General features: G+C 48.9%; 1 protein-coding gene and 4 long non-coding RNA genes across 5 annotated transcripts; 3 read left to right on the top strand and 2 right to left on the bottom strand.

Moving 5' to 3' along the window:
• Nucleotides 1-2,379: 2,379 nt before the first annotated feature.
• NPTX2 (neuronal pentraxin 2) lies at nt 2,380-13,980 on the bottom strand. The gene is made up of 5 exons (XM_015244525.3): nt 13,376-13,980; nt 11,591-11,807; nt 6,669-6,913; nt 4,755-4,934; nt 2,380-3,800 (listed from the first exon to the last, which is right to left on the bottom strand). Exons 1-5 carry the CDS (start codon nt 13,799-13,801, stop codon nt 3,573-3,575), a joined length of 1,296 nt encoding a protein of 431 aa, XP_015100011.3. The 5' UTR covers nt 13,802-13,980; the 3' UTR covers nt 2,380-3,572.
• A 158-nt stretch (nt 13,981-14,138) lies between these two features.
• Nucleotides 14,139-73,065, top strand: LOC140687163 (uncharacterized). The gene is made up of 4 exons (XR_012061316.1): nt 14,139-15,473; nt 34,619-34,752; nt 71,134-71,257; nt 72,545-73,065. It is a non-coding gene; the product is annotated as an uncharacterized lncRNA (long non-coding RNA).
• Nucleotides 73,066-91,554: 18,489 nt separating this feature from the next.
• LOC140687164 (uncharacterized) lies at nt 91,555-94,013 on the bottom strand. Its single transcript, XR_012061317.1, has 3 exons — nt 93,625-94,013; nt 92,211-92,380; nt 91,555-91,657 (listed from the first exon to the last, which is right to left on the bottom strand). It is a non-coding gene; the product is annotated as an uncharacterized lncRNA (long non-coding RNA).
• LOC140687161 (uncharacterized) lies at nt 93,783-106,906 on the top strand. Its single transcript, XR_012061314.1, has 5 exons — nt 93,783-93,890; nt 95,762-95,932; nt 98,951-99,079; nt 99,887-100,046; nt 106,839-106,906. It is a non-coding gene; the product is annotated as an uncharacterized lncRNA (long non-coding RNA).
• A 46-nt stretch (nt 106,907-106,952) lies between these two features.
• On the top strand, nt 106,953-118,983 carry LOC140687162 (uncharacterized). The gene is made up of 6 exons (XR_012061315.1): nt 106,953-107,179; nt 108,130-108,215; nt 110,274-110,390; nt 112,541-112,745; nt 117,955-118,122; nt 118,271-118,983. It is a non-coding gene; the product is annotated as an uncharacterized lncRNA (long non-coding RNA).
• Nucleotides 118,984-140,205: the final 21,222 nt, after the last annotated feature.

The following is a 140,205-nucleotide window of genomic DNA, read 5'->3' on the forward strand; positions in this document are numbered from 1 at the left end:
CACTGACAACTACAGAGAGCAGGACTGCTTTGTGGGGAGAAGTAAAACCACCTGGTAAATTTGCCTTTTGCTTCCTTGAGAAAACACTGGGAAGCCAGTAGCCTGTCAAGGCCAAAGTCACATAACCAAACAGACGCAGTCCTGGCCTTGACAAGCTGCCTTATCATATTGAGATTCCCAGTAACAATCAAATCATTTCTATATGACTGCCCAACACCAACCCCAGGCAGAGTCAACCGGCAGCTCTTTGAACCATCAAGGTTCAGGCCAATGGCTGGGTTGGTCCAGTCGGCAGCTGAATGTGGAATTCAGGTCATTAAAGAAGAAATCCCCTTGGAAAATGCCTGTCCCCCAACTCTGGCCACCTACAGGCCTTCTGTGACAATTATTGACTTATTTAGATGAATTGTCTGTCTCTCATAATAGACCGTGAGAAGGAGGCGCATTTTCAGCGTTCTAAATGCAACTCACAGTAGGGTTCATAAACGCATGCTGAGTTCAGCCGGCTTGTGCACGAATACGGCTCCGACTGGTGAGGAGCCCGAGTCTGTGAAGGCTGAGCTCATCTGCGCGTCTTCACCTTCCCTCTCCCAGGATACGGGGCTGAGCAAACGCACTGGGAGCGCCTAGAAGGCAGGCACCAGGTTTTTAACCCAAATTTTATCTCCAACCCTGACTTCTCACAGAAACCAACTGCCCACCAGACAGCTCCACTAAAATATGTTCTAGACATCTCAGATTTATACGTTTAGGGGATTCCGCCCACCCATAATCTTGCTTTTTGCCTTCCCCCATCTCCCCATCTCGGTAAATGGCATCCATCACCTTCTCTAAAACCTCATATTTTTTTCCTCTTTAGAATTGAGATGTATTTTAAATGCCATAAAATTCACCCTTAATTTTAAAGTGTACAATTCACTGATTTTTAGAAGAGTTCAGACTTTTACAATCATCACCACAATCAATTTGAGAACATTTTTGTCACTCTAGGAAGAAACTTGAGTGGGGAAACTGAGGCCACAGGTCTCCTTCAGACAGGAGGCTTGAGGCATAAAAAATTCACTGGATTTCATGGCTGATTCTTGTTTCTGCTTTGATGTCAGGAAGGTCAAGCCTCCAATAGGAGAACCAACATGCAGCAGTGATGAGACGTGTGTTTTTTCATCTTCCCACATCAGGTCAGGAAGGAGCACTTTGGTTCCATGTTCTGGTTTCAGTTTCTCCAATTGCAGGAAGGAAGTTACCTGGCTAAGCAGGGGTTCAAAGCTCTGATGCAAAGGTTTGCTCTTGGAAGAGGTAGTGCTTAAGAAGCTCGGTGCCTGGCATGAGGAGGAAGTCAGGAAACTCCTCAGCGTCCTCCAAGGGAGATCTGAGTATCTGGCATTTTCTTCATGAAGGAGATTCAGAATACACTGCTCTCACCTAACTTCAGCACTTTGGATTCCAAAGGCCCCCAAGCAGGGAATCTGGCCTAATTTCATGTTCTACCCAACACTAATGGCTGAGTTTCTGCCAAGTCATAATGCATAACTTTGAAAATGGACTTTAGGAACCTCAGTGACCCATTGCTGATCTAGGTTTTAAGAGGTCCCAGCTTCCATTGTGGCTTCAGTATCAAGTACACCAAGCACACAGTATCATTTGGTCCCAAGATTAGACTCTGCTCCCTTAGAATAGAAAGTTGGGAAGGGGACAAACTGCAGCTGCTGAAATGGAGCAAAGATACAAAAACAGAAAGTGATGGTGAGGGGGGCACATCTAACATTTGTGAAGATGGGGAGAACGTTAGCACACCTACCAGGGCCAGATGGACACATGGAGGTGGCCTGGGAAGACACATTGGCACTGGGCACCCACAGAGCCAGAGGCCAGAAGGCCAGAAGGCAGGGGTGGGTGGAAGGGCCTTTAGAGCCAGAGGCTGGCTTGGATCCCAGCTCTGCCCTTTGTCAGCTCTATGATCCAAAAGCCACTTATTAATTGTTCCATGTGTTCACGTGTAAATTGCGACAAACTCTTTCAGGGGGTTGTGAAGAGGGTTAGATGAGATGTACAGCAGCACATACACAGAGTAGATGCCGAACAGGTGTCATGTCTGGGGCAGCGAGCTGAGGGCCACCTAGCTAGCTGGATTCCCAGTTGAGATGACAGGGACAGGCTGGGGCCAGAAAGGCTGGGGGAGCATCCTCAGACTCAGCCTGGAGCTGAGAAGGGGAGAGCCCAGTAAAGCACACACCCTCCTCCAGGCATCCTCAGCTCCCCTGGGGCTGCCCACCGAGGCCAGGCCCAGACTAACCAGAGAGGCCGTCCTCCTGCTGGAGGCTGCAAAGCCCCAGCCTTTCCTGCCCTCAGCCCCCGACAAGGAGAAAGCAGACACCAAGGCATCTTCCAGTGCACTTTAATCAAAATTCCACCATCAGAAGAGTTCTGGTAGCACACAGTGTTAGGATGGGCATGTCGGCTTGGTCCCACAAATGGAATTTCCACAGGTTTGCACTTCAAACATGTACGAAAAATAAAATATATAATATTTAGCTTTATAAATTTCCCCACTTAATCACTTTATCTTCAAAATAAATTACTTCCTCTGTCCAATAAATTAAGCAGCCTGGAGTCACTAAGCAGAATGGCACCCGTTTCCAGTGAAAGTTCTGGGGGAAATACTTGGGACGGTCAAATGCTTACAGGAATCAACATGAATTAAAACTAGCACGTTCCTCATGGGGGGCGGGGGGATGAGACATCAAAGCTGGGAAGCTGCTATTGGCTGCTCTTCTGTTGGGGGAGAAAAATCAATCTCCCAAACCACACCGAATGGTTGTAAAAGCTGCCACTGAACGTTTGGCACCAGTGGAGAAAAGACACCTTTCAAAGCCATACCCAGCCACGATTCCACCGAAGCATCGGTCAGAGGGAGAGGTGACAGAGAGGGAGGGGCAGCCACCGTGGCCCTTCTCCGCTCCCAGTTCCTGTTCCTAGCCCCCTCTCTGGAGCCACAGACACCCCTTCACCTTGGAGAAGGCAGGGCATTGTCTGGCAGCATGTCTTCCTCCTTAAAATCAAGAGGTCCATGGACAGAAAGACTCACAGCGTAGAGAACACCAAGAGAAAGGCCGTCCTAGGTAGGGAGCGGGTTGCTGCGTGCTCAGTTCACAGCAGGGTGCACTCAACAAACAAGGGACACGGCCACTCCAGCAGGATGAATGCACAGCCTTTGAAGGGGACAGACAGCGCACATGAGACACCAAGGATCAGAGACGGCAGGCAGGGCTCGGGTACGCTAGCATTTACAGGGTATCTGAACAGGGCCTCAAGGACAACAATCCCCCATAGCAGGTCAGAAATCTGCCCACCTGCAGTTCAGGGCTTCTTCTCCCCCCAAACCAAAAAATCTTGGTTAGGAACAAATAAGCTGGTGACCGAAGCTGCCACAGAACCTCAGTCTTAGAGATGTCCTGGGAATGGGCTTTGGGGGCCCCAGCCCACTGTGGCAGGAGCTTTATACACAGTTCCACTGGGGGAGCAAAGGGAATGGCCCGATCCGCCCCCATGACCCCAGAGAGAGGAGAAGGCGGCTACAAGTCAAGGAGACGCTCCTCACAGGTCTCCACTGGCCACTTCGAAGCCCCTCCAAACACATCGACGTTGTTGTCCACCCAGGGGATGACGTTGCCCGGCATGTTTGTGGAGCAGTTGGCGATGTTGATGATTTCTTGTGCACGGAGGACGCGGTCCCAGATGTTGAACTGGCTGAGCTCCCCGACAAAGGCCTGTGTGGCATCAAACCTGCCCCCAACCGTGTCCTGGGAAAGGGGAACAGACTGCATCAGGACAGGCTTGAAAGCAAACGTGGCTGCTACCTCTCCCAGCGCGTGATGGGCTTCTAGGGGAAGGATGCCAGCTTGGGCAGGAGATGGGGCCTGGGGCATTTTCCTGACTCGGACCACATGTCCTGACCACGGATTCCTGGCGGTTCCAAAGCATGCCAGGCCTGGGAGATGGCTTGACTCAAAACACCCCACTTCACGCAGGGGAAACTGAGCAGGGAGATACTTGCCCAAAGCCCCAGAGCTAGGATGAGACCAGGTCTCCCAGCTCCCAGCCCCTCCTGGGGAGAAGTACCAGGGAAGTGACGGAGGAGGGGGCTGAGGGCCCAGACTCCAGGCCCCCAGAGGACCTGGCGTCTACTCCCTCGCCTTCCAGCAGTAAATCTCAAACACAGATTGAAATGAGGACTCTTATCTGCCTGAAGGCAGACAGCCGACTGAGACTTCCTCCCCCTTGACGGCCAGTTCTCTGAGGGCAGCCTCTGAGGTCTTGCTTCCCATCTCCCTGACAGGCGTTGCTCTCCAAGAGCCCTCGCTGGGGAATTAGGGTCTTGACCCAGAGCCGACAGCTGCTGGAAGATGCCAATGCCAGCCAGCGGCCGGCATCCTGAGTCAATACTGGCAGAGGCCAAACAGCCGGAGAGATGACCCAGGGTTGCTACATGATCTTGTGACTCCAGGGACACTCCTGCTCACTTGTGTTGGATGGACTCTGTTCTGGGATCTGTCTGAACCCACCACACCGGCCTGGTCCCTGCCAGGAAGAGCAGGACATGCTCACACCCTGCCGTCAGCCCCTCAGGCCACAGGGCAGCACGGGCGGAGCAGCAGGGTCCGGCAGGCAGGCTCCGGCCCTGTACTACCCGCTGGGCAGCCATTCCCCCCAGCATCCCTGGGAAGGTGCCCATCTTGTGCCCCGTCTGCACCCACCTGCTCCTGCCCAAGGATCAGCACACCCCCTGGCTTGATGGGGTGCCATGGAGCCAAGTTCTCCCCGGTGCCGAGCTTCTCCCCATCCTGGAAGGCCTCCCACATGCCGTCCCGTGTCGTCCAGGTGACACAGATGTGGTGCCACTTGCCATCACTCACGAACAGGGGCAGCTGTGCGACCTGTGGGAGCAACGGGCAGATGACGGCCCCCTTGGGGTTCCCAGGAGTCTGACCTGCGGGGACCGGAGGCCCTGGGCCCACTGCTGCTCCCATCATGGGGATTCCCTCCTGATCTCCCCTTCTCTGCTCTGTGGGTTACATGCCCACCCTGCCCAGCTCAGAGAGACCCTTGGGCTGGAGACATCATGTGTGTCACAGACTCTGAAGAGGAAAAGGGGCAGCCTGGGTACAAGCCTCTGGCCCCAGGGTGGCCCTGCTTTCAACTGGACACCCTCGGACCCTGACTTGGCTGAGGGTCCAGGATACTGTGCAGACCAGGCAGAACAGCCCTTGCCCCCAACACTGGTCCTGAACACCCCTCGCTGGAGAACCCAAAGGGAAGTCAGGGCTCTACTGGGCCAACTTCTTTGGGAAACAGTCAGGAGAGGCATCTGCAGTCTGCAGGCAAGGCCCCAGCTGCCTCGTGGCACCCAGGGATCTGCATGTGTGCGTGTCCTCCCAAGCAGAGCATGTATGACCATGTGCGAACGTTGGGTGGGATGCACACAGAACGAGAGGGAGGGCCTTTCCGACCCGCACCATCTCTACAGAGCAGCTTGACTCCGAGCATCATGTTGCTACCGCTGGTGTCCTAGCAACCCGGAGCTTCCTCCCAGGAATCGGCTGTTTACATGACATCTAAACCGAGAGGAAAACAGGGCTCTCGGCCCTGCCTCATCCAAGGGCGCTAGTTAGAACAATTAATCCCCAGCTCAGGGACGTGGTCACTCCTGGAAGAAGCCCAGCAGGTGGACTCCACAGCACTTCCCACTTAAATAAACTCTACCAAGGGCGGTTCAGTAAAGACAGACTGAGTTGGGGGCCAGTGCCTGGTGCACACGCCTGGGGTTCCGGCAGCCAGGGGGTTGGTGCAGCCACTCAACACTCAGTTCCAGCAACGAGGATGTGAGAATGCATTCTGGGTAACATGGAGCCTGACTTAAGTTTAAGTGAGGCTGCTGGAGGGTTCCGCAGATGCCAGAGCCAATCTCTTGAGGAGACCACGTCCCGGAATGTCTAAACAAGCCAGTCTGTTAAAAAGGGACATTTGGTCTGGGAAAGGCAGGACTGGGGGAACAGGGAACAGATCAATGGTTGCTGTGGGATGGGACAGGGGCAGGAGGTGACCACAAAGGGGAGTGAGGAAATTTGGGGGGACGATAGAACTGTTTTGTATTTTAGTTGTGGTGGTTACATAACTGTATGTTTGTCAAATCTGGCTGAACTGTACACTAAAAAGTGTAAATTTTACTGTATGTAAATATATTTCAATAATCCCTCGTCCAAAAAAAGAGATGCTCATGAGAAATATCACACACTCACAGAGACAGACGCACACACACACACTCTCCCCTCATTGGTGCAGCGCTGGGGAACACCCCTCCCTAACCGGCCTAAGGGCCAGCGACAGTTCAGATTGGCACACAGAGACCCCAGCTCATTCTGTTTCTTCCGTGGCCTCTGCCTGTTCACTCTGCTGCTTCTTGGCTGGACTCACAGCTTGGATCTCCACAAGCTGCCTGTTCCCTGTTCCTTACCAATCACCTGCCCCCAGTGTAACTGAATCAGGGCAAAACCATCCCCACTACGAGGAGGACAGCCCTGCGGCCAGACATGGGACCCCCTGCAACATCCCAACCTTGGCCGCCACCGGGATGTGGGAGGCGGGAGGTGGGAGATGGGAGGCAGCCTCACCTTGTCATTGATGAGCAGCTCGATGGGGTTGTTGCCCCATTCTATCAGCACGATCTCGTTGGCCTGCCCGGGCACCGCGTAAGAGAAGGGGGTGCCGATGCCCGGCGAGGCGCTGGACCGCAGCCACAGGCAGATGGTGAAGGCATACAGCTCGGGCAGCGTCTTCTTGATCTTGCCATACAGGTAGTTCGTGCGGAGTGGGAGGGACACTTTGAACGCATCAGGCGACTTGAACGCACTGTTGCCTGCCGGGGGGAAAGAGGGGCCGACAGCATGTGAGCCCACCTCTTTCCCCCGGCAACCAGCACAGCCCAGAGTGGCAGCCCTCCTGGACCCTCACCCAAGCAGCGGAGCACAGGATACTGCCCGGACACTGTTCAAGGTGCTGAAACTCCAGTGGGAAACAGGCACATCCTTGCTCTTGGAAGCTTGAGGAAGCGGGTAGGGGCAAGCTGGATTTAATTTTCTGGTTAAATCAAGCCAGAAAACCCTTCTTTGGCCAAGTCCTGTTGACTCAGCTGTTTCCTTGAAATCTCGGCCTCTTCAGCTCAGCTTGGCCAGGGGCTCACCGGACTTGGGCTCGGAGGCAGGAAGTCTCACAGGGACCTAGGCCCTCTATAGACAGTGTCCATGTACTTCCAGCCCTGAAGAATCACCACTGCTGAGGTGAAGGGGTCAGGTGTCTGTGACCTGACACTACAACTTAACTCAGAAGCGCTTTTGGACTAAATCTTGGACATGAACAGCTTTGTTCACGATTTGCCTTCAACCGTCTCCTGCGGTTTGGAACAGTGTGGGGCAGAAGCGACCCTCCCCGCTGAGGTGAACTCACCTGGCCGGAGCCTTGACCCTTCGGGGCCTGCCGGGGCCAATGAGAAGCCCTGGGCTGTCCCCGTGTAAATGGTGCTTCTAAAGCCTTTTGAAAACAACTGGTGCTCTTAAATGAGTCTCAGTCACTTTGAATACAATTTTGATTTAAGCTTGAAATTAACAACAACAAAAATAAACACACAGAAGGCAAGCCTCTGTCTGCTCATCGCTGATCCCAAAGTTTGCAGGGGACCGCTGACTCCATGAGCTGTCACAGCAAAAGCGTCCCTCTTATTTAGGGACCAGATGCTGTCAGGGAAGGAGCCTCAGCACAGTTCCCTCATTCAACAAGAATTTACTAAGCACACAGGAGAGGCCAGATGGTCCCCCTCGCCGTCAAACACAGGCAGGGTCTCCCGGCCCGAAGCCAAATTGCCTATGTCACTAGTAGACTAAATTGGTCCCTTCCTTGCCCTTTCCGGAGAACAGAAGCCAGAATGCATAAACCTTTCTCCATCACCATCCCCCAAACTCACTTTCTGCCACAGTACGTAATACGTGAGAGAAGCTCTTTGGAGCCATGGTTCACACCTATCTAAGGACCTTCTGCAAAGAAGGCAGCAGGGCTCTGCATCACTTTTCCAACGTCCCTGGAACATGCAGCAGCAAAATACTAGACACTGGGCTTCATGTGTAGTATCTACTCCTATCTGCTGACTGTGCAGTCTTGCCCAGTCCATCCTGACCCACTAAGGCTGTGGAGCACCGGCTGAGGGCAGGGCCAGGCCAGAGCAGAGGCTGAGATGGGCCCCACAGGAGGCTGAAGCAGAGCTGAGAGAGAACCAGGAAGCCCCAAGCCCCCAGTTTTGCAGGTTGCACAGTGGAGGCACTGAGGCTCAGAGAAGTGAGGTGACTTAGCCCAGGTCATACAGCCAGCAAATGACAGAGCCGGGAACTGAAGTCCCTCTTTCCACGACATGCAGCTGCTAGTATTTAATCTGCAAATGCCCATGTTTTCACAAGACATGATTATCTAATAGTGAGAGATGGCCTCTCTCCCTGCAGGTGGGCAGGCTTACTGATTTAATAAGGCTCGGTGCTGGGAATGTCATTAGCTTGATGACAACAGATAGGTTTCATCAGAGCTGGGGGAGCCAAGGGGCAAAGGCGAAGCCTCTACCCTGAAAGCAGGTGCCCTCTATTTATATAAAACAGCTTGGAGGTTCAGAGGAAACTTAGTTAAAACCAATTAAGGAATTAAAAGGCCTGGCCAATAAATCAGAGACTGCAGGTGGCAGACAAGCTAAGGATGGGGGCAGCCTGGGGCCAAAGAGAGACAGGTTCTATTACTTCAGCCCTGAGCTGGGCTCTGCCTGCTTTGCCAGCCCAGAGTCTGGGGCCCCCACAGATGAGCAAGTCTCAAAATAAAGAAAAAGAGCACCCTGGGGACCTGGGGACCTGGCCACCAGAGCATTCACATGCAGGACTGGACGCTCACCACTGGGCTGGGAGGAGCCTCTCTCTCAGCGCAGCTGGAGCTCATGTGCCGCTCCAGGGTGCAGCCTCCAGGACTCTGGTCCTTGGGAGTCACCTCTAACCTCAACCCCAGCTCTGCAATCTGTTGGCCACGGGAATGTGGGTATCACTCAGCTCTCTGACTCAGTTCCCAGCTACGACAAAATCCTATCTCACTGGGTTATTGCAGGGGTTACAGAAGATACTGAGTGTGGAGCTCACAGCCCCATGTCTGGCCCAGAACAGGCCCTTAGTGGGCAGGGGATGATGGACTGAAGGCCAGAGTCTCCCAAAGCCCCCCACTTTGCATGTGGTTGAGGTCTGTCTTCTCTGGGCTTAGCAAGATGCTTCTAAGGAACAGGGTGTGTTTTCCATTCCTGGTATATTTGGGGCTGGAGCTGACACAGCCCTTCACGCTTGTCACATAGGACAGATATAAACTCATAACTGCCCAGAAGACAAAACTGTCAGCAAATGATCGCTTTCCGCGAAGGCTCATCCCAGGACTGGGTGGAGCACACAGATGCTAGAGTTCTCATGGTGGGGTCAAAAGGCAGGGGTCAGCAAAAGCTGAGCTGCTGCTCAGTGCCAGGCCCTGGGGGCTCTGTGAGAACAGCCAGCCGGGGCCATGCCCTTGCGGAGTCCAGCTCTAGATGGGACGCAGACCCCCCGTCTGTGCCAGATGAGCCCTGAGGTCTTCCCATAGCACGTACGAGCATGTGTGCAGGAATCAGGCCGGCTGGGCGAGGCCTGACTGTTGCTTCCTGGCTGTGGACAGACAGGCCAAGGATGGGGAGGAGAGTCACAAAGTGGCAGCTCATGTGTGGCCAAAGCCATGATGAAGGACCTCAGAGGAAGCCAAGTGAAACTCACAGTCAGTCTAGAGTCACAGACCAAGATGGGGAGGGTGGGATTACGTGACTGCTGCTGCTCACCAGGTGGTGGCTCACCTCGGGTCCCTCTTCCCCAACGACACATCTGGCTGAGAACCTCGGAACACTCTTCTCGTCTAGGAAACGGGTCCTGCCTCCACGCTGTAACTCAGTGAGCTTCTGTTAACCCACTTCTATTAACCAACCTCCTTGCAGGTACTCGGCCACTGCACCAAGCGAGGTACACAGCCACTAAGGTCTCTGGTAAAACCCTCCCCTCATTCGACAGCCACCCCCTTCAAGTCACAGAATGACTGTGGTGTCCCTGCTCCCTCGGCCTGCAGGTCCCAGGCCCCATGGGGGTGAGGCTGGGCTGGGGAAGGAAAGCCACCCTCCCAGCCCTGACGCCGCCTCCCTCCCGTCCTGTCCTGTGCCACAGGCCTGCGCTGCAGTGCTCTGCCTTTGCGGGAGGCTCTTGAGACCTACTGAACTTCCTGAGATCACCCAGCAGCAGTGGTGAGGCAGAGGACTTTTTTTTTTTAACTCAAGAATCCAAGTGTAATAATAAGGGGAAGGAAGGAAGGAAGAAAAGACTTTTCAGAGGAAGAGAACAGGAAAGGGATGCCGGAGACCTGTGCCTCCTGGGATGCTGCAGTCAAAGCGACTAAGGAAAATGAAAGGGAAACACCATGCCCCTGGGCGAGCCCATCTGGCCCTGCTGAGCCCATGTCTCTGAAAGAGTACCTGGAGATTCTGCTACTGGACACTCACCTACCTGTCCATAAACCCGAATAATGAGAAAATGCCTTTGTCAGGTTAGTGCATCTACAAAGCTTAGAATCCGACACCTTCTACCAGCAGACCTAAAACTTCACACCCAGAGCACCCTGAATGATCTAGGGCCCTTGATCCCTCCCCTTCCTGTCTCCTGTGCGAGACACTCACCCACCAGAGCGTGAGCAGAGAGGAGAAAGATACCCAGGATCTGCTGCAAGGTCTCATTAGAAAGAGACTGAAATGACCACATGGCTGGAGGTCAGGGATTAGGTTGTGTGTCCAAGCTGGTCCTGAGTGGGCTGCTTTTCCACGGACAATGCGAGCGGGGCTGGGGGCGGGATTAATCCCCGAGATGGTTATTGTCAGCCACCTTATTGTTTGCTCAAACAGCCACGAACCATCTCTACCTAGTGCTACAATCACTGCTAACATCGAGGCCTGACTACAAGCGACGAAAACCAGGCCACTCCCAGCAGCATCAGCCCCCTCCATCCCTCCCGAGTCCCTGACAAGTGCCAGCAAGGCCAAGTCAGCTCATCTGTGGGGGAGAAGCCCTAACTCTTGTGCACCATGAGATGACTCAGGTTGAGAAAGCAACACGTCGTCAGAGAAGCGAGAGGCAGACGGCAGAGGGGGACTGCTGCTCAGGTGGTACGGAGTCAGGCGGTTTTCTGCAGCTGGGGCTGCGGGTTCCGAGGTGACAGAAGAGCAGCCTTGGAGCCCAGCAAACTCGAGAGAAGAACCGCTGCCCAGGGTCAGCAGGAAGGGGTCTGGGGGTGACCACTCCTTGGGGGCCCAAGGGTCCTCTGTCAGTGGGCAAGACAGTTGTGCTGCTGGTCCCTTCCTGCCTGCTCTCCACTGCTCTGACCGGCTCCTCTTACAGACAGTGGGTTGGGGGCGAGATGGACGCCAGCCAGAGGGCGACAGACACACCAGCGCAGCACCCACCTCGCTCCAGCTCGGTCACCCTCTGCAGCAGCGCATTCAGGGCACTCTCGGTCTTCTGCCGGTGAGCCGAGGTCTCGTTGTGGAGCAGGGACTTCTCATCCTCCAGCTCGGCCACCTTGCGCAGCAGCTGCCTCTCCAGCTCCCCCAGCCGCCGCTGGAGCACCTCCCGAAAGTCCCCGGGCAGCGCCGCGGTAGACACGTTCACTCGGAGCTGGTGCTTTTGGCGGGGGGGGCGGGCACAAGAGGGAGAAATATTAAGGCCCATTAAAGAGAAATTGTGCAATGTAGCTCTAATGGCCCTACCACACAGGGAGACGCTTCCAAAATGGGAGTATTAAATCGTGCCAATGGCAGGAAGGAGAGCATTGCACTAATGCTTTTTTTTTTTTTTTGGTATGGAGAGGATTTCAAAGTCAGATAAGAATTACTTTGAAATTTGAAACTTGGGAATCTCATTTCTCCTCTCAGAAAGCTGTTTTTCTCCTCTTACTAAAAAGTCAAAAATTTAACCAATATCTATCGCTCTCAAGACCAAGATACATCTAGGATTTAAAAAAAAGTTAATCAAACGGTCCTCAAAGCTGATGAGCTTACATCTAGAAACGAAAGCGGCCCCCAAGTTCCACTATGGCACAAAGGTACCTTACTACACTTGCAGAGATGTTACTGGAAAATGAGAACTCTAAACCATGGGGACTACTCTGAATTCCAGGAACGTTTGCTTTTAATGCTGTTTCTAAACCCTCACTTTCTGTTTCTTTTACTCCTCTACCATTTTGTTGGTTCTGGACACTGCCTAGCCATGAGTCTTTGGCAAGCTATTTACCCCTCTAAGGGTTCCAAATTGTAAAATGCAGACTATACGATCTGCCTCGGCAGGATTGTTGCACAGGTTAAAATTAGACAAAATGCCTGTCGCACATTTAGTGTTCCAGAAATGTTAGCTGTTATTAACCATAATGAATGGAGGGATATACAGATGCTGGAAATACTGTATTTAGCCATCATGCCACAGGAAATTCTCAAATAATTTTGCAGTTAATTACCACCTGTAATTGAAACCTACTTTTGCTAAGAAGTATTTTGGTAAACGTGTGTAACGGAAACATCCACACTTCTTAAACAGGGAGGAAAGTAAAGACAGAAATTAAATGAAGATTTCTCTCTCTCTCAAAGTTCTAAACTGCATAGCTTTCCAAGACAGAAGGGAATAAGGTCCCTTCCCCCAAAGCAATCGGGAAGGGCACCTTAGATCTGTGCAATTTTGCGACAGAATATTTTTGAAGTTAACCAGGTTTCCCTCAAGGCGCGCCCGGTGTGGCTGGTGACCCTCCCGCCTTAGCCTCCCGTCGAGACCCCAGGGCCTCCTCCTGCTCTGGTCCAGTTCAACCCGATTTATAAAAGGAAACACCGGATGCCCAGGACTGCCGACTTCAAGTGGCAGCCTCGGGTCATCCGACACAAGCTCTACACGAGAGGAAAGAGAGAAGGCTGTCCCGGTTCTCCAGATAGGACCTCGGGAAGTGAATGGCTCCAGGGCGGGCAGTCCTGGCGCGCTGGGAGATTTAACCCTTTCCTTCCAGCAAGGAGTGGAGAGGAGGGATGCGAGCTATGCAAGTAAGTTCCGGATCTGGACAGAGAACGCCCCTGACCCCAAACCCAGCTGCTCTGCGTCCGAGAGGGTCCCAGCAGCTGCGTCCCGCACAGCCTGGCGGGCAGGACGACGTGCCCCTCCTCTGTCCCACGCCTCGGGGGCGTCCCCCCAGGGCCCTCAGGCCCCGCTACCTCGAGGCTCTCCAGGCGGTCCTTGAGGGTCTGCAGAGAGCGGCTGAGCTGTTCTACGACATGGCCGGGGTCCCGCGGCAGGTCGCCCATGGTGTCCTTGCCCGTGCCCACCTTGCCCGGAGCCTTGCCCCCCGCCAGCCCCTCGCAGCGCGCCAGTTTGGCAGTGAGCTCGCGGATGGCCTCGCGCTGCGCGCCCAGCGTCTCCTTTTGCTGCACGACGGTCTCACGCAGCTGCAGCACCGCGGCCCGGAGCTCCTCCTCGGGGCTCAGCGCGCCGCCCTGCATGGGCATCGCGGGCAGCGGACAACCGGCGTGCGCCGCCTCTGGGGGCAACGCCGTACACACGAAGCGGTTGCCGGGAGCCGGGCCGTCCTGGGCCCCAGCGGCCACGGCGAGCACCAGGCCGGCGGCCAGCAGAGCCAGCATCCCGCTGCCGCCGCGCTCACTCCAGCAATCGCCTGCAATCCGGTAAGCAGGCGCCGTCGGGGCGCGCGGCGGGGGCGCCTGCGCGGAAGGCTGCGGCCAGGCGCGCCGCTCGAGGGCAGCGTAAGCGCGGTAGCCTGTGGAGCCAACAGCCGTCGCGAAGCCCTCGCTTTCCGCCTGACTCTGCGCTCTGGCAGAGCCGGACCGGCGCGCCCTTTCTTAAGCTGGAGGGGCGGGGGCACCGGCGCGTGGGGCGCGGCGCCGCGAGCTCTGATTGGCCCGGCTTGGAGAGCGTCACGCAGGGGGCGGGGCAGGGCGCCTCCTCGCAGTTCCGCGGACCCGCGGGCGGGAGCGTGGGCCGGAGCGGGGAGCGCGAGCGCTGGGCCCCGGGGCCCTCAGGAAGGGAGGGCTGAGGTAAAAAAGGCCTTCGGATGCCTTCGGGAGCCCCAGCCAACGTGCCCAGGCGCCCCTTGGACCCGCCTGGGGACGCGAGCGTCGCGGGCTGTGGAGAAGCCAAAAGCCCCCAGTGCCCCGGCGTCCCCGGGAGCGCCAGGCCTGGCCCAGCGGTCGCCGCGGCCCCAGGGCAGGGGCGGCCCCCATTGGACAAGTGAGGAAAGTGAGGAGGCGCCTCAGGGGGACTCGAACCCAGGGCTGCCGTCGCCACCACCCGCGGACGGCGTGGGCCGCCTCGTCAGGGCCGCAGTCACCTCACCCTGAAGGCGGGAAGGAGACCCACGACGGCCGCCTCCGGGACGCCGGCACCCCCCCCCTCCCCGGACGCCCTCCGTAGCCGGTGCAGGTCCACCTCTTGGAAAGAATTCTCAGGTCCTCGGGGACCAGAAACAGGCTCCAGATGCCAACGGCGAGGAGGGGACACCCACACACTCTCGCGCCAGGTTGCCTCCAGCCAGGGGCGTGGAGTGGGCCGGAGCCACGAGGCCCCACGCGGAGCTCTCCCGTGGGGGCCCAGCGACAGCCCACCTGGCAGTGGCCTTATTCAGCAAGGCCTGGGCTCGATGGGGTTCATCCGACCGAGTCATCGCGACGGTGCCGCGTAGTGAAGCAGTGCCCCACCCCTGTTAGATGGGGTGGCCACCACGTCCAGTTTCCCAACTAGAGACCGCTGTCCTCAGATTCTTGGAGGGAACAGATATGAACAGAAACCCCCAAAGGCAGGAGCGAATTTGTTTCTGAATCTGGCCTGTGGTTTACAAACAAGTTCAGAGAGATGTTGATGCAAAGCTACAGACGGAGCTGGTTTACTGCACATTATAAATAGAAGCCTTAATTTTTTTTCTTCTATGTTTTTAAGAAATCCTGTGGCAAGGTCATTAATCATATTATCCATTATACCAGAAACAAATGAATTTGTCACTTCTGTACAGAAGCTGAGGTTGATTCCTGAAAACAAATTGTATCAAAATAAATGAAATTATTATGATAATATAAAATAGACTGCGGTGATTAATCTCCAGAAACCAAATTTTGACCTGCTTTGCACTTCAAACAATAGCTTCTGTTATGTAAATAGTTGTGGGGTTTTCAAGGATAATGTTGCTAAATTACAAGGAAAGTTCTATACATGAGAAAGCTCTTCGTGGATAAACATTAGAGAGAGGAAATCTGATCTACACAACACCCAAAGCAGAAGACAATGGAAGTAATGATGGTTCAGGTAAGAATATTCATTAGTAAAAACCATATGGGGTTGGGGTGGATGGTTAATGGGCCAATGTCTCTGTTGTTCTGGATCACCCAGAGATACTCATTTTATGTCGTAAGTATAAACTTGAATAGACTTATTCCCCCTACATCCTTCTTACTTCAGTTCCTTGAAAACTCCAGAAGTTTAAATGAGCTCTGACATACGCAAATTATAATAAAGAAAGTAAACAAGATTGCAAAGCATTTCACAAAATGTTACATTTTAGATTATTCCACAATTCACCAAATCCAGACATGTTCAGATAAGGTTTGACTTTTCAGTTTTCACTCATAGGTTTGATTTTTTTAAACGCATAGACCTTGGTGGATCTTAATTGAATGTGACAATTAGGGTAGTATGCCTATATTTTCCCATATATCCTTTCTTGGCATAGACTGATACATTCATATTTGCAACGACTTGAAATAAAGGTTTGTTCCTTTAATAGTCAGGTAAAATCAAGTGTATTTCCAGAATTTTAATTTCCTCCAGAATAAAGAAAACAGTGTACAAGAAGACATGAAACTAACAAAACATAAATCCCAAAATATTTACTCTTAAATTTCTCAAAAGATTTCCCGTATAAGAAGTGGTCAGTGAAACTGCCAAAACCCAGATGGAATGACCCAGGCATTTAAGAAGTTATTTTCTTTGGTGGCAGTATAATTAGAGGGCTTAGTTCATAGGGTATATGCTATTCAGGACTTTATTTTGTCTTCCTGGTGCAGTGAAAAGTCTCCTGACTTAGGAACAAGTCCTCATACCAACTCTGTCACTAGTTAAGTGGTTTGGGGCAAGTCATTTCTCCTCTCTGGACATCAGTTTCCTTGTGTATAAGATAAAGGGTTTAGACTAGACTCTCCAAAGGCCCTTCTGACTTTGCTCAAGAGCTAGTAGTATGAGGAAGAATCACTGTTCAGTGTGATGAATGTTCCAGAGCCTTGTGCTTTCCATTTGTGGTGTGAACACCTGTAGCCAAGGGTGAGTATGGGAAGGCAGGGTGCTTGTGATGTAGCAGGTAAACCTGCACACAAGGAGATGCCATAGCTCAGGCTGAAGTCTGTTCTTGACAACATGCAGGTTCGTCCTTGATTTACTCACAGCACAACAACCTTGTCTACCTGAAAGATCCTGCATTTCCAACTCATGCTACCTATGAGGAGGGTTATGTGTGTGGCAGAGAAAAGGGCCCACCGAGTTTCCCTCACTTGAAGTTGTGTAGCTCTGTAGCAGTGAATCAGCTCCACCTAATCTCCCAGTGTAACTGATGTGGCAGCATAGTAACCACCCACTCATTCACTATGTCTCCTGGCTCCCAGGTCAGCTGAGAGCCCACTATGGACTTAAACGGTGTGCTGGGAATCCTGATGAGCTCATTCCGCCTCCATTTTATTGCCCCATCTGTTTGGTTCCCTTGTTGTTCTCACATGCATTTTTATCTTGGTCTTATGGGAAATATGCTAATTTCCACCATGGTGTCAGAGGATCCCATCTTCTACTTTTCTGCATTTCCTCCTCTTTTTCTCAGTGCCACTTGGGAAGTTGAGAATGGGGGTGTGAGCTCAATAACAGAATCCAAGGACAACTTCCTGCAAACATGACTCAGGAGCTGTCCTCGGCGCTGAATTTCAATTGGGAGGGATACTAAGAGTGTTTACTTGGTGGTTTTTCTTTTCTTTCTTTCTTTCTTTCTTGCTTTCTTTCTTTCTTTCTTTCTCTTTCTTTCTTTCTTTCTTTCCTTTTTTTTCTTTCCTTTTTTAAAATGTAGGATTCAGTGCAGATACAACAGAATTTGGAGGCTCCAGAGAATCCTAAATAATACTCTTTTGTGCCTAAAATGCTAAGACTCTCTCAAGAGTGGATTTTTCACTAGAGTGAACTAAATGGTAGAGTAGAAAGTGTTTGAGCTTTGGAGTCAGACAGCTTTTGTTTCAAATCTAGTTTTATAACTTGCTATTTGACCTTGAGAGGATAGCTTAACCTCTCTGAGCCTCAGTTTTCTCATCTCTAACATCAAAGCTAAATTTATTACAAAGTATTGCCAGGCTTGAGTGAGATAATGTATGTGAACATGTTTGGCATGTAGCACGTGCACAATAGATCCTAATTGTCCTTTCCCTCCCTCTTTCTCCACTGAATTTAGAGGTAAATTACATACATTAAAAAAATTTAAAAATTTCTTTTATTTTCTATGATATCAAGTTGAAAATAAATAAGGCAAGAAAGGATTCTTGAGATAGAACAGGCCAACTTCTTTTGAGGAAAGGCAAGGGATGAGAATGTCAGGAAAACTTACTGGTGTCTCAGCAAGAGAATGTTAACCTACTTTGTGGGTTTGTTTTTTCAAGGTAAAGCATTGTATTTATTAACTTTAATGAGAGAATTCAGTCAAAATGAACTATTTTACATCTATACTAACTTAAAATATATCACTAGACTTTGTGACTGGACCCAACTAAAAGATTTGTAGTCCTTAACATTTCAGTGATTCTGAGTTTGTATTGCTAAGGGATCCCAGTAGATATAAGGCTACTAAATAAAGCAAATGTTCTTTCTTCAGTGCATCTGGGTTCTTCTCGAATAACATATTTCTGGTTTAATTTTGGGAGCATGTGATATGAGACATTGAGTTTCAGGAAGTGTTCTTGTACTAGTATGTGATCAAATGTGGATGGAAAGCCATGATTTGGGGGGATTGATTGCTAATATCACCCAACTGATTTCAGCAAACAAACAAAAAGGCTTTGGGTGGCATTCTCTGATTTCAGTCAGTAGAACAAGACACTGGATAAACTAGGGGTAATGTCTTTGCTCAGTTTTTAGAAGTAGAGGATAGTATACTGGGAATGGGAGGGACCTCATCAATGTTGTTTTCTTGGAGGAAATACTCTAAGAATGTAGTCTCACTTTCTCTATATTAGGAAACACTTAGCACCTCAGTTTTACATAAATTAAAAGTAGTGAAATTGGCCTATATCTAATAAATATTTGTAGCTTAATGTCTCTGTGTGGTTTAGGCACACAGGTAGCATGCTTCAATCTCTGAAAGTGCGTATTAGAAGACATTTTATGAAATTTTGAAGACTAGGAAATAGTTTAAGAGAAGTCAGAATGTCATGTGGCCACTTAACAGCAGGGCCAAGAACTCAGGTTCTCTGGTTTCCAGTCAAGGGCTCTTTTCTCTGTACCACTCCCTAACTTACTCATTAACCCTTTAAAATGCTTGGCTTCTTCAAAAACAGCTTTCTCAAAAATTAATAATTTGTCATGCCCATTTTCATTTAGTTCTCCTGGAACTCATCACAGCATTCAGCATTGTTGACTAAGTCCTTTTTTATTAAAACTTTTCATTGTTGCTTTCTCTGATACTGTTTTCTTCTGATTTTCCTCCTTGCTTTCTGGGCATTTTTCTTTCTTTCTTCTATGGATCTTCTTTCATTACATGTATCCAAAGTTGAGTTGTCATAGTTCTCTCCTTTCACTATGCTCTCTACCTTCACAGTTTTGTGCTTTTTGCTGTGGTCTCTATGATCCATACAGAACTCCAGAACATAATAAATCAGTTGCATACTGGACATCTCAAAGATACGCTACCAGCACTTCTAACTCAATATGTCCTCAACTAAATTAGTTGTTCTCTTCCCCATCTCTCTTTTCTTCCTCCTATGTACCCTATTTCTGATGTATTAATGTTTTCCAAGTCATCCAAATGGAAAACTTTGAGGTCTCCTCTCCCACTGTCCAAATCCATTGCAATTCTAGTCAGTTTCTAAGTTCTAATTCTACTTATACAATATGTCAACTCTATATTCACTGCTACAACCTCATGACTTTTATTCTAAACTGTATGATTACCTCCTAACTGAATTCTGCAACTCTGCCACCTCCATTTCAGCTTTCATTCTATTGCCAGGTCAGTTTTCCTGAAGTACAACTCTAAAGTATTTAACTCTCCTGCTCAGAAAACTTTAGTATTTCCCTATGCAAATTTATAAACTATTTAGTCACCAACATCTGCCTCCCATCATCCTATTTAACCCTAATTTTTTTTTAGTTTATCCCTTAATCTACCCTTCACTTCAATCAAAGTAAACTGTTAATGCTTTTTACAAATGACCCACACTTTCCATCCTTCAGTTTTGGAGTTCAGGTTGTTTCTTACATCTGGAATGACCTTTCCACCAGTTCTAGAACTACAAAACTGAATCATCCGTCGCAGCTCTGCCATACATGTTACCTCCTCCACAAAGTTTACATGATTTTATTGAGTCTGAAGTGACATTATGAAGGATGGTAGTTTGCCTTTACACACTTTATTTCTCTTACTACTTCAGCCTCTGGTAGAATTATCTTCTCTACTGGGCTATGAGCTCCTTACGGGCAGCATCTAGGTCTGATACACTTTCTCTTTTCAATATATATCTTCAGTAAATATCTTACCTTTGTGCACAGTGGTGGTAGGTCTATGGAAGAGAAACAAAGGCGATTTTGCCCAATACAGAATCTGTTCTGTGTTTTTGCAGGAAGAAAGTCACTGTGTTAGAATGGCAGGGGACATTTTCATGGAGAATTTGGGAAGTAGCTCTTGAAAAGGATAATGAAAACCATAACAGATAGGAAGTGTTGGGTGTCTGAAGGAGCATGCGAGAGAAGGGAAGGTTGAAACCGCTGGAGAAAAAACAGATATGTTTAAAAAAATATATATGTAGTTAGTAATCTCTGACTTTTAGTCCTCTGTTCCAAATCTGTTCTCTGTTTCCAAGGATACCTTAAGATAAATTTATCTTATTTCCAGTAGATATCACTCACCTAGTATCCATGAGGAAACACAAGGTCGTTATTTTAGCCAGGTGACCAGAATAGCTACTTACATGAATGAACAAAGTGTGAGTAGTAACAATGTTCAGTTTTTAATTGAGCAAAGGAAAGTGGGAATTTGTGTCTGAAATGTCTGCACATTCCAGACTTCCCGAAATTCTCCCATCTGGATACCCAGATGGAAGTGTCACAGAAATAGTGAGGAGAGGGTTAGCAAATTTTTTTTTCTGCTGATTCTGTAACACCACTTGGTGGGGGTTAAGGTGAAATTACAAAAGATTGAAATTCAGCCCTGTCAGAGGTTCTGAGCCCCAAGAGCAATTGAAGTTAGAGGGCCAGAGACAAAAATAAGTTCTCCAATGACATTTATTCTCAACACATTAGGTCCAGTGCTTCCTTGAGCTCTGAGCTAAAATTCTTGTTGGCTCTTTCATCTCAGGTGAATTGTTTACTCCCCCTAGAATCCTGATGTTCATACTTGGGACAGCCTCTCCTTAGCTGAATGAAAGGTGCAAAGAGACTGCATATTTTAGATCACTAATCAGAGAGAAACTGCACTGTTACAAGCTTCCATCAGGAAAATATGTTCATGCGTGTTCCAGATGTCCCGTTGCCATCCCCGCTCAGCCCTGGACCACGTGAAGTGAATCAGACCCTTCATGTGCATCACTGCTTTTGTTGCAGAGCTGGCAGCTTATTCTATCCAGACTCTTTCTTCTTTTGCTCTGTGATTCAGTCCAGCTAATGAACAGCACCTCTGGGTGGGAAGGGGTGGAGGGCCTTTCCCTTAAATTTAAGCAGCCTAAGTAAGTAAATCCTCCAACTAATTTTTTTTTCTTCAACAAGAACCAGTTAAACAACCTTTATTTCACTCCCCAACTCAAGTGAATCCCAATTGGGATTTCTTAGAAAATACTGAAAAACCCTTAGGATGAAGGAAGAATCTTTTGTGGAAAGAGATACTGTGTTATGATTGATTTTCAAGTCTAGCTTCCTTAAAACTACATAAGGTAGTGAAAGGGTTAGGAGAACAAAGGCATAATGCTGTATTGCGGCCTTGAGTCTTTAGGTTTGACAGATAAGGTCAATTTAATGCCAAAAAAAAAATTTCCAAAACCAAAAAACCTCTCATGGCATATGAAAGCAAAAGAATCTGAGTCAATATATGGTATTTTAGGTCAAAGCTTAGACTTTATTCTTTTTACTGTATTTCATATTTTTCTTTGCCATTTTGGCACTGAAAATAATTCTCTCAATTTCTAAACTTCATAACAAAATAAATACTCATTTAGTATGCTACTTGAAGCTGCAGTTAATGTTTTGATGTTTAATCTTTGTTTTTAAACAAATAAGCAATATCATGAGTCCTGGCTTGAAAAGAGCCTAGGTCAGGAAGTATAAAGAATGCATGTGTGCTGAGGGCTATGACAGGGGTGAGTGGTGAGGTTGTGATTTCCTTTGCAATTGAAATCAACACTAATACTCAAATTATTACATAAATGCAATTCATGGTGCTTCAAATCTGCTGAAGTTTTTGCAGATTGCAGTTTTTGAAGAGTAAGCTGGCCAGGAAATATTATCTCAATTGGTAATGAAAAGAGCTAAAGACTTTGTTTTTTTAGCCTCTGTGTCTCCAGCACTAGAATAGTGCCTGACCCATCATAAGTACTCAATGAATATTTGTTGTAAAGGGGTTGTGTTGAGGGGCTGTACGCTTCACAAAGTATCATTGTCTCGAATAGGTGGCATACTGATTTATAGCAAAATTCTCCTAACTTCCTGAGACAGAAAGCTACTTGATAGCCTAACTGCTCTTGCAAACTACAAGCAAGACTACCATATTGCAATTATTTATGCGTTGGAAATTTGTAAGTCCAGGAAAAACAAGAGAAACAGAAGTCTCCCTAATTTTGACTGCTTTTTGGAAGAATTAGGGAATGGAGAAATAGCCATGCCCCAGAGAATGAAAACCTAAAACCTTAAAAGGACATCCTTTGGAGAGAAGGATCCAAAAACAGAATAGGCCTGAAAAAGCTTTCCCACTGAGGTAAGCCTTAGCTATTCTCTCTACATCATTGCAGTTAAGACTCCTTATGGAACCTAAGCCACCACCCAAGCCACATGGGCACACACAGACGTGGCAAATGGAATTTTGGGAGTATACGGCAAAAGCGTGAGAGCATCTGTTTCCCTCCAGTATTGCTTCTACCCTGACTGTCACAATTGTAGAGCTATGCTGTTCACTGTAAGCACAGCACCTGGGGAATCTTAGGCTGACTTGGGTTGAACAGGAGTCACTTCTATGGCCCTCCTGCCCCTGTGGGCCAGTATTGATAGCTGGACGATACAAAGGACTTGTTTGTCCTCTTAGCCCAAATTAAAAGTGACCCCCCCCCGTAAAGTTTTGTTGAATCATCAGTCATCATTATAAGCACATGCCTTTAGAAGGCTATTTTGACAAATCTAAAACAGAAATGGCTTTGTTAAGAGCTAGCACATTGACCTGTTTCGTGATCAGTATCTGAGCTGACAGATTGGAAAAGAAGGATATTGAAACTCAATTTCATAACATGCCTTCCTGCTGGAAGAAATAAAAAGCAACCAGGAAAGTAAGCGACAGAATGAGGGGGAGGGCCTGCCCAGAGAAATCTCACATCTTTTCTAGTGCCTATGGAAGGACTAGAGAATAGAGTTTAGAATTTCTGGCTGTGAAGTAAGAACCTGGAGGTCATGTCAAGTAGTCTAATGATCTAAAAGCTCAGCTTGAGCCTTCTTATGTTATGCCAGTTTTTATTCCAGACTGAGCATCCTAATCTTTGAACACAACTAATATTAAATAAGGGATTCACTGTGGAAATGGATCCTGCTCTTTAGATCACTGTGCCATCCATTGGGTGAAGGTAAACTATGTCATCAAATTCCCAGTAACTGGAGCATCCCTATCGTTAGGGATTTAGGGCAATAATAAATCAGTTCCCTGGACGGGCAAGTATGGCTTCAGCATTCTACTTATTTCTCTAAGTTCCTGATTTCCCTAGTAATTTCTTACTATCTTCTCAGACTCTTTGATGTTTTAAAGGAATTTTTAAACCTTGCTGTTTGTTGTTTTCAGTGAGAGAATTGGTCTAAATAACCTAGCTCCCTAACTCTACAGAGCTCAAATTGTTTGAACACTTAGTTACACAAAGAAGGGAGAAAATGAATGATTGCTAAGTGCATGGGAGGATATGAGACTGCAGTCCTTTCTTCCCCTTTCCTCTCACCAAAATTTACCCAGAATTTTGAAAAGATGTAAGTTGGAGGGAACCTTGGGTATTGTTTAGAATAACTTCCAGATTTCAGGGTTGAGAATGTTGAGATCCAGAAAGATAAAGGGTCTAACTAAAGCCACATAGTTAATTTTGGTGCAGTTTGAACAAGGAACTTCTGACTTTTCACCCAGCATGTTCACCTTCTTACCTTGACTCTTTCTTTCTTTGTCTCTTCTGCAAGGATAAGTCAAAGGCCAATTATATTGCCTTCTCTGTGTCTCATCTGTGGTCTACAGTTGTTTATCTTTTGAGTAATCTAAAATAAGCCAGTGAAGTCATTGGAGTCCCTGAAGAAGAGGAGAGAGAATGGGGACAAAAAAATGTTTGAAGAAATAGTAGCTTAACAAAAACAGACATAGGATCAATGAAACAGAATAGAGAACCCAGAAATAAGTCCACAACTTACAGTCAATTAATCCTTGACAAAGGAGGCAAGAATATACAATGGAGAAAAGACAGTCTCTTCAGGAAGTAGTGTTAGGAAAGCTGGACAGTCACATGCAGATCAATGACTCACACTAGTCAGAATGGCCATCATTCAAAAGTCCACAAACAATAAATGCTGGAGTGGTTGTGGAGAAAAGGGAACTCTCCTACACTGTTGGTAGGAATGTAGTTTGGTGCAGCCATTATGGAAAACACTGTGGAGATTCCCCCCAAAACTAAAAATAGACTTACTATACGATCCGGCAGTCCCACTCCTGGGCATATATCTGGAGGGAACTCCAATTCGAAAAGTTTCATGCATTCCAATGTTCATAGCAGCACTATTTACAGTAGCCAAGACATGGAAATCACCTAAATGTCCATTGACAGATGACTGGATAAAGAAGTTGTGGTATATACTTATACAATGAAATACTACTCAGCCATAAAAAAGAGTGAGTTAATGCCATTTGCAGCTACATGGATGGACCTGGAGATCGTCATTCTAAGTGAAGTAAGCCAGAAAGAGAAAGAAAAATACCATATGGTATCACTTACCTGGAATCTTAAAAAAAAAAAAAGGACAAAAATGAACTTACCTACAAAATAGAAACAATGAATATATGTATGATCTTGTATAACTGAAAAACTGTGCTCTACACTGGAAGTTGACACGACATTGTAAACTGACTATAACTCAATAAAAAAAAGAAAAGAAAACAGAAACAGACTCACAGACATTATAACCAAACTTATGGTTACTGGGGAAAAGGGGGGTGGGAAAGGATAAATTGGAAGTTTGAGATTTGCAGATACTAACTACTACATATAAAATAGATACACAACAAGTTTCCTCTGCATAGCACAGGGAACTATATTCAATATCTTGTAGTAACCTATAATGAAAAAGAATATGAAAACAAATATATGTATGTATATATATGACTGAAACATTATGCTGTATACCAGAAATTGACACATTATAAACTGACTATACTTCAGTGAAAGAAATAAAAAAATAATGTGTATCAAATCTAAAAAGAAAAAAAAAAGTAATGATAGCCTAAAAGTTTCAAAATTGATAAAAGCTATAAATTCATAGATCTGAGAAGCTCAATGAATCCAAGGCACAATAAACATGAATAAAATTACACCAAGGCACATCACAGTCAAACTTCTTAAAACCAGTGATAAAGAGAAAAATTTTAGAAGCATCCAAAACATCTTTAAATTACTGAAAGAAAATCTGTCAGTCTATAATTCTATAGCCCAATGAAAGTATCTTTCAAAAATTAAAAATATAGACACTTTCAGGCATTCAGAGCCACAAAAAATTATCACCAGCAGATCTACAGTATAAGAAATATTACAGGAAATCTTTAGGCATAAGAAAATTTATACCAGGTGGATATATGGATATAAATGAAGGAATAATGAACACCAGAAATGGTAGCTACATAGACTATATGATTGTCTATGGAGAAATCCTATGAAATCTACAAAAAAGCTAATTGAACTAATAAGTAAATAAGTTTAAGAAGATTTCAGGATTCAAGATCAATATACACAAATCTGTGAAATTTCTATAAGCAGTAAGTAGTAATTAAAAATTTTTAATTTATAAGAGCATCAAAATATGAAATGTTTAGAAATGTCTATCAAAGATGTACAGGACTAGTACACTAAAAACTATAAACATTGCTGAGAAAAATTTTAAAAGACCTAAATAAATGGAGAAATATGCCATATTTGTGGACTAGAAGACTCATCATTGTTAAGATGTCAGTTCTTGCCAGTTTGACACATAGACTCAATGCAATTTTAATCAAAATTCTAGCAAGCTATTTTGTAGAAATCAATAATTTACTTCTAAAATTCATATGAAATTCAAAGGACCTATAGCAGCCAAAACACTGGGGAAAAAAAACAAATTTAGAGGACTTACGCTATCTGATTTCAGCTTTTTTTTTTTTTATAAAGCTACAGTAATCAAGATAATGTAGTTTGGGAGTAATGCTAGGTAAATAGATCATTGGAACAGAATAGAGAGTCCAGAAATAGACCCCACATATATAGTCAGTTGATTTTTGACAAAGTCACAAAGTCCGTTGGAGAAAGGAAAGTTTTTTTTATTTCCATTCAAAAAAAAAAAGACTTTGATACATACCCCACAGACATAAAAAAAATTGGATTATAGGTCTAAATATAAAACCTAAAGCTATAAAAACTTCTAGAAGAAACATAGGAGAAAATCTTTGTGACCTTAAATTAGGCAAAGATGGCTTTGATAGAATACCAACAGTGCAATCTATTTTTTAAGAATAATATGTTAGATTTCACAAAAATTAAGAACTTTTCCTCTTTGAAAAGTGCTGTTAAATGACTTTTCTAAAGCCATAGACTTGAAGAAAGTATTTTCACATTATAGATCTGACCAAGTGCTTGTATCCAGAATATACAAAGAACTGTTAAAACATAATCATAAGAAATGAACAACCTGATTAATGAATGGCAAAAGATTTAAACAGTTACCAAAGATATACAGATAGCTACTAAGCATGTGAAAAGATGTACAACATTGTTAGTCATGGAGGAAGTGCACATTTAAACCTCAGGATACCGCTACACACCCATTAGAGTCTAAAGTATAAAAGAGTCACCCCACCAAGTGTTGCCAAGGATATGGAGCAACTGAACTCTCACACACTGCTACAGGAGTGTTAAATGGCATAACCACTGTGGGAAAACTGAAGAGTTTCCTAAAGAAGTTAAACATGCTCTGAACATATGGTCCAGCCATTCTACTTCAAGCTATTTACCAAAGAGAAATTACAGCTATGGTCATACAAGAACTTGTACATGAATGTTTATATCAGCTTAGTTTGTAATAGCCAGAAAGTGGGAACAATCCAAACGTTCATCAACAAGTGAATGGATAAATAAATGGGGGTAGATGCTCACAATTAGATGGAATGAGCTATCAGTATATGCAAAACTGTGGGTGAATCTCCAGATAATTATGCTGACAGAAAGGAGCCAGAGAAAGAAGAGTAATCCTCGTGATTCCATGTATATAAAATTCTGCTAAGTGCAAAATAAAGCAGATCAGCTGGGGAAACTGGGGGCTGAAGAGGAGCTGGGAGGGATTACAGATGGCCAAAGGAAACTTTGGTGAATGATGGATATATTCATTATCTCAATTGTGGTGATGGTTTCATGGGTGTATACATTTGAAAAACATAACCAAACTGCACGCTTTGAATATGTGAAGTTTATTGCATGTCAGCTAACATCTATAAAGCATAATTAAAGTAGGAAAAAAAAAAGAAGCCAGTGATCACATGTACATCTGATGTGATGTGAATAAACAGGAGATCATGTGCATAAGATCCCACTTTTGTGCACATGGGAGTATGTAAATCTAAATAATGCAGGATTATGGTGTAACTGTACACACAGGTATACCTGAGAAGCCATGAATGTGCATTTGAGATAACATATCACATGATATGACGTTTGTAATGGCCTAGCATGGAAATGTAATGTGGTTTCAACAGAGGAAAACCAAAGAGTACATGTTCATTTAGTGAGTGTTAATTTCCTTCCTCCCACCTGAACTTACAGTCCCCGCTCATGACATGAGTAACCTATTTCCTGCTGTGAACCACCTTGTCTTATTACTCACTTTGGCCTCAATAAGGAAAACACAATAGTCAAGCCTTCCATGGCTTTCGGATACAAGCTGGCAGCCTGTTGACACAGCACAGCATTTGTTCTGGGACATTGCAAGTTAAGCCAAGAGGATTTCTCTCTGAAACAAAATACTTTCAATAAAGCTGCAAAGAAGAAAATGCCACCTCTTAGAGAAGCACATTGGGTAAAGGTATAGAAATTAAAAAAAAAAATTATTCTTTGCTTTCCGCAAGAGGCCAAGGCCAGGACTTGAGTTAGTACAAATCTACAAGGAAGCACCAATGAGCAATTCTCAACAATTCATTTAGACCTTGACTGATTTTTTTCAAGGTTAGTAAAACTGATCCTTAGAGAACCTTCCTGGCACAATATAGAAAAAAAAAGTTACATAAAATTGTGAAAATAATACAAGTCTTTCATACCATTCACTTTCCCTTTTTCCTTCTGTCTCTCCCTTCCTGCAACTCACACATGTATACACACACACACATGCACACACACACGCACACACTCTTTTTGCCTCTCTTTTCCCTCCCTACCCCCCCCAATACAGTAAATCTGTGAAAGAATACCTCTGGGCAACATTCACTCATCTGTAAAATGAAGAGTTGCGTTATCTCTGAGGCCCATGAGAGAGCATCCAGCTTAGACATGCCATGAGATATACTGTTCAGTTGATCACTGGGGCTCCAGCAAAGACTATATTTTAAGGCTCAGACTAAAAACTTCCATGGTATTTTGCTGTGCGATGTCACAAAGTTGAAGAATTTTTAAAATCTAATAACAAAACCTGTTTTTAAGATCTGAGTGACATGAGAGAGCTGGTTTAACTGATTTTTTAAATGGATTAAAATCATATCTGCGTAAGTGAGTCTCAAGCCTGCCTGTACATTAGAGCTCCCCGGGGATTTGATTAGTCCGAGGGTCGGGCAATGAGGTATTTTGTCATCGTTTCTGCTGCTCTGATTCTTAAGTACTCCAGGCAAGTCTAATATGCAGTCAGGGTGGAGAACCCTTCATTTATCCTCTACCAAATGTCAGGGTGAAAACAGGCCACAGGTCAAACATCAGGTTCTTGAATATTTGGATCTTGCTTGCTTTGTGTAAGCCCAGCCTAAATCTGAGACAACATCTGGGAGTTAGGGCTATTTCTTCTCTGAAACTCAGGTCTGCCATCCCTTGGGTGGGTCACACAGGTCACTCACTGTGTGAATTAAGAAAAAAAAAAGTCAGTTTGTGCAAAGCAAATATATTTTCAATATTTTAAAAATTTCACAAGTAATACTTGCTCTTTATAATAATTTAATAACTCAGGGGTAAATACATTTTAAAATAATAGTGTTCCCCTCCTCCTTCTCTCTAACACAATTCCCCTGATATAAATAATACCTAATGTTGATGGTGGGGAGTCTGTCCTTCCATACCCTGTATTAAAATACATGTACAAGCACATATAAATGTATGGATTCATATATCATGGTATTGTCCTTTTTTCTTTCTTCCTTGTTATGTACAGAAAATAGACATCTTTGTATCTTTTTTCCTGCTGTGTGCTTTATTCACTTAATCTATATCATGAGAGTTCAATAAAACCTGGTAGATTAAATACCCTCCTGCAACTTCACTTAAAATGGCAGCAGAGGGACTCAAAAGGACATGAGCTGCAAGGATAAAGAGAACAGCGAAGGAGAAGAGAACAATAAAACCTCGGAACTGGAAAGCAAATGGGGGAGCTGAAACTGTCTCAGGAAACCAGGGAGCTGAAAACTGGACGTTGGAGAAAAACCCCAGCCCAACTGCTGTCCAGTACAAAATCTCAGGCTGCAGATTACAGGCCCAAGTACTTCTACACGCGGGTACACAGGTGACACTGGAAACTGGAAGACTGGCCAGGAGTCTGAACAAGAAGCTCCTGGATCCCCAGACCCCTTCCTGACCCTGAAAAGCCAGGTGACTGTTCTCCCTCCTCCCCATCAGAAGCCCAGAGGAGTAATTCTCAGAGTGAGTGGGAGTCAGAACCCCCCGCACAGCTGGTTCAAACACAGATTTGTGGGCCCCACCCCAGTTTCTGATGCAGCACGTCCAAGATGGGGTCTGGGAATTTGCATTTCTGACAGATTGCTGGGTGGTGCTGATGCTAATGCTGGACACTACACGGTGAGAACCACTGGACCAGAGAATTACCCTGATTCTAGACGTGGGTACTCAGGGCACAGTTAAGGGAGTAACTGCTCCACAGAAAACAAGGGTTATATGAGCACCTACATATCTACACCTTCTCCCAGGAGGGTCCCAGAATGTTAGCGACCAGAGGCCTACCCCTAGTTACTTTTAACCCTGATGTGGGAGGTCAAAAGATTCTTTTCTGAGGTATCTGATAAGCCCAAAGAAAAAACATATCCTGTGTATTGGTCGTTAAGGATCCCCCAGTGAAGAGGTCAGTCCCCCCAGCAGAAGTTCTCCCCTCTGTACAATACAATCATCTGGAGAGCTTTTTAAAATGAGAATGACAGAGTTCCAGTCAGTTAAATCAGATACTCTAAGGCTGGGGCCCTGGCATTTGCACTGGTTTTAAAGCTTCGTAGGTGATCAAAAAAAACCCATCAACCAGGGGTGAGAACCACTCCTATAGTGCACATCACCAGTCAAGGAGCTATAGCCACACACAGAGAAATGCTTTTAAGTGCTTCACTCCTAAGTATGAGTCGATGGTCATCAAATGTTTGAGGAAGCTCTAATATGAAAGTCAGAGACCAAAACAAACAGAAGAAAAGAACTCAAAGGAAACAATAATGCAAGGAGCAGGAGAAAACTTCAAAAACGATAAATTGTGTCTTCAGAGAGATAAAAGGAAACATTATATCCATGAAAAAAGAACAGGAGTTTACAAAAAGAACAGTTACAGAACAAAAACAAGAACTCTTACAAATTGAAAATACCGTGATAGAAATATTTCCAGTAAAAGGTTTGAAAGCTAAGTTGAGGCAATATTCCTTAAATAGAACAGAGAAAGGGAGAGGGATGGAAATGGGAGAGGGAAAAATAAGAAAACTAAAACATCAGTCTGGGAACCCAACACCTAAGTAACAGCTGTTCCAGAAGGAGAACAAAGAAACTGGAGGGAGGATTATTACAGTAACGATTCGAAAGAATGGCCCCCAAAGCAGACTGGTGGTTGCTGAGGGCTGGCGGGGGAGAATGGGAAATGACTGCAAGTGGGTACTAGGTTTGTTTGGAGGTGATGGAAGTGTTCTGAAATTAGCTTATGGTGACGGTTGCACAACTCTGTGAATATACTAAACATTATTGAGTTGTATACTATAAATGGATGAACTTTATTGTACATAGATGATCTGTCAATAAAGCTATTTTTCTAAATGTCCCCAGAAATCTGAATGCTCAGACTGAGGGGGCACACCAAGAGCCCAGCGCAAAAACACACACCCACTGAGGCACACAATCATGTCATTTCAGAATCTGGAGACAAAGAGAAATCCCTAAAAGCAAAACCCCCCAAAATAAACAATTTACACATGAAGCTCAGGAATTAAAATGGCATTGTACTTCTCAGTGGTAACCATTAACTGTACAAGGCAGTGCAGCAATGCCTTCAAAGTTCTGAGGAAAAAAATTGTTACCAGCCTAGAGTTCTACTTAACATAAGGGTAGACTAAAGAATGGTCGAAATCCATCGGCTAATACCCAAGTGAATGAGGAAAACGCAACTTTATTCTGAAAGTCCGTAACACTATACATCGCATTTTGTGAAGACGAGAGCCTGGGTTATGCTCACGTGGAAGCTGGTGTGCAGAAGCTGGCAGTCTGCTAGCTGGAGCGCCCAGCCGGTGGCCTCACCTCCACTTTTCAAGGGGTTCTGTTGTTTTCCGTCTTCATGCATCCAGTGTTTCTCTGAAAGTGAAGAATAACTGTTAAGTTGTGAACATGATCCTGAAAAAAAAAAAGCCCACAGCCAGCAGAAGCATTGTATAGAGTTGAAGGATCCAGTCTTCATTAAACAATCTGTGTTCAAATCCTGGCTGCATCACTGCCAGTCTTGGGACGTGAGGCCGATTACCTGACCACTGAGATTTAATTTCCTTTCCTGTAAGATGGAACTAGTTGTATCTTCCCGTCGGGCTGTTGCAAGGACTAGACTGAAATACTCTCTGCTAAGAGGAAGACGTAGTACCTGGTAAAGAGCAGCACTCACTGTTAGTAGCAGTAGTAGTGTTAGTAGTAATTCTGTTTCTAGGACTAGTGGTATGGTAGCAACACAATGAAGAAGTCTAATAAAGTGGTATCATCGACCAGTTTGGTGGCTCATAAATGTCAAAAACTTGTACATGTTCCGCATTCAGCTTGCCCTTTATTATACCAATACTCTGTCAAAAAAGAATCCTATTTCTTATTTTTCTTTCATCCACAGTGAGATGGATTTTTCATTCTGCACATGTCCTTTTGGGAAAAGGCCTAATAGCTTATGTCTCTGTCTGTAACTATTTCTGAAATGCGGCTTCAAGGTTTGAAAGCCTTCCCTTACCTACTTCTCATTGTTAACATCATACTTAATGGTATCCAGAAAAGATTCGTGCTCACAGTGTACGGGCGTGGTCTGTCTATACCAGACGTATATAGTAAGAGAGGAGCAGAGAGGGAGCGTGGGTTCAGAAGAAGGTGCCGTACATTCATGGCAATTCATGGCTTTGGAGTTTGCTCTTTACCGCATTGCAACACTGAAAACACCACCAACCAAACACTTGGTTAATGTGGAAGCAATTCAGATACAAATGTCTGTTGTCAAGATGTAACAAAAACACCCCAAATAAAAGTGAGCACATGGAAGCATGTGGTTTTCTGTTGGTTTAGCATCTGGCACCCTGGTGTAAGAAGAGAAGGATGCCGCCTCTGCCAGGCTGGAGGCACATTCTGAGATGGCCATGGCAGGGCGTGGCTGTTGTCCTTGCGGGTGTTGGGCCCGAGAGGCTGGGAATGGCAACAGACGAGAGAGGTGGTATCCCTGCTCTTTTAATGGATTTCTGCCCCCTTACTCCGCAGAGGGAGGCTGAAAAGCTGCCTCCTGGGGTCTGTGCTGGGCTTGTCCACAGCAGTGTAGAATCTACTCTACCGGCTTATCCCCCTCCCAGAAAACATCCACCAGGCATCACTCCCAATCTCAATCAATCATTCTTTAAAAAAAAAATTTATTGAAGTGTAGTTGATTTTCATTGTTAATTCCAGGGGTACAGCAAAGTGATTTAGTTATATATATATATATTTTTTTTTCTTTTCAGATTCTTTTCCATTATATGTTATTATAGGAAATTGAATACAGTTCCCTGTGCTGTACAGTAGTTCTTTGTTGTTCATCTGTTTTAAGTAAAGTAATGTGTGTCTGCTAACCTCTAACCCCTAGTTTATCCCTCCCTGCCCTTTCCCGTAGTTTTTGGTAACCGTAGCTTATTTTCTAGGTCCACGAGTCTGTTTTTGGCTTGTAAATAGAATTTGTATAAATTTTTTTTTTAGATTCTGTATATAAATGAGATGATATTTGCCTTTCTGTGTCTGACTTACTTAGTATGGTCATCTCTAGGTCCATCAATGTTGCTGCAAATGGCATTATTTCGTTCTTTTTTATGGCTGAGTATATATTGTGTATCTATCTCACATCTTCTTTATCCACTCGTCTGTTGATGGACACTTAGGTTGTTCCCACATCTTGGCTATTGTAAATAGAGCTGCTATGAACACTGGGGTGCAGGTGTCTTTTCGAATTAGAGTTTTCTCTGGATATATGCCCAGGAGTGGAATTGCTGGATCATATGGTAACTCTGCTTTTAGTTTTTTTAAGGCATCTCCATACTGTTTTCCATAGTAATCATTCTTAAAAGACACAGGCATACAACAGAAACTTGAAAGGAACACACACAGCTCTTCTAACTCACAGACAGCACTTTAAAACGTAGGCAGAATTTTCTTAGATTCATTGCCACTTGATACCCATAACAACCCTGCATGAGGCACCTCCTTTCTTACAGGTAAAGAAGCCAAAGAGGTAAATGGCTGAACAAGATCCTGTAATTAGTAAGTTGTGGAGCCAGCATTGGGAGCCATGTTTCTTGACTAGAAATGACCTGTCTCTTCTGCTTATGCCATGCTGCTTCTTCTAAAACAACAAGCAAATATTTACTGAGCACTTACTGTGTACCAAGTATGGTTTGAGGCACCTCACATATATTAAATTGTTTAATCCTTGTAACAATCGAGCTTTACAGAGAGGGAAGCTGGGGCACAGAGGAATAAGATTTTTTTTCTTCTTCAGAATAATAGATGGTTGTCCAGAGAGGTTATGTCACATTCAAGAGGGGTTCAGTGCTCTCAGAGACCTCACTTTGAGTTTCTTTCTTTTCCCATTAAAGGCCAAGGTATTTAGCCAGATCACTCATGTCCTTTCAGTAACTGAAGGACCTGCTAGCAAACCCAGTTAGACACCTCCTCTGGATGCCGCCCAGGCTGTGAGGCGCTGTTGCAAGGAGCAACTCCAGCGAGAAAGCAGTGATCCCTCTCTTTACTGACCCCACCCTTGCTGAAGAGGCGAGGCAGTGCTGTGAATGTCCAGGCCTTCTCAAAGTGATGGGTGTGCCCATTTTTGCCTCTCTCCACACATCTGCTTCCTGCCATGTGAAACGTTTCCTTACATCCTCATGTCCGCGTCACCCAGGCTCCAGACCCCTCTGGTTCCAGGGTTTTGGCCTCCATTCGTCGGTCTGTGCACATGTCCTTCATTATTTCACAGACTTCCTCCCTGTGCCCTTATGGCCTAAACTTTCTAAGCCAGATTCCTCACTGGTTCAGTCTCTCTTTCTGCAGGAATCCCTTCAACTCCCTGACACCTTGGTTGGCCTTCTTTGAGATTCCTTCTGGATGGATGGCCCCCCCACCCCACGCCGAGTTCCCACACCCAGAGCTGCACTGAATGCTTCTGTAAATCCCATTTCCACGGGGTGAATTCACCTTCCTCTCATGCTCGATAGATGCCACTGTCCTTTGTGCTCAGAGACTCTGCCCTGAGAACCAGTCTTTCTCTCTGAGCCTGTTGGACCAAAAGTGTAATTGCCTTCAGTAGTTTATATCTGTCTTTTCGTTCCATTCTGTGCTCCACTGCCCGCCCCCCATATATTCATTCGTTCATTTAGGAGACTATGAGCAGGGTGCCGCGCGAGGAGCTAGAAATACAGCGACAGATAAGACTGCCACGGTCATTGTCCTCCCGGGGAGACTAAGCAGCTGACAGTTAAAACACAGCATGAACAGCATGGTTGTAGAAACGCAGGGGGATGAGAAGAAGGGAAGGGGGACCCAGCTTACACTGGGGCGTCAGGGGAGACATCTAGAGAGTGAAGGACGAAAAAGCATTATCAGGTCAGAGGTGCTTGAGGGAGTGGTTGTGAGGAGGGAGGAGGTAAGGAAGAAAGAGTATTTCAGACAGACACACACACACACACACACACACACACATACACACACACACACGCGCGCATGCACAGGCCTGCTGCAGTCATGAAATTAAAAGACCTTCCTAAGGTCAGAAGCAGAACATTCAAGAGAAGTAACCAAAAATGGGGCTGCAAAGATGAGCGGAGGTCAGATCACGCAAAGCCTTATGAGCATATTAAGGCACCTGGATTTTATTCTGAGGGCACTGGGAAGCCCTAAAACAGTTTCAGGCAGGATGGCCGTGATCAGATTTGCATTTTGGAAAGGTCACTGCTGCAGCGGGGGGCCCAAGGTGGAGGAGGGGTGATGGGGAGCCATCTGCATGAACAAATAAAGGTGGTGTCATGGGGTGTGCCTCTGGGGGGGCCTGCAAGGGCCGACTTATCCCTCAACTGCTCGGGGAGGTGGCTATCCTTAGCCGACAGCTGAATCCCTGTCTGGGATCTGTCCTCAGCTGAAGACGGTTGCCTCACAAAGTCACACTGCCTCCCGGGGCAGTCACATCAAACGGCCGATTGATGGGACAGTGTCAAGGCTCAGGCCCTGTGGCCTCAAGGCCGGATGAGACTGAAGGGCCGTCCCAGCCCCAGTGCCCGCCACTCTGGCAGAGGCCTTTGTTGCAGCCGCACCCCAGTTCAGAGCTTCACCCCTCCCTCCGCAACAGGCGCTGGGCTCCGGGGCTCCCTGGTAAACTTCCCGCCTGCACATCTCAGTCTCAGAGTCTGCTTCCTAGGGAACAGCTGGCAGCATGAGTGGTCCAGGAAGAAGACTCTGAAGGAGGGCTTTGGCCCTCAGTCACCCACCAGCTGGCCAGCCTAGGCTGTGTCGGTGGCAACGGAACTCTGCTGGCGCTGGCGTGCGGCAGTGGTGCGGCTGCGAGTCTGCCGCAGGCACGCGGGGCTGGGATGGGGTGAGTGTGTCCAGGCGGGGCCAGTATCTCCAGCTTTTGAGAGGTCAAGGGCATGAGATAATATTATAATGAAATGAGTGGTCTCAAGGAAATGAGATGCTTTTTAATGAGTGCCATGGATGCCTTGGAGAAAGACTATAAAAAGCAAAATGTGAAATTCAGAGTGCCTTGAAAACAGCGTATAAAGAGACTCTTAATCTCCCACATCCAGAGAGCAGGAAAAGTCAGGCCCAGGACTTCACTGTGGGAGTAGCCCCAGTCCTCCAGAGCAGACTGAATTCTCAGCCCCAGCAAGCTGCTGTGTCAATCCAAGACCTGGGTTGGGAAGGAGTGGGACCCTCAGGATCGAGATGGAGTCATCTGGGTGGATGCACTTGAAAGCCTCGAAGCCCCAGGTCCCCTGAAACCCCTCACCCTGTGCTGTGGCCCACCCTCTGCTTAGAGGCTCACCATGAGACCATGCGGAAGGCCCAGGCTTTTGAGGCAATGTGCACCCCCCTTAGGATGTGCCCCTCGCCTCCCCTGCTGGCACCAGGTCAGAATCAGGGGTCAAGTCATAACACAACCCGGCTGGGGAAGTGCAGGTCCTGGTTAGGGATGAAAGTGACCATCACCAGGAGGAAAGTACTACGGGACTGGGTGCAGGGGAGCTGGGCCGGGGAGGGGCATGAGCCTGGATGCGGGAGCGTTTGTTGATGTGAAAGCACTTCTGCTGTAGACGTATTACTGCGTTCGACACCCTGACGAGGACCCCTGGGGAAGGTGCCAACATGCTAGTAGGACAGATCTGGGGAGCTGGGAGGAAGGCGGTGGTGACGTTCAGTGAGGCAGAGACATCCGTGCTGCCGTGGCGGAGGTGGAAGACGAGACCAGGAGGCAAGGACATTTGCGCTCCCCAGTAAGCTGCCTGCACACAGAGGCCCGGCCCGAGACGAAAAAGACGAAACGATAGCTAAGAAAGTATGTTCATTTCAATAGCTCACAGTGAATTTTCTCCCCCTTTGGGGGAAAGTTTTTTATTTAATTATAATTTTTTTGTTTTTTTGAGGGAGGTAATTAGGTTTATTTATTTACCTACTTATTTTTAACAGAGGTAGTGGGGCTTAAACCCATTGATTTTTTTTATTGAAGTATAATCAGTCACAATGTCTCAATTTCTTGTGTACAGCATAATGTCCCAGTCAGACATATATATACATATATTTGGAGCTTTCTATACCAGTTCACTTGAGGAAAAATGCCTTTTATGGCTCATGATCGTTTTGAATACGAAGTATTTACTAAAGGGAATTTTCTTTCCTAAAAGGTCTTAGAATGCAGAATGTTCAGTTTTTCTTTCTCAGAGCAAGCTCTCTGCCATATCTTTCTTGAGAACAAATTTGCTCAATTCTTATCTTCCTGGCTGGTGAGTGAGTTTACCCTGGACAGCATGACTGCTTGGTTTTCATGACTCCGTTTTCCTGGCTGGCCTGTGTAATTTCTCTCCTTGTAATTTTCCCTGATGTGCGGCGTAGATCGCATGCTAGGCAGTTTTGAGTCATTGGCTATTACTCAGGCTTCTGGGTAGCGTTTTCACTTCACCAGTGGTGGTTTAGACCACATCAAATAATAATATTGATTCAACACCACCACAGTGATAACTGTAATGAGCGCTTCTCTGCCTCAGGCACTGTTCCCAGGGCTTTCCACAGCCTCTCTGCTTGTTTCATCTGCACCACGGCCTCATCTGTAGACCCTTATCCCCCTTAGGACCCTCTTAAGACATAATGTAGACAAATTAGGAAGCTTCATCTCCAGGTTACAGATGGAAAAACCGAGCCATAGAAGCCATCCAAATAGAACTTGGGCTCTTCCCACGATGCCCAGCCTTTCCCGGGCAGCCCCAGTAAGGTGGGGCTCAGTGTCAACACATCTGAAGGCTCAGGACTTAGAAATCATGCAATATCCATTGCCTGCCCCCAACAAAGAAAGAGGTCAGCTTTGTGGGGTCACCAATCATAGATGGAAGTTTAGGTAACCTGTCTTCGAGTCTTGCCCCGGAAACAAGTAACTTTTCCCCCTGGGACTCAGTCTCTCCATCTGTAAAGTGAAGGCACAGACCAGGTCAGGAATTGCATATTGGTAGCCTGAGGGACACTGGATGACCACAGATATGTTTTGTTAGGCTGCATGTTTTGTTTTGTTCTGATTTGGCTTTTCAGGGTGAGGGGGTGAGTTCATTTAAGAGATGGCCAGTTCAGTCACTGCCCCGTGACTCCTTATTGTCTTAGACAAGTCTGGTTCACACGTTTATATACTTGCCTGGTCCTTATAAGCTTCTGAAATTGCAAATTTGGGATCAGATTATCCCTGAGACCCATGTCGATTGTGTTTATTTCCCCCCTGGAATCCCTGAACCAAAGAGATGCAAGACCCCCGGTGAGGGGGAGGCAGCGTGTATGAGGGAGCAGGATGGTATGCTGACCCTCCACGGTCTTGGTGTCCTGGGAGCCTAGACGCTTGGCCGGCCTTGCCCAGTGCTGCCCACTCCTCAGGGCCAAGAAGGGCAAGGCAGCCGTGTGTCCTGGCTGGGCAGGGGGAGGTGGGTGCGATGTTCTGCTCTCATTCACGGGATGGGAGCAATGGTTGGCACTCCTGCTGCGGGAAGGACACGTCAGCAATGAGCAGACACGAGAGCCCATCCTTTCTGACAGTGCCCACAGTCACAGGGTTACCTGCACTGGGGCAAGGGGGAGCCGCCTTGGGTCTTCAAACCCCGTGAAGCCGAGGCACCCGCTCCACTCAGTGTGGACCAGCCTCGCCGGTGTGGTGCCAGCCTTGATGGATCCAGCTCACCGCTCTCTCTTGCTGTCTGTGGTTGTCGTAGTTACGAGGTTTCATTGCCCCTGATTCTCCCTCTTCACAGTGAAGGGGCTCAAACCCACTTCTTACTGGGGTGCAGAAGCCCGTTGCTGATCACATACGTTGAGGTCACCTTGAGATTGCGTTGGTAGCACCAGTTTGGCTCCCAAAATTCCCGGAATGCAGGAAGGGCCTAGTTTCTTCAACGTTTGTGAACGACCTTGACTTTCTTGTGGTCCCTTTTCACTTACTTATTCCGTGCTCAGCTCTGTGACTGACACAATCAGGGCTGGTATTATCTCTCAAGCAATATGACATTTCAAAGCACCCAGGCATCAGGTGAGCTGAGATAATGTCAGGGAAGCTCAATAGGGTTCTTCTCAGGCCCTAATGAGAAATACAAAGGAGTGAATTACGGAGACTTTCTATAGAGCCTTTGGGCGAGTGCAGGAAGGGAGAAGGGGAAAAAGAAAAAAGGATCCTATCAGGAAAAGGGCCTTTGTGAGAAGAACTAATGCCATTCGTTTGCTCTCCAATCCAGACTGAGCTCCGGAGGTGAGAGAGGGCTCTCCTCTCTTGGTGGATTTCTCCATGTGAGTTTTGGGAAAAACATTTCAAGCTGAAGAGAGAATTAGATCCGCAGATGACAGTGCGTATGCATATCCCTGGCGAAGAAGCCTGTAAATGAATTTCATTCCATTGTTTGGGCTCTTACCTAGAACACCATGTTTTTAACAGCATTATTTAAGCTCTACCAACATTTTACAAGCTGTTCTTAAGGTCAGAACTTGTTTTTAATTGCTCATTTCCACAGATGGTCTCCTCTGAGGTACAATTGTATTTGAGGAAACTGAGTCCTAAAAGGTGTGATGCGTAAGCTGAATTTTTTTAAAAAAGAACTGTGTATGTTTACATTACTGTGACATAAAATACTTAAGAAGCCAAAGGTCCTTGATAAGCTGTTTTACTCTTTTTTTAAAATATATTTTTATTGAAGTATAGTCAGTTTACAATGTGTCAGTTTCTGGTGTACAGCACAATGCTTCAGTCATATAGGAACATACATATATTCGTTTTCATTTTCTTTTTAACCCTAAGTTACTATAAGATATTGAATATAGTTCCCTGTGCTCTACAGTATAAACTGTTGTTTGTTTTATTCTTTTCTTATAAACCTTGTAGCCCTGAGTATTATGCCTTATACATACATAGTAGGCACTCAGTGGTTGTGAGGTGGCTTGAGTTTATCAAATATTTATTAACTCTTCTACATTTAGCTATATAGTTTTGCTAGAATGGGAATCCTACCCTAATAGCTTTATTCCAATTCAGGTTTTGCCAGGTAGAGATAATTTGCTTAATTTATTGCAAAGAGCTTGAAAAACTGTGAAATATTTTGTCATTAATACAGGTCATTGTGAACTAGACGTAGGCTGAACATTTTCCTTACGTGGTACAGTTCACACATAGTTTAAAGTTAAGCTGGCAGAACCCTTAAATGGATTTTTAAAACAGCGTTCTCCTTGATTATCGAACAACATTAATCTGATCCCTTGGAGTCCCCGCCATCTTAGAGCTCAAAGTAAGTTTATGAATCCTGCAAAGCAGAAGAAAGAAAAAAGGAAAAGAAAAGGCACTCACCATCCAGCCAGCTGTGTAAAGAGGAAATCCATTCCCACTTGTCCGCATCTGACTGAACCTTCATGAACTGCCAACGCCACACACCCTGGAGGAACCAGGTTAGAGACCTGCAGGCTGCGTCTTACAGATCTTCTGAGACGGGGCTCTTCACACCCGTGCAGTTTATCTGAGGCTCGCTGCACAGAGGCTTGGAGGGAGCTCTGCCCTGCCTCAAGCACATGAAGTGCAGTAAACCCAGAGCTCAAAAATGAGACGTTCAGATTCAAACTCAGAATTGTGTGAATGACGGACAAAAGGGAGACAGCAAGTCTCTTTTTACTAAAATCCTTTGTATTTGGCATTCACCATATTCAGCGGAAGGCATCGCCATTCACTCACTCATTTGTCCATTCATTCATTCCTTGTGCCCATTTGGGTGAAGCACCTACTGTGTGCTTGCTGAGTGTGAACGATCTCTGGCAGGGCTGTTGAAATGACTCCCCAGTCTGCAAGTTCATGAGAGGCCCTATAGGTGTGAACATTTTGTGGACCCACCTCACAGACTTAAACGCCTTGAATGTTTGGAAATATAAGGGTCTGTAATTCAGTTTGCCCAGTCACCCCACAGACTTTAGATGAGAGTGAATTATAAGCCAAGGCAAAAATTTCACTTGGACTAAAAACATTTGTAATTCAAATTCTTTTTTTAAAATCTTAAAATTCCAGAATAAAACTGCTGTGGGCTGAATTGTGCCCCTCAGTTCTTATGTTGAAGCCCTAATCCCCAGGGTGACTGTATTTGCAGATAGGGCCTTTACAGAGGCAATGAGGTTCCATGAGGCCATAAGGGCAGAACTCTAACCTGATAGGACTGTTGTCCTTATAAGAAGAGGAAGGGACACCAGAGATCTCTGTCTCTGCAAGGGCACAGAGAAGAGGCCATGTGAGGACACAGAGAAGGCAGCTATCTCCAAGTCAGAATGAGCGGCCTCACCAGGAACAACCCGGCTGGCACCTTGATCTTGGAATTCTAGCTTCCAGAAATGGGAGAAAACAAGTTTCTGTGGTATTCTACAGCAGCCCAGCAGACTAATGCAGAAACGTTGCAAAAGTCTACTAGCTGTTTTCATGGGATTATGGCCCTTAGTACAATGCCAAGCACACTGAGCAGACAACAGGCGTTTGCCAAGTGAGTGGTGAAGAGAGAACTCAGGGGACACCTGATCCGTGAGGCCGTGCGGTGACTAGGAGACAGGACTGGTTACCAGTGATGAACCTTGATGCCTCCTCTTCCCTGTCTGTAAACTGCAGTTGCTCATCTAATTTAGACACTCTCTGCTTTATGGAAAGACTCTGAAAAGATTGGATGATGACCCTAAAACAGCTTAAACATGAAAGTAAAAAAAAAAAAAGAAACACTTGATCTTTAGTGCCACACGCCTTTCCCTACCTACTCCTTCCTTTTGCTGAAGAATAAAGGGCAGAATGACAGGTCAGGGTCACCTGCACTTGTCGACCTGTGTGTTCATGGCAGCCCCCTCTTACAGGACGATGCTCATCTGGTTCTTTGGTGCCATGTGAGTTTTAAATAATCTCTTTGGATATCAAGAGAAGGCCTGTGTCAGGCAAAACTGTAAGGAAGGACCTGCTTGTTTTCTGTGTGTCTTCTCTTTCCTGCCCCCCAAACGTGCCAACTGCTCCAGGTTACCTGGCTGTCCCCCGGCACATGGATCTGACAAAATACCACTCAGCAAGGTCTTAGAGATTAAGATTTACTAATCCTGGCCACTCTGCAGGTTGGATTTGACAACACTTACACACAGAGGCTATTTCTTTCTTTCTAGGTTTCATGCCTGAAATTTGGGTCACTTCTAGCAGATAAATAATGGCACTTAAGCTAGAGACGAATGGCCAGGATTTCTGAATAAAAAGTTAGCATACACACACACACACACACAAACAAAAGATTAGCGTGCTTTTCCACCCAGCTGAGTTATTTCTATTAAAACAGGATTTATTAAAATGATCAGTCTATTAGCAAATAGTAGAATTACTAATATTAGCATAGTTTGCCTTTGGAAGGATGGTATATAATTCAGAGCATAATTTAGGAAAATAACAAAAACCTTTTTCAGTGACTATTCACTATCTCTACCACCTGGTTTTATTGAGAATTTGGGAAGAACAACATTATCTAACTCAGCCAGCTGGAATATTATAGGAGGAAACCCAGAGTTTTTCATACCTCCATAGGTTTCCAAATGCCTGAAGCCTGCCTTTTACTACAGATTTTGCTGCTTTATTCCACTCTTACTGTCTCATTTGTGCTTAACTCTCCCTATTAATTCCAGGAAGCATCATTCCTTTTTCCCCCACAAGTTGGCCTCTAGTTTTCATAAAAATTCAAACCATACCTTTAATTGTTGTTATAGAGCTGAAATGTCACATTTAAAATGTATATAACAGACTTCCAATGTAAGATGGCAGGGTAAAGACGATTTTTACTCTACCCGCTTTCCTTAAGGCCCACCAAAAGCAGGAATAACCAACAAACGAGGGAGAAGGGACATAGTACTTAGTGAAACAAGGAAGCAGCTACCACCCCACAGACTGGGCACACCCCTGCCAGACACTGTGACACTGGACTCGGATGCAGGACCTGCCTGAGTAAGCAGGTTACAGGTGTCCTCAAGGATACAGGGCACACCCCTGTAAATAAATAGATGGATAGGTAGATTTCTTTAATATAAAAAAGATAAAATTAGATCCCTCATGATATCATATACAAGAATAAACTTCAACTGAATTGGCTAAATTTTCTAAATGTAGAAAAAAAAAAACCCTACAAGAATTAAAATAAAACATGGGTGGATTCCTCTTGAGCCTGGATATAGGGAAAGGCTTTTAACTATGACTCAAAACCCAGATGCAATAAAAGAAAAAATTAGTGAATTGAACTATATGGGGGAAAAGGATGTCTCCATGTACACAAAGTCAAAGACAGCTAGCAGTCTTGGAAAATTATTCAAAAGATATCATAGATAATGAGTGAAGATACTTGGTGTATAAATAACTCTTTAAAAGCAAGGAGAAAAAATTTTTTTAAAAACACAGAAGAAATAATGGGCAAAAGACACAAACAGACAATTCACAGAAAAAGATATAAAAGTGGTCCTTAGATATAGAAAAATTTGTTCAATCTCATTTGTGATAAGAGATATGCAAATTAAAACTACAATGAGATACCGCTTCTCATCTATTGGACTGGCAAAAATTTAGAAGCCTAACAGTACACTGTGATGGAGCAACTGCAGAGAAGTAAGCACTTTTACACGTTACTGATGAGCCTATGAATCACTACAGTCCTTATAGAAGGAATTTGTCTTGCTAACAAAACTGCATATGCTTTTACCTTTTGACCCAGCAATTGCATTTCTGAGAATTTTCCTGCAGACACACCTCCAACAATTGAAAATATTGACTGACTGCACACCCACAGCAGAGTGATGGAATAAACTGGTACATTCATACAATGGAGTACTTTACAGTTATATAGAAGACGGAGAACAAAGAGGAGAAGGAGGAAAGATGATCTCTATAAACCAGTTGGGAGTGAATTCTAGGATACATTGTTAAGTGAAAAAAAAGTCAAGTGCGGAAGTGCATCTTTAGCCTGCTATCTTTTGTGTAAAGGAAAGGCCAGGTAAGCACATAGCGTCTACCTGCTCATTTAACCAAAGATGAAGCAGAGACCAATGAGACTGGTTACCCTCGGGGTACAACTGGGGTTGGAGTGCATAGGACAGAGAGATGAGGAGAATGACCCTTTCCTGCATAGACCTTTTTATATAGTCCTGACTTTGGAACCACATTAACACTTCACAAAGAAAGAAAGAACAAAGAAAGACAGGAAGCAAGAAATAAAATCAACAAGGCTGAGGGGAGGAGTTGAATACAAACAAAACCAAACTGAACCATAATTCAAATGGATAACATAACCACACTGAAACAGGGAAAAGAACTAACTCAATTAACTTCTGAACATAGTGTTTGGACTACATACCCTCAGGCTGAAAAAAAAGCTCAAAATAAATATTGAACCCTAATTAGTAGACTTCTTCTCAGAAGCACGAGCTAGCAATTCTGAAACTACTCTCTGAAAATTCTAGGTTTGAGCCAGTAAGAACATTTATTGTGGATACTGGGAGTCACGTTTCTCACCGTCGGGGAAAGGAGTTACACATATGGAAAGAGGGAAGGACAGGACGAGCCCTGTGGTATTGGGTTGAAATTGGAAGTGTCATGGTGAGCTTGTGGGTTTCAGTCTAGCTAGATGTAGAAGTGAACACAGGTGGTGGGGGTAAGTATACACGTGCACGCATGTACGTATGTGCATAGGAATATTCATATATCTGTCTCCCAGTTCTGTCTGCTGAGAGGAGTACCGACACCTCATTAGCAAAGAACGCACCTAGTACCCAGATCTTGGCTTCTAAGTGCTATTCTCCACCGAAAGGAATCAAGGCTCTTTGGAGAATGGCTGACTCCAGGCTGGGAAAGGGGAAATAGAGGATACACCTGGACTATCTTGCGCCACAAAGGAAAGAAAACAACAGTAAAGAAATGCCCAAAGAATTATAAGAGTATGTAGAAAGGACACAGTAGCCAGCTTGGCAGTGTTCCCATTGGCAAAACGGGACAGCTAGGGCATCAAAAATAAATGATGACGGCGAAGGACTATAATCTATTGAATCCATGAGTCCACATTGATATGAATAAATAAGTAAACTGGGGAAGGGAAAAATTTCCCTTTTATTTATTCAACTTTTTAAATGTTTATATATTGCTTTTTTAGCAACTTCATTGAGACATAATTCACAGACCATACGGTTCATCCATTTAGAGTGTGCAACTAAGTGGCTTTAATATACTCACAGAGTTGTGCACCTTATCTAATATTAGAATATTGTTATCACCCCAGAAAGAAGCCCTGCATCCATTAACAGTCACTCCTCAGTTCTCTCCACCCGCAACCCCACCCCCAGGCAACCGCACATCTACTTTCTGCAGCTGTAGATTAGCCTTTTCTGAACATCTCATGTGAATAGATTCATACAATACGTGGTCATTTGACACTGGCTTCTCTCACTTCTTGTTTTCAAGGTTCATCTATGTTGTAGCATGTATCATTATTTCGTTCTTTTTTACTACCAATCAATGGTCCATTGTATGGATAGACCATATGTGGTTTATCCGTATGTCAGCTGCTGGACTTATGGGTTGTTTCTACAGTTCATGAATAATGCTAAGAGCATTCGTGTACCAACTTTATGCGGGTATATGTTTTTATTTCTCTTGGGGGAGATTTCTCTAGGAGTGAATTTGCCAGGGCCTATGGTCATTCCATGTTTAGCATTCTGAGGAGCTGCCGAACTGTTTTCCACAGCAGCTTTGCTCTTTTTACATTTTGCATTTTACATTCCCACCAGCAATATGTGAGTGTTCCGACTTCTCCTCATCCTCTTATTGTCTGTCCTTCTGGGTGGTGGGGTGAGCAGAGCCTCACATATGAGGCTGAGAAACGTGGAGCGGATCTTCCAAGCCACGGGATGCAAACTGACAAGTGTTGAGGCAGATCCAGACCACAGTTTGTTTTCTCTGAGCCACACAGTACTTTGACAAAGTTTTAGCCTAGTTACGAACTGGGAAATTCCATTAAAAAAAATCCAGATTTCTGGCTTATTCAGGAAAATCAGAAAACCTGTCCACATGGTCTTTATTCTCATTTGACAAGGGTAACCTGGAGTTGAGAAACAGTTGCTCACTGTGACCAGGCGTGTCTATGCTCCTGGTCAGCCCCACCTGCCTCACTTAATCATACATCCTTCCTCGTCCCACTAGGCATCTGAGTGTGACCGTAGCCTAGGCGAGGGAAAGCTGTTGACATTTTATGAAGAGTGGAGGGATCTATTGATGCTTTATGTTGTATGATGCTGAGTCATAGGATGGACTGAAAGGGAGAGAGAGCATTGTAAGCAGGGAAATAAGTAGAAGTCCAGAAGGAGGATGGCGAGAAAAACATTTGTGGGAAAGAATAGGCAGGAACCCAGAAGTGGCTGAAATCAGGAGATGGAAATTTCCCCATGCACAAAGCAGTCTCACAGTTGCTGCGGGGAAGACATTTGGGGGGCCATTTGCTGGGCACTTTGGAATGTAGTACCGTATGCCAGCTGCCTTTTAATCTGCAAAGTGTTGTTGGCAGTAGCCCACTCCTCCCTCCTCACCCCCTGGCAAATCAGGGAGCCAGGCCCCTCCCATGTCACCTCTAATGAGCTCACCTTACGATACAGACTCACCCAAGTAAATGGTTCTGCCTTTGTCTAAATTTATTGCCACACTTATTAACTCCTAATTGAGTCAAGCCTTTCTGCTTCTTGTAATTTGGCCACATCCCCCATCCTTGTCCTGAAATACCTTATCCTGGGTCTGCTGAAGAAAGGGACCCTCAGGCATCCTGCTTTTCCACTAGGGAAAAATCTCTCTGTCTGATTCCACTCTGGTTCCTCCTCGGTTCTCTTGTTCCTTCCCATTTAAAATATACAAACCAGAATTCTGTTTCTGCCTTGGATGCAGAAAGCCAGGGGAAAAAAGTCACTCCTACTCTAACAGCAAGAGAATCATAACTTTTCTTGAACCCATCAGAAATCGAGGTTGCAAGGCACCCAAGCAGTCTGAAATCTAAGGAAAGATGGGCCCTTTCAAGGAAACATGGGGCACAGGCACTGAATCAACTACGGCAGAGCACAGGAGGAAAGACCGAGTGCTGCACAAATGAGCAAAAAGAATTCAGGTGAAAAATTTTAACAAACCTCTAAAGACCAAGAGCAGGCCTGCATGAGAATGTAGCACTGTGGATGCAAACTCCTACTTGCAAGCTCTGCTCCACAGACCTCCACTGGGAGCTCACACGAAAGACTGGACACAGACTGGGAAACCAGAGCACGCCTCCCAGGCATGGAGGGCTGCCTGATCGGTGCTCAGGACTCTTGCCTCCTTTAGAATAAGGAGGATGGGCAGAAAAATCTGTTATCATCAGACCATAGGTGAAGACCTAGTGCAGGTGGCAGAAGAGTAGTAAAAGAATAAAAATCTACCCCTGGGGGAGGGTCAGAAAATCATCCTGGGCCCAGAATCTTACACTAATGCCAGTAGAGGTCTCCTGCTGCTGTTGAAGGAAGAGGAAACTCTCTCCTTCACAAGACCCACTAAAGATACGAGGCAAAGTTTGGCTGCTATAGGAAGGTGGGCTGGATCACTGAGAAAGCCCCAGCCTCAAGACCCAGGGACAAAGGGCCTACCTAAGATTGAAGCTGGACCACGAAACAGAGTATTTTTGTCTACCATCCCAGACTAGCGAGTACCAAGTGGTAGCATCAGTGGTCTCCTGCATCGGGGAAGGCAAGAGCGTGGACACCCTCTCTGAGGTGCAGACCCACAAGGAAGGCTGGAAGCTGAGGGTGTCATAGGAGCATTGAGGAAATTCTTTCAGCATCCAGCCACCACCATAAGCACAAGGCCTGTCTAGAAAAATGTGAAGCTGGTGGTGCACTGAGGGTAACTACAGTGACAACAAAACCCAAACCCAGTTTCACTCCTGACTAGACTGGCTCAACCCCCACACTAGCAGCCAAGCAGAAGAAAGGCTTGCCCGCTTGCAGGCATAAATATTTATTTCAGTCTCTACTGTTCTACATACCATGTCTGTCATTAAACCAAAAAGTACAAGACACACACAGGGAATTATATTCAATATCTTGTAGTAACCTATAATGAAAAAGAATATGAAAACATGTACATGCATGACTGAAGCATTACACTATATACCAGAAACTGACGCACATTGTAAACTGACTATACTCCAATTTTTTTAAGTTAAAAAAAAGTAAAAAACAAACAAACAAGAATTCCAGCAAGTTCCTAAAAGCAAAACTTGAATTTGCCACGTACAGGCAAGTATTTACATAGCATATACATTGAATTAGGTATTATAAGTAAACTAGAGAAGATTTAAAGTATGTGGGAGGATGTACATAGGTTATATACAAGTACTATGCCATTTTATATTAAGGGACTTGAACATCCTCAGATTTTGGTTGGGCAGGGAGTGGTCCTGGAACTAATTCATTTGGATACTGAGGGACAATTGTTGAAATAAAATAAAATTTTACAAGATGCACAAAAAAAGTGAGTGAAAACAATCCACAGTCAAGAGATACAGCAATCAAGAGAACCAGACTCAGAGATGACCCAGATGTTAGAACTCTGAGACAGAAACTTTAAAATAACTATGATTAATATGAACTCTGGTAGAAAAGGTGAATAATATTCATGAACAGATGAGAAATTTTAGCAGAGAAACGGAAACTATAAGAAAAAGTCAACTCTAAATGTTAGAAAAAAATTTAAAACAGTAAAAAAGAGAAGACTGCCTTCAAAGGGCTCATCAGAATACTTGACCCTGCTGAGAAAAGAAAAAGAAGTCAATGGAAATTACCCAAACTGAAACACAAAGGAAAGAGTAAATTTTTAAAAAAGAGTAAAAACTATTTCGAAGGGCAGGGCATCCAATCGGTGTGGGACAATAATGGATGGTCTAATGTAAGTGTAACTGGAATCCCAGAAGGTAAAGAGAGACAATGAGTCAGAACAAATATTTGAGGAGAAAATGGTCAATAATGTTCCAAAAATAAAATAACATCGAATGACAAACCCAAGAAGATCAGAGAACCACACGAGAATAAATAGCCCACCCCCAGAATGCTAACAAACAGAAAACTCAGACGCATCCTGTTTAAACTTCTGAAAACCAGTGATGAAGACAACATCTTGAAGGCCCTGGAGGAAAACAAACACGTCACAGACAGAGACATAAATATAATAGTTACAGAAGACTTCTCAACAGACACCGTGCGAGCCGGAAAGCGATGGAGTGAAACCTTTAAAGTATTGAGAGGAAAAAACCCGTTACCCCAGAATTCTGCCTTTTAAAAATAAACATAAAAATTTTCTAGACAAACAAAAGCAGAGAGAATTCATTATCTGCAGATCTACAATATAAGACACATTCAAGAAAACCCCTCAGGCAGAAGAACATACCAGACAGAAGTTTGGATCAACACAAAGGAATTAAGATTTCTAAAAATATTTTAAGAGAAAAAAAAATACTTTAAGGGAAGGTAAATGTTTTTAAAACTTTTTTCTTATTTTATTTTGGTTTTGGTTTGGGGGGGACGGTAATTAGGATTATTATTTACTTTTTTAATGGAGGTCCTGGGGATTGAACCCACGACCTCATGCATGGTAGACATGCATCCTACCACTGAGCCATACCCTCCCCCCTACTTTTTTCTTATTTTAAATTGTCCTAAGAGATAACTGACTATCTAAAGCAAAAATAGTTTTAATATATTGTGATAAAGGACTTATATGTAGAGGATACAAAGAACTCTAAGAAATTCAAGAAAACCCAAACAAGCCAATTTGTTTAAATGGGCAAAAGATCTGAACAGACCACTTACCAACGTAAATGCCACGCGTGTGTAAATAAGCACGTGGAAAGATGCTCAGCGTCATTAGTCACCAGGGAAACGCAGATTCGAACCACCGCGAGATTCCATGCCGCACCTGTTGGAATGGCTTCAAACAAAGAAACGAAAACCTAACAACACTGGACGCCCCTGAGGACAGGAATCACTGAAACTCTCATACGTTGTTGGCAGGGATACCAAGTGATGCAGCCACTCTGGAAGGCAGTTCGGCAGTTTCTTACAAAGCTAAACATACACTTATTATAAGACAGCAAGTCCCACGCCCAAGTATTTACCTGAGAGAAATGAAAACTTATCTTCATATAAAACTTGAATATGAACACTTACGGCAGTTTTATTCATAATCACCAAAAAATCCTGGAAACCATCCAAATGTCCTTCAGCTGGGGAAGGGATAGGCAGACTGTGGTGCATCCACACCGTGGACTATGACTTAGAGGACTGAACTACTGATACACACAACAGGGTTAAATCTCAAATGCGTTATTAACTGAAAGAAGCCAGACTCACAAGGCTATATAAGGTGTGATTCCACTCATGTGCTATTCTGGCAGAATTATACGGATAGACAACAGCTGAGGGATGCCGGAGGCAGGAGATGGGTAGCAGGGTTGACTGCTTGAGGGGCATGAGGGGACTGTTTGTGGTGACAATGTGGTTATACCACTCTGGGCCTTCTCTGGAACTCATGGAACAATGCTCTAAAAAGGCTGCATTTGGCTCTCTGTAAAGTACATCTTAATTAGGAAAACAGACCAGCCAGGCTCTGTTAACTTCTGTCTCGGGTTCATACTGTTGAGAAGCTGCTGGGGTGGTTTAACAGCACAGGTCCTCCCCGCACGGACACGGAAGCTTTCCAGCGGGAAGGGACTAACAGCAGAGCAGCAGGCATCAGGCGCCTCTGCTGTTAAGTCCAGGTCAGGACCTTGTATGGGGAAACTGGCTTATATTTACTCAACACCTTTCTGTTTTTATCTGAGTTCACTGCAGGTGGTCATCCATGCAAAAATGTTAAAGAGCTTATTCTACCAAAACCACCCATCTCTGGTCCTAGTAGGAGGCCCACAGTGTTGTCGCAGGGTTGCCTGGGTGGCAGCTCTGCCACTGAGTCCAAGATGGAGCCTTCTCAGTGGCTTCACAAACCAGGGCAAATCACATCCACGTCCATCCCCCGGGCGCAGCGCGACAGTATGTCTATGTGTGGGGGATTTGGTTAAAATGGGGTTTGAGGCCTTGAAGGGGCAGACTGGGAAGAAGGAGGCATTAGGAGTGGGGTGGGGTGCAGACCACGACTGGACAGGCGGGGGTGATGGTGAGGGGGTGGTGACATGCATCCTTCCCCTGCTGCCCTTGTCAGGCTGAGAGGGTCCCGTTTGCAGTGGAATGCAGTCAGCACCGTTTGGTGGGCTCCAGGCTCTCAGCTACAGCTAAGGCCTTGCCAACCACAGCCCGTCCCAAAAGGGGCACCAGGTTTCTTTCTTCATTGTAGCGCAGCCCTGCCTTGCAGGCCCAAATAGGCCTCTCCAGAGGGTCAGCTCCCGGGACCTGATCTGTCTTGTTCATCACTGTCCGGCCAAGGCCCCATGGTGCCTGGCCACGCTCAGGAAATTCTTGTTGAGGGCGTGAATGAATGGATTGGTTTCTCTGGACAGAATCATCTCTGGAAGCAGCCTGGACATCCCCAGGCCATGTGTAGCCAGGCAGAGGCCTTGGCTCAGAGAAGGATCTGACCCTCTTTGCAAGTCCTACGTGTTGAGTGCAATGGGGCTCATGGAGCCCGAGCCTCTCCCTCATGCCACGTGGGCCCTTATTGTGACAGGGAAGTTGTGGAAAGTGACCCAGCACAGTGGAGGCAGTTTTCCCCTGGGCTCGGGTCTGCCCCTTCTCCTCTGTTCCAAGAAGGGAGAAGGAAGAGCAGGACTGATGCCCTGTCCAGGGAAGCGAGAGTCAGCCCAGGGGCTGCTGGGCACCACTCACTGGGTCATACCTCGGGGGCGGCCATGGTCACTGGGAGCATGTCCACACCGTTGCCAGAGATGCAGACTGCACACCAGTGCACCCGGAGGTGAGGCCGAGACCCAGACAAGCACAGGGACCAGCAGAGATCAGCCAGGCCAAGCAGAGCTGGTGGGAGGGAGTAAGGCCAGTGCTCCAGATAAGACATTCCTCCGGCTGGGGGCTCAACCCTGGAGTGGGCCTGGGTTCTCAGGGCAGCAGGGTCACACCAGGCCCCTGGAATCTTGGTCTGCTCGCCTGGCCTGCCTGGAAGGGGCCTGGACTATGGTGCCAGGAGCCCAGGTTTGTGCTGCGTCATTGTCTGCCCCTCAGAGCATTCACACCACACCCAGGCATTGGGACCCTCCGTGACCCTCAGGCCTGACTACCCAGCTTCATGTCTCTCGCAGTCTCAGCCTGTCTCCTGACCTCCAGCCACAGAGGTTGGCTTGCCTTGCTGTTCCCCAGACTCATTCTGTGCCCCCACCATCCGCTGGCCCATGCTCCTGCCTATAGCCTTCCTTCTACCTGCTATGCCCACCGCCCCCATCGTTGCTTCACAAAATTCTACCCAAGCTCCAAAGCTCATCTGGGGTGCTGCCCCCTCACAAAGCTTTCCTAATCCTGTCAACCCAGTGGTCATCCACTGGCAATGGGATGAAACCAGGGAACGTTACCATGATTGCACCCCACCCTTCACTTCCCCTCACTAGGCTCCTGCCACTAGGAATGATGAGACTGGATATCATATGATCCATCCCCCTCCCCAAACTGAGAGCCACTGTTGTAACCAGGCATGATAATCCCACCTTGGCGATGCTGCCTGGGGCTATGATGATTTGTGATCTTGGCTTTGAGGAATCTCTTCTGGCTGCTGGGCTGTGTGGCTTAAAGAAGGCTGACTGGCTGTCAGGCCACAAAGGCTGGACATGGCCTCAGGGCCTTCACCAAGGTGCAGTGCTCAGCCACACACTGTAGCCCCACATGAGGATCTTTGCTGGGGTCTCAGAGGGGATCAGCCTCAGGCCTGACTCTCTTAACTACTCAGAAGAGTGATGTGGAAAACCAACGTGATACTTTATGAGGAAAAATCAAACTAGTAATATTAACACAGGCACAACCAGCTCCTTTCTGATTAGCACATTGTATAGGAAGCTAACCTATAAGAAGAAGGTGGCTTAGACAGCCAGGAACTAGAGCAGAAGGGAGCAATGAAACCACCTCTGAGATTAGAGCATTTACCTACATCGGGTTCTGTGCATCAGTCAGGTTTCTGTAATGGTGATGCTGTGTAACAAACCTAACAGCTCAGTGACCTAAAACAACAGCATTCATTTTCCATTCACCTGCTTGTAGGTGGACTCTAGAGGCTCTATTTTGGGCTGCAGGTTGGTTTCAGGTCAGCTCCATGTATGTCTCATTCTGGGATCCAGACTGAAAGAGTTACTGGGTCAAATTCTTCTCCTGGCAAATGGCAGGCACATAAGAGGCAGGCAAACCATTTAAGCATGTTGAAAGCCCCTGATCACATCATGTCCACCGGCACTCCATTGGCTGAAGCAAGCCAAGGTCAAAGACAGCCAGGTGGGGAGTAGTTCCCTCTCAGGAAAGCCACTGCATTGGCAGAGAAAGAAGGAAGAATTGTGGACAGATAATGCAACCTGTACCCACAGGTAGCCCAGGAAGTGCTGTGCCACAAGAACACCTCTGCCTTGGGGACCAGGCCAGGGAGCTACCAAATCTCCAGGCAGTGCTGGGACAGCCGGGGGAGGTGATCCACTCCAATGACTTTCTTTCTGCTCGACACAGTCTTTCTTTATAGAAGTTATGCATTAAATTCAATTACAGTCCTGCTGACTGAGGACTCTCTCTCTCTTAAGGTGACTTTGCCTCTTCAGCTCTGATGCACGAGATCTCAAGTCCATAATTCAACCCTCCAAGGTGATCTTCCTTCCCTTACTGTCCTGTTCTCTGGGGATGCTTCACTATCACCCCCAGCAGCTCCTCCGTAAGGCCAGTCAACTTGGAATTTGCTATGGTCTAAATGTTGTGTCCCCCCAGATTCATATGTTGAAACCTAGGCCCCAAATGTGATGGCTTTAGAAGGTGGGGTCTTTTGGGAGGTGGCTAGGTCGTGAGGACAGAGCCCTTATACATGGGTTTAGTGTCCTTATAAAAGAGACCCCACAGAGCACCCTAGCCCCTTCGACGATGTGAGGACACTGGGAGAAGATGCTGCCTGTGAACCAGGAAGCTCTCGGTAAACACCAGACCTTTTGGTGCCACTATCCTGGACTTCTCAGCTTCCAGAACTGTAAGAAAGACATAAGCCACCCAGGCTATGGTATCTTGTTTTAACAGCCCGAATGGACGAAGACAGAATTTGTCCAACTGTCTCAACACGCCTGTGTGGAATTAAGTATTGGCTTCCAGGAAAATGAATGCACAGCAGCCATCTTCATTGTCTGGGTCCCCACTAAGCCCCACGAGAAGGATGACATCTCGATAACCAGGGAATCTGCAGCGCCTAGAACGGTGCTTGTCACAGACAGAGGTTTGATAAATAACCGTGAATGAGTGAATTCTTGCTCTCCTCCTCCCCCTCTTCTCTGCCTCTCAGCCTGACAGTCTGAGAATGTTCAAGGGCGTCTCCTATGTCATTGTCCCTGCCATGACTCTGCCAAACAGACACTTCTCACGGGAGGACAGAACAGAACGTTCTCTTCCCAACACCTTTTGCATTGGTGTTCCCATTTGCCTTCCTCAGACTCTACAATGGCTGATTCAAGGCCGTGAGTCATGCTGGCCCTGAGCGTGAGTGCACGGGGGCCGCTGTGCGGACGTCACAAGAATCACCCCCACCAACAAGGTGGTGCTCCCTTGATTTGCTTGGAGGCTGACAAAGAGAGTCTTCTGGCTATTAGGTGGTGGGAATTCCAGCCCCAGCCGCCACCCTCCCCAGCCCCTGCCTTCCTTCCCGGGGCACATCCAGGGCCCCTGCTCCCAGCCCCAGCCCACCGCCCTGCGCAGGCGCGCCACTCAAGGGGGCCGTGGCGTCCTGCTCGCCTGTGCAGACAGCGCTGTGCAGACAGCGCTGTTTCCAGGAGCAGGCACTGTGCCTGTTGCCTGAGCACCATTCAGAAGTGAGCACTTGAATCTCTACTGACTGTTCTGTTCAGCTCTTACCCATTTTTTTGCTCCACATTCACTAAGCGAGCAGAGTGTGCCCTCCTCGTCTCCAGGTCCCCGATGGGGAGGGGCAGGGGGCTCGCCATCCTGCCACAGTGTGTTTCCTTTCCTGCTCCTGTTTCTGGGGTTGATTGGTGTCCGCCAAGGTCTGCTGGAGCATTTTTAACAGCGTTTTACCGGTCAGGGCACATTTTTTGATAATAGGAAAATAGATAGAAATGAGAAACAACTTTCATCTCCTTGGGGGCCCTAGGGAACTCAGCCGCCCCTTCAGCAAAACAGCCCAGGGGACCACGCTGTGACCGTGCGTTGCTGAGAGGCCTGGTTCCTGCCACTGAGTTGTTTACAGTCGGCTGCGAGAGGGGACAGGGACACAAACAATTAACTGCCCCCAGGTAGGAGCACTTGGTGATGCCCCAAAGAAAACAGGGGATTCCTTGGCCTTTCAGTCTCACTTTTTCAGGAAAGCAGGGGAATCCTAATTCAAGTCAAAAATGGCTGTCAGAGCTCCCTTGGGCCTCGAGAGACTGGGACAGGAGAACAGGGTGCTGGGGAATCAGAAGAAATCTCTGCCTCTCTTAGACTCTCCCCACTCCTTTGTTTTTTCCAAAAGTGCCCTTAGCACAGCACGGTGGGCAGCAGCCAAGAACACCAATATAGCAAGTAGGAGAGCACTTTCTGAGTTCACCTTTTATCTTCTTTGATCCTCACTGCCATTTTTCATGTCATCACTGTGCCCATTTTATAGATGAGAAGACTGAGGTCCACTGAGGATAAAGAATCTGTTCACGGCAAACGAGCCCATGAGCCGTGGGGTCAAGACCTAGTTTTGTCTTGGTTTGGCCTGTCTCATGTGGGTCATTTCCATTGTCCCTCATGCAGGAGGATGCTGTGACCATCCATCCACAGCCATGCAGAGGAGGCTCCTCCTGGCTGTGAGCTGAGGGGCACTATCGTCTGGGAGGAGCAAGCCATGACAAGGGACACTTGGGAATCAAGGCCTCAGCTTTGCAGAGCAGGGAGGGCTCCCTGGGCCTTCCGTGAAGCAAAATTCCCTGTGTTCAGGCTGGTTGCCAAGGGCACAGCTGATTATTCCACCCTGGCAGCTCATTAACTCCCATTAACTTGGCTACCTGGGAAGTGTACCCCCATCATCCTGCCAGAGTAGTCCCCTCCACCTCACCTGAAGTTTTCCCTTATTTCCAAATTAATCCACATCCCGCCACCGCTGCAGTAACTGGGGGCAAACTCTTCAAAACCTTACACTGTGTGAAGATGGAATGTTTTTTAAAATTTCTTCTCCAACCAATGGTGCCCATAATGGAATCAGAAAAATGAGCTCCTCTCACTAGCCTTTCAGATACGTCTCCCAGGCTCTCAGCTTCTTTGTCAGGGACGCCGTCTTGTTGCTGTTAAGTGTGTCTTTTCTAAGACAGAGCCGGGTTTGGGGGTGGGGAGAAGGAGCTGGACAGAAATAAAGAGATCTGGGCTCCTTTTATACTGTGCAGACAGACGCCTGAGAACTTCCCCGTGCCGGTGAAAGGAAAGTCCATCTGGTCACAAGGCTAGTCTATTAATTTAGTTAAGCCTACAAAGCAAGTTCCTTATCCAACTGTTTTCTTCTTTTATGATAATTGCAGCAGCGTCTGGCCCTGGCAGAAAGAAACTACTGCTCAGCATCAGGAATAGTTGTGGTGCCAACATCCTAATGTCCACAGGGATGGCAGCCTCCACAGAGGAAAAGAGGCAAATGTCAATTAGCACAGACTCTTGAATATAGGCTAGAAATGTCTCCAAGCAAAGGCCAGTGGCCGTGGATCACAGGTTCCTCCAACACACACACATTTTTCTTTTGTTTTGCCTTCTCTTAAAGTAGCCAACCTGAATATATATATATATATATGTATATATATTTCAATGGGACCTAAGACACCTCCCCATCAATTAGTGTTTCCTCTGGAACTCAGGACCTAAGAACTGTGACATTCTCGAAGCCAGGGTGATCTCCAAACATCACAAAGTTAGTTAACGATAGTTATATGTGATTGGTTTGCAGCCTCAGCTCCTTATTCCTGACCTGAACTCTTTCCTCTCCCTCCCCTGAACAGAATAGGCATGCCCCAGTGAATTCTGGGAATTTCCTGGTCTTCCTGATTGTGATGAAAGGAGTGCAGTTTGAAAAGCACCCCCTTCAAAGACCTCTGAGGTCCTGGCCACTGCCATCAGAGTGGCATCCTTGCCTGTTGTCCCCAGTGCCCCAGTGCTTGGTGCTTCTCTGCCCCAAGCCTCTTGTAGAGATACTTCCTTGCCTTGGGAGCAGGTGGGGCTCGCTCTGTTGGTTGTCATGGGAACCAAGATTAATTGGGCATCCTGGATTTCAATTCTGATGTTGGCAGCGTGTCTCAGCAAGGGTCCTTGGCAATAGCTCTCCCAGGTGGCACGACTTTCTCAAACGAAGAATGCCCATAGTCTGCCCTGCTCCACCCAGCACTTCCTTCCCCGGTGCATCTTCAGACTTCGCTAGTGTGGTACAAGCCCATCACGAGTGCGGCGTAGCTCACTCTTCCACCTCAGGCAAGAGCTAATAAACCAAGTTAAAGGGAAGCGTTAATATCTGGGGCAGAAAGTCTCCTTGGGGCTAAATTCTCCCCCAGACACCATGCCAGTGAAACTAAAACACAGAAAAGTGAAGCCGCTCACAGGGAACCAGGAAGTTCTCACGCCTCACCTGGTGCTGGCAGAAGGACGGGCAGATGTTGACACGCTGTGCCTGACCCTACCTAAGCATTTGCAACGTTGAACAAACAGGACAGGTCAGGGGAAATGCTGCCAGTCAGTCACAGCGTGCCCAGGAAACATGAGGGATCAGGGGACGATCTGAGGACAGAGCACAGGTCCTGGTCTTCACTCACTCATTCATTCGTTCATTCGTTCATTCATCCGTCTGTCCGTCCAACTGTCCATCTGGGGTGCCTGTCTAGCCCCCACAGCAATTAGCATAATGCCAAGTCCACAGTAGGGGGTTAATTGTGCTGGTAAACAAAGAACCTGCCAAATGTCCTGTGGACAGAATGCTTGCCAGAGCCTCACAGATCCTCAGATGCATGCCTCTTGTTTTGTTGGCATCTTTACAGGTCTAGGCCAAGCCCTCTACTTAGAGTCTTCAGATGAGATAGCAGAGAAACAACATGGAATACAACTAATGTGAGCAAACCAGATGCAACTGAGTTTTCACTGGAAAAATTCTGCTGCTTCTCACCACTGATCCCCAATCCAACCCTTGAATTTTGGATGGTCTTTTGGGAACAGCCTTTGAGGTCTGGGTGAGGCTGGAGCTAAGGAGATCCTGACGCACTGGACACATAGTGGTCCTGAAGTCGGCCCCGCGGGTGGTCCCGCAGACTGAGAGCCATCAACCCCATGGTGACGGCGAGGCCTCCGCTATTTGTCTCTGCTCATCATTTCCCTGAACTCTCGAGTCATCAGAGCAGGAGATTTGGCCAGCTGTTCCCCTGGGCCCCGCGTGCGCTTCTCGTTGTCTACAGCCAGAGCACCACGTGTGGGAGACGGAAAACTGAGCATCCAGACAGGGCCTGTCGCTCACGAGGGCTGGGCAGCACTCCCTCCGCTTGAATCACTGATGGATTTGGGTGCAGGTGCCGGTGCTGCACGGGAGAATGATCCCCCATTGTGTGCTAATTTCATTGTGTAAACCCGCCTGACCCTGTGTCCAGTGGTCCTGCCCCCAGAGCGAAAAGGAGGGGAGGGGCGGTCACGAGACCACATTGTGTTCTCCATGTGCCTAATGTGAAGCAGCACAGCCACTTCTATCACAGAGAGAACTGCCTGGAAAAATGAATCCCCCACAACAAATCCCCCCCTCGGAGAACAGCAGAAGCATCACCCTGGGTTTCCATGGAGGCAGCCTGCCAGGGCCATTCCTGTCCGGGGGGCTGGGGAGGTGGTGTGGTTTAGAAGCAGTGTCCACGAGGCCGCGGCCATCCGAAACGTGTAGACCTGTCATGACAACGGCTGCTGCTACCTTGCTCACATGGCGTATGCTGGGCATGAGCTGAACCATCATCTCAGTTAATTCTCGAGACAGCACTGTGGGGTAGAGACTTATCCCCACATCGCACCTGGAAACAAGGCTCAGTTCGGTAACTTGAGGGACTTCAGCCCCGGTTATGTCTGTAACTGCCTGTCACGGAAACAGAGGCCGGAAGGGAATGTGCAAAATAAAAATGGTAGTGCGCCAACTCCCACATCTCCATCCCTGCCCTGCAACTGTGCTGTGCCCCCCGGACGCTCCCGAATGTCCCAAGTGCACCTCAACTCTGAACTATCCTCTCCCCAACCCAAGCCCATGTCCTGCCCCTGTGACCTCTAACTGAATTTTCTAAGCCAGATGCAAATACATTGAAGGTAACTTTGCCTCTTGCCACCCACCACATCCAGTAGGAAACCGCCTCTGCCTTGACCTGGCATTCCTCATGCCACCTGTACCGCCTTCCTTTTTGACTTGCTCTGTCTCACCGCCACAGCCTGCCAGACAGACGCATTTGGTCCTGTAAGCCTGCGTGCCTACAGGCTGGGCGTGGCTCTCCATTCTCTGCTCCATTAAGAATCTCTCCAGAGGCCTTTATCACCCAGCCTCAGTTTACCCTATAGTCTCATTCGCTTCCACCACCCCTCCCTGTACGCACACACCACCTGTCCCCACCCCCTCCCACAGAAGCTCTGGTCCTCAACAATGGAGCCCTTTCCTAGCCCCGCGTCCACGCCCTCCCGGCACAGATGTTGATTCTCAAGCTTCTCTCTACTCAGAAGCACCTGGACTCCCCACCCTGAGCAGCGCCCCTCCCCTCCTCGACCCTGCACTTAGCAGGTAGGGGCTGCGGCCCATCTCTGCTCCCCCAGCGCCCCACTCAGAGAATGACTCTCGGATAAGTAAATGAATGCAGCAATCAAGAGGTGCCCATGGGCGCTCCCCAAGCCAAGACCTGGGTGAACCAGAACCAGTTCCAGGCAGTAAAGGAGAAAATGCACAGAACAGCCTGGGGCTCAGAATTAACTAATAGCCTTCTCTTTGTCTGCATCTGATGAAAGTGGGATTGATGTGCCCTGTGGGTTGGAGGAGGCTGGGTGCCAAGTTGAGTGCCTTGTCAAACACCCTGGGCGCCTGAGTCTCCCCACTGGGGTGAGTCAACCCACAGCCATGACTGCCCACGGCCTGGTGCTGCCGGCTCCAAGAGCACTCAGGCAGGGGCACCCACCTTCCTCTCCTCCCACCTGCCGAAGAGCCCCTGACCCTGAATTAATTAGGCAATTTCGGCCCTGATGGGCTCTGTTTCTGATGGCACACCTCTGCCAGGATTGAGAAAAATGTCCTCCAGAAACCATCGGGGCGCCGAGTCCTTTGGGAGCCTCTTCATATGTTTGTTTCCCTCCCTGAGAGACCAAAAATGCACCCATGCATCCAATCAGGGGCTCTTCTGCTTCAGTGAATACGCAGAACTGTTTGCTCAGTCCTGTGAACACAGAAATAAGCCACAAGCATCCCTGGGGGCTCTGTTGGCTGTCTACCAGCACCCGCCTTCCAAGCACGTAACAGGACCAGACCCCCACGGAACCCTGAGCTGTCCGCCTGTGCGTGGGGTGAGCTCTGGCCATCTAGACAATCAGGGTGGTTCCATCTCCCATGCCTCAGTGACTGTTTCAGGTGACCCAGGGCTCAGCTGGTCAGACCAAAGCATTCCTGACATTGCCTTGGGAATGGACATGTGTTCCAATTTGGAGCAATGACACAGAAGGAAAATTTACCAGGAACTGGGGGGAAAGTTTCCTTGCTTTTCTGAAAGAGCCTCAAGAGGAGACATGGTAGCAGTTGTGAGGGTTGGAACCCTGGAGGCCTCTTTGCCATCATGAGGGAGGCTGCTTATGGATTATTCTACTATCTAGAAGGCAGAGGCTGAATGAAAACAGGGCGCTTGATAACAGCATTGAGCTGCTGAATCAAACCAAGCCTGAAATCCATCTTACCGCTGAATCTTCCCAAAGCACATGAGCCAGTCAATCGCCTTTGGTGGTGGAGCTAGTGTGAGACGAATTTTCTTTTTCTGACAGTCCTAACAGATTCGGTCCAATGGAAAAGGCTGAAAAACGGCTTCCTGCTGAGATCAGAGCTCTACACTAAGAGACAAAAATCTATGCCATCTTGAGCCTCAGTCCACCTATCAATAAAAGGGGTAACGCATCAACCTTGCAGTGGAGTGGGAGAGTAGCTGTGGTCATTGAAAAGTTCCTAGCACACAGTAGATGCTCAAGAAATAATATTTTCTTCCTTTGCCTTAGGCCACTTCAAGAGTCAATTATTCCAAGATTTCATTATAAAATAGCGATTGTGATATTTGTCTTCCTCTCCTGACATGGTTGCGTTTTGGGTCGAATGAAAGAGATGTAAAAACCCTGGGAAATACAAAAGCCTCCTCCTGGTTAAGGCATGAATGTTGTAGACTCAAAGGCACTCAGTGGCTGCGATCCACTGAGGTTTTTGCCACTCCCGCCGCCACCTCTGTGAAGCCGGTCCAGACGTCGCCTCCTCTGAGCTCCCACAGCCCCTGTCGTTCTCCTGTGCCCCTCCTCACAGGCACAGTGACTGCACATTACTCACCTGTGTCCTGACGAGACACTGTGGACAAGGACCGTGCTTGTCTCCTTTGCCCGCGCAGGTAACTGTCTAGTATGCAGGGCAGAGGCTGGCCTCAGTGAACAGCTCTCAGAGAGAGAGACTCCCAGGGTCACCACGTGTGGTGCCTTAGGCAAATTAGAAAAAGCACCCTCTTGGCAGCTGAAGATCAGTGGGCAGCAGTCTGGCCAGCAGACAGTTCTCCCAGCTGCTCTGTCAAGGTCACAGTGAGGTCCTAATTGCCACATGAGCGGCTGGTTTCTGGATGTTCTTCTCCGTGTTTCTTTTCCATCCTCCCCCACCACATCTCAGTCGCTGCCACATGCCTCTCCTGGCTCTCCCCCTACCTCTCCACATCCCCCACCCCAAAGGCGCTAGGGATGGGGAGCCAGCTCTGGGAGTGTAAACACCGCCAGGCCTCTCCACCCGATCTCTTGCTTCCATTTCCCTCCACACGTCTGCTTCTTCCCCTCCCACTGCTGTTTCTTTTGAAAGGAAAGTGCTCGGCCACGGCAGCTCTGAACTCACACTCTCACAGCTTAGCAGCTCAAGAGGAAGGAATACTCCTCCTCTGGCTCCGTATTTAAAATCCCAGGGAAGCACTCTGATGGGCCTGGCTTGAGTCATGTGCCCTCCCCTTGGGCCATCTCCTGAGCTAAGTTGCTGTGATTGGCAGCTCCAGTAGAATCGCCCCATGGGAGTGATCAAGTCACGCAGGGCTGGTCCCATGTAGCCTGACAGGCACCAGTTTCTTCTCGTGTCCCTGTGCCTCCCCTCAAACTGAAGCCCTCAGTTGATGAGAGGAATCAATGAGTGACATCGTCTGTCCTTCCTGGTGCCCCCTTTTCGCAGGACCATCTCCCAGCCCAGCACTTGCTTGGTCCCATTCTTATACCCAACTTCTTTCTCCGGGCCCCCTGAGGCTTAGAAAGGCAGCAGACCCCTCCCTGCCTGCAAGAAACGAGCCACTTACCTCCAGAGACACAGGTGGCATGTACAGAGATGCAAAAAGCAAATTGAAGAAGGAGAAGACAAACTGAGACACAGAGAGGTCTGAAGGCCCAGCAGGGGCTCAGTAAATGACGTTGTCTCCCTCTTTCTGCTGTCTGGCCTGTGACAGCAGAGCCACTGTGAACTGTTGCTAAGTTGCTATCCCAAACATCTCCTCCAGTGCCCTTCTTCATCCTTAGTCCAAATCCTGTTCTGATGTAGCTTTTTTAGGGATGTCAAGGCACTGCATCAATTGTCAGTCTTTAATAACTTAGTAGGAACTAGTCTCTCCGATTACACAGCGCGAAAGCCTGAATTCTTCCCCTGACAGATTCAAGACTCAGGATGCCGCTCAGTGTAAAGAAAAAGGTTTTCCTGGAATAAGAGGTCCCGGTTCCCCAGTGGGGATTCTGAGCAGCCGGAAAGCACTGGGAAAACCTGGACACCGGAAAAGAAGAATGCTGGGGAGAGAGCATGGGGCACTTCTGTCTGAAATATTCATGACGTTCTGAAGAGAAGGTGAATTTGTTTCTTAAAAAAAAAAAAATGTAAGAAGTGGCCTGTGCCCTCAAGTCCGGGTCAGAGACTGAGTTTGTACATTTCAAGTTTATAGGCTGTAGGAACTAAAGCAGCCCTATGTAATCTCCAATTAATCTTCTGTCAAACCCCAGACTTCCAATGATGGGATCTGGGGCAGAGTAAACGGGGTTCCCTCCTGATAGCAAAAGTCAGTACGGGGGAACCACTCCTCTGAAACCTGCAGCCACAGGGAGGCGGGCCTCCATGGGCTTTGGATGAAGGAAAGACTCACGGTCAATTTCTGCTGAGATGCAGACGGAGGACTCAAGTAAGGCTACAGTGGCAACCAGCAGGGTTTGATGTCAGGAAGACCTGATCCCACTCCCATTTCCACTCTTCCCCAGTCCCTTCTGATCTACTGCGTTGATACTAGCAACCAGCATTTATCATTGCTGTTCTTGTTAATATAACTAAAAGTCACGGATTTTGTACAAAATAAGTGCAGATGGCTGCAATAAAGGGTTAATCAGTGCTTTCAGTTAGCGAGGCCCAGGGAAACCCAGTCACGTGTACGCAGGCCACCGGTGACCAGTTACTGGACACAGATCCCTAGAGGGAGTGAAACTGCTCTCTACTCTCACCCTCCCAAGGTTGTGAATAAGGAAACAGACTCCTTTGGTAAAGGTCTTTTGGAATTTGACCCCCATCTTCTGGAGGTAATTACAACAGGGCTTTTCAATGGCATAAAATTTATTTGCCCTCCTATCCCAGCATTCCCTCTAAAAAGGGCAAACCCAAGGAGAGAATGACAAGTGGGTTTCCAAACACTTCCCGTGATCACCTGTCAAACTTACAAGTCAGGTCCTTCCTCTCATTAATCGCCTGCCTGCCCCACCCGCCCTCCCAGCACCAATGGCATCTTTGCTGGGTGCAGGGCGTCCCTCCCAGCGTCTGCCTGCCTGGCCTCCAGGCACCAACTCTGATGAGCAATTACCAGATTCCTGGCCATTTGCAGTTGCTGCTAATATCAAGTCTCCTCGGCGACCACAGTTCCAGGAAGCCGCAGCGAGCTCTGTCCCGCGCCGCCTGGAATTTCCTTTGGGTCTGGCGCCAGGCCCATCTAGAAGGGGCAGAGTGGTGTGCCTGGGTGCCTAAGCCATTTGTGGTAAAAGGATCCGGATGTGCAAATGGCTGAGTTCCCTGTTACTGGATTGTTTCTTCCACTAGATGAAAAACAGATTTTTCTTCCAACTGGCTGCTGCTCCATTCAAGTTATTACCAGAACTTACAGTGGCCCATTCTAGACCCGGGAAGCCTTTCAAAGAGAAGGCCTCGCCTGGTGCGAGGCCCGGCTTGGTGGACACGTGGTAGCTGGCGTTTTTGTTCAATAGTCACCAAGCCCCTCTCCGTGCATGGCACCACAGGGGCTGAGCAAAAGAGGACACTCACGAAGAAGGAAGACCGCAAGGCATGAAGAGGGTCTGGGCACCCCTGGTGGAGGAGACCTTGGAGATCCAGGGTGAGCGAGGGAGACATGCGAGGGAAGAGGGAGCCATTGCCTACAAGCAGGGCAGGGGCTCTAGTGGGCCAGGCTAAATCTGGGGGCTGGAAGCGAACGTCCTCTCGTCACTGTTACTGGAGCAGTGACGCAGGTGATGCACTAGGTGGGCAGGTGAAAGGGGATGAGACCAGAGGCAGGGAGGCCAGTTAGGAGGTTTCCTTGTCAAACTTTCATTAAGCTCCTATTGTGTGCTGGCAGCATGCTCAGTCTGGAGGTGCAACAGAGAAAAGACAGACCAGCTTCCTGCCTACCCAGGGCTTCCATTCCCAGATGATATGATACTTGGGTAAACAGAAGTTGTGATGCATCATAAAGAAAATAAACAGAGAGAAGAGGCAGGAGGCAGGACCAGGCTACGTGGGGGGCTGGCTTTGCTCCAGCCAACAGTGAACACAGTGAGATTAAGACCTTCGAAAGGATTTAGATCCATTACTTAAACCATGCTTTTCCCTTTCAGAGGACATGCGAGCCCTGGAGGATTGAACACTCCAGAAATACACACTGGGCTCTTCAGGTCCATTTGCACAACTTCACTTCCCTCCTCTCCCTCCCACTGCCCACCACTCTGGGCCCGTGTGATGAAAGGAGCTGAGAATTGCAGTGTCTCCCTGTGAAGTAAGACCACCACAGTGAGGCCTGAGCCTTTTCCCTGGGCTTTTTTCTTTTTCTTTTCCTTTTTCTTTTTCTTTGAAGCTCGTGCTCCTAATAGGAAACCTGGCCTGTGCGGATGCCCTACGTGGGCAGAGGTGTTTAAAAAGCTGTATAGATGGAGCCTAACTGAGCCGTGCCTGGATGTCATTTTTTTTAGCCACACACAGAAAAGCAGGGCTTCGTTGGTGCTGCTGGTGATTAAGCCTGAAATCTGTTAGATCCAAGATCTCAACAGATGCCACGGCAAGTCACCCAGTTAAATAGCAACTCTACAAAGACACCGCTGCCAGAACTCCACCCAGTAGCGGGGCTGTGTGAAGACTTCAGTCTTGTGACCTTAGCCTACGTCCACACTGTCACCCCCAGTCCTGACAAGACCCCGGAGACACACTCCCTCAGGGCTCCTCTGCCCTTTGGGAAAGGTGATTGCATTCACTTGTGCCTTTGCTTTCTCGGCTGTTTGGTGTTTGGGGGCCCTTCTAGTTGAGGACATAAGAAGAAGGAGTAATTGGTCTTTTCAGCCTGCTTGTCCCCATCATGGAGGTTAGTTGTGTAAAGGAAAACTCTCTGGCCACACCAGCCTCCGGGGCAGAGAGGAGGATGGGGAGTCCTGATTCCTTTCAGGACTGTGTGTGGGAATATTCTCCCTGGTGGGTGGGAAGAGGAAACCAGCTGGGTGTACTGCAATTCGGTTCTGGCTGACCTAGACTTTGGCGCCATCTGGGATTTGCACAGATGCCATAAGCTAGGAGCTTCCCCAAAGCCACCCTAATTTCAGATGCCAGCCACACCTCCAGGGGTCCCCAGTCACCTGCTTTTCTGACCAACTGGCTACAAATTCGGCGGTTTTCACACCTCCCCTCTCTAGTACGACTCACAGTACTCAGTGAGTCACTGAGTTACCTGTTCTCATGAGAGGCCTTGTCCACCCAGCTGTACTGCTCATTGCCCAAGGCCACGAGCAGCTTCTGAGAATTATCGTGATCACTCCACCAAAACCCAGGTAAAGAGGTGCTGTGATTTCTCCCTCGTATAAGGAGGAATTAGACTGTATAAACAAGAAAATGCATGTAAAGCATTTAGCACTGGGCCTCACAAATTGTAAGCACTAGGAAAAAAAATAGTTTAGGAAACTGAAACCCAGAGAGGTTGAAAAATTTCCCCAAGGTCACACAGCTATGAAGAGGCAGAACTAGGGTTTGAATATAAGTAGGTGTGACTGCAAAGGCCATACTTTAAGATTAATTGGCACCTACTATGTGCCATACAGATTCCTGCCCTTGGAAATCTTAAACCAAGTGCTGGAGGCAGAAACTCTCAAATAGACATGATTCAGAGCAGACTACAGTAGGAGATATGCAGAGCTGGGTGAGGACAGGGAGTGGAGTGACAGGGGGACCCCAGGGATGGCATATGAAATGATCCTTGAAGAACAGGTACCATTTTGACAGAGATGGTGGGAAAGGGCATCAGAGCAGATGGAACAGCACATGCAAAGGCACTGAGGCAGGATGATGCACCTTATGAACCAGGGTGGGAAGTTGTCCATTGCAGCAGATGTAAAGGCCTGGCAGGTGGTGCTATAGGGATAAGGCCACAGGGCAGGCACCTCCAGATCATGGCCATTGGGTTGAGGCATCTGCACTTCATCTTGGAGGCCCCAGAGGAGCAGCCCCCTCTTTAAATGTGGCAGATGTTTGATCCAGATGCCAATGTGCTCAGATCTGTTTATCAAGAAAACCTGGACCCAAAGCACAGTGCTCACCCATAGCCATGTCCAGCCAGGGTGGGTGGACGACAGGCCTTGCCCAGGGGGATCCGATGCCTACCAGCTCTGACACCAACTGGCCCATGGCCCTGGGCTCCTTTTTGCTTTAGAAAGAGAAGCCATCCAGTTACAAACGCACTGTTGCTTGGGTTCCCCAAATAAAACCACATGCACAGAAAGACTGTTTTTTTTTTTTTTTAAGGCAGGCAGGTAGGCAGATAGCGTGACTGCCAAGGGCGTGAAGCCAACATTGAGCAGCATTGCTTGACAACACATCAGAAAGGAAGAGAAAATCTTAATGCCAAAGGATGAGGCACCAACATGATCAATCTGTGCTTCTCACTGGGAAGCTGAAATTGCCTAGTCTGTGATTGTATTTACCGTTGCCCGGGTCCTGCAGCCACAGGCTAGTCGTGCTCCTCCGTAAGTCCAGCAAATGTCTCCATCTCTCTTGAGAAGGACTCACGTGTACCTTGAAATTCTGAAGCATCTGCATTCTGCGCAAAGACCCAAGTAGCTGTCAGAGTTGATACAGAGATTTCCCCACATTTTATAGATCAAGAGAAGAGGTGGTCCCCTAGCTTGCCTTTAATTCAGCTACCTTGGGTCTTGAGCTATTAACACTTTATCAAATTCTTTCACAGCCCTCCCCTGGGACCTTCCCACGCTGGGGGAAGGGGGTGCTACATTTCAGAATTTATGCTCTTTCCTTTCTCAGATTGAAGACTTCATGTCTTTCCTTGCTGCATCTCAGTTGGGCCAGAGGAGAGCAAATTACCTTGGCAAAATACGTCCTTACCAACTGGTAACACGGCAGGAAAGAAACTAAATCCGCACTTGAAATAAATCTGAGCGGAACAGTTTGAAGAGCATCCAGAAATATTGTGCTGCTGGCTGACCTATTACTTAGACAGAGATGGGTCTGGGTGTATGCACCTTCCTCCTTCACAGCAAGGGACCTCAGGGTGAGGGCTCACCCCCACAAAGGCGCTGGGAGAGCTGGTTGTGGAAGAGTCAGGGCTTGTCTTTGGGAACAAGGTAGAGGGTGGGGAATGCTTCAATTCTGCAACTGGTTATTTTGAAAAATAAGGTTGAACTAATTCAAACCTCTGATTATTGATTCTAAACTTTTCTTCCCAAAAAACAAGCCAAGAAAGAGGCACCTGGCCTGAATTCAGCTGGTTTTTCTTTCAAAGTTGCCCTGGTTGGTAGACGTGACCTCAGACTTCGAAATCAATCCCTCTTACGGGAAGGCGGAAGGGAGAGCCGGGAAGAGGGGCTGGGGGGCCCCAGGGCAGCAGGCGTCCAGCCGCCCCCTCCGTGTGACCTGGCATCCTCACGTTTCCAAGGCGCCTCCTCCTCAGTTGACCCCCAGAGACTTCCATCAGGAAGGCAGTCAGGTCACTACGAGCCTCTATGGACAGATGAAGAGACTGAGGTTAAGTGCTTTTGAATTCTGTTCCTCCTTCATAATAGTATACACAGTGCACGTGGCTTTAAAGTCCTTCAGGTATTTCAAGAACGCCCCTTTTCAGTACTTCCTGTAAGTCCGTTTGTCCTGACTGGGCCTTTTTCCAGTCCACTCCCGTAAGAAATGGTGGAATAATGGAGGGAACTTGTTGGAACCTCGAGGATACGGAGTCTGTCCGGCCATCACTCAGATGTCATCTGGACACATCGCCATGACTTTGACATTTGGAAAAAAGACGTGCCCAGCGGGAAGAGGCAATTCCAGACTCTTCACAACTCACAAACACCTCCTTCCAAAAGCACATCTTAAACTTTTTGGAAAACGCCTAAATAAAAAGAAACATCATCCTTGCCTGGAACTGAATTTGTTTTGAAGGGATTGTGGGGTAGGTGTAACAGCTCTATCACGAATCATACTAATTCTGCTCCAAAATTACACTTGACCCCTCGAAGCGGTCGATCCAATTGCATCCCTCCAGACCATGATTCAGCCCTTCTCACTGCTAAAAATGTCATTTTTCTCTCCGACAGCTTAAAACAAATGGATGTATTTATATCCTACCAATCTGTAAGTTCTCGGGGTGTGAATTGGTTGTTTACTTTAAAGAGCAGATAAAAGTAAGAGTCAAAATCATGGTGGTTCTGTGCTGAGGGTTGAAAGCCAGGAAAAGACAAAGCTTCTGGGTTCACATTTGATAACCATTTCCCCAGAGTTTGCACGGGGACAAGGCTCCCCTGATGGGGGATGACTCTGAGAGGGATAAAGGCCCACCCACTATGGCTGGTAATTTCAAACTCATCTGTGCACTTATCAGACGAATGTGGGTAACAGTGGCTGCCTTCACGGAGGGCCCTCTGCGTGTGCCGGCCCTGTGCTAAGCCCTTCTCCTGGAAGGAGGCATTTAATCCTCACAGCAGCCTTTGAGGTGGCTGCTGGCATCATCCCCAGAGTACCAAGGAGGAGACTGGAACTCAGAGAGACTGTGCCGGGAAGCGAGGGGCACAGCCCCCCTGACCTGGCTCTTAGCCCCAGGCGCCCAGGCTACCCGGCCACCCCAAGACCAGGTGCTGTAACCTTTGTAAGAAGCTCACACGAACTGACCGTGTTCCTACAAAAAGATCCCCGTGCGGCGGGGCCGGGCCCCATCTGGTGCTTCAAGGCAGAGATGCTCCCAGCAATGAGCATAAACAGACAAGGCCCAACTCGCCCGACTTCTTCCCCGAAGGACAACACTCCCAACGGCCTGACAAGGAACTAATGTTTCACCTACTTCTCTGCGAGCTGAGTCATACCCGGTGTCTAATTAACATAAAATCGTTGAATGGCTACTTTCATTTTCGCTCATGTGTTTAGAGTCCCCCGTGGATTGGCCAAGAGTTGCCTTTCATTTCACTCCCTCAGGGGTTTTGGCCATCTTCCTCATTTAGTGAAAAATAGACCCATAACATAAAAACTGTATTTTTTTTTAAATAAAAATGGATTTCTGACATGGGGCTTACTTGTGTTTACAATTTATGTTTGCAACAATACAGTTATTTATATGTCAGAAACCAGAGCTTCTGCCCCCGAGGCTGCCTAGGAATGTCACAGTCTGCTTACCAAATGCCATACCGGGTCCCCTCGGGTGGCATTGCTCATCCTAGGATGACCGGGGCAAGTGCTGCGGAAGAAACTTCTCTCTAGGAAGAGACTCCGTCTAGCACCAAAGGCCAGGACAGGACTCCTGGCTTAACCACGGCCGGACCCCAGGGCCTCGGGTGTGTCCCATGTCACTAGAGCTCAGGGTCCCCAGGCAGGGCTGGAGTGCTGTGACTGTGGATCAGGAAGTCAGCTGTGATGGGAGAGGCGAAACCATCCTGGTCCTCTTCCCTTCCATGCATGCCCAGGGGAAAGCTGGAATTGTGGGAGATGCCAGATTTCTGCCCAGAAGGGCCAGGTGGTGGTTGAATAGTCCCCAGATTCACGTCCACTTAGAACCTCAGAATGTGACCTTCTTTGGAAACAGGATCTTTGCAGGTGTCCTTCAGATGAGGTCCTACTGAATCTGAGCGGGCTCTAATCCACTGGTGTCTTTCAGAGAAGAGAAGACATGGAAGGAGACACACTGAAGAAGGCCGTGGAAAGACAGAAACAGAGCTTGGAGTGACGTGTCCACAGGCCAAGCGACACGAAGGAATGCCAGGAGCCACCAGAAGCTAGAGGTGAGGAAGGATCTCCCCTAGAGAGTGTGATGGGAGTGGGGTCCTGCGGGGGGGGGGGGGTCCTGATTTTGGACTTCTGGTCTTCAGAACTGTGAGAGACTATGCTTCTGTTGTTTTGAGCCCCCCAGTTTGTGGTACTTTGTTACGGCAGCCCCAGGAGACTGATACGGGTAACACCGGCAGCCGCAGAACCCGGACAGGCTCATGCGAGCCCCCTGCCCTCACCGCCTCAGAGGTTGCCGGAGGACGGCAGGGCTGGGCAGGCTTGCCTTGGGTGCGGCCAATGTGGGGACCAGCTGGCACAGGGCCCAGGCTGGAGCAGCAGGGAGACTCCAACAGCCTGATAACAGTTTTCAAACCCCCACCGGGGCCATAGGTCTCCCACTGAGGGAGGGAGAATGTGCACTGGGTGAAGAAGGATCATTAAAGTGTGATTTAGCAAAGGCACAGGTAAAATCTAAACAAAGATGTGCTGAATGCAGGAGGGTCGGGCAGACGGGCTCACAGCATCTACTTGTTTACCAAACACCTGTCACCCCACAGGCAGGTGCTGGGCTCAGCACTGGGAATGTAAACCTGCCTGGGGATACAACCACCTGAAGGCACCAGGCCTAGGACAGGGCCTGTGCGCGGCAGGTGCTCAGTCAACTTCAGCCTGTTGGATTTGTAAATGAATGAATGAGCGAATGAGTCTAATCGCAGAAACAGAATCTAAGTATCTAAATACAGTCAGGGTGGGGAGGAGATTTGATCTGTGAGCAATCCACTAAAGCTGCCTGGAGGTGGTGGCGCTTGGTTCAAGTTTGAAAGACTGAGTAGCTTTAAGGACTGGAGGAGGCCACAAACCAATGTATATATGTTGATACTTCTGAGGAGCCTGTACAAAGCCAAATGGAATCAGATTCTAGAGCAGTAAGGCGTTTTTATATATGACAGAAGAGTCACACCAGGATCCTCAGAGGAAGTTAGGGCAGGAGGCAGAATTTGGCACCAGCCATTGAGGGGAAGGTCCAGCTTGGACTCCTTTGCTGACACTGCAGTTACAGTGAGGGCTTAAGATGCCTCTGCCTTTGAGGCGTGGGGCAGGGCCCACAGCGAGGCCAGAGCCTCCGGGATCCTTCCCTGGAGGAGGGGTCCATCACGGGCTGAGGGCCAGGCCCTGGGTCAGCATAGGAGGGAACTTGGGCTCTGCCTTGTGCCCCACCTCGCACCCCGAGCTTTGCCCTCAAGATCGTTCATCTGCATAGCAGCCCAGAGAGGTAAGCTTCTTCTATCCCTGTTTTTCAGAAGAGAAAATGGAGGCTTAGAGACATGTCACCGTGCCAAGGCCAGCCAGCTTGGAATGAAGGAGCTTGGGCTTCTATCTTGAACTTTGAGACCAAAATTCATGAACTTTCCGCAGTAGGACAGCTGGCAGGGGGTTGGTTGCACACTGAGAGGGGAGGGACATGGCCAGGACCCACCACAGAGGGGCCCCAGCCATTGGAACAAGCCAGTGTGGCGGGGTCAGACCCTGCCCTTAACAAGCAGGTAGGGACAGATTCTGCCCGATCAGTCTCCTCCCAGCCTGGAGTCAGACGTGGAGCCCAGAAGGGAGCCCTGGAGGGGAGGTGGGCTGGGGGCTGAGCTCAGCGTCTGTGTCCTGGGGCAGCCTCTGCCCCTGCAGGGTCTCCTCTCAGAGCCAGGCCTGTGCATGGGCGGTGTTGTCCCCTTGGGGTCACACTGGCCCACTGGGATTAACCCACCTTCATCAGGGTTGTAGTCATATGAATAAATAAACCAAATCGGGCCTTTGGGGGTAAAATATGATGGTGTCACGTTTCAGCCTGCAGCCAGAGTAGAAATCGAGGCTCCCTCCAACACACACAGGCCCAGGGGCCTGGCCCTCTGGGGAGGGCTGGGCCATTGCCTGGTCAAGACTCAGCTCATGGGCACACCTGCAGAATACCTCCAGGTGACCCGTGTGTCCCTCCTGTCACTCAGGCGCTTCCCAGGCAAGGGTTTCAGAGGGGGTCTGCTTTTGCTCAGAGCGCCAGTATCAGGGGAAAATTTAATCCATCAGAAGAGAGTTTGCAAAGACATCCACCATCTGTCGGCAAAAAAATTCATCAATAGTCCATCTGAGAGAGAAATGGAAAATTATATCCGCACCTACCTGAGTGGGGATTATAAGCCAGGAAACAGTCTTTCAGAAAACTCTGAGGACCGTTCTGCCTGTTCGAGGTCAAAGCACAGTTATGCAAGTTTTTGAGGTAAAGGGTGACACATCAAAGGACTCATTACTGACAGTTGACACATCCCAGATCTGCATGTACAAAGTGAGTAGTGGGTCATGGTTCATCACGGCCCCTTACAAGGTTAAGAAGAAAGATTATCTCCTAAGGAGTTATAACCCCTGATGAAATTAAGAAGCAGTGTTCTCTCTTAAGGAGGTCTGGTGAGTGCAGACACACAATACACACTAAAGGGGAGGGAGGAGGCCCAAAAGGGCAAAGAAAAAATTTGTATTTAAATTTTTCTCTTCTTGCCATCAATTAGGAATTTTATTTCATCACATCTGTTGGCATCTTGCAAAAGGATTTTTTTAAGGTAAATAATGACTCTCATACAAACATAAAATGAGCATGTGCCAAAGATCTCATTCCACTCACTAATTAATGAGGGAACCAGTAAGATGTTACCTGTGGTTTAAAGGAGAATTGAAAGAATCACAATGAAGAATGCTGAAATGAATATGCAAATAGATGCAAAGCCAGCTTGTCCACGGGGCGGGTCGTAAATTGCTTTCCAGGAGCCATAGTTCATTTGCATTTCGATGGACAGGAATTATTTGCTTCATTATAAGTGTTCTACAACTTGTCAAGTTGTAAAAAGCACAATGACAGTGAAAGGCAGAGATAACTGAAAGGTGCCCAGGGCAGGCCTCGCAATCCTTTCTTGCCTGACACGCTGCGCCCATAAACTCTGCCTTTTCTGAGGTAGACCATCCGGGCCACCAGACCCTCCCTTCCACCAACCATGGTCCTCACTCCAGCAACAGCCTCTCTCTCCTGCATCGTCATCACTTTTGTGACAGCTACTGGACCATTTCCAGCAGCATAAATGTTCTGTCTCCTGTCTAAAAAAAAAAAAAAGAAGAAGAAATGTTCTTAAAGAAAAGAGAAAGAGAAACTCCTTGATCTTACTTCTGAAAGCTGCCTCTCCTGTCTTTGCTCTTCTTTGTCATAGAGTTATCCACATTCTCCCATCCCATTCCCCTCTCCCCATGCTCTCTTAAGCCTGTCCAACTGGGGTTGGCCTGCTACTCCTCTGAAGGAAGGTGCTTGAATTAGTCTGCTCTGGTTGCCATTACAAAGTACGGCAGATCAGGTGACTTAAACAACAGAAGTTTATTTCGCACAGCTCTGGAGGCTGGTAGCCAAAGATCAAGATGTCAACAGGGTCATTCTCTGGCCTCAGGACCTTTGCACTCTCTCTCTGCCCAGATGCTCTTCCCCTAGATCTCCTCTTGGCTACTTCTCTAGTGTCCTTCAAGTCTTTACTCAGATGTCACCTTCTCACTGGGGCCTTCCCTAACAGGCCTTGCCTTATATGATGTTGCAGCCCCTCCCCAGCAGCGCCCCCTGCCCTGCCTGGCTGCACTCTCAACCCTTACCCTGCACAACTTTTCCTTTTCCCGTAGTGCGGGGCACCTCTAGCCTGCTACAGAAGCCCCCTATGTATTCTGCTTTTTGTTCACAGTCTCTCCCACTGCAGTGTAAGCCCATGAGTGAGAGATGTCTGATGTCTTGTTCACGGAGTCTCCCGAGTCCCTAGAATCAGACCAGGCACCCAGCTCCCTCCCTGTTTTGCACGGTGCTCTTCCTGACGCAAGGAAAGACCCTGCTTTCCTATCAGCGTTTGCCCTGGGGGCCACTGAAACCAGAGCCCAAGCCAAAGCCTTGGTACCGTCAGAAACTCAGGACAGAGGCTGAGGGCAGGTAGAGGACGGGCTTGTGGGTGATTGGCAGGTGAGGGAGAGGGAGCTCGGGCTCCAGCCCCACGCACTCAGCTGGCGTGACATTGCCTAATGGAGTGAAGAAAAGGAGGAAAGAGTGTAGCAGCCACATTACAACAGACCCGCCGTTCACACACTGCTTAAACCGTCAAGCTCAGGTGGCCGCACAGAGCCGTGCGCTGTGCTTGCTTCAGCACTGGGTGGCCTTGGCGGGAGCAGAGCGAACTGATACAGTCGACACTAAGTGCATTGCACCTGCACCACAGCCCTGCGCCGCGGCCCCGTCTCCCGGGAGGGGCCACTGAGGCTGGGCAGGCCAAGCGACACATCCAAAAACAAGCCAGTAGGACGAGCAGCAAGAATTCCAACCCAGGACTCCTACCCAATGCCTGCCATCTTCCCGCAAGAGTAAGGCGGGCCCCAGAGGGCAGCGCTCGGTTCAGTGCATCAGGTCTGCCTGGTGTCACTTCCTTGTCCTTGTCCCCCCGAGCTGAGCGGGTGAGCCCCAACAATCAGATCGGACTGGAGGGCCGACATTGACAGACGCTCATATCTTACCAGGAAAAACAGCCCACGGTTGCTGTGGAGGAATTTAATCTCCGAGCAGCCTGCCCTTGCCCAAGTCGACGCCTGGGCAGCTTGTAACCCAGTGAGGCTCCGACCCAATTAACCCCGCAGGTCAGCAGCGCCTGGCACAAGGCTTCGGAATGGCTGGCAGCAGCGACCACAGTCCAGGAAAAGGAAGAGATGAGAAAGAAAGAAAAGCATCCTAACCAAGCCAGTGACTGTAGAAGGGTGTCACCCGAGAGGGCGGATTCGTCTTGGTGTGCTTGTCACTCGTGGGGCAGAAGGAAGGGCTTCCAGGGCCAAGCCAGGGAGCGCTGATTAAGCGTCTGGGTAAAACCAGACGAAGCCAGGTGCTACCCGGGCGGAAGTACTTGCCCCGGGAGAGACGCAAAAAGGTCCTCAGAGGCGGACGGATGATGGCCTTGCACACCCTTACTCCAGCCTCTCTGTTCTGGTCCACGACGCACACTGGCCCTGCTGTGCACCCGCCAGCCCCAAGTGAAAGACCCAAGGGATTTGGAGGAAGACTCCCTTGGGCTGTTTCTAGTTGCTGTGGGTCCAGAGAGCTGTGGGAAGCAGAAGGGAGGGGTCAGTCTCGCCTTGACCTCTCAGTTACACAGGGCCCTCTGTTCCCACCCCCACCTTGGGCCCAGCTCACACCTGGTGCATGATGCTGCCCCCTGCTGGCCACAAGAGGCAAGGCAGCCATGATCTAGCCACATCCTTGGCCTGTGGGCATCACATTCCCCCAGTGGGCAGGGCCTATGCCAGCACACCACCCCTTTAGAGGCCCATGAGCCATAGAGTGACACATGGTGACCTAGTGGGAGCTGAAAGGCATGGGGACTCCCACCAACAGCACCTACGGGACCTTACAGCAGCCAGAACACAGGACCTGTGGGTTTTGTAGGGGCATTCTTGTGGGTGGATGGTTATTTGCATTCAAGGAAGCTGGACACCTTTCTCTAGTCCAAAACCCTCCATCTGCATCTGGAAAGCTGAAGGTCACACAGCAGCAGGTCAGTGGTACTGCTGAGGCCAGAACCTGGGTCTCTTGGTTCCTAGCTTCTGGTCCATTCAACTTTCCCCAAGGGGAGGACACATCCAGGTGCATTCAGGCCTCATTCATGCACATACATTCCTGGGTACTGCCCAGCTCTCTGAAGGAAAGAGGCAGGAAAGAAGAAGGCTTAATCCCAGAGTCACCTGGGGGCCAGGCACTGTCCTATGATTTGCATGCACCATCTATCTGATCTGCACAAAAGGTGACTGTTACTCAGGAGGCAAAGAACTCATTCATCTTATACAGCTGGCAGGTGCCAGAGCTACGTTTCAAGTCCAGATGCCATGGTCTCCTCAATCACACCTCCTCTCGCCTGCCAGCTTTTCCATCCAGTTCCTCCTCTTCTAAACATGGGGGAAGATCCAGAGCTCCAGCCATCCTCCATCCAGGCCCCGCCCATCCCCATCCAAGCTCTTCCCATCCCTATCCAGGTACCATCCACCCTACCCATCCATCCTTGTTCAGAGCCCCACACATCTCAATCCCAGGCGATCTCGATTGCTCCCAGCTGCGGATTTTGCAGACACCATTTCCAGCCTGGATCCAGCTTGGTTTTGTTACCTCCGATTGGGGCCCTAACTACACTTTGGCCTTGTTTAGTTCTATTAAAGTCTCAAGTAAAGCTCTTTGAAAAAAGACAAAAGTAAACTGGCGCTTTGTTCTGAAGAGTTTTGTTTGTGCATCATCCAAGAATGCAGCTCACGGAGAAGAGGGACCCACTCCTCTGAGAACAGTCGCCGACCTCCCTCCCACAGCCTACGTGGGGCCGTCTCCGGCTTTTCACAGGTTATCAATCACAGTGGCAGCTCTGTCCCAGGAACATTTTGGGGTAATAGATTTAGTCCATAAAGATTGACGGGTGGAAAATGAGTGTATGACTAGGACAGCCATGAATGGGTGTGGGTGCGTGGGTGGCTGTGGGGGAAGAGGGTGCAGCGGCGGGTGGCTTGGGAGTTACTCGTGACAGCGGAGCCAGATCTGGGCTAGAAACCCAACTCCAACACCTGGGGTCAGTCCAGAAACTGTGGCCGAGTCCACCACCCCTCCTCTACAGCCACTGGTCTGCTTTTGAAAATGGGATAGCACAACCTCGTGGGATTTGCATAAGGCTCATAGATGGAATGTGTTCACAGGGACTTTTGGACACAGTCAAAACTCTCAGCTTCACAAGAACGGGTTGCCCTGAATGACCGACCAGGCTGGCAGAAATGTGTCCACTCATGGGTACAGAGACCTTCTTTGTGGGAGAAGGAGACGCGTAGGTTGGCTTGACCCCACAGCCAATTCATCTCCACCATTTTAAAGATGTCTTGATACTCCCCAAACTGCCCCAGGTTGAGCAATTGTTTTAAAGCCATGAGGAAGTTTGGAATGGATGGAATTGTCTGGAACGTCTATAAAGGGAACCCAGAGAGGCCCAGGCAGGCCATCATCGGAAGATCGTGCGCAGCTTCCCTTTGTAGACTGCCTGGGCTGGCTCTGGCTGCCAACCTCAGGCCTCTGTTTTGTGTCTCGAGACCTGTTAAAAAGCTGATGTGGTTTCCCAGTTGAAAAGACAGACTGAGTAAAGGATAGAAATAAAGAAGGAATGTACCCACGAGGGAGGGTTATTGGTGATTGAGAAACTTCAGCAGGTTCCTGGAAGACAAGAAAGTGGATGGGGCCACGTGGAACCATGAAATGAGGCGGGGGAGCCATGACACAGAATTCGGAGGAGTCGGGGAGCCCCAGGCCTGGGGGGAAGAGCAAGAGGGGGCCTGAGAGTGGGATGCTCCCAGCTCCCTCCCTCTGCCCCCACCCCCTGCTTGTGCTCACAGCTCAGACAGCCTGTCTGTCTTTCAAGCCCCACAGGCCACTGGGCTGTCCCGACAGAGGAAATCTGTGCCCCAGAAATGCCTTCTTCGACGGGGACTCAGGACATCTGGGGCACGCCCCCTCCCCGCCCCCTGTGTTGGAAAACCCTGTTCAGGGAACTAACACAAAAACAAAGAACATGACTGCAATTTTGGAAGAGGAGGAGAAGAGGGTGTGTAAATCCTCATGGACCACAACAGGGTCAGTGGCCACTCCCTAAACTTGACAAGTGAAGAAACAGAGGAAGAGGTCTATTGTCTGGCCTTCCAGCCACGGCAACAAGAGTAACCACGGGCAGGAACTGTTTGGAGTTGTCCCAGAGCAAGTAGGATTGGGGTGGGGGTGGAGAATCAGGAAACTGCTGCTTTTCATTCTGAACTCTTCCATTCAGTTCGATTTATAACTGAGTGCCTATATGATTATAAAATCATTTTTGTTCATTAAAAAAATAATAAAACCCGGGACATTTTCACAAGACTGAGGGGCATGGGAACCTATCACAATGGAGATACTCACTGGTACCCGTTAGCTTTCCCCTGACCCCAGCTCATCCAAGGCAAACAAGTGCATGTGCCAATCTGGATAGAAAAGAGGGAGAAAGACTGAAAGAGGAGCAGAAAAAAACACTAGATCGGAGTATCCACCTTATATTTACTTAAAAACAACAAAAAAAGGTGCTGCCTTGAAGGCTTTCAGGTGTGTCCAAAGATGGCACCTCGGTGAAAGCAGACGGAATCCAGAGGTGCTTCTGAGATGTGTCCTGGAACTTTCTTTACACCTCATGGGCTGAGGAGGAATAGATAGAACCACTAACGGGCACCCAAAGGGAAGAAGAATTACAAATTCACAGGTTAAAACTCTGTGTTCTGCTTCTATTCTAGAGGAAAACTTTTGTTTTAACCAAAAGTAAGAACTTTAGCTACAAATAGCCATGTGAGCAAGCACGAACAATGTCCCCCAGCCGAGCAAGTCCAGGTCTGTAGGAGCAGCTGCCTTTACTGTAGGCGAAGAGTCTTATTTAGTTAGATAAGGATGAGATAAGTGAGAACAGAGGTGCAAGAGATGTCTTTGCTAATTGCCTTCCCTGCGCAGGCCTGCATCCTGTTTGGCTTTTAGCTACATTCACACCAGTCATAAGACGACCTTGACTTCAGGCATGTGAGACCAGAGAGGTGCAACCATGTCTTTTCTTATCCTGCCTGGCCCGCGTTGTCGGGTAGGGGCTCCCTGGAGAGGACGCACATCCAGCTGGGTCCGCCTCTAGCACGGCACGTCCCTGAAGGCCAAGGCTGATGTCTGTACTGCCGGGGGGCCTGGAGCAGGGCCAGCAGCTGGGAAGGTGAGCTAGACGCTTTGCAGAGGGGCGTGGGAGGAGCCAGTACCCACGCTCAGTGTCAGCGGTGGAAGCTGCACGAGCGTCTGCTGCTGGACTGCTACCTTCCAAATCCCACATGGGTTCCTCTTATGTCAGGCTTTAGCCCAAAGCCACTCAGGGGAGGAGAGTCTGGAGAACGAGTTTCCCAGCCTTAGCTGAGCACGATTCGGCACGCCGCCCATCTGTCCTGTGAGCCAGGTCTGGCCCCCGGCGGGTTCAGCTGAGCACCCTCCAGCACAGAGACAGCTGTCCCGGCCCAGCTGCATGTCCTGATTCTGCAGACAGATGTGGGCAGGACGAGCAGCAGAGGCCCAACCAGCTACCACCATTGGCCTCCAGGATGAAAGTGAGGTGCATGGAAGCAAGACCAGTGTGATTCTGGGACTTTAGCTCAGAGGCTCCAGGCTGGTGGGAACCCCACAGCCTGCCAGGTCCCTCCCTCATTTGACATTTGGCCCCCGGAGGTGTGTAGTGGCATCAGGCACTGCTGCCGACTGGCTGAGTTCTGCTTCCCCAGCTTGGATCCCTGGTCCTATGATGGCCTCCTGCAGACCGCAGGCCACAGCACACCCTCTCGCCACAGCCAGGGATGTCCTGAGCGCGCTCCCCTCAAGCTTTACCCACCCCGGGCCCCCTCACCTCCCCCGCTGCCATCCAGGCATAGCCCCAGAGAGGCTCTTCTGCTTTGGGATGGCACCTGGGCACATACCAGGCCTGAGAGGGGATGAGGCAGGCCGCCGGACCTCACTGTTCTTGTGCAGGTGGCCCTGTGCCAGCTATAAAGTGACATGGAGACTTCAGTGGAAAGCAAAGAACTATCAACTTCTCTCTGACGTGGCACCCAAGTCTCCCTAGAACTGTCGTGAATAAGACTCTTCTCCAACCACCTTCCAAATCTTCCTTCTAAAAGTGTAACACTTAGGAAGATTGTTTCATTTTTAAAGAAAATTCAAAATGGGCCATCATCTCCTCACCTAGGTTAATCTTACTGACATTTTTAATAATGAAAATAAATATACGTGATAAAATATATACACACACGTATGTGTAAGATAGAAAAAGATCAAAAAGTTTAGAAGGATACTCTATTAGGCACCTACTCCAGAAATAATGCTTTGTAACAAGTGATCTCCCAATCTTAGTGGCTTACAGTGACAAAGGGTTTTCTCACCTATAGGTCTGCAGGTTGGCTGGAGCAGTCCTGCTTCAGTCTGTGGGTCTCCAGAACTCTCTCTAACTAGGACCAGTGATCGCTCAGAACATGTCCTTGTCACTCCAAAGGCAGAAGCACAGGGTGTCAAGCCGAAACACAAAAGCACATCTAAAGCCTATTTGTACAACATCTGCTCACTGTCTCTTGGCTAAAGCAAATCACATGACCAAACCCAGAGAAGTCGACTTCACCCCAAAGGGAAGGGGGAAGAGAGTGAGTATTTACTGAACAACAGTTCAGTCTCACAGGAACAGTTAAGAAATTAAGTGAAAGTTTCCCTCCCACTCCTACATAGAAATACACACGTGTAGTGCAAGTATCCACATGCATGTGCATATTCTTATTTTTAAGTACAGAAAGGAGTCCTTTTGTACACATGCCGTTTGTTTCTTCTAGAGAGCTTTGCACCAGAACGCCCCTATTGATTTATTTAATAAACATTTACACAGCACTTGCTATGCGCCAGGCACCATTTTACAAGTAAAATCCATATATGGGTACAAAAACATCCTGGGGCATGTGTCTGGAGAAACTCGAGAGCGTGATTTCAGGATAACTGCATAGAAGTGGGGTTGCTGGGAGTAGCTTTAATTTTCATAATTATTCCCTAACTGTCTTCTGGAAAGAGTGCCCTGATTTACATTCCCACCCACCATGTAGAGAACTGTCTACCTCTCCATCACCACCAGCCCTAGGGCATCACTGTTTTCCATTTCTTGTTAATCCAATAACTGAACAACACATTTCACTGTTGTGTGTTTTAGATTTCCTTCATTTAGAATGAGATTGGGCATCTTTCCCACATTTATTGGCCATTTGTATTTATTTTTCAGTAAATTGTCCGTTCACATCCTTTGCCCATTTTTCTATTGGGTTATTTTTTCTTATTGATTTATGTGAACTCCATGAGGTTGGGAAATTGGCCTGTCACATTTGTCTGCCACAGATGTTGCAAATATGTTTTCCCAGATTTTTATCTGTCTCTTGACTCTGTTATGGTCTACTCTACCAAACAGGTTTTATTTTTATATAGCTCAATTTATTGACTTTTTCCTTTCTGAGTTCTAGGTGATTTTTTTTTTTCACTCATGCTGCCTTCTGTAACTTTTATGCCTTTATTGTTTTTAACTTTTTAGTCTGAAACAATGAATCATAGATTCATCAGAAGTTGCAAAGATAGTTCAGAGAGGCCCCTGTACCTCACCCCACCCAAATCTGGTTTGCCTCAGTGGTTACAGCTAACCTAATTAAAAGTTATACAACACAAAAACCAGGAAATTGACATTGATACAATGTGTGTTCTATGCCATTTTATCACCTGTGCAGACTTGTGTAACCACCGCCACAATCAAGATACAGAACTGTTCCATCACCACTGAGATAATCCCTCTTTTGTCAGACCCATCCTCTTTTCCCGTCACTTCTAATCCTGCACAACCACTAATCTATTTTCCATCTCCATAGTTTTGTCCTTGTGAGAACTTTATATAAGTGGAATTATGCAGTATGTGGCCTTTTGAGATTGGCTTTTTTCACTCATCATAATGCCCTTAAGAGCTTGATAATGCCTGTATCAAGAGTTCTTTCCTTTTTACTGCTGAGTAGTATTCCATGGTATAGATGTTCCACAGTTTTAACTGTTTACCCACCTATTGTAAGGTGTTTTGGCTTTTTCCAATTTTGAGCTGTTACAAACAAAGCTTCTATGAACAATCAGGCTTTTGTGTGGACATAAGTTTTCATTTCTCTGGGATAAATACCCAGGAGTGCAATTGCTTGGTCATATAGTAAGTGTATGTTTGATTTTTTTTTTTAAGTTGCCAAACTGTTTTCCAGCATGGCTGTTTTCTAATTCACTCTGTTAATCTCAGTTTTTTAATTAGTATATTTAGACCATTTATATTTAATGTAATTATTGATATGCTAGGGCTAAAGCCTGCCATTTTGTTTTTTTGTTCATTTTCTGTTCATTCTCTCTATTATTCATTTGTTTTCTTTTTTTGGCCTTCCTGTGATTACCTGAATATTTTTTAAAATTCCATTTTGATTTATAAATAGTGTTTCTGAATGTGTCTCTTTCTATACTTTTTTAGGAGGCACTTTAGGGATCTTATTATGTGTACATAACAGATCATAGTCTACTGATGTCAACATTCATTCAGTTCAAATGAAATCTTGGAAATCTTACTTTCCTTTATGTCTCTTTAAATTTTCCATTTATAATATAATTGTCTTAAATATTTCCTCTACATATATTGAATAACTTCATCAGAAAGCATTATAATTTTTGCTTAATCATCAAACATAATTTAGAACACAAGAAAAGAAAACCTATTGTATTTTTACTCTTTATGCTATCTTTTTTTCCTGGTGTCTCAAGATTCCTTCTTTTATCATTTTATTTTGATTTCAAAATTTTTCTTCAGCCATTCTTTTAGGATAATTTAGCTAGTGATAAATTCTCTTGATTTTCCTTCATCTGAGTTCTTAATTTCCCCTTCATTCCTGGAGGCCATTTTCATTTGATATGGAATTCTGAATTGATAGTTATTTTCTGTAAGCTTTTGAAAAATATCCTGCTACTTTCTTCTGACTTCCATAGTTTTTGATAAGAAATCTGCTGTGATTCTAATCATTTTCTCACTGTAAAGTATTGGGTTTCTCTTACTGCATTCAAGGCATTTTCTTTACCTTTAGTTTTTAGAAATTTGGTTTTGATGTGTATTGGCATAGATTTCTTATTTCGATTATTGTGTTTTTCAGTTGTAAAATTTCCAGTTGGTTCTTCTTTATGTTTTCTGTCTCCTTGCTTGGACTTTCTATTTCTTTGCTAAGATATTTTACATTTTCATTTGTTTCAAGCATGGTCGTTATGGCTTATTGAAGCATTTTTATGACAGCTGCTTTAAAATCCTTGTATAATTCTAATATCTGTGCCATCTCAGTGTTGGTGTCTGTTGATTGCCTTATCTCATTCAAGTTGAGATATTCCAGGATTTTGGTATGATGAGTGATTTTTCTATGGAAACCTGGATATCTTTGGCATTACGTTTTGACTCTGGTGTTATTTAAATCTTCTGTTTACCAGGCTTCCTCTGACTTTACTCTGGCTGGAAAGAGAGGATGCCGCTTCATTACTTCAAGGTAGGGGCGGAAACTCAGCTGCCTTCACCCCCAGGCTCCATGCACAGTCTCCACCAAACCCGCAGAGGGATCTCATTACCACCAACAGAGATGAAGGTCCCTACTAGGGCCTTCTGTGCCACCCCCATAGCGAAGGAGGGCAGGTTGGGGTGCCTTGTCACAACCTGGCAGGGGTCAAAGTCTGGGCTCCTCACTCAGCCTTTGCTGGCTAGGTGGGGGTGGGACTGCAGTGTCCCTGCAGTGTTTGGTAGAAGAATAGTGATTATTATCTAAAACTTCCTACTTTGCCAGGCTGCTCCTTTCCCGGTCCTTTTGTCTAAAGAGATCAGATTTTTTTCTTAGGGCTTTTCTAATGTACACCTGTTGGAATTTCTAGGTTGCCAGCTTTTCCAGCACCCAGTCTGGGATGTTTGAGGCAAAAAGAAAACTCAGGGAACTCACCACTGTGCCATTTCTTGGGTCCTGAGCTCCCTGGCCCATCTGCCTTCTCTCCACTTTTCAGAGCCTTCTTATGTTTGCTTTCTTATAATGTTCAAGTGTTTTATCTGTGCTTTGTAGGACAAGTAGGAAAAAATATGTCTATTCCATTCCAGAAGCTGTGGCTTTATTTTGTAATAACGTTTAAACCTCTGATCCATCAAGAATGCATTGTCACATAGGAAGTGATGTAGGCAGTTCCAGCTTCATTTTTTCCAGACTGTTTGAATACCATTCATTGGCCTCACTTTCCCCTACTGACCTGAAACACCATACACATTTCCATACATATGCAGGGCTATTTCTCAGCTTGTTTGTTCCATTAAACTGTGTGTTTCCTCAGCACCAATTGCTTTATCTGTTGTAGCATCAAACATAGGTCCTGTTTGCTGGAGCCCATTACCTCATTCTTCTTCTGCCCAAGGGTCCCGAGAGCCCATCTCTGCAGATTTTCTCTCCACACCCTCTGAAAATCACTGCATCAGTATCCTGCAGCTGCCGTAACAAAGTACCACAAACTGGGTCACTTAAAACAACAGAAATGTATTTTCACACTGTTCTAGAGGCCAGGAGTCCAATATCAAGGTGTCCGTAAGGCTGGTTCCTTCCTGGGGGCTCTGAGGGAGAATCTGTTCCAATTCTCTCCACTAGCTTCTGGCGGTTGCCAGCAACCCCTGGTTTGTGGCTGCATTGCTCCAATCTCGGTGCACCTGGGGCCTCTGAGAGCTAGTGTGGCTGTTTTGCTGGGTCCACCCTGTATTGCTTACTACACATAAGGCTACCGGTTCAACCTTGAGATAAAAAGCTCCTGGCAATGACCTTCACCTTCAGCCAGGGAGAACCCAGAAACAGTTAATGGAATTTGTCCAATCAGCATGAGGGAAAGCCTCTCGCCACAACATTACCTCCATAGAGATCTGAATTTTGTTTTTTTTTTTAATGTTCTCCCTCTTGAATTCGGGGGTTTTGCATTTAATCTCTTTTGAATTCCCCTTTTTTCAGAATCATTGGCACTAGATGGTGATCCTGCTGGCAACTTTTTAACCATTAGTCAGCCACAGGTGAGTGTCTCCATGAACCATGTCACCATCTTCAGTTTCAGACAGTGAGCAAAATGCCCCCATTGCTTCCCTCATGTGACCAGCCCTCCTGTGTCTCCTTTATCCCTAGAGAAGACCAAGAGTCTTGGTGGCTCAGAGGGAGGCTTGGGTGTCAGACTCCAGTGTTCAGATCCATGCTCTGCCACCTACCAGTGGGGTGAGCTTGGGTGGGCAAGAAATTTAACTTCTTTGAGTCTCTGTTGCATCATTGGTGAGATGGGCAGTGACAGTGTGTCCTCTGAGGGGCTGGCGTTGACTGGATCAGCAGAACACACAACGTGCTTTGCACAGTATCCAGCCCATGGAGTGTTCTGCGTAGATGTAAACTGTCAGCATTGCCATCATAGATATTACCTTTCTTCCTATTCTTCAAGCTCATGGTTATTACTATTATTTCTTACTCAAGCAGGACAATGATTGCTTGCTGGGCTAAGATACAGAAGCCTCTGATTCTAAGGACCAACCTGGAATGACAAACTTTTGTCATAATTTAGACCCATGTTGCTATGCAGAATTGAGGCTTAATTATACCAGCTTGTGAGTTGGGGCTTGTGTCCACATCCGAAGCCCCCAACCGGGCCCACTGGAGCATGCGGTCTTCGCCGCATCCCCAGAAGTGGCTGGAGAGGCAGCTGTCAGTCACCTTGCAGGCCAGCCGCAGAGAGGACTTTCTGCGCAGTACAGACCTGGGCTCCGGCCAGCTCTGTCTGGGTTCTGTCCATCCAAGTTCTTCTTATCTTGGGCTTCCCTGCCTTCTGCTCCATCACACATGAGCACATGTGCAGGAAAATCTGGGACCCTCTCTGGGGACATCTTGCCGCAGCTCCTTAATTCTTGGTTCCCATGATCTGATGTTTCCTGGGGAGATCTTGGTAGGTCTTTTGGTTCGTCTTTGATTTGTTTTTCCTTTTGTCACTTGTGACTCAAATCTATGATAAACCCTTGTTTAGCAGTCCGGGGAGGGGGCTACATAAGTCTTGCCTCATTGCCAGTGATCTTCAGCAGGGAGGGCATTCCTCTCAGCATGCCCAGCCCCCCTCGGGCCTGAAGCAGCACCCTCACTGTGGGCGTTTCCCTGTCCCCCAAAGGTATTCTCCATCCATATGGCAGTGGAGGGCTGGGGGTCTGGGTGTCAGCCAGGGACCTGGCTCTGGGCCTCCCACTCCTAGATTTGGATATATGTGGGTGCATGAATGTATGGATTTAAACAAATGTATGGATGGATTTGGATGGATGAGTTTGGATGGATGGTCAACCGACAATCACACAAAACAGTTCATAACTTCATTCCTTTCACCAAATTGCAATGATCGCCCACAGTGGGCTTGCTCCCTTGGAGACATAGCTGAGAAGAGCCCTGCAGTCCGCTACCCTCGTGGAGAGACAGATTATAAACTCCAAGCAAGAAACTGAGAAGATACGAAGTGTGAGACATGTGTGCAGGGTATTAAAACAAGATAAATCATGGGAAGTGACCCCACTTTAGATGAGGTTGTCAGGGGAGGCCAACGTTAAGATGGTGCTAATGATGCAAGAGGAATGACCAAGGAGCCAATCGGGCAAACGTCAAGGAGACAAACACTCCAGGTGGCAAGAGCCATGTGTGCAAAGATCCTGAGGCAGGAGTGAGCTTGCCAAGTTTAAAGAGAAGAGAAGGACCATTGCTGCTGGGACAAACCCAACTCCAGAAGGCAGGAGGCTGTGTTCTAAGATCATGTCCTGCCACGTTGCCATTGGACAGGCCGCTTCCCCTCCAAGCATCACGTGGCCCAACAGAGAGTTTGGACTCTGCCCGCATGTCTCTGTCACTGGGCATCAGAACTCCCCAGAGCCCCACGCTGGGCAGACCTTTTGGTTGGTTGACGATGGTGGGACATACCAGGTCCTTTGATGCCCAGGCACATTTCTGCATGTCATGATCTGCAGGGACCTCTGCCCAGAAGCTCTTCCCCTTGGGTTGGGCTTCTGCCCCTCTCGCCATGACCAGCTCATGGCAGCCCCAGCTTGGCCTCCCCATCTCCCTCCACCACCGCCGTAAGGGAAGCGGCACTCGGGGAAGTACCATTTCTGCATTTTATGAGCACGTTTCAGTCTACTCCGCTCTCCAGCAAGGCTGGCAGATGAGCCTTTCTGTCTCAATCAGGTATCCTGGTTAATGGAGCATCACATCTGTACCTTACACACACCTCCCTTCCTCAGGGACTTATAAAACACTCAGACGCATTTGGCACTAAAACCTCAGTGACCATAATTCAATCTGGCTCCAATAAACACAAAGTGTCGCCAGGAATCTCTGTTGCCTGAGGGTCAGAATTATGAGTATCAGTTACTATTTGTCCCGTAAATGTGCAGATCTGCTGGTTAATAGACATTCCTGGTGGAGAAAATGCTGTATCGACCATCTCTTACGATCTGTCCTCTTCGCCAGCCTTGAGAAGTTATACACACAGACGGAGCCCGCTTTCCAGTTCCTAATGAGGATATACGTCACCCTCTTTACTTGCCCTCCCTCCCTCCAGAGCTTGCACTCTCCGTGTAGGGCAGATGTTTGCAGCTCTACCAAAAATCCTGTGCACTCCGTTCAAGCAAGATCTTCAACCTTTGCTCCAGGATGCGGACGGACGCTTGAAAATCAGCAGTCTCCTACCAGACCCTTCTGCCCTTGCCAGTCGACAGACTGATACAGATTTACTCCATCAGGCCCTGGCAACTAGGCCCTGTTAAACTGATATCTCGGATGAATATGGCAAAGGTTTTCAAAAGCCCAGATAATCACAGAGAAAGGAGGCGCCATGCAATCCAAGACAATGTTAATGTCAGGGAGATGCAGTAAATTTGATTTTTATTAATCCACGTAGGTTGATGTTCTCTTTACCTATCATGTTCGCAAATGATGAAGAGCAAGTGTCAGAGCCAAGGGCTGGTTTCCCATTTAGGAGCCCTTGTCCACGGTACTGAGGACGTGATCGTTACACTCACACGTTCTACAGTGCTGTTTTCTTAGCAGCCAGAAGCATTTTCGTTTAAAATTAATAAAACAGATGTTTGGCTGGAAGTGGATGACAGCCACATGGCTTTTATGCATCCGTGAAGGACGGTGCCTCCCACTGCAGTGTTCCCTGTGGGACATCTCCCCTGCCTCCGGACAGAAACTGAGGCAGGTTGTCATAGTCCTCACCCCTCTTGCCTTTATCTCACAGCCCGAAATGAGGATAAGCTGGGGGGAGTAGAAGTCTGTCCACATTAGCCCAAGTGTAACAGACAAAGAAGTATTGGAAGAGTACACATTCTGCCATTTCTGGATTATCAGCCCCTCCACTGGAACCAACTATAAGTTTGAATGAGATATAGAAATAGCCATGGAACACATAACATTTGCACCAAGGCAAATCATAGGAAAAACTGGTGGGGCGGTGGGAAAGGGCAGAGCTTCTCCACGGGGCCAGCCCTGGGAGCACATTGATGCCTCTTTGCAGACTCTGTTCTTGTGGCTGCATGACAGCTGCTCATTCACCTATCACCAGGACACTTGTACTCTCATCATTGTTTTTTTTTTTTTTTAAAAAAAAAGGCAAAAAGGCAGCTGGTTGGGTAAATTTCCCCTTGGCAAGCTCTTGTTCAGACAAATATGAGATTTTCGAAATGCGTGGAGATGTTTCCTCCATGATACCCCGGAAGATCCAACTCTTGACTTGTCCCAGACAACATGCCCTATAAATAAAAATGAAAACCCCGCAGCGGTAATTCAGAGCCGGCTGGCTTCCTTGCCTGCCAGGCAGACAGACCTCTTATTAGGAATGCCTCCGGTACAAGCCAGGAAGGGAGTGGGATACGAGAGCAGTGAAGGTTAGGACATGGGACCTGATGGATTTATCTGTTGGCAGGACAGCAATACAGAAACACAAAGCGATGTGAGGTTAAAGCCTCGGACGCTGCCTGGCTTTGAGGAATAAGACGCTTGCATCACTGATCAACATGAGGGGCCCGGAGCAACCAGTCTCTTTTTCCCTCAGGAGAGGAAACATTTTGAGGACCTGGCAGCATCCCCAGCAGTGGCTCTGGGGGCACGCAGAATTGATGAATGGTTCGCTGTGTTAGTCGCAGGAAGCCACGTTTCAAGCTTATTTCAGCCGGCGCTGAACGCATCCACATGTGTTACTGTGCACAAGGACCTCTAATCCACAGAGACTCTAAACCCTCCAGTCAATTACCTGGATAACCTGGCCTTGGGTGGAAACAGTATTGGGGGATTGATTGCTTTATGTGGCACTAAGCAGGGTGCCCCACGCACGACAGGTGTTCAGTAATACCCTAATGAATGACGGGCTGAGTCAATGACACGACACAAGGATATCCCGGCTTTCCCTGGGGAGGGGTTGGGTTGGCGCTCCAAGCAAAATGTGTGTGTATGTAGTCAAAACTGCCTTGGAGAAACCTGTGCATGGGCCAGAGAGAACCAGGACAGATGTCACCCTGTTAGGGATTTACGGCCAGCTTCATAGGCTCTGTTGGGAGGTCTGCATCACCTCTCAGAAGGGCTGGCTTTGCACCCTGGGTGGGACAAGCCCACGTCCCTGGCTGCACCTATGTGGATGAAGCGATGGGCTGGCTGGCACTTGGGTGCCCAGCTGCATAAAGCAACCAGCTTCAATGCCAGAATCCACTCTGCTCAGCCAAGGGAAATAAACACACTCCCCACCTCAAGCTGGGGCCTGTGGTCCTGTGCGTTCACATCAGTATTTTCCTGTCCGACACGCAGCCCTCTTATTTTTATGCTGAGCATGATGATTAAATTCTGGCATTTTAAACGAGAACGTGAGGCCACTGCAAGGCAGAGCTGGCTGTTTGAAACCCCCACAGCTGTAAGCTTCCTTCGCCCCAGGAACTGATTGGATTCCAGGCCCCGGGCACTGGGCACCTGTCCACACTGCATTTGGAGCCCATAGGCCGAGAGTTCCTCCCTGGCTCCTGGAGAGAAGGGTGTGTGGGTGGTGCCAGGAAGCCCCAGGCACTTTCAAGAAATAGTGGGAAATTACGCTTGCTGTTAAGAGGTACGCACGTCTCACCAGATGAATAATGGAATGGTCTTCAATAATCCATCAGTTTATATTAAAAATTCCAAAGTGATATGAAGGTGTGGAAAATGATCACTGTCTCGGGAAAATCGAAGCCAGCAGGAGGGAGCCTCCCTAAACCCCCACCTCAGCCACACGCGCACCAGCACCACCTGCCCCCACAACCTCATCTGGGCCCCACTTCCTCCCTAGCCAGCACCCCCATTCCTCTCCTCCTGTCTTCTAAACCAGCCGGGCTCACACCCCCGTCCCTCCACTGTGTTAACTTCCAGAGGCTGCCTTAACAAAGCACCACCAACTGGGTCGCTTGAAACAAGGGAAGTTTAGTCTCTCACAGTTCAGGAGATCAGAAATCCAAGTCAGTGTGTCAGCAGGGTTGGTTCCTTCCGGAAACTCTGAGGGAGGGTCTGCCCAGGCCTCTCTTCTCTCTGCCGGTGGCTTCCAACAAGCCTCAGTGCTCCCCGGCTAGCACCTGCATCTCTCCAGTCTCTGCCTCCGTGGTCACATGGCTGCCTTCCCTGTGTCTTCTCGTTTTCTGTCTCGTGTAAGGTAGCATCATTGGATTTAGGGCGGATCGATGTTCTCATCTCAAGGTCTCTACCTTAACTCCATCTGCAAAGACTCTTTTTCCCTTGGCCTCCAGGACCCCCCACTCTCCTGCCTCCCTCCACCCCTCACACAGGCCTCCTCATCTGTGGGGAGGCTCGCCACTCCAGCCTCCTCATGGTTCGGGTCAAAATCATGGCAGTGAAGTTCCTCTTCTTCTCATAGGTCTGATCTAATGGGAAGTCCATTCTCAACAACAGCCAGAGGGATCCTGTGGAGCTATGGCAGCTCACACCAGCTCTCTGCTCAAAGTCCCCCGATGGTACCCATTTCCCTTGTCACGCTGACAGTCTGGGCTCTGATTACTTTCCTCACTTTTTCCCTTCTCACCCTCCTTCACCCCCAACTCCCACCCTGCTGCAACACGTGGGCTCCTTCTGGGTCTCGAATCCCTCCAGCACACTCCCCTCTCAGGGCCTTTGCACTGGCTGTTCTCGCTTACCAGACCTCTTTCCCTAGAGACCTAAGTGGTGCCCCCTCACCTCCTCCAAGTCTCTGCTCCAGCGTCGCCTTCTCAGTGAGCATCCCCTGACTCTAGGAAAATTACCAACTGTCCCCTTGGCCCTCCTGATCTCTGTTGTCTCTCTCTCCCACTCAAGCATACGCTCCCAGCGAGAGGATCTTTTTGTGTTGATGCCTGTGGATCCCAATGCTAGAATATAGGAGGTGCTCAGCAGATGTTTATCAAAAAACAAGTGGGGGAAAAAAACATAAAAATAAAATGATTTAATTGTAAACTGTCTCATACACCAAAAAGTGTGTATAATCGTTATATACAGTTTAAAAAACAATACACACCCAAGTACCCAACACCAACACTCAGCTTAAACAGATGGCCTGTTCATGTGAGTCCCCTGGTACCCTCCCCATCGCTGCCCTTAATTTGCATGAGTTAATCTTTGCTTTTCTTTAGTGTTGTCCACATATGTATGTATTCTTAAATATATATAACACATACAGTGTATGTATAATAACGTATATTATAAACTTGCCTATTCACATGTTTTAAAAACATGTTTATGCATGCAGAAGTGCTGACAGTTGGGGTCTCCAAATTATGGGTGACTTTAATTTCCTTTGCATCCTTTTCTGCATTTTCCAAGCTTACAGAATGAACATATATTATTTCTGCCGTCAGAAAATGATGAAATACATGCCCACAGATACCTAAATGATCTCATTGTGAAACAGGAAGCATGCTTGTTTGCAAGGCAAATAGATATCATTTCTGCACTCGTGTCCCTCTATGACTTACCCTCAAAAAAAAAGGTTCAGATTTGTTTACATGGTGGAGAAGCAAATATTGCTTAAATGAATCTCAGAAAATGCATGCTGAAAATGACTGTCTGGGTGACCTGCAGTGAAGCAGGGGCCTTAAAAATCCTGCTCCCCAAGATGAGGCACACCACACCCCTCCAGGCACAGCTCTGGTCTCAGTTCCTGGGAGCAGAGCCCTGTGTCTGAAAGCTACTGTTCCTTCTATAATTTGTCAGCTGATGTGAGTCCTGGGTGGTCTCCAGTTTTATTACAGTGATTCACCTCTTCTATTACTTTTTTAACATTTTTTATTGAGTTATAGTCATTTTACAATGTTGTGTCAAATTCCATTGTAGAGCACAATTTTTCAGTTATACATGAATATACATATCTTCATTGTCACATTTTTTTTTTTGCCACCTCTTCTATTATTAAGGACACCAGCAGTCCTGTATTTTCACTTCTTTGCTGCTGTCAGGGGCACTTGCTTATGCAGGGTGAAGGGCCACGTGGATGATGGGCTGGGAGGCTACACTGGGTCCCCACCCTGTCCACCCTCTCCCCTGACATGACCTTGGCCGTGCAGTCTCGGAGCCCAGCTTCCTTCCGCACTTAGATCAGGTCTAGAAGACCACCTACCTTGTACGTGCTTCTGTTTTCCATACTTGTCCTTTGCTTCTTTCTTCTTCTTTCCTAGAGTGATGGTGAACTCAAGATCACTGAGCCAAACTGCCCGGACTCCGATCCTGGCTCTGCCTCTTGGCACTGGTGACCCATAGCAGGCTCCCTGACCTCTTGCTGCCTCCGCTTTCCCGTCTGTGGAACGGACATGAAAAAATAAACCTGCCGGCACAGACTGTGGGGAGCACTCCGGCAGAGCAGCGCCAGCGCACGGCGAGCTCCCGGTAAGTGTTAGCCAGTATTCCTCATGCTCTTTTCTCCCCTCTGCTGTTTTGGAAGTTATACATTCTTTTTCTAGTATTTTAGCAGTTGCTCTTCCATTTTAACATGGATACTTAACCTCATAAAGCTGAAGTTAATTAGCATCTCCAGGACCATGAAAGTTTGCCCTGAATTATCAAGTTGTAGGATGTTTAACGCACCTTACACCTCCTCATGTGCCTCCCCGGCTTTTCATGATGGAAAGTATTTTAGTTTTACCTTGTTTTTAAAAATCTTTAGCATTAGTCTTTTGTTATTGTATTAAATATTTATTTGCTAGTGAAGAAACTTGGATTTTCTCAAGGGGCTTCCCTTGCATTGGCAGCTGCCCTGCAGGCCTCAAGAGCCACTGGTCTGGTTACCCTTCACCCCCCGATTGTATGCACACATACACACTCGCGTGTCTAGACACGTGGAAACACACACATAAACACAGAGATGTCTACAGACATGCACACATGCAGACACCCACCTGCACACACACACGCACACCCAGGCCCACACAGACGCGTGTACATGCACCCGGACACACGCACGTGTCTGCACACACGCATGCATGCACACGTGTCATGGAGGCCCAATCCCCTGAAGCACCAGCTCTCCTGCATCAACCTGATCACTCCTCCGTCCACCAGCACCTGAGTCCCATCCCGGTATGATGGTTAGTTGGGATTGAACTGGAGGGGGCCCAGGGTGAGGAGTAGATGGAAACTCTGTACTATTTTTGCAGCTTTCCTGTAAGTTTCAAATGAACTCAAAATGAAAAGTGAAAAAAAACCATATTGGGAACTTCTAAAAATACGTATGCTTGGGTGGGCTGCAGACCTGTGAAATTAGGAGCTGGGGGTAGGGTGGGTCCAGGTAGCTGTGTGCTTTTTTAGACCCTGTCTCTAAATAGTCGCATTCTGAGGTGCTAGGGGTTAGGACTTCAGTAGCTGAACTGGGAGTGGGGGGCACCATTTAGTCCATAACGGTCAGACATACTGATTCTCCCCAGACCCCCGGCCGTCCCTGCCCCTGGCACAGTCCCAGGCCAGCAGCACTTCCAGAACCGCGCAGGCTGTGCAGGGGCCTGGCCCCATGGACCACCCACTCCACCCCCTGGCTCCCACCCTGGTAGGGGTTCAAAGGGGCAGGTAGATCCATCCTTGGGCCAGCCTCACCCTGAGAGGCTAGGAAGGACCAGCCACTGGGCCGGGAACAGAGCAGAAGATGGGAGAGGATGGACAGAAGGAGCCCACGGGCACTCGGGGTCAGGCTAGGGGCTGCTCTCTCAAGGAAGATACAATTTTAACAAGCATCCAGGGGACACTTCCATTCCGTGAGCGCTGAGACCACAGGTGCTCACCCACAGGGCCGGCCAGGGTGGCACTGGCCAAGAGAACTTCCTATGGTGACAGAAATTTTCGGTATCTGTGCTGCTCAAAACTGTGGCCATTGAGGACTTGGATATTACAAACCCTCTGATAATCCCAAGGCGATACCCACAACCATCTCCTCTGTCTGTCAGCTATCGAGCCAGTGTTTCCTCTGCCCTAAATCACTAGGCAGCAGGGGACCGCCCTGTAGCTCAGAGCCAGCCACCATTACTCAAACCAGCCAGCCCTAGGCTGTTCCCCCCGCTGCCGCCCCCCCCCCGGGGATCACAATAAAGCACGTGACCCATGCCTCCCCCTCCCTCTTGCTTCCTCCTTCTGACTCTGGTGCTTCTCCACCGGGCCCTGTGTGGATATCCATCTCTGTTTCCAGGGGAACTGAGTAACAGTGAATTTTCTTTGAATGGCATTATCCTCTCCCTGTTGTCACTCAGTCACCTTTATGATTTATGACCCAGTCACAGGTCCCAGACCCAGGGGAAGGCGAGGTCACAGAAGCCAAGAAAGAGAAGAAAAAGCTGCTCAGAGAGGAGGTAACGGGCAAGCGTGATGGGCGCTGCCGGGAGCACAGCGCGTTGACCAGAAGCGCCCACTCATCCGGACACCCCGCGCTCAGAGGTGACTTTGTCGTGAGCGATTTCAGTGTGCAGGGAGAGGGCTGGATTCATCGAGTTCAGGGAGCTGATTGAGAGTCTGCTTTCACCGGGAGCCCAGAAACAGGGCTGAGCTCAGAGGAGAGGGGAGGTCAAGGCAGGGTTATGGAAACTGGGAGACGTTTCAGTACGTTTGTTTGCAGGCTGGCAGGGCAGGTCTGGGGGTGGGGGCGTGGCTGCAGGTGCCTCCTCCGGCGCCTTCCCACACACGCTGTGCTGAGGCTCCTCTGAAGACCATGAATAAATGATTAAAGATCAATATTGATCCACAGACCTGAGGCCCATTCTATTTCTGACTCATGTCTTTTCCAGTGGTTGATCTGAGTGGATACTGAGAAAGCAACCCCTGGACCCTAATAAAAGTAGCAGTCTCCCTGCACTTGAGAAGCTCCTGAAACCCCTTCCCCATGTCCTTTTCCAGCTGGTGGCTCTTCTCACCCTGGCATGGCCTGACAGTCACGGCGCCTGCTCCCCATTTGCAGAGAAGGCGGGTGACTGGAAGGATACTTACAAATGGGCAGGGTGGTGGCCTGTCCCCACAGCCGCCCTAATTCTGGCTGCCAGGATCTTGTGGGGTCAGGAAGAGGGACCGGAGAAGGATGGGGCCGGATGGAGAGATTGTCTGTAACAGCCAGAGATCCTTTGTCTCCAGGAAATTCAGACACTTTTGACAAGAGGCTTTCTTTTTTTTTTTTTTTTTTTCCGGATTATCTCTTCGAGAAGGTTTCTCTTCAAAAGACCAGATACGTTTGGAGCGTTCTCTTTCTCCCGGCACTACAAGGCCGTAAATTTTCCTCTCTAGTCTCCTCTCCTGCTCTGTGAGTTACAGCAGCTTCCCGGTCATTTATTATTCAGCATTATTACAGTGACACATCCAGCCATCTAATTCATTGTCTCCCAGGGCTGACTTCATCTCCTTCCTTAAATGCTCACCCGGCTGGAATTTCTTCTGACAAACTCCTGGCCCCGCTCTGGCGTTATCTTTCCTCAAACAGGCACGATCATTTTAGAACTTTATTGGAGATCTCGTAAAAGAGCCTTTCAGAAACAATTAGGGCCTCAATGTATCACCGATCACTTAGCACTTAGGGAGGACAAATGAGGACTAAATGTCCCTGCCTGTTCTCCTTACACTGCCAACGAAATTCAAGGCACCACCTCCGCAGTCTCCCCTGGGCGGGGGAAGGCATCAAACATGTCCCCTGGCTCATAAGTGACCCCACTCACTGCCGCATCTGTGGGCTGCCCAGGGAGGGGGGAGGGTGAAGCCGACATCTGGGACCCCCAAGGGCGGGCTGGGAAGGCTGTGTGTTCTCAGACCCTCTCTGGTCACTCTCACACCCAGCTCCCACCCATGTGACGCCTCCAGCTGGATGCCCAGAGGGACCCATGCTCTGGACTGCAACCTTCATCGCATGAAAATATGCCTGCCCTATTTCTGTTCCTTTTAGAGCCCTGCCTCTGCTCTGTGATCTCAGGCAGAGCTGTCCTATCTCTCTGCGCTGTCCAACGTGGGAGCCACCGGCCACACATGGCTCTTGAGCACTTGCCACATGGCTCGTGCAGTCGAGAACTGCATTTTTAATCCTATTTAATTTTAAGTTAGCAACTAAGCTAACATTAAATAGTCACACGTGGCCAGTGCTGACCAGTTGCAGAGGCAGGTCTAAGGAGGGCTTTTCTGTTCATCCATCCAGCACGTCTCTTCCTGGAGAACAGTCATATCAACACTCAGCAAGTTCCTGCCACGTGCTGGGCGTCATGCTGGGTGGGCTCTGTTCATTGTTTCATTTCATTGTCATAACAACCAGGTGAGGTAAGTACCATCATATCCCATTGTACAGATGATAATACCGAAGCTTGGGGATGATAAGCCAAGTGGCTAAGAAGGGATTTGGAGGTTGGCAGTCCAGGAGAAAGTCTAAGGGAAAGTGGACAGGCTTTCTCCACCAAACAGCGGTCTGTGTGAGAGGATGGGCTCCCGGGCTGACTTGCCTTGCTGGGCCTGCTGAGGAAGGTGGCGCCCGGCTGTCCGGTGCCCTCACTCCACGCCTCCAGGTGGGTAGGCATATTGCTGCCTCCCTCTGGGTAACTGAAGCCTGACACTCCCTCCAGGACAGGGCGGGCAGCCTCAGCTGAAGGTCCTGCTTCACTCTCTCCTCTGAGCCTCAAACGAGAGGATATGTTACAGCAGGAGGGACTTAGGTTAGACATGAAGGCTACTTTCCAGAGCCCTGGAACGACCTCCAAGGGAGATAACAGAAGCTCCATCTCTGAAAGACCTTGAAAGCAGCACAGACTTCTGTCTGGGATCGTTAGGATGTGGTTCTGTCCAGAGGCAAGGACAGACGCCCCCCACGGTCCCTTGGAGCCTGCAACTTCTTCTGTGAAAATTCTTATCCTTCATTAAAATCACTGTGCACATCACTTAAGGAAAGGCAATGTAACATTTAACAAGAGTCAAAGAAACAAATCCGGGACTGACAGGGAGCCTTCTCTCGGAGACTGGTTCTCCAAGGGTTCATCTCTTCTTTGCTACACCTTGGTTTCCGTCCTCTTCTCAGGAAACGTCTGTCCCTTCCTCCCATTACTACCTTTGTCTTCCCCGGGCTGGGCCCAGCCTCTCTGAGGCTTACAGTGAGAAGCCTTTCCAGCAAGCGGAGCTGTTTGGACTAATGGTCTCTCCTTCCTGCATTGGCTGGAATGTCCTCTGTTCCTGGGTCCTGGACGCCCCTTCCCGGAGGAGGTTCCGTAGGGCTTCCTTTCCTGATCAGATGCTCCATCCCCAAAACAGAAGATTTGCACCACCTCATCCTCTCTTCCGGCTTACTGGGGGGTGGAAGGTGTCCCTAGGCAACCAGATGTTCTGTTCACTGTCGCCCGGGCCCAGGGAGCTGCCAGGTTGCCAGCACAGAAGTTGAGAGGCACCTGTCGTCTTCCTCTCGATTCCTTTTCCCTTCTGTTGTTTAACCTCTGCTGCTTTTACTCCTCTAGGATCAAGCTATCATCGCTTTCTCCTCGACCTTGCTAACTAGACGAAAAACAGAGAGCCATCATTTGTAGCAGGGTCACACAGATTCCCACGGCATGCAGATGGGCAGAGTGTAGCCTCTTTGTTCCTCTGTAAGTATTGTCCATACAGTGGTCTGATCTCCTCCCAGCCCCCTCCCTGTTTGTAGCTGGAGGAAGGAGAGGGAGAGGAGAAAACAAAAGTTTGTCCAGTTTGGTAAACACAGCATCCTTTCACGATCTAAACAGTTTATTTAGGGTTTCTCTGCCCTGGGCTCCCCGAAGTCCCCCTAACCCTTCAAGATGGTGTCCAGCTTATGTGGATGGTGGGTGGTTCACGACCTCATGGCACCAGGGGGAGGGGGCTCTGGCCTCAATCTCATCCTTGATGGATGTGGCTGGTGTCTTCTGAGAACTGGCTGCATAATTCTCAGGGCTCAGAGCCAAAGGAAAATGCGGCTCAAAAATTACTAAGAATTTCAAGACGGTGACAGCAGAGCATTAAATTAAGCATGTGTCCTTCTGAGCCCAGGCCTGGTGGACTGCCCAGGCCACATGTCCACAAAGCTGGCCTTAACCCCTGGAATTTGCATGCAGACCTGCCTCTTGTTAGGATCTCATGTTGGGTGAAGAAGCTCCTATGTAATGCCCACCCATGTGCGCCTCCAGCCCAGGGAGAGGCATGTACAACGCAGCTCAGCTCCCCTGTGCCCAGGCCCCCCTTCCTGCACAAGCCCCCAGGCATGAAGGGCCAGACTTCCTTGATTCAATCTACCAAACCTGCTTCCTGGTCTACTAAAGGGGGAGCTGAAGTAATTTCCCGAATTCTTACCTCTCTTGACCCAATGTACACCTTGCTACACACTTGAAAATCCTATTTCGTGCATCAAAAGCTAGTATTGACTTTCCTCCTGTTTGCAGGGCTGCTGTAACTGCCTCAATCCCCTACCCTGCCTCCCAAGAGACTGTAATGGCTTTGTGTTCGCATCCCAGGAGTCTGGAGCAGTCATCGGACCAATTTCAGAAAGTCAAGGGCAGGAAGGAGAGGGGCATGGCCCCATGGCACACACACAGTATGGAGGTATGGAGAACAGCCCTGCCCGGGTGGGGTCCCTGTGCTGGAGGTGACAGGATGGGAGTCAGAGGCTTCCCCTTTACAGATCAAATCTGAATGAGGGACAAGTGTGAATTTAGCAAAGGTGTGTGGAGAGGAGCAGGTGCAAGAAAGGTGGGGGGCGGGGTGCATGGTGAGCTGTGGGCAGGTACCGCCCTGTCTTAAAGGGACAGCTGCCAGCTCTAGCTCACTTCTGTCCCAGGGGAAATGTCTGCCCACTAATGGTTTTATGTTTTCAATGTTGACAAACTATTCCAATTTAAAAAAATAATAATAATAAAGCCATGTGGATACATCGGGTAGGAACCAAACAAAGCATGTCTTCTGGCTGAATCCAACCACTAAAAGACCAGAAGGAAAACTGGATCCTGGGAATTGGGGTGTGGACGAAGCTAACAAGGGAAGATCTTGCAGGATTATGGTTGTATTCTGGGAGAAACATATTCTCACTACTGGGGAACTGTGACATGGTCTTAAACAAGGCAAAGGCACCATCAGTTCTGTGTCTTGAAGAGACCCCTCTGGCTGGCATGCGGAGCCTGGGTTGAAGGGGAGAAAGCAATTTGGGAAGGCCAATTAGGAGATAAGGCAGTAGCAGTGAGCAAGGAGGGATATTTAGAAGGGAACATTGTTGGGACTTACAGATAGACAAACCATCATTAAACAAGCCAACAGTTTATTGCCTGGCGCAGGCCAAAATGATGCATTAAAATCAGTGCCAGAGTTGACAGGAGTGTGGATCTATGGCCCAGAGGAATGCACAATGTACACCCACCTTGGAGAACTGTCTGACAGTTTCTTTAGGAAGTTAAGTGTACACCTGCTATATACTCCAGTCTTTTCACTCTTAGATGTTCACGCAAGAGAAATGAAATCTTGTGTCTACACAAAGACTCAAACACGTATTCATAGCAGCTTGATTCAAAATAGCCAAAAGCTGGAAGCAGTCAAATTATCCATCCATGGGTGGATGGATAAAGAAATTGTGGTCCATCCATACAACAGAATACTACTCGGCAATAAAAAGAAACAAACTGTTGATACATAACCATGTGAATGAGTCTCAAATCACTAAACTGAGTGGGGAAAAAAAAGAATTCATACTGTATGACTTCATTTATATAAAATTCTAAAAAAATGCAAAGTAGTCAAAAGATTGATCAGTCCCTGGGGATAGGAAGGGGAAGGATGAATGACAGAGGAGCATGAGGAAACTTTGGGGGTGGGGGCATGGTGGAAATGTTTATCTTCAGTGTAGTGATGGAGATATATATATATATATATAAACAGATCAAATTGTACACTTTGACGATGTACGGTTTCCCATACTTCAACTATACCTGCAGGAGGTTGAAAAAAAATCAACTCAAGGAGCTGGAATGAAACATTCCTAGAAGGAGAGCCCCACCTCCACACTGGCCCTGCACTTCCATGTCTTTTAACCCAGCTTATAAATTTAGATAGAAAAAAAAAAGGAGGGGGAGAAAAAGACACCAAAGTGAGACATTGTTTTACAAAGGTGTCAAAAATACATTAAACACTAAGATGTTACCATAATTAATTAAATGAATAATTTCAGATCTGTCTTGTCACATATTTAAAAATATTTAAAATTATTAAGTACAGAGAAAATGAATGTTGAGCCAATAATCTTAATGACTATATCTCATTATGTTCTTCTTAAAAAAAAATTTTTTTTATTTAAGTACAGTCAGTTACAATGTGTCAATTTCTGGTATACAGCATCATGTCCCAGTCATGCATATATATACATATATATTCATTTTCATATTCTTTTTCATTAAAGACTATTACAAGATATTGAATATAGTTCCCTGTGCTACACAGAAGAAATTTGGTTTTTATCCATTGTTATCTATAGTGATTAACATTTGCAAATCTCAAACTCCCAAATTTATCCCTTCCCATCCCCCTTCCCACGGTAACCATAAGATTGTTTACTATGTCTGCTCTTCTGTTTCTGTGTTGTAGATGAGTTCATTAGTGTCCTCTTTTTTCTTTTTTTCATTTTATTTAGATTCCACATATGAGTGATATCATATGGTATCTTTCTATCTCTCTCTGGCTTACTTCACTTAGAATGATGAGCTCCAGGTCCATCCATGTTGCTGCAAATGGTATTATGTTTTTCTTTTTTATCACTGAGTAGTATTCTGTTGTATAAATATATCACAACTTCTTTATCCAGTCATCTGTCAATGGACATTTAGGTTGCTTCCACGTCTTGGCTATTGTAAATAGTGCTGCTATGAACATTGGGGTGCATGTATCTTTTAGAATTAGAGATCCCTCCAGATATATGCCCAGGAGCAGGATTGTAGTATCATATGGTAAATTTGTTCTTAGTTTTTTGAGGTATCTCCATACTGTTTTCCACAGTGGCTGCACTAAACTACATTCCCACCTGCAGTGTAGGAGGGTTCCCTTTTCTCCACACCCTCTCTAGCATTGATCGTTTGTGGACTTTTGAATGATGGCCATTCTGACTGGTGTTAGGTGATACCTCATTGTAGTTTTGATTTGCATTTCTCTGATAATTAGCGATACTGAGCATTTTTTTCATGTGCCTATTGGCCGTTTGTATGTCTTCACTGGAGAATTATTTGTTCAGGTTTTCTGCCCATTTTTGGATTGGGTGGTTTGGTTTTTTTGTCAGTAAGTTGCATGAGCTGTTTGTACATTCTGGAAATCAAACCTTTGTCAGTCGCATCATTTGCAAATATTTTTCCCATTCTGTAGGCTGTTGTTTTATTTTGCTTAGGTTTCCTTTGCTGTGCAAAAGCTTATAAGTTTAATTAGGTCCCATTTGCTTATTTTTGCTATATCCTATCATGTTCTAATGAGTGGCTTTTTAAAAAAATTGATTTTATTTTTGTAACAGAAGCTTTCATTTCCAGGTCTTCTTAAAGGAGCCTTCCTATTACTTATTTTTAAAGTACAAAAAAAACCAAGGCAGCTTTAAACAATTACATTATAACATTACCACAGGGCACCGGCTTGGAATTTAGCCAGTTCTTAGGCTGATTCCCAGTTCTGTTTCTTGCTCATTCTGGGCCTGTCGGAGCCTCAGTTTCCCCGTGTGAAACACGAAGATAAATGATCCCTCACTTCCAGGTGGCACCACATGCTACAGAGTCTGAACATGGATTTCCTCCCTATGCAGGTGTACCTGGTAATTATTAGATTTTATACTCAGTCCTAAAACTGCCATCTCCCTAAAGGATATTTAATGAGAGAAAACTATAATGCTTGCTCCTTTCATTCAAGTATGAATGTTGTTCAGACAATGAACTGGACACTTCCGGATGCATCATAAAACGGTCTAAAAATAATCCCACTTTTCATTCCTTACCTGCCAGGCAGCTGAGCTGCAACTTGATGAAATATGAGGTAAGTCCTCTTTTATAGCCAGGCATTCATCTGTAGGCTCCTTGGCACCCAGTCCCTCCACGTTATTTTATTATTTCCAAGAAACAGTAACTGAGCCGTTTTATCTACCTTCTGTTGTCATAAGAGTTATCACCCATAAAGCATGTCAACCAAATATGAGAAAGTCATCTCTCATCTGGTTTACTGTTTCCTTGAGACGGCCGCTCTCTGGGGCTGGTCAGCGGGCAGCTTTGATGGGGTTATTGAACACGGCTTTTCAAACCAAAGAAACATGGAGAATGTGGAAGGCCCTTTTTCAGTCAGTTCAGCCCAGGGTCTGGAGTGGAAGGAAGCTCCTGGCACCACGTGGGGGTCTGGTGGGCCCCACGCAGGCCGCCAGCTGTTCCTCAGCCAAGGTGCTGAGCCCAGGCTAGATGCTAAGCATGGGTTCCCCTGCGTCCCCTACTTCCTGTGGCTTCAGTCCAGGACCCCAACCCGCTGTCCAAGCTCAAAGTGGCCTCCCTGCTTTCCTTATTCCAAAGAGGCAGCCTTCAGTTTCTCTGTCTTTAAAATGGGCGTAGAAACAATGCCAGCATGAATCTTTTGCCTTTCAATTTTTAATAAGGATCAAATCAGAACATGGTGTGTATATTACCCAGGGGTGAGCCGCCGCTGTCATTAGCAGTCCCCCTTCGCGGGAGCCCCTTGCTCTCCCCTCACGCCCCAGGCCCGGTGTGCACATCACATCGTGTTTGCTGACTGTATCCCGCAGAAGCGCTCTTCCAAGGAACCGACTCAGCCCCAGAAGGCTGAAGAAATTGTTTACCAACTCAGGGAATGCCAGGCTCCCCCAGGCATCTCCTGCTTCCTGAAGGGATGCGTGGAATCCCCCGAAAGTTCTGAAAAGTACTGTCAGTCTCATTAATTGTAGAAACAAACAAGGGCAGAGGGAGAAAGAAGATGATCACTGGAATGAAGGGACAAGGCAGAGGGGGACCCCAGGTACTTGGGGGTGGGGAGAGTTGAGGGTGTGGGAGTGAGGCACAGCGACCCCACACTCCAGCGCAGCCTGGGACAGTCAGGAGGAGAGTGCCAAAGGGGCGGCTGGGGGCGTGGTTAAGGCGGGGCCTGTGGGAGCGGGGCCTGTGTACACAGGTCAGGAGCAAGGGGAGGATGGGGTGGCACCCCGGCTTGGAAGGGTCCAGCTGTGACTGCAACTTCCAGGATCACTACGCTGTCCAGAAGAAGAAACAAGGGGAAGAACATGCCAGGTGGAGGGAACAGCACATCCCTCCAAGGGTTGTGGGTTGAACTGTGTCCCCCCAAATTTCATAACCGCCAGCACCTCAGTATGTGACTGTAAGTGGAAATCGAGTCCTTGCAGATGTAACTCTTTAAGATGAGGTCATTAGTGTGTGCCCTAATCCAGTATGACCTGTGTCCTCATATGGGGAAAATGCGGACCAGGGGATCATCACACCAGGAGATGCCACGTGAAGGGACATAGGGAGAAGAAGGCCATCTACAAGCTAAGGAGAGAGGCCTAGAACAGCTCTCACAGCCCTCAGGAGGAACCAACCCTGCCCACACCCTCATCTGTTCTTTTAAGTCTTAACAGATATTATTATTATTATTATTATTATTATTATTATTATTATTATTATTATCATTATCATTATCATTATTATTATTTTAATGGAGGTACTGAAGATTGGACCCAGGACCTTGTGCCTGCTAAGCATGCACTCTCCCACTGGGCTATCACCCTCCCCCAACACCTTGATCTTGGACTTCCGGCCTCCAGAATCGCGAGACAATGCGTGTATGACGTTTAAGCCGCCCCACCTGTGGTATTTTGTTACAGCAGCTCAAGCAAATGAGCACACACGCTGTCACAGAGGCTTGAAAGTGCCTGGGTGGAGGGACTGCAGACAATCTGTAGCAAAGCAGGAAGCAGGAATGGGGGCAGATAAAGCTCGGGAGGAGTGGGGCTCAGGCAACCAGTTCAGGAGTTTGGCGTTTATCTGTAGTCAGTGGGGAGGCATGGAGGCCTTCTAGCTGGGCAGGAAGGAGGTTGGTTTGGGCTTTAGAAAACCCATCCTGATTGCAGAGTGGAGGAGGCCGCCATGGCCAAGCAGACAAGAGAGGGAGTTCAAGGGCAGGGGGCGAACAGGAGACAGCTGCTCCAGGAGAACTTGGGTGGTCTCTTCTGCAGGACGTCAGCAGCCTGCAGCGGGGTCCAGGGATGGAGCCCTTTGCTCAAGCCGATGCAACAAAGCCCAAAGACAGGGCAGCTTGAATAATAGGCATTCTTTTCTCCCAGTCCTGGGGCTGGCAGTCTGAGGTCAAGGTGCCGGCAGGGTCGGTTTCTTCTGAGGCCTCCCTCCTTGGCTTGTAGACAACAGTCTTCTCCCTGTGCCTTCACATGGCCACCCCTCTCTGTCTGGGTCCTCGTCTCATCTAAGAAGAACACCAGTCCTGCTGAATTAGGACCCACCCATATGACCTCATCTTAATTTTTTTTTTCAATTCCGAGTGTACATTTGTTGAGCCCACAGTAAATGGGACATGGTTAAGAAATGACCATCTCTTCATCTGTGAACAATTCCCTGCTCTTTCTCCTCCCTGGAAGCATCCTGTCCCACTAGTTTTCCACAGACATGCAGCCTTCTGTGTAGGAGCTCAGTGTCTTCTCAGAAGTGGTGGGTGGCCGAGTGAAAAGTCACAGCCAGGGAGAATGGGCTTCCTGTGAAGCCTGCCCCGAGATGGGCTCGCGGCCTCCTGGGGTCGGGGTGGGCCGCGGCTGGGCTGGCGCTCCCGTCATGGGCTCTTTGGAATAAATAGCACTGACATCTGCATGATCTCAGCTTGCAAGGTGTAAATGGAATTGTAATCAGCTGTGGCCCTGGTGGCTTCTTCCACCAAGCTGGGGTGGCGGACTTCACATGGGAGAGGATTTGAGAGCCTGTCTGTGTTCCCCAAACACGCCTCAGTGGCCACCTCCAAGGGTGGTGCGAGGAAGGTCACAGCCAGGACCAACAGGGCAGAGAAGACCAGGGCCTGCCCGAGCGAGCGTGGTGCCAGCAGAAAGCGCACACGGTTCTGGAAGGCAGACGGGGAGGGTGGTCGAGCGTGCTGGACGAGTCTTCCGCTGGCCTTTTACAGAACCCTCAGCTCCATGACCCTGACCCCTGACAGCAGCATTCCCCGCTGGCTGTCAGCCTCATTTTAAAGTGATCACCTCTTTAAAGACGCTCTCTCCAACCCAGTTACGTTCTGAGGTGCTGGGGGCTAGGACGCCAATATATGAATGGGGGTGGGGGCACACAGTTCAGCCCATAACAAAGGGACACCCTGTCCCCTTTACAGGTTTCTCTCTAAACCCATGGCTCACGGTGGCGCACCAGAGAGAACCCAAGCCAGGCCAGCTGCTCGCCCAGCCTGCCCTCACAAGGTGACAGTTTTCCTTAGGAATTCATTACTGCCTGAGTTTGGCCTTCTAAGCAGGCTTGAAATCTACTTTCCATCCATTGGAGTGATATTTATGGAGCTGGCTCCGCACCAGACGTGGTTCTGTGGGCACAGGGAAGTGGCTCCCTCCCTCTCTCTCGGGTGGAACTGGCATGAACCAAGTTCAAAGAGGGTGACGAATAAAAACCACAATGCCACGCTTGTGATTTGCCCTGAGAAACACAGCTATCGGATTGCAGGTGAGCAGGCCAGTCCCCTCTGTCCCTCAGGCAGGCTCCAAGGAGAGCCAGACGACCACTGGCCAGACCCTTTGGATAGACAGATCTTTTTTTTCTAATTGAAGTATATTGATTCACAATGTTGTGCCAGTTTCTGGTGTAGAGCACAGTGATTCAGTTGTATATAACATATCTACATTCTTTTTCATTATAATTTATTACAAGATATTGAATGTAGTTCCCTGTGCTGTACAGCTTGACCTTGTTGTTTATCTATTCTGTAGGTAGTAGTTTGTATCTGCTAATCCCAAACTCCTAATTAAACCGACCCTACCTTTCCCCTTTGGTAACCATTGAGTGTTTTCGATGTCTGTGGGTCTGTTTCTGTTCTGTAAATAAGTCCCTTTGTATCATGTTTAGATCCTGCGTATAAGAGATATCATATGATATTTCTTTCTGTCTGACCTACTTCACTTGGTATGATCATCTCTAGGTCCATCCATGTTGCTGCAAATGGCATTATTTCACTGAACAGACCTTCGTCCACACTGTCTGCACTCTCTTGTCTGTCAGGCAGGCCTCCAAGACAGTGACCATGATGCCCACAAATTCACCCAATTAGCCCGGAATCAGAACAAGGAGAAAGAGGCAAGCGGGTGGAGGCTCTGGGCCCAAGCAGCCTGAGGCGCCCTCTCAGCCAAGGTGAGAGGCTCAGCCTTGGCAAGAAACCCAGATGCCCGAGCCAAGATGCCTCCTGCCTGGCCCCAGCTGGACGGCTCTGCCCGCCCCCGTCTCCAGGCCCCGGCTCACCAGCCCCTTCTCACTACATGATCTTTCTCTGAACAGGGTGCGACTCAATTAGCCAGATTTCCATCCACCGAAATTGCCACCCCTGGGCAACTGCCCCCAAATCCCAGAGCTCAGGAGTTCTGGGCCTTTCCAAATCCTCTCGCCTCTCGTTTACCTCACAGACCTTGGATCCCATGACAGGCAAATCCCAGCCAGGGCAGAGACGTGACTTTTCGAGGCAGCCTAGTTTCCAGGGACAGATTTTCAGGTAAGCTAATGAAGCCTCCACGTCAGGACCCCTCGTTTGCTTGAGCCCCTGTGACAGCCGGAGGATGCTGGGAGGCATAGAGTGTTCTAGGTGGGGAGAGAGGCCAGCACAGAATAGGCAAGCTTGTAGTGAATTGTCTAAAGATATCGCAGAAGAAAGAGACCTGGGTCCCCAGGGCTCTGGTACTTTTGTGATGATTGCCTTTCTCATTCTAAATAAGCCTTTGCTTTCATACCTAAGCATGTATTGTATTCATGTGTTCTTTTTCTCAAAGAGAATCCCTCAAACGGTCTGAGCTCCAGGCCTCACAAACCCTGGGTTCACTCCTGCTGGTTTCTTGAGTCCTCATCCGCAGGGTGCAGGGGTGGGGGGCACCCCCCTAAGACAGGCAGCTCCATGCCTCCCAGACTTGCGGGGACACTGCCCAGAAAGCAGGTTGACATGCAGAGTCAGAGAAAGAACCTGGGTGTTTCAGCATAGGAGCCTTCAGTGTGTAATGGTCATTGGATCTGAGCTCTGCCCCACAGTGAAGACCAGGTGCCCTTGGCCCTCCCCCAGGAGACCACCTCGGTCCGGAATATCCACTTGGCTGGTGTAGCCACCTGCTTCCTTCACTTCACTGAAGAGAGAAACTGACATCTCTCAATAACATGCATCTTCGTGCTCCTTTCCAGGGACATTTTTCAGCTTTGGAGGAAAAAAAAAACACCTTTGAAAATTGCTTTAAAAGTTAAATCACAGATTTTTTGGGTGCCTCCCCCTCCAAATCAAAAACATGTATTTTTGTGAACGACAGAAATATCAGACGTCTTCCCTCCCTCGTCTGTCTGTCTGACTGACACGTTTTTTGGGACAGACAATGGCAGTGCTCAATTGATGGCTTTGTGGGTTTAACGAGCTCGGTGCGATGGTTTTTGATCTGGGAGTTGCCGCGTGGTCCTGCAGCTCTCATTAGTCTGGTGGTTCGTCCTTTCCCCCACCCTGCGCTTTGTTTTCTATCTGTGGGTTCCCTCCCCACCCCACCTCCCTGCAAACCAGGCCATATGGGACTGTTCAGGTGCCAAATCCTCCGTTCAGGATAAAGTCTGTCACATACTGACGGCAGTGCAGGAGGGGCAGTAGCCAGGGCCCCGTCTCCCCACGTGACCTGGTGGCAAGGCTCTGGACACAGCAAGCTTCACCTCCACAAGCCGACATCCTTCCTCCCTCTCAGGGTCTGCTCCTCCCCGTAGCTGGAATCCCCGGCCCTTTGCCTCCCACAGGGTGCCATGCAAGATCTTCCCCTCCGCGTGCGCGATGATCACGAGAACTAATGCATGATTCGTAGGAGGCTCTTGGTCTGGGAGTGGGCGCCGAGCGAGAATCCCGAGGCCCACGGAAGCACTTTGGTTCAGGGAACATTCTTTCCCTGATGCACATCTGTGCTGCCTGGAAGTGCATTAAAGAGAATCAGACGAGCTGCTACTTCTAAAATAGGTTCTGAATGTGTAAAGGGCCCCAGGAGGGCGGGCAGTGGCGCAGAGCTGATGAGGCACAGGGCTGCTGGGGCTCCTTTCTGGCTCTGCGCTTGAAGCACAGAGCGCCGCGTGCCCTGTAGTGACCCTCCTGGGCGCCTGGGGAGTCCGCAAGGGCAGGGCCACTTGAGCCTCAGCACGCCACTCTCTCACCAAGCAATGCTCCTTGGGCTCCATGGCTGTTTCAGAAACAGGAACGCATCTGTCATTCTGGGCTAACAAGGCGGGTACCCCACCCCCTCCCCCACCAGCCACAGCCTTCACCGGAGACCCAGATTCGGGCAAGGCAACCAAGGGGCCCGACAGCCTGGCTAGTGCCAGCTCCACCAGCCACCACCAGGGGCCTTGGGCAGTCACTAAGCCTGGAATCAGGAAAAGTGTGCCCTCCTGACTCGAAATCCCCCAGGTGGTATCCTACCAATTTCTTTATATATATTTTTTTTAATTGAAGTATAGTCAGTTTACAGTGAAGTAAGCCAGAAAGAGAAAGAAAAATACCACAGATTTCTGATCTGCTTTTCTCTGTGCAAATCACGTACTACAGGATATTCAAAGGCTTGTCCTGAGGACCGGAACTACCAGCCAAGGAACTTTGAATCAAGAAGGCTTGTGAGGGCAGGACTCAGGCCCAAGGCATAGGCATTAACCATGGCTTTCAGTGGTAAGTGACTGAAATCCCAGCACCACTTGGTCTTGCACAAAGTGGGAACTTACTAGCCCCGACAGGTGAAAGGTGGCTTCAGGCATAGCTGTACCCAGGCATAGAAACAAAGTTGTCAAGATTCTCTGCTGTGGCCCATGGCTTTGCTTTCCCCTCTGTTGGCTTTGTCTCAGGCAGGCCTCGTGGATGTGGTTCCCTCAGGGCTTTGCCAGCCCAGTGGAAGATGGTCCCTCTTGTCCAAGGGCTCAGCTGAAGTCTCAGGGCCAGTCACTGGGACCAGGAAGGTGGACTGCTTAATGAGCTTGGAGACGAGGGGTGTCAGCACTGCCCAACCCAAAGACATGGTGCGGGGCAGAGGCCCCTGGAGGGAACTCGAAGTCATCAGAAGTCTGGGAACAGCATGGTGGGAAGGGAAAACCAACAGGCATCCAACACGGAGCGAAGACAGGGACCCCGTCACTGTTCCATGCTGTTTAGACAGATTGAGCCGGTGGTTCCTGGTTTCGGGTTTGCTCTCCCAGAGGTCAGGTTAGAGGGGGTGGCCAGGTTGGCGAGAAGGAAAAAGCATTCCAAGCGGCAGGAACAGCAAAGCCACTGAGCTGTGAAGATGCACATTCCTAGCCAGGGCACCTTATCCTCCTGAGGAAGGCAGGAGTCACAGAGTGGGAAGAGCACTGGTTTGGGAGTCAGGCCAACTCAGGTCCAAACCCCGGCTCTGCCGCACCCCCCTCTGTGATATCCTGGCAGGTCCCTTGCCCTCTCTGGGCTTTAGTTTCCTCCTCAGGACCCTGAGGTGCACTGGAGACTCTGAAGTCCCTTACGTCACCAATGTTCCCTGTAAGCTTCCAATACCTGGGATATTTGCTAGCTTTTCAGTGCCACCCACTCCACCCACCCACCCCCGACACCACCACACCCACCACCCAGTCCATGCCTTCCCTGCTCCCCTCTTTATGCAGAAAACTGCATTTCCCAGGCTCACTTGCCCTCAGGCTTCTGGGTAGATCTGGATAATGGGAGGCACTCGTGCAAGATAGGAGGGTGGCACATGAAAAGATACTCAAAGTCACTAATCATTAGGAAAATGCAAAGCAAAATCACAGCGAGATACACCTCACACCTACAAGGATGGCTACTGTTGAAAAACAGCAGGGGGAGGGTATAGCTCAGTGGTAGAGCGCATGCTTAGCATATATGAGGTTCTGGGTTGAATTCCTAGCACCTGCATTAAAAAAAATGGTTAAGATGGCATATTTTATGTGATGTATATTTTATCAAATTTTTCAAAACTGAAAGGTAGGATGAAAGATGAAAGACATCAAGGTCTGTCCCCCCACCTCTCTCTGAGTAGAGTCCCCTGCACGGCTGCTTCTCCGTGGCTCTGGCACCCACTCCAACCACAGTCCTAGCTCCTGAGGGTCCATGGCCCTTGCCACGACTCTGTCTTCCATCAAATGGCTCCGGATTCCAGACTCCAGTAAAATCACTTCCTCTTGTGACCTTGCCAATCCCAGGGGAGGCTGCATCTTCCCGAGGTACTAACCTCTCTGAGTTGCCTCATTTTTCCCTTGGCTTCTCCACCCTCTAATTACCCGAGTAACCACTGAATTCACTGGCCATTTTTGTAAATACCCAGGCGGCTTCTCCTTTCCTAAATGGGATTGTTTGTTACACACCCTGATGAACAGCTCTCCTGTGGCCAGCATGGCCCGGGGGCTCCCCAGCAGCACCCCAGTAACCTGACTGGCTGGGGTCCCCTGGGGGCCCAAGGATCTGGATGTTTGCTACCTCTGGGGCACTCTGCTCAGCCACGAACCAAACCCCAAACACCCAGCCTGGAGTCCTAGCTTCCCCAGCAGGTGGGAACACACGAGGCAGACACTCCACGGGTGCAAAGGAGAAATCAAAGAGAATCCACAAGCACCCTCCGGATGGTGGTTCTGGAAGGAGCCGCAGTGTTTCATTATTTACACCTGCTTGCAGCAAACATTCCTCAAGCCTGGGCTGGGCCCCTGCCTGGCTCTGTCGTGCCCTGGGCTGGCCTTGGGGACTCCCTGAGAAGTTGTCCCGTGACCCCTCAAATCCTCCTACTTCTCAGATTGGCCCCTGGTTCAAGATCTGCAGTCCTGAGCTCATCTCCCTCCCTCCAGGGCCACCCAAACTGCCCCCCAGGGAACAGCCTTTTTGCAAAGCCCAGAGAGAGAGGAAAAGCTGCTCCACGTCCCCACTGGGCCGAGACCTGGCTGAGTCCGGATGCTCCCTATTGACAGCTGCCAGCCTCGCTCCCGGACACAGGCAGACCGCCTGGAGCAGTCACCTGCGTGCTAGACCAACTCGGAGAGGCAGAGAGCCAAGGTAAGAACCCCGACACCAAGCCCTCTGTGTACGAGAGAAAGGAGCACGAAGAGGGAAGGTGATATCCAAGGTCAAGGCCAGGTGGGCCAGGAGCCCCAGGCCCCCTGGGGGATGAGGAGGTGGGGCTGATGTCAGGTTTGCTTTCACTGGGCCCTGTCTGGTAGGCCCGGGGAGAGCAGCCATCCCAGTGTAGCCAGTCCAACAGGGTCTCCCCTCGCCTGGGGCACCCACCATGTAGGCCTCACCCCAACCCTGGCTACCCTCTCCTGGGGTCATCAGTCCCCTTTCCATCCTGGCCAGTCTGACTCAGGCCATGCCCCATCCCCTCTTGTGTCAAGCAGCTTCTGAGTTGCACGCAACAGAAATGGACTTCTTTAGTGAATTTGATCAGAAAAGGAAATGTATGGAATGGGTACCGGGGAGCTCACAGACTAGCAGGCAGTCTGGAGAACCAGACTCCCAGAACAGGCAGAAACAGGACAACTGGGGCAGCAGCTACGACCATGGGCGGGTGGGATGTGGCTGCCCCTGGGGATAGTGTCCATGTGGCCAGTGCCCTCTGTCCCTTAATACGTCCCACAGCCCCTCCACCCATCACCCTCCACCATCCCCAGCTTCCCCCTGCCCCACTAAGCTGCGGCCCCGCAACCACCCACCCCCCACCAGAAGACGCTCCCCAGCTTCCCGCCTCTTTAGGTCAGAACAGACGCCTCTGATTGGCTGAGCTTTGAGTCACGTGCTTGGGCTGCAAGGCCTGCTGGGAAAGGGAGGGTCTGGAGTCCGGTTCCCAGTGTGGGAGCGGGCCCCACCTCCCACCAGGATACATAGGCAGGGCTTTAGGAATGGACAGGGCGGGGCTTCAGAGGCTGGGCTGCAAAAGCCAAGGGCCGGTGTCCTCCCAACTTGGGATTCCACCACCCCCCTGCACCCAGTCCCACTCCCCATTCGTTCTGCACCCCTGCCACTTGCGACTCAGAAATCTGGGAGGATGACCACTGGCGCTCTGCGTCAGAGCCTTCCCAGGAAGAAGCTGGCCATCCTCAGTGGCTCCTCCCCAGCCCGGCACCATGGCCCCAGCATCACAGCACCGCCCTGTCCATCAGCCATCCCGCAGCTCCACACTGGGTGGTCCTTGGCCCCCAGGTCCTCGACCCTGCAGTGTTTTGCAGGGCACACCCAGGACACAGCCATCCTGAGCACCACCTACTGATGGGGCCAAGTCCTCTGGGCACCAAAGACCACAGGGCTCGTCCGGAATTGATGGACCCAAACTTGGCAGGTGTCCAAACCTCGCTGGTCTCCGAGAGAAGCCCACCCCCAGCCACCCCTGGGGAGGAGGCCGAGCTTTGTTCCTCTGCTCCCTCCTTGGCCCATAAATAGAAAATGCTTCCACTTCCTCCTCCCAGGAAGACACTGCAGGAGGAGTGCCCTTTGGGTCTCCCTCCTCCGTCACTGTTTATGGTGGGGAAGTGACCACTGTGATTGGTTGTCAAGGGCTGGGCTGGTGCCACCGTGAATCAGAGACCACCTCTGCCTGCTCGCCCAGGCAGGACCCTGGGGGATGGGGAAGAAGGGACAGTCCTTCCTGCCTGTCACTTGGGGAGGCAGCCTCCCTCCTCTGCCAGCCCGTGGACTTGGGCAGGAGGACTGGCCTTCTGCCCTGGCCCAGCGCGTGTAGTGGTGCAGACCAGGCTCCCCGCAAGGCCCAGCTGGAGTCTAGCCGGCAGGGGTGAGTGGAGAAAGTAAGGTGGAGGCTAGGGAACCCCCTTCTGACTGCTGAACTCTTAGGGGCCTAATTTCCCTCTCTGGTCTCCAACTGTGCTTTTATTCTTTGAACAAAAGAGTTACAAGTTGCTTGGAGACAAAAACCATCTGCCCTTTGAAACGCAATGCCCTAACCTTGCTTCGCAGCAGCAGCATTGTTCTCTGCTTGGGGCCACAGTGGTGGTGCCAGTCCCATGCCCCCCAGTTGGTGTTAGGGTGGGATGGACAAAGGGATGAGCATCAGAGGCCACATCCAGCCCTCTGCTCCAGCCTAGAGCATCCTGGTCTCTTCTTAGCACCTTCCTCGGGGCAGAGAGGGCAGAAAAGAACAATTTGTCACCTTGTCCCTGGGCTTAACCCATTAGTCCTGGCTCAGACAGTCTCTTTTGACCTTAAATAAAGAATTAAGCTTCTTCCCAAAGAGCTGAGAATGACAGGGAAGGTAGATGTGCAGAAGTACAAAGGTTCTTCACAGTAAAGGAGAAAGAGGCTTTGGGCCTCCTGTGCTTAGGGGCAGTGTCTGGAGTTTATAAATATTCTATAAATATATATTTATTCTATATAAGTATTTCCATTGAGACAATCTCGCTCCCACTCCAGCTCTCCTATGATAACTCTGACAATGGTGGGCTTCCTCTGGTCCCCTTGGTCTGTCTACCGATTGACTGACATTTAGAAGGTGCAGTGGGTCAAATTGTGTCCCCTCCAAATTCATGTCCACCCAGAACCTCAGAAGGTGACATTATTTGGAAACAGGTCTTTGCAGATGTAAGTATTAAGGTTAGAGTTGAGTTCATACTGAATCATGGTGGGCCCTAATCTTACAAGAAAGACTGTACACCTTAGAAACAGAGGCCCTGGCTTCCAGGCTAGGAACACCTCGATGTGGGATGCTGCAGACCCTCACCTACAAGTTCTTCTCTGCATGGGCCCACCCATCCCTGTGAGGACCAGGACGTCTCCAAGCCCTTCCTCTTGCTCTTGGTAGACCTTGCCCCTTACACTCCCCAAGTTTACCCTGTGCTTATAGGCAGCAAACTCACTGCAACTGGCACATCCCAGGAGACACAGGGACAGAGCAAGGCTGTCTGCCATTAGCATCCCTTCTCCAGGCGGAAATGACTCCAAGTTCTTCGCAAACGTAATACCTCTAAAGGCAAGGCTGAAAATTCCTTTGCAGCCCTTAACTTCATGAAGCTTTTCAACTTCCTTGGTTTAATGAATTTATGTGAAAATCTGGTCCTCCAAATCTGTGCATCCTCCTAAAAATAGTACTTCCGATCTCAGTGTGTTTTTCACAGTGTCGCCCCTTTGACACGAGTGGTATTCTAAGCTTCGTGAATTCCTTTATGACATGACTTTCAGCAGTTAGGTGGGACGTGTGGCACCCACCACCATGCCTGACACAAGATCAGCTCTCAAAGGGTATTTCTTGGTTGAAAGAAATGAAATAAGGTATGATGTTCATTCTCTTGACTGCAGTTAGCGCAGGGCAGTTCTGACACTAGCCACCGGGAGTTAGCACAGGCTTCACAGGTTCTAGGACACAGTCCCAAGCAAGACTGCTCCCACTTCCGATACCAGTCACGCTTTATCCCCAGGCCACCCACAATTCTGACCAACTGGCCGCGAATCTGGGGGCGTTGTCACAACCCCTATCAGGTTCGGCAGTTTGCTGGAATGACTCGCAGGGCTCAGGTTAGTGCTGTCCGTCGGTTAGTTTTATAATTAAGGATTCACACCTGGACCAGCCAAATGAAGAAGCCCCAGGGCACGGTGAGCATCTGTGCCCTCTCCCCGTGGAATCTGAGTGTGTCACCATCTGGCACACCTGTGTGTCTCACAATCGGGAAGCTCCACCAAGCCTCGGGGTCCTGAGTTTTTACTGGGGTTTCATTGTAGGTGTGACTAATTGAATTACTGGCCACGTGATTGAACTCAATCTCCAACCCTCCTCTGCCCTCAGCACCAAGGTTGGGCTGGATGTTAATTCATTCAAGCTACTACAACAAAATGTTATAAACAGGGTGGCTTATAAACAGCAAACATTTATTTCTCATAGTTCTGAAGGCTGGAAAGTGTGGGATCGTGTCAGCAGCAGATTCGGTGTCTGGTGAGAGCCCGCTTCCTGGTTTATGTGTGGCCACCTTTTCACCATGTTCTCACGTGGCCAAACGGGCCAGGAGGCTCCCTGGGGTCTCTTCGATGAGGGCATAATCCCATTCATGTGGGCTCCACTCTCGTGACCTAATCACCTCCCAGAGGCCCCACCTCCAAGTACCATCAGATTAGGGGTTAGAATTTCAACACATGAATTTGGGGCTCTTTGTAGCACGGCCACCCCAATCCTGACTCATCTCATTAACAGAACCTTAGGTGTGGTCCCAGGAGTCCACCGTAAATAACAGAGACTCCTGTCGCTCAGGAAATTCTGAAGATTGAGAAGCTCCCTCCCTGGGACCAGACAAATTCTTGATTACACAAGAGCTCAGATCTTGAGTGATTAGTTTCACAGGAGGTGCAGCTGAACCCAGCACTGATGGTCATTCTCTCTACATGGATCTGAATGAATCCCACGGCCCCACGGGGCAGCGCCTTCCAAGAAGCATAGCCATTAGACAAAAACTATCAGAAGGTATTCTGATCTATGCTTATGACTCTCAAAGAATATTACACATGGATGCTTCTTAATATACCTTTTCCCGTCTTGGGCATTTGAATCCCTCATCTCCCCTGGCTGCACAGACTCCTCCCCACGCTCCTTACTCTCTACTCCACCAAGAATTCGGCCCTAACCTGGGCCCCAGTCGCGCTCAGTGTTTCCTCCCCTCCCCCAGGCCTCCAATTTCATGAATGAAAAGAAAACACTTCCCAAGCGGTGAGGGTTAATGTAATGTGTCGACCTGACTGGCTCTGGGGGGCCCAGGTTAAACATGATCTCTGGGTGTCCCTGGAGGAGATGAGCATGTGAGTCAGTGGACTCAGGAGAGAAGATGGTCCTCCCCAGAGTGGTGGTGGGAGGGGCTCATCCGATCCACTGAGGCCCAAGTAGAGCAGAAGGCTGAGGAAGGAGGGGTCCCCCTTTTCTCCTGCCTCACTGTTGTGCTGGAATATCTCATCTCATGTCACCTTCTTCGACATCACCAGCTTTTCTGGGCCTCCAGCGTGCCGAGGGCTTCTGTACCACGTGAGCCAATTCCTCATAATAAATCTTTATAGTTTTTTAAATTTTCTATTGGTTCTGTTTCTCTGGAGAACCCTGACTAATAGACAAGCCTAACTTGGGTTGAAAAAGACATTTGGTCCCCTTTCCCCAACATCCTACCCCCTGGTTGATGACGACAATCCGTGTTTGCACAGTGACCTGAACGTCTCGCATCTCGTGAGCTTGACAACACCCTCGGATGGTCCATGAAGTAAACACTGCTCTCTTCCATTGTTACAGAGGAAAGAACTGTAGCTCAGCACAACTGTGACCAGCCTGAGTCACACAGCCAGGACGTGACAGAGCCCACGTCTTCTAATGCTGATACCCGGGGCATTTCCAGAACACCACGCTGAGACTTCATTCTGATCCAGGACCACTGTGGGATCCTCAGTTACTCAAACAAAGGTACAACCGTCTCTCTTCTATTCCATTTACCCATATGGACATTCTAGAGAATTTTTTCGATGTAAATTTGAAAGTTTGAACCAAAAGGCTGTTGAGCACTTGGTTCCTCTGGATTCCAGGAGCAATTCATTTGAATTCCTGTGTCTAGCCAACTCTGTCTCCTGAATTCCTAAGCAATCCCGGTGCCCACTGCTTGGAGTGAAGGGGAGAGGCTGCCTGCCTGGCTTGATCAGGAACCAGACTTCAGTCGGGAGTTGATGCTTCTAGACATTGCCAGATCGTCCTCAACAGGCCTCACCTGAGGACAGGTGCAGTGGCGGGCGTCCTCTCCCGCCCAGGGGCCTCCTCACAGATGCCCCAGTACAGTTTTTGCAGCATTGTCTTGCCTTGAGGAGGGGTCAGCACAGCTCCTGTCTGGGAAGCCGTGGTGTAGAGGAAGGATGCCAAGTTCAAATCCAATCTCCAGAACTCATCGGTGGCCTTGCTGAGCTGTTTCTCTGCCTACAAATTGGAAGCAGGAGAGATTCCCTTGCCAGGGACCACATAGGCTGCTGTGGGAACCTCTGAGTGCCTTCCCACCTCTTGCTTTTTTTTCAAGAAGTCTCCCTCGAAGCAGATTCTACCCCTCCCAGAACGTCAGCCCTACAAGCCCCGGGTCCCAGCGGCGTGAGCCCCACCCTCTGTTGAGCCAGCGCCTGCCCCGCCAGGTCGTTGGTGGCCGTCACTCCCGTCCCCGCTCAGGCCAAGGCAGCAGAGATAACCTCTACTCCTGTCCCCTCCTCTCTGTGGTGGCAGAGGGAGCTTTGTAAAAGGGTCCCAGTCCCTCGGGTTTCCAGTGATCTTACAAGCCATCCTGTGACGCTCAACTGCCACACGGGGGAGGAGAAATAAATGACATTTATTCTCTTATCCCCAGCTCCCCCACCCCCCCACCCCATGCTGGGCATCCTTAGTAGAAACCAGACCCCGTGGGAGGCCCGGCCAGGCTCAATTTGGCAGAACCACACAGTGTGTGAGAAACTAATAAGATCCATTCAACTTGAGAGCTAGTTTAATTTGACTGAGTCCATTTTCCCCCAAGAAATTTCACACCTTGACACAAATCAGCAGGTTTTAAGAAAGAGGAATTTAACATTAAGTAGCATTTCCAACCGCGGAGGGGTGTATGAAAATGTGCTGCTTCTCTGTGGCCAGTGGCCTCCTGAGATCCATGAATGGAAGCCTGCTCCCCCAAATAGGTGTCCCTCCCAGACAGTAAAACCCTAAACTGGATCACCTCACAAGGACCTTGTCCATGTGGTGATGTCTTCCGAAGGCAGGTCACTGAGAATGACACCCGGGGTGGGGGGAGGGTATAGCTAAGGTGGTAGAGTGTGTCATGCTTAGCATGCAGGAGGTCCTGGGTTCAATCCCCAGGATCTCCATTAAAATGAGTAGATAAATAAACCTAATTACCACCCCCAAGGGGAAAAATAGCACTAAAAAGAAAAAAAATGGGAATGACATCTGAACTGCAAATTAGTTGGCATTACCTGGCATACAGTGGTGCCCATTAAACGTTGGAAGGATGGATGGGTGGATGGATGAATAGTTATACAACAGTCCCATCACAAGCCAACATTCATTACAACCTTTCCACGATGCTCTAGATGTGGAAGAGCTGTTTATGGAAAGGCAAGAACCAAATTTGCAAAGCCTCCTGTTGGCTTCACAATAATTCATGCTCATCTGTGTCTAATAAAATATGGAAGCAATCTTACAGGAACATTTTGTGCTTTAGCGATTCATTTAACTATTTCCTCTAGGGGGCAAGTCATATATTCTCATCCAGATGTGTGGGGAGTTCCGTGAATAAATCTGCAAATATCAAGATGAGACAGTTCCCCCACTCCCACCCCCAGCAGCCCGAGTCCAGCTAATGAAAGCATGAAAGTGAGGACCAGTGGAAGTCCTTCTGGCCTCCACTCCCAATCCCTGCACCTGTCCCACTGCCACGGTGACCCGAAAGGGCCGACGGAGATGAGAGCCCAGGTCACGTCCTTCAGGGAACTGGCCACAGTCAAGTCCACCCCCGGCCCTTGGCGGGGCCTTGGGGAGAGGAAACACTTCCGCCCCATCAGCCCCCAATTCAGGACCACTAGGAAGGACACTCAGGTGCCACAGCTGATGCCCCGTCCCCTCAGGTGCCACACACAACCCCCCCCCCACCCGCCAGGCTACATCCGCCTGTGTGAGCGGCCCCCAAGCTCCTGGCAGATTCAAGACCGATGAATACAGATGAGTAATACCAGCCCGGAGCTGCCTGGAGTTTCATTCACTGCCTGATTTTCTGGGTCACCAATTTTTTAATTAAACTTTTAATTTTGAGATAATTGTAGATTTCCCTGCAGCTGTAAGAAATAATGCAGAGATCCCACATCCCCTTTACTCAGTTCTTCCCCTCTCCGCACATGTCCCCCATGGTAATATCTTGCAAAACCGTAGTACAGTATTGAGTCACCAATTTTTTTCAAATATCACATCCCAGATCTGTTTCTTAATGTGTGATAAGAAGTATATTTTCACCAAATGGAGAGGCTCTTGTCCCTCCTTCCCACTCCAAACCTGTTTGAATTCACCCCCCAATAGTTCCCAGTTTGATAAAGGGCAGGGTGTACACAGCCCCACCTTCAGGAGTCCTCTCCCTCTTCCATGCATTTACCTACTCTTCTTTTTTTTTTTGGCCAAAAAACACCTGAATCCACCCACTTGTCACTCTCTCAACCACAATGACCCTGGCATTCACCACTGTCAATGCCCTTCAGCAGAACTGGCTGCAGAATTTGTAGGGCCCAGAAGAAAACGAATGCAGACAGCCCCTTGTTTAAAAATTATTAGTATTTTCAGGGAGGGTACAGCTCAGTGGTAGAGCACATGCTTAGCATGCACGAGGTCCTGGGTTCAATCACCAGTACCTCCGTTAAAAACACATACATACATACACCTAATTACCACTCCAAAAATTTAAAAATAAAATAAAAATATTTGGACAAAAAAATTATGGTTTTCAATATGGCGGCAGCAGGGCATGACACCAAGCACGGGGCACAGGTCCCACGCCCACAAAGCCCCCTGGCACCTCAACCAGAGGCCACCAGGAGCACAGCTGCAGGTTTGATGCAGCAAGTGTGAACACGCACCGCGGCGAACCTAGGGCATCTCGGTCAGGACTTGGCCCAGGACTTGGGCTTCTGTTGTATGATTTAGGGGAGGGTTCGAGGAAGCAGGGTCTTGCTCTGGATTGGACGCTGTCAGGAATCAAGGGTAGTGCTATGGCTGGGCATCTTTTTACTTTTCTTATTGAATTACAGTCAGTTACAATGTGTCAGTTTCTGATGCACAGCACAGTGATTGGGCATCTTAGTAATTCGTACCTAGATGGTGAGAAGGGTAGGGGCAAGGCTAGAGCTGTGGTTGATTTTAAAAAAAAAAAGCAGTCACATTAGCTAGCATGGGGGACGTTTGGTTGATTCTGTGGTTTGAATAATGTTCACATCTTGTTTGTGTCCAGATGTGATGTCGGAGGGGTCTCGTTGTTGCCTTGATCCATCGTAGTCACAGAGTGGCCTTGTCTGAGGGGGGTGATCCATGAAATTGTTTATGTCCAACAGGAAAATGCCTTTTCTCTTTCCCACCCATCATCTCTGGCCCCGCTGCCTGCAAGAAACCCTCCAAACTTGCCTCTCCACCTTCATGCTTTCTCCCCACAGCAGCCAGCGTGGTCCCCAAAAACAGATCACTGCACCCCTCTGCTTGAACTTCCAGTGGCCTCTGGGCGAGTTGAATTGTGTTCCCCCGAAAGATATATCCCAGTCCTGTCTCCCAGTATCTGTGAATGTCAGCTTGGTAGGAAGTAGGGTCTTGCAGATGTAATCAAGTTGAGCGTCCTAAGATGCTATAATACTGGATTTAGATCCTAAATCTAATGAGCTGGTGTCTTCATAAGAAGAGGGCACAGAGGCGCGCGCGCGCACGCACACACACACACACATATACAAGACCATGTGTCTCCACCACGTGAAGGTGGAGACAGATTGGAGAGGTGCAGCCACAGCTAAGGAATACCTGGGGCCACCAGAGGCTGGAAGAGCCGAGGAAGGAACCCCCCCAGGCTCTTGGAGGGACTGTGGCCTGGCCGATACACTGATTTGGGACTTCTGGCCTCCAGAATGATAAGAGAATGCATTTCTGTCTTGTCACCAAGTTGGTGCTACTTTGTGGCTGCAGCCCTCAGAAACGAATATAGTCTCTTACTGCAACTAGAAAAGACCCTTAGTCCCTTCCCGGGGCTGCCGACCCCGCAGGACCTGGCCTGCTGCTCTCTAACCTCTTCCGCACGCAGCTTCTCCCGGCTCGCCTCTACCCCATGCTCCAGTCACGCCCGCCCAACTGCCTCCAGTGCACCAGCCCTTCACACGTGCTTCCAGCTGCCTGGAAGCCATCCCTCTGATCTCCCCATGGCTGGTCCTGGCCATCATTTCAGGTCTCTGTGCAGATAAGCCCCGCCCTGAAGGCCTTCCTTAACCTCCCTGGTGAAAATCCACTCCCCCTGCTACTTACCCTCTGTCCTCTGCTGGTTTGCCTTCCTCAGGACACTGGTCCTGTCATTCACTGGTTCACGTGTCTGTTGTCAGTCTCCACACCCCACATGCAAGGCCCCTGAGGTCAGGAGCATCCCTGGACTCCCAGCTTGTTTGTGTTGTACAAACCCACATGCCGCGTCCACTATTTGCGGGGCTCCCCGCCAAATGCTTTGCAAGTATTACCTCATTTAACCTTTATGAATAAGGTACTTTCTAGATGAGGAAACGCCGGCACAGAGAGTTTAAGTCACTTGCCCCAGGTCACACAGCTTGTACTTGGTGGAGGCAGGATTCAAACCCAGATCCCGTGAGCTTAAACCCGCTGCTCCACACAGAGAAGCCGGATCTGCTGGGTGAATGGATGTCCCGAGAAGAGTGGGCCCAGCCCTGTGCAGGTAACCTAGCCGCCGGGAGGGAAAGGGGTCCAGGAAGTTTCTCGCATGTCTGCGTCTCACCCATTGCTCCCGCCAAGGCTCAGGAGATGAGTGAGGGAGAACAGGGCAGCGCTACAGAGGGTTCCAGACCAGCTCTGAGACCCCCAGGGATGGACTGCCTCCCAGAATGTCAGGCCCCCCTCTGTCCCCACGGCCCTCCCTTGTCCACGTCTCTCCAAAGTGCCTTCTGCCCACCTGTCTCCCACCTGGGCCCTGAGCCCCTAAGGGAAGGGGCCCAGTGGTGAGCAGCGGTTACTGCTCTGGGCCCCTCAGTGCCCTCCGATCCCTGCTCTGTGACTCTGCTTCCAGCTGATCAAGCCCACTATGTCCCAGAGCTGCCCCGGCGCCCGGGCACACGCGGGTCCCCCACAGGCCTGGCCCTGGGCTGTAGCCCATCTTCCTCCAGCCGCGGTGCGGGGGGCTGCCAGGGCTGCGCTGGCACTTGCCAGCATGTTTTAGAGAATATTAGCACTTGGCGGCATTGGTCAGCACTCCCAGGGAGCAGAAATGAAGTGGGTGGGTGGGGAAATACATTCCGGAAAAGGAAACAGAATGAAGGAGTGAAGCTTCATCAGAGACGAGGGTGTGAGCGCTGCCTGGGAAGAAATCAGAGATGAGCAGGGTTGGCCGTGAGTGAGAAGGGAGCCGGCGAGAGGAAAATTACAGTTTCATGCCAGGCAAGCCGGAGCCCCGGCCGAGATGAGAAACAGCCCCCGAGGGCCTGGCCGCCGCCCCCAGGCCCTCCGCGCTCCTTCCCGCCGCTGGCCTCGCGGTCAGCGCCGCTGTATGATTCAGAGATCAGCAGTGAGTTTTGATTTTCAGGTAGAAAAAACAATAGAATAACTCTTTGTCCCTTCGGCAACTCCATTTCGTCAGCGGTTCGCTCGGACTCTGGAAGGCTGTAAACAGAGTTTGTAGCTGCCCTGGGGTTTCCTTGAAAGTCTTATGAGCTTTGTTTTCCTGCCGGCTGGGAAGCAGAATTCAAGGCGAGCTCTCGGCCACGAGCAGGCCTCCGTCTCCGGAGGCTTCGGACGCCGCTGATTCCACACTCACGGGAGGCGCTTTTAGATAAAGGATTCCGTCCACCTGGTCCGTAGGAAAACCCACTACAGGAACATCCACCAGCTTGTCCTAGACAGGAAAGAAGTATTTCCCACATCTCCTGATCGGCATCCTTCGCGAGCCATCAGAATGCAGGAAGGAGAGGTCTGATTCAGACTGGAGTTCTCCACCGAGTGTAAAAGTCTGTCCGCCCTGTGTGCTACGCTTCGCTATTTATAAAGCAGTTTTGCAAGTTTTCACCAGGCTTTCATGTGTCTTCTAGGGCAAAAGCTCACTCAGAAAGCTTTCCTGACGTGACCCCTGCCCTCCTCTGTGAGCAAGGGAGGAGGGGTCGCGGCAATGGGGGCCCAGATTCCAGGGCCAGTTTGGAGCCTGTTCACCTGTGGGAAGGTCACTGTCCTCTAAGGGCTCACACACCACTAGGAGTCACCTCTCCTTTGACTCACGGTCCTGGTGAATTTGAAGTGAGGAGACTCAGGCCTGGCTAATCCCCTCCTTGGCGCCTTCCTCTGCCTCCCATGCTGATATAACAGAGAGAGTTTGGGGGCCGGCCATCTCCTCTCCCCTCCCTCTTCAGTCTAGGCCAGCTGGGTGTCAATGTGGTCTGTCTTGCTCCCTGCCTTTCTCTGATTGCATCCTCTGGTGCTGGTGGATATGAACCACTGGTCTTTTGTCCCAAGTCCCTGGACGTTAGGAAAGAGGAGCCAGCTTGGATCACAAAGTTTAAGCACTGGGATTTGGGACCCAGGTCAAGAGACACTTTCTGACTCAGGGACCACATCAGGGAGAAGGAGACTGACAAGACCAGATGAGGGCATTGCTGATGTATCAGTCAGGAAAGGTTATGTTATGCTGCTGTAACAAACATCCCCTAAAAATTCAGTGGCAAAGAAAAAGAGAAAAAGAAAAAGAAAGGGAGGGAAGGAGGCAGAAGAGAAGAGGAAGCAAGGGAAGGAGGGAGTACTTCAGTTGCTGTGAAGGTGGAAGTGTCTAGAAATGGAAGGAGCATAGATCCCAGAATCAGCACACAGCTTGCTGCCCCAGAGAGCCCCCAGGTCTGCAGTACACCAGGACCTGAGTGGCAAACCTCCGTCACATCAGGCCACACGGCTGGGGAACTGTGAGCCTGGGAGGTGGGCCCCAGGTGTCTCGGTTTGGGTTCCCCCAAAAGCAGAGCCTGTCGCAAGAATCGGGTTAGGTAGTCATATGAGAGGGGATCCCAGGAAAGAAGGGTGAGGGGGCAAAAACGACGAAACAGTTCCCTCCAAAAGCGATGTGAAGTCCTGACCCGCAGTGGCTCAGACTGTGGCCTGGTTTGGGTACAGGGTTGTTGCAGATACACTTAGCTAAGATGAGGGCATCTGGAGTAGGGGCTGCTAATCCGATATGCCAGATGTCCTTACAAGAAGACAGAGCCCCACCACGTGATGACTAAGGCAGAGCTTGGAGGGATGCAGCCTTGAGCCCAGGGACACCAAAGATCTCCGGCCACTGCCAGGAGCTTTGAAGAGGAAGAAGGATTCCACTCCAGCTTTCAGAGGGGGCGTGGCCCTGCCAGCACCTCGATTTGGGAGTTTTAAGCCACTTTGTTATGGCAGCTCTAGGAAGCTAATAAAGCGAGGGGAAGGAAAAGCTTATCCATGGTGACTGAGCTGGTCACCGCTGAGGGCCCCCAGCTCCCACTCAACCCACCCAGGACGCCGAGCAGCCAGGGAGAATGTGCTTCAGTCACAGCCTCCCGCCCGGACCACAGCCCGGGCACCTGTGCACCAGCTCAGGCTGGGCTCACCTGCCGGCCATCAAGCTGCAGGTGATGTGGGGACAGGGGTGGGGCAGGCGCTGAGAGCATCTCCTGCACCAGGATGCGGGTCCTGACCCCGACATCTTTCCATGGCACCGCTTTTCTCCAAGTTCAAGGTGAAAACTGAAAGTCACCCACGCAGACTTATCATTGTTCACTGTATGCACTCTGGGACCTGTTGTTTCTTACATGTGCGTGGATGAACGTGTCAAGATTTTATCCAGAAGAGAGAAAGAGGAGGGGGAAGAAGAGGAGGAAAAAGGAAAGGAGTTACTATCGCCATCGGTTACAGGCAAGGACGCAGGCTAAGTGATGTTTCCCTGGAGGCGCAGCTGGCGACCGTCTTCACGCTGATTTGTGCTAAGCTCACCTGACTCCCAAGGCCCACAGCCATCTTGAACACACATGATTTTTTCTTCAGTTAAAATCTGAAAAAAGCCACTGTCACACGCCCATCTGATCTGCTAAAGACAGAACTCGGGAGAACACTGGCTGCAACAAGAATGGTTAAAAACAGATGTGTTTATTTGGTCACAGAAATTGCATGACCTTGGCTATGAACGCAGGGGTTTGAAGGTGTGAAATGAATTGGCTCAGATTCCTGGCACTGCTACTTTGTACTCCCGCATTGTAAACCAGGATGCAGGTTTCTCGTTTTTGCTCACAACCAGTTGAAGGGTAATGACAGCTGCTGTCACAAATCAGCTGCATCGGGGCTCAAAAACTCACTCACTCTGGCAGCTTAGTTCTTTCCCTTTAGAGTCCTGAGCTGGGGTCTGTAGTGATTCAGAAACCCAGGCTCCTTCCGTCTTGTGGCTCCTCCAAGGTCACCCTGCTTGTCTGCCCCAACCCAAGGGAAGGAAAGAGAGCGATGACGCATCTAGTTCTTAATAGGGTGACTATATAACATACAGATCTCCCAAACCAGGATGCTTTTGAGAGTGAAAGGGGTGTTACTAAGAATTATGCCAAGACAATAGGTCTTAGCAAGTCTGGGCAGGCTGGGACACGTGACCTCCCCACTTCATCACCACCTTCATCGGGAAATGACCCACCTCACTTCACATGCTGTTGGTGAGGACTGGCCACGTGGTATTCTGATGTTCTGTCTTTGTGTAACAAACCATACCACAGCAGTGGCTTAAAATAACAACAGACCAGTTTTTGGCTCACAAACGCGGCCTTGTCTGGGCTCAGCTGGCTGGTTCTTGCTCAGGGTCTCTCACACGGTTTCCCCTGGAAGACGCAGCCGGGGGTCCTCTGTACTTTCATCTCCCTGTCGTCTCTCCAGCATGGTGGCTCTGGGGCAACCAAACTGACAGAAGGTGGCTCAGGCTCCAGCAATACATGTCAAAAAAGAGAGCCAGGCGGAAGGTGTGTCACCTCCGGGGTCCTGCCTCGGAAGCCCCACAGCACCACATCTGCCTGCTCTGTCGGTGGGGGCTGTCGCAGAGACCCCTGCTCCCTGGTTATCAGGGAGGGGACGTAGATTCCACCGCTTGACAGGAAAGCAGCAAGAACACATGAGACCAGAAATAGCGTTGATGTGAGTTTTGGAAAAGCAGCCTGCCACGCGTGGGCCCACCACAATAGAGGGGTGGGGGCTGCCGGGACCTGGAGACAGGCTGGGCATCCCCTTCCCACCTGTCTTCGTTTGCTCAGGCTGCTTTAACAGAAACACCATAGACCAGGTGGCTTATAAACACACATTTACTTCTCACAGTTTTGGAGGCTGAAAGTCCAAGATCAAGGAGCCAGCAGATTCAGCGTCTGGTGAGCACCTGCCTCCCGGCTCATAGATGACATCTTTCCATGTCCTCATGTGGCAGGAGGGGCAGGGGCACTCCCCGGGGCCTCTTTTATGAGGGCACTAATCGGTGAGCACCTGCCTCCCGGCTCATAGATGACATCTCTCCATGTCCTCACGTGACAGGAGGGGCAGGGGCGCTCCCCGGGGCCTCTTTATGAGGGCACTAATCTCACTCATGAGGGCTCCACCCTCATGACCTAATCACCTCCCAAAGGTCCCACCTCGTAATATCGTCACCTTGGGGGCCTAGGGGTTTCAGCATATGGATTTTAGGGGACACAGACATTCAGTCCATTGCACCAGCTCTCTCTAGAAGGGAGAGCAGGACTACAGTGGACACTTGGCCATCTGTCCCACACCAGCTCTGTCTGCAAAGCTGCATACTGCATGAGTGGTCAGGCCCAGAGAGGATGGCCAGGTCCTGTGTGGCACCTGTGAGAAGTGGGACCCTGGGAGGGAAGGAGAGGAGGAGCAGGCTTTGCCCCGGCCTCAGGAGCAGTTTCTTCCCTAGGATCAGTCTAGGCAGGACCTGGCCTCCTGTGGGATGAAGGACCCAGAAATGTGGACCAGGCACAGCGTGGCCTGGGCTGATGATTCCACCACGAACCAGCACAAGGCTGGCAACTCATGGTCAGCCCATTAGAAAGGTGGTGGTGGTTTTTTTTTTTTTAAAGCAATAGTATCATTAATAGCTAAAGTTATTATTATGAAAGGAACTTCTTTGTAAATGAATCATTGGAAACATCTTAAATTTCAGTTTAAGGAAAACCAGCCATTTCTGCTTGCCGATTCTGTGGGAACCCCAGCAAAGCATAAAATGTGCTTTCCAAGGCAAAGGCATGCCAGAACATAAGTTGAGAGGAACAGTTCCTAGAAGGTTCTAGAAGGACCCGCCCGGTCCACACCCAGCAGGCCTCCTGTGCAGCCGCTCAAGCCTCCTTTCCCAGTCTCAGGGCACGGCAGGCACTCATTGTCTGCGTCTGCTGATTTGTAAGGAGCACCTTGTCTTCCTTAGCAGGCGTGGTTTCCATGATGGTTAATTTTATGGCTCCCAGGGTATGTGTGTATATATATATCTCCTTTTGGTTCTGATTCTCTGCAGAACCTTGATTAATACAGTTTCCTCCTTGTGCCTAAAAATTCCTCCTTTTTAAGAGGTGATTTTTTTCTCCTCCCCCTCAGCTTGTGACCCCTATTCTAATCGCCTCTCCCCTCCCCCCCAAAAAACCAATTTTTTAAATGACATTTGTTTTCCAAATTCCTGATCCCCTCCGTGCAAAGGTCGGACGTGTGTCCCAGGAAGTTCTTGGAAGAACACATTTCGTTCTCACCTGCATATTGAAGTCGGTTGTTTAAATGACATTCTCATGAGAATGTCTGGTCTGGGCGAATTTCTACATAAAAGGAGAGAAATCCTCCACTTTCCTCATGAGGGCTGGAGAGGACAGGTCTAGCTTCCGTGGGGGTCCCTCTGCCACCACAGGGCACTGGCTCCTTGGCCGCCCCTCGCTCTCCTCGGGGCCCTGCCCCCTCCTCTACCTGCAGCAGGTCGTGGGTGGTGGTGGGCGACCCACCAGGCCCCCGGGAGCCCCCTGACTGTGAGCATCACTTCCCAACTCCCTGCTCGCCTCAGTAGCTTGGAATCAGACACTGTTCTGGGAAGCTCACTGGTGTGAAACCGCAGGACTGCAGACAGGAGGGATGAGGACGCCCCCGGGCCTTGCGGTCGCAGCTCGCTGCCTTCAGGGCCCCGCACCTTAAGAGACTAGCCCTTCGTGGGCCCGTGTCTCAGGCAGGTGGGCCAATACCACTCCCTTTGAGGTGTTCCCACCCTCACTGTCCACACAAGCCCGTGCGGCTCCCCGAGACCGGGCCAACCAGACCCCAGGAATTCGAGGGCCAGACCTGGGTCCTGAGTGTTGCTGGAAACAGGGAAATGCGCCAGCAGGTGGAGCATACTGGAACCTTTTTCCCCCATTGGTTGGGACCTCAGGTGTGGCCCCAGCAAGGAGTGGCCCTCGGCTTTTATCAGCAGAGGCTCATTTCCGAGGGGCTGTGAGCTGCACCCAGACTGGGCCTTGGCCGGGGAGCTGAAACAGGAGTCACAGGTGAGGTCGCCTTGCTGGGTCAGACGAGGGCGCCCCATGCAGCCCACTCGCAGTCCAGCCGCGGCCGCAGGCAGGACCCCACTCCTCGTCGTCTGTCATCCCCACACCCCCTCGTCTGCAGATGAGCACCCTGGTGGGCAGTCTCTTTTTCACATGTGTTCTGAAAACCTGTGTTGTTTCATGTGCAGGTATTTTAACGAACACAAATGCAAGGGCAGTGGGCCTCATGGTGTTTCTTCCTGTTTTCAGGCAGCACTTGGCTTTAAAAACGCTCCTGTGAGTCCATCCACCCCATCACCCCTGGCTGCTGCGCAGTCTTCTGCGGTGTGTTCTGACCGTTCTGGCCACCACCTCCCCGCGTGAGGACACACAGGACACCAATGCCTCTGCCTCCCAGGTGCACAAGCAGTGGTGGGAGGAGCGTCCTCAGACGTGCCCTCTTAGGCACCTATGTGCCACTGTCCCAGGACAGTGAGCATCTTCTCAGGGCCAGGAGCCCTGGGTGTGTTATCTCAGGTGCCTCCTCCATGGATACAGGGGTGTCCTTTTCCTCACCTGCCAGTGATGGGAATGCCTGGGCTGGGCAGGGAGGGGGTATGGTTGAGGACATGCATGGCTGGATGCTGTTTGCATCAGAACTCATCAATTCCAGGGAGCCATGTGTGTGGACCAAAGACAAGGGTCACCTGAAAGACTGTGTACCAAGACTAGACACCCCCCATGCCCATCCCTAGCCAGGTGGCAGTTAGAAAAATTCCTCTTTACAGAAAGCCCAGTGACATTTGGTCCCCGACTACAGAGACAGTTCTCTGCCCTCTAGTGAAAGCTGCCAACTGATAGGAAAACAGGGATGTGGTGAGAGTGACAAGCAAGGCGGGGTGGGCACAGAGCTCGGGGGTGGTGGTGGGGCCCCTGGCTTCACACAGAAGAAGGCTCGGCTCTTCCGCTGTGGTGGCGGGAATGGAGAGCAATGGGCAGACGGTGGTAGGGAGGTGAGAGAGCCCGCTTTGCTGGCTTCTAGTTTCTCCAAGAAGTCGCAGACGCGAGCTTCTGCTCAGCAGAAGGGCGGGCGGGCGGGCGAGGAGGGAGGAGGAGGTATGAAGTCGTAGCCACTGCAGAGAGTAGGAGGGCGAACCTACAGGGAGAGCCGTGGGGTTGCCGGGCAGCACGGGGATGCTGGGCCACCCGGGGTAGAAGAACCGCTGGCCAGTGTGTGTCAGCCACGCTGGGGTTCGCTCAGCGGGGGACAATGGCAGGAGAGACGAGGGAGTTGATTAAATAAGGGGCCGTGAGTAAGGAAGGGAGTAATTCTGTGAGATGGTGAGCGCTCTGGGTGGAGCCGGTAGGAGTCCTAGAGCAAGTGTGGGCAGAGGATGTGTGGATCTCTTTTCCGGGTGATATGTGTGACCAGGTGTGACCTTAGGAAGAGGCGGCTGGGAAGATCACTGGAGGTGAGGGAATCAAGGTAGTGGGAGACCAAGGAGCAGGAGGGTCCATCTGCATAGGTCATGGAGGATAAGACAGGAGGATGGAGGAAACAGGAAGCCAGGAGCCAAAGTCCTCAGGGAGTGAGACGACCAGCAGGTGGACAGCAGATGGCATGGCTAGGGTTTGAATGAGAAAGAAAGAGAGATGTCTGGAGGCATGGAGGGTACCCCCTGAGCACCCCCTGCAGAGTGGAAGGTGGAAGAGAAGAAAGAGCTCCCACAAGAGCGGCCCCAGGTGAGGCGGTGAGCCAGGTGAGAGCCAGGAGAGCCTGCCCGGAGGCTGGGAACTGAGGGGAGTTGGCAGGCCGCGGATCCAACAGTGCTGTCTGTCAAGTTTGGGAAGGACGCAGGGCCAGGAGGTGCGTTGAGTCAGAGAACATGCAGATCTGGACGTAGGATCCATGGCACGGAGGCTCGGTCCTTTCGCGGTGACCAGTTGACAGGGGAAGGGAGGCACCATGGGGATAGCCCTGTAACACTCGCAGAGACACAGGTGATCATTCCGGGCTGTGGATTTTAAGAGCGTGGGGGCTGCCGGCAACTGCTGGGGTGACAGCTCCCCCTGGTGGCGGAAGCAAGTAGGTGTAGCGGTGAACCCCAGTCCCGCACCGGGAGCACAGATGGCGGCTGGGGCACCAAATGCCTGCAGCTAAGGGAGGGGCGAGTCCAGCAGCAATGAAGTCCAGGTGCACCACTCATGCCTTTCCCATGATCATTACCTGTGGGAAGATTCTAGCCCAATAAATTCACTGTCGGGAGTAAAAACCCGCCATCTCCCCATATGTCACTTCGCCCTGGATTATCAAGTGTTACCCTGGAGAAAGAAATGCACTTTCCTTCCTCCAAGGGTATTAGGAGGGATCCTGATTTAACAGATGTGAGTGTAGAATGCCAGCATCAGAACTTCCCTGCAACATTTTATTATAAAAATTTTCAAACTCAATGAAAAATTGAAAGAATTTGGCAGTGAATACCCATATACCCAGCACCTGAATTCTCCAATTAACATTTATTGCACTTTATTACATATCTATCCAACTGTCCGCTTCTCTGTCCAGTCAACAAGCCATCTTCTATTTTGATGTATTTCAAAATGAATTGGGACATCAAGGCATTTCACCCCTAAACACTTCAGCACATAAATTACTAACTAGAGTCCAATATTTGTTTACAATCCTTTGTTTTTCTTTTGAGGTAAGATATGCATACAACGAAATGCACAAATCTGAAGCATACCATTCAATAAATTTTTAACAAGTGCATACACCTATGTTACCCCAATTCTCATCAAGGCAGAACAGCACCGTCATTCCAGAAAGTTCCTTCCCGCCCCTTTCCAGTCAATCCACCCACCCATCCCCTCCAGACAACCACTGATCGGATGGTTCCCATTACAGATTAGTTTTTGCCTGTTCTAGAACTTAATATAAACAGAATAATAAAGAGGACCCCAGAAGATTCCAAAATCCAAGGATCTCTTACATGAAATGCGGTACTATTTGTGTATAAACTACGCACACCTTCCCCTATGCTTTAAACCATGTCTAGATTACTTATAATAGCAAATACAATGTAAATACTATGTAAATAGTTGTAAATACTATGTAAATGCTATGTAAATAGTTGTAAATATTATGTAAATCCGAGGCTGGTTGAATCCAAGGATGTGGAACCCATAGATGTGGAGCCCATGGATGTGGAGGACTGACTGTAAATACTCTCTAGTGTGCGAGCATCATAATTTGAGAAGCTGCCCAGGTGATTCTAATGCACCTCTGGGCTGGGAACCTCTGCTCAGGACCAGGCATTTTCTCACATTACAGACGAGGAAACTGAGGCTGTGAGCGATCTGACATAAGGTCACAGCTAGTTGACTACAGATCTGGACTAGAATCTAGAATCGGGGCTCCTTGCTGACGGCCTGCTTTCTGCACACCAGGGCTTCTAGGACAGTGGTCCTCAAATGCTAGCGTCCATCAGAATCCCTGCAGGACTGGGGTGCAGCCCAACCACCTGCAGCTCTCACACGTTCCCAGGTGATGCCAAGGATGGCGGTCCAGCGACCACAGCTGAGAACCACAGTTCTGAAAGCCGGTGTAAGGCTTGCTATTGGAAACCAACAACATCCTTCCTACAGTTGGCCAAAATGGGTGAGCATCGTGGCAGGTAAGAGCTGGGGGGGACTTAGATGCTAATGGTGACCATAGTGCAGGGGGGTGTCTCACCCCAGCTGGCTTTCTTAAGACCTGCCTCAAGGTGTCTATTCCGTAGTCATGCCATGGGACTCTGCTGTCTGTGTTCTGCAAAAATACCCTCACTTCACTTCGTTTCCTCTTTAACTGGGGGGAGCCTTCCCTTGTCTGCTGAATCATTCACATGTGTATCCCTACCGACGCCAGGGCCTCTCCTCCCTTCAGCCTAAGTTTATCTAGTTGTTTTCAAGATTCACGGGTAACTTCCAAAGCCTGGGAGCAGAACCCACCACGTGCTGTATGGGGTGAAAGAGGTGTTTTTTGGGAAACACACCATTTTTTAGGTTAATACTTATGCATTGATTTTGATGTACATGAAGGAAATAGCAAACCCATGAATTTACACGGATTATATATTATTTAAACCGTTTCCCCTTTAAGTAAGTTGAAGTTCAAAAAAGGAATTGATTTGAAGAACAAATATGGACTGACTAATGAAACAGGCATGTATAGGTATGTGGCAGAGTGAAGGCTGACTGAGATCTGAGAAAACCTGCTTCAGAGATTCCAGGAAAATTTGTGGGCTGTGACAGCTCAGTCTAGCGTGTTCTGTAGTAAAACTCATTCTTTTTCCTGCAACCTGTAAGTCCTTGTCCTAAAACATCAAAACAACTCTAGGTAGTTTGCATTTGTATTCTGTGACTTACTTTGCATATTATTCTCAGTTACAATAACTTACTTTCTTTAAAATATGTGAATTGTTATACTTGTGGCAATTTTAAAGTGTGATTTTTATAACATTTCAGGACTAGACTTCTTTTTCCTTGAGGAAAGCATTTTCAGTTTTATAATGAAAGTCAGCCGGAATATGACTGCATCTAGAAAAAGTACTTTAGAGACTAATTCTCAATATCTTTTTCTTTATAAATGAGTCGCACTGTTATTAAAAAGCAACTTTATTCAATTACATTTCTTTCTTTCTTTTACACTCCACCTCATTCCATATGGATTTGAGACAACTCTAGCAAGAATACATGGATAAAATTAAAAAAAAATTTAAACTAAGACTGGGAGTTAAAAAGAGATCAAGGGGAGGGAAAGGAAAAACACAAAATATGCAGGCCCTTACAGACCCAAGAGGTTCAGGTGGTAAAGCTGAGTTTCAAATCTGGCTTTGAGCTCCCTGGCAGCTGAAGAGAAATGAAACACACGATCTTTTGGTGATTTTCATTTTGGGGAAAAAGGAAGCAATTCCTCAGGGAAAGCAGAGCTTTTCCCAGGACTTAGCAAAACATGGAATTTATTAGGGCAGAGGAAGCAGTACATGATGCAATGGATCGTGTACTTGACCTTCCTAAAGCAAAGAGGACAGAAAAACCTCCTGACACCATCAGAGGTGACAGTAAGCTAACCACATCATGTTCCATGTTACTTCTCGGACTTCACCCCACAATTCTCTCCCATCACATCACCCTTTGCTGCTCCTTGAACCCTTCAGACATACCTCCAGCCTCCGTCCTGGGACACGCTTTTCTGCAGACACCTGCACACTTCACTTCCTTTTCAGAGATCACTCTCACAATGAAGCCTATCGTGACTGCCCTATTTACAGTTCCACTTGCCTTCCCTTCCACCCCCCTCGTCCCCACCCTCCAGTACCACTTATCCTGGCCAGCTGTTTCTTTTCCCCGTTGCTCTAATCTCCTTCTGGCAATCTTTATAATTATATTATATAACTTACATATTTATTATGGTATCAGTCAGAATAGACCAGGTTATGCTGCAGTAACAAACACCCTCAAAATCTCAGTGACTTTGAGAAACAAATGTTGATTTCTTGCTTGTGCCACATGTCTCAGGTGCCCGGGCTGACTGCACGGCCTCCGCCTGAAATGTTTCCAGTTTCCATGTCAGGGAGGCAGAGGGAAGGCTGTGGAGGGCCTCACGTCAGCAATTAAATGCTCTAACCCAGAAGTAACACGCCATTTCTCACAGTTCCTTGTCCAGAACTGGCCACGTTGGTTTCACCCAACCACAAGAAGACCAGGGAGTAAAATCCTGCCGTAAGCGGGGAGGACTGGGACTGCTTAGAGCTCTGGCAGCCACAACAGTCTTGCCTACTTTTATCATTTGCCTCCCCCACCCACCCCAGAACATGAGTTCCACAAGGCAAGTATCTCTAGCACCTGAAACAGTGGCGTGCACACAGTAGGTGCTTAATAAATATTTCTGGAAAGAATGATAGATGACATCATTAGATTCATATCTGGAACAGAATGTTAGGAGTTAACTCTAAACCCCAAATCAAACCCATACGCCGCAGACTTGCAGGAAAGTGGTTCTTCCCCGTCCCCGGGCTGTTTAGGAAGCCCGTGAAACTATTTTCAGACTTTCTCTGAGGAGGGGTGCTATAGCTGTCACCGGGATGGCAAAGGTGTCCCCAAAACAGATCAGGAACAAGGGGTCCAGGAAGAAGGGGAGTCTGGGTATGTCAGGTATAATGCCAGACCCCACAGCCAGTGTTAATTAGGCACTAAAGGATGGCAGGTGAGTCACCTCCCCTCCCCGTGCCTCGGTCTTCTCTGTGCATCGGGCCTGCGGTGGGGATCAGCTCAACAGGGGTTCTCCAAACTGGCAAGCCATTCATGGAAGGAGGGGTGGAGGGCACGCGCTCACCTGTGCAGCCGCTGCGCCACCTAGTGGCTAGAGCGGGCAGTCAGGGCAGCCGGCGCACGCCTGGCCCTCCTGGGTCCCGGGAGGCAGCTGGCCCTGGCAAGGTTTAAGGGGCTCCGAGTCTATACATACCATAGAGCAAGTCAGGCCTTCTGAGCTTCCCTGCAGGGCCGGCTGGAGCGCCAGAGCTGGGCTGCCTGGGGCGACCCCTTCCTGTCCGTCCACACCTCTCTGATTCACAGACAGCAACGGAGGTCATTCAGGAAGAACAGGACCCGACAAGCCAGGTAGGGGAGGCCCTTGACTCAGCCCCAAAACTGAAGGCAGCCCCAAACGACTCAGTGATCCAGACATCTTAATGCAACGGTTTAGAAAATCAAAATTATTGCCAACCCCCCCCTCCAAAAACCATGATAAACAAAATAGCAACTCCTCCAGGAAAGACAGGATCATTTTTTTCTGATCTTTCCAGCTGCTTCAGGCTCTAGGAGGGCTCACAGGGCACTTTACCGATCTTATGATCCACCAGCCTGGCCCTGGGAGAGCCCTGGAGGGACCAGGGGCACCTGCCACACCAGCCGGGGGCCGGGCTCGGGCAGAGCCTGGGGTCCGCAGCACACCATCACCACGCATGATATGGTCCCAAAGAAAGCGGCAAACTCCAGTCCCAAAGGGGACTGCGTTCACCTGGCGGAGAAGATTGGTCCACATTGTCTCTGCAGTGACGGAGGCAGGCAAGGAGCTAGGAGCCCGCCTGCTCTCAGGGGGCCACCATCCTCGAGCTGAGACATATATGGACAGGAGCAGACGATTAGGGGATTCTCTGGCTGGACTTTGAAGAACACCGACCCGGGGAGATAGAGCTCTGCTTCAGAGAAGCGAAGGGACAGGAACAGCTGCCTCTGGGTGCCCTTTTTCTGCCCTGACAAGGACGCAGCCTCCCCGGTCCTGATTACTGTAGCAAAGTGACGGGATGGCCCCTGAGGAGTTTCCCACCCTGAGAGGCTGGGGTCCTTCCACAGACACGTCATCTCACAAAGTTAACGCCCAGGGCTTGGCGTCCTTCCCCCTCCCCGCTGAGGCTGGGCCGGGGTGGTGGCGTTTTATCTCCAGGGTAAACAGAGCTGCCTCCGTGTCCAGGACCGACCGAGTTTACTGATGACGTCACAGCCGTCCTGGGCTTCCTGGTGGATGTGACTCAAAGGTGAGCTGCTGACCAAGGTGAGTCATGCCATGACCCACCCAAACAGGCAAGAATCTGGCTCCCTGGAGTGACACATGCGGCGTGAAACCCTCCGGAGGAGACACAGCTGGAATGTCGACGAGGGGGCATCTCAGAACCCCACCCCTCACTTGGCACCTGGCCGCAGCCTCCGTCAGCATCAGCGTGCTATGCGGAGAGCTTACAGCATCTCATTCCTGTGTCTCAAATGAGAAAAAAGGACTCAGAGTGGGGAAGTGTCTTGCCCAAAGACACACAGCAAGCAGATGACGGAGGGTTTGCTTTCTCTCTGGCAGCAGAGGCGGAAGAATCAGGCCAGGAGAAATGATTTCAGAAGGCAGAGAGGGAGAGAGGGAGCTTGCAGAGAGGCGGGGCAAACCAGCTGCGAACAAACCTATCAGGCAGCTGAGATCTCTTACACGTGGGCTCAAATTTGAGCACTTCTCCGTCTCCCTCCAGAGCAGTCTTCTCTGGATGGGGGGTCAAGGACCAGTGGCTTTCAGCCTGGTCACCCGGCCCTTCTCTGGCCCGTCTCTCTCTCTCTGCCATCACAATCCCTAAAGATCAGTGATGTGGACAGCCAGGCCATCCAGACATAATAAATCAACAAGGGTTCACTCTGCAAAATACAAGTGTAACACTAGTTCAACTTATACAGGAGTTGCACAACCTGTGAGGGGTGTGGAAATTCCATGTGACTTGACCAACCAGACCCGGGGCCTGAAGGTGAGGGAGAAAAAACAGGCAGATCTCAGCATGAGCTGCAATCTCTGTTGACAATGGAATGAAGTGATCAGGAGATCAAAGGCAGCCTGGAAGGGGAGGAGGGGGCGGGCTGCAGCCTCGGAACGTGAACCCATGACCTTCCTTCAGCCTCCAGAGCCAGCAGTCCTGGCCGGGACAGCCAGGCCGACACAGTGTGCTCCGAGAGGGAGCGTGGCCCGGGAGCTGCATCTCTGGAGAAATGCCACAGAAGAGGCCCCCGCGCTGCCCTCGGGGTCATGTGCTGCAGGACTGTCCACCTTCATTCCGACTGATCAGGACACAGAGGCCCAGCAACAGGATGGGACTTGCTCCAAGTCACACAGGGGCCATTATCACTAAAGGGAAACTGAATTTCCCAGACCTACTCTCCAGTGCCCTTCCCGCCATGTCAGGACACTGTTCTGTCGCATTTCAATGGCCGCCCAGTCACAATGGGGACAGGCTGGGGCTACTCCGATGTCATGTCCGGCTGACAGCGGCCAGGAAACCCTACAAGGCACAGAGTCGGCTCACTTTCCCCAGCTGCTGGTTCTTCGTGTAGGAAGAATCCATTGAGTCCACACCCAAGACCTGACGCCATAACCCAACATCCAGCCCGGCAGGACAGGAGGAAGCATGGGCACCCCAATATTTTGTCTGCTTAATATCAAACACCCAAGTGCCTCAGGACCTCAGGAGTGCTGAATGACATTTTGTGCCAAAATCTCATCTCCTTTTGTGTTTGGAAGAAAGCTGATGCTATGGGAGAAATCTTCCAAGGACTGTGAACTCAGTCACAGGCCCAGAAAGGAAATCACTTTGAGTTAATAGTGACTCGTGAATACTTGTCTCTTTGAGGCCCCTGGAGCTGTTGTCACTGTTGTTGCAGTTTTGTGGGAACACTGACTGACGCGGAAGCAGAGGGGGTGACTTTACAAGGTTTTTATTTGCCAACTTTGAGAAATGATTCAGACGTGTATTTCTCGGGAAAGTGGGTGCACAATTGTGTTCTTCGATTTAAGTAAAATAAAAGTGCTCTTGGAAAGTGATCTAAGGACATAAACTCACAGACAACAGGGGATTTGCCAAGAGAGACCCGATCTTAACGACATTATCTGATTTCGTCCCCGTAATCATATTCTTGTTTGACAGTCCATGGGTCTTTTTGTTTTATCTCCCAAAATATGGTCACACACCCCAAATGGAGAAATGGAAATGCATCTCAAGTTTCAAGAAGCCCTTTCTCACTGTCTGGATTTTCCAGTTGAAGATTCCTTACCGTTTGTCTCTGTTGACTTCGACACAATCTCAAATACTCCCAAATTTGAATGACAATACAGGTGACTCTAGGAACGCTTTTGGCTACCAGAACAGACAACCCAGCGCTCACTGATGCTGACAAGGCCCCCTCCTCTCAGTCTCCGTCTTGTTTGCGGAGTCGACCTCGCAAGGTGGCGGCACTGACATCCCGTCTGCCCTCTATGAAGTTACTGGGGGGGGGGGGGGTGGGAGGCGGCAGGCAAATGGCTGCCTGAACCCCAGCGGCTTCACTTCTCCCCTCTCAGCAGATCTTTGTTTACTTCATCTCTTTGGCCAGAACTGTGTCTGCTTTGCCAGTCCCAACTCCAGCCCACGTGGTAGAAAATCTTACCAAAGTAATAGCAACTATAGACGTTAAATATCTCTAACTATGACAGAAAATGCCTACAACGCACGCTTTTAATTGGTGAGTGCCTCCTATTGAGGGTACTAAAATAGCAAAGCTCTTTCAACCATGAATCTGTGACTCCTACTTCTGGGCCCCGGGTACCACCTGACATCGCAGCCAAACTCACACTGAAAGTTTTATAGTGATGGGACACTAATGGGACATTACAAACCGGCTTATGCGGCGAAGGCTGCCCTTCGTACTCAGCAGAGTTTCCATT

Source organism: Vicugna pacos, chromosome 18 (assembly GCF_048564905.1).
Source record: "Vicugna pacos chromosome 18, VicPac4, whole genome shotgun sequence".
In the NCBI taxonomy this organism is placed as follows: domain Eukaryota; kingdom Metazoa; phylum Chordata; class Mammalia; order Artiodactyla; family Camelidae; genus Vicugna; species Vicugna pacos.

Bases quoted from the DNA above. Each gene is read 5' to 3' on its own strand.
- NPTX2 (XM_015244525.3), bottom strand. From the start codon at position 13,801: ATGCTGGCTCTGCTGGCCGCCGGCCTGGTGCTCGCCGTGGCCGCTGGG. The intron at 11,808-13,375 runs GTAGCGGGGCCT...CCCCGCCAAAAG, and splicing joins ACCGCCTGGAGAGCCTCGAG to CACCAGCTCCGAGTGAACGT. The intron at 4,935-6,668 runs GTGAGGCTGCCT...TTGCTCCCACAG, and splicing joins AGCTGCTCATCAATGACAAG to GTCGCACAGCTGCCCCTGTT.